Consider the following 121,896-nt stretch of genomic DNA (forward strand, 5'->3'; position numbering starts at 1 on the left):
AGGGAACCTGGGGAATGCCCCCGCCAGTGCCTGCCTTCTTCAAGACTGACACCTGCATGCTTGACCATCCATTGTCACAAGAATCTGTGTTCGGCCCTCTCTGCTCCACACCCTCTCTCTCCCCAGAGCCTTTTCCTCATCAGGAGCTGACAGAGAACTATAGAAACAGGTCATCACTCTCCAGTTCTTTGCTCCAGAAGCATTTACTGAACACCACAACACTGTCCTGTGTGTCCATGGAGTTCACAGTGTGACAGGCACACAGTGTCCACTCCCCACCAGAGAACCCCATGCCCGTCCTCCGATGGCAGTCTGCAGGAAGCTGACCACCTGGCCCAGACGCAGAGACCGGTGCGGTGACACAGATCTAAATGACAGATCAGTTCGTCTCACGCTGCTTCTTGACCCTCCCTGAATTTGCAGGAAGAGTGACCCCTGAGGGCCAGCACTCTCCACAGTGGCCACCCTCTGAGGGCCTCAGAATGGTTGGGTCCCTCTCTTCCCTGGCCAACTGTTCTTTGACCTTTTAAAACAGGGGTTTTTGCACTGCAAATCACAACTCATTTGTGAGTCACGAAATCATTTTAGGGGGCTGCCATCACTATTTTTAATAAAATAAATCAAACCAGAAGAGAAAATATCAATGTGCATTGCACAAAGTAAGAGCAAATATTGTTTTGTAAAACTTTTGGTTACATAGCGCGCGCGTGTGTGTGTTGAGTATTCCGCATTGAGTATTAAGTGCACTTTTTACTGTCTTATGAAAGCCTTCCCACAAAGACAGAGCAGTACCTACTACAGGCTGTGGTAGAGGGCCTTCCGGATCCAGGGCTGGTCCTATCCACTCACGAATTAGGGGCTGTGGACTCTATGGGGTGGGGGGCTGCCCATCACCTCAGCTCGGGGGTATGAGTGCATCTGCAGAGAAATCTGATCTGAGAGGGAGCCTGAGCAGGGGGTTCCACTGTCCCAGAAGAGGAAGATCCTTGCTGCTGAACATAAGGACAAGCCTGAGAGGCTAAAGGCAGCAGGAACAAGCAGAGGGTCTGGTGCACGGACCGCCCCAGAGACGACCATGTATGTCACACTGTCAGAATCCAGCGTTAATACAAAGCACCTGACGAGGTACTGTGGGGCATCCAAGGGACAAGAATAGCCTTCCTGAGCCTGCAGCGTGGCAGGTAATGAGTAGATTAAGAGCAGACCACGCAAACGAGATGTCCTTCAGTGGCTGAATGGACAAAGGAACTGTGCGTCATCCAGGTAATGGAATATTATTCAGCATTAAAAAGATATGAGCTACCAAGCCATGGAAAGACATGGAGGAAACTTAAATGCGTAATTACTAAGTGAAAGAAGCCAATGTGAAATGGCTATGACTGCATGGTCCCAACTGTATGACCTTCTCGAGAAGGCAACGCTATGGAGACAATAGAAAGATCAGTGGTTGGTAGGGGGAGACAAAGATGAATTGGTGGGGCATGGAGGGTTTTTAGGGCAGTGAAAATGCTCCATTTGATATTATCCTGATGGACACATGCCATCCATTTGTCCAAACCCAAAGCATGTACAACACCGAGAGTGAACTCTAAGGTAAACTACGGACTTTGGGTGACAATGATGTGTCACTAGAGGTTGATCGATTGTAACAAGGGTACCCCTCTGGAGGGACATATGATATTGGGGGAGGCTGTATATGTGGCGGGGGAACAGGGGTATATGGGAACTCTGTACCTTTCACTCAATTTAGCTGTGAACCCAAAACTGCTCTAAAAAATAAAGTTTATTAGAGAGAGAGAGAGAGAGAGAGAGAGAGAGAGAGAGAGAGAGAGAGAGATTTCATTCATGGGTATGAGAATTATAGCAACAAGCAGCCAGAAACAGAGAGTGTACAGGCTGGAGGGGGCCAGACCTTCACAGGGGGGCTTGACTAGTACGTCAGGAAGGGTATTGACTGAGGTTCAGGGGGAAATGTGGTCAAGACTGGGTGCCCCGAGTCAGCGTGATGTATTCTGGAGACTATACCAACATTACCCTTCTGGAGTAGCAGGATTCCGTGTAGAGGCTGGCTTCACAGGGTTAGGGAGGGCTATGGAGGGCCAAGGAAATGGATTTCATATAACACATAAATACAACAAAAATCTAACATGACCCAAATGGCAGCTGCAGGCACCCTGCCACTTGAGATCCAGATAAGATTGGCCTGACTCTCTCGTCCACATCCTGTGGAAAGTTCAATGCCCTTCCCAAGATGTCTGCACTTTCTCAGGGCAGTTACATTTTTGTGGTCTCCTCTGGTTCTGGAATCAGTTCCGTTTATCAACTCGCACCTTCCAGGGCATGTGGTCCCTCTTCTAACCCAAAAGGGAAACTCGGTCCCTTTTCTTGATTCACTTACACTCCCCACAAACCTGACAAGGCCTTTGCTGACATTTTGAGGAAAGCAGATTTGAGGAGTTACTGTACCACAATGCAAACAAATGAAAATTGAGCATTAAAAAGTCTGTGTACTTAAAAAGACCCTCTGCAATTCTCCAGTAATTTCCGTCAAAATTGCTGAGAGGACTCCTCTCTGGACCTTTCCTTCCATTCCCTCACCCCTCCCACCCGCCAGGTCGCTGTTCATTTCATGTGCAGAGCAGTCTAGGATCTTTATGGTTTTCTTATTTCCTGCCACACTCAGGATCTCTAGTCTTCTACCCCCAACTCTATCAAGGGATTTTCTTAAATAAAGACAATTTCCTTCCCCACAGGAATTCTGATGCCAGCTATTAAGATCATTATTTTCATTCTGCTTCGTAAGAAATGTTACCTAAGAACGATGACAGGCTCGGAGGCGGGAGAACTGAATGCACAGTGTGAGTGGGAGAAAGGAGACCCGAAAAAGAGCACGTGAGAATGGTTTTGAGCTTGAAAACATTGTCAAGGGAAGGAAAAGAAACAATGGTTAAGGAACTCCAACCAAGCCGCGTTGTAGTTACTGCTGTTTTCTGAGTTGGTTCTGCGAGATTTAGTGCTGAGACTGGCAGGAAGAAAGAGTTCGGAGACAGGAGCCATGCTGAAAGCCACATGGATGTGGGACCGCCAGCCAAACAATAACATGAGACACCTGAATTCTAACCTGAATTCTGCTCCTAACGTGCAGTATAACCCTGTTTAAATCACTTGCTGCTCGGGGCCTAGTTTCCTCATCTATACAGTAAGGAACTCAGGCTAGAGATCCTTTCCCACAAATTCCATAATCAGACCTCAAATTACATTTGCAGTTTGTTTGTTCTGATTGTTTTTAGAGACTTTCTGTTAAGAGCAGAAGGAGTCATAGGTGAGAACTCAATAATTGTGAAGGGAGGGCAATAGGGATATTAAAACGTCTGAAAACGTGTGTAGAACTGAAGAGGTTAGAGCAGTTGACTGGCACATTAGCTAAAATTTACAGTTATTCTAACAGAACTACATTTTAATAGAAGAAGACCAACCCTCGTAGAAACACACTCAATGTTCTGAGACTCAGCTCTTCACATCTGGAAAAAGCCTGGTAGATTGGCCCACACTGTCACAAACAGGTCTCTTTGTTATTCTGGTGTCACTTACCTTTAGCTGTAGTGTCTCGAAGGGCAAAACCCACCAACTGAATTGTTAGTCTTGATAATCTTAACTTCGAAAGGAGGAGTTTTTCTCAAAGTGTGTTCAGTCCCAAAGATGCTCAAAACACAAAGGGAAACCCTGAAATCAAACGTGCTCAGGAGACACGAGCTACCATTTAGCTCTTTCTCAGCTAAACACAATGTGGGCAAGTTCTCACCGTTAGTGTACATGAGCATTTCCCACAGTGCTTGTTAAAAACACAGACATCCAGGTCACGTATACACTGTTGGTTGCCCATCTGTCTTAGTTCGAGCAGCTATAACATAAACTGGGTGGCTTATCAACAACAGAAATTTACTTCTCACAGCTCTGGAGGCTGGAAGTCAGAGATCACGGTGCCAGCGGGGTTGGGTTCTGACAACCCTCTTCCACGTTGCAGAGCGCTGGCCTGTCCTTGTGTCCTCACGAGGCAGAAAGAGAGCTGGCTAACTCTCCGGCCTCTTCTTAGAATCCTATTCATGACTGCTCTAGCCTTGTGACCTAAACACCTCCCAAAGTCCTTACCTCCAAATACCATCATGTTGGGATTAGAGTTTCGACATATGAATCTGGGGGGGACGTATTCAGTCCATTGCACCACCCAACTATTATTCATTCCCTTCTCTCCTTCCTAACAGATCCTCATTTTGTTTTGATAATCCTCCCGGTCACAGCCAACGGCTTCATTCATTATGCCAATCATAGGAAACCCATTGCCAGTGCCAGTAACAATTACAGTCAAGGAGATGATGGCTGGGAGCAGGTTTGACGACGTAAGCTGTGAGGCCCAGTGCAAAATAAAAATGTACAGCCGCTTGTTCAAAAAGCAAGGAAAACCTGCCATTAAAGGTACTGAAATATATGAGTAAAGCTTTTTCCTTTCTTCTGTAGTCTCTCCCTAATCTTGTCTTTTTTTTTTTTTCCAGTTTGGTTTTACTGTTTACTGTCATTCTAAGTTAAAAAAAATTTAAGTTTTAAATTATTAGCATGAAATTTATTGTTTATTTTGTGTGATACCAGTGTTCGATGCAAATATAAGAGCATTTAACTTATATGCGCAATCACACAATTCATGTTGTGTAGCTCATACTTTGTTCTTACCAGAATAATGGAAAGGCTATACAAAACTCAACTGCTTTCTTTTACTTCTTGATGTGTATACATTCTACCAACGCTCACTTGAAGCCAGCGGCTTCCGTAACATGCTTACCTCGTACTAGCTTGGAGTCTTACTGAACTCCCCCCCTTTCTGTGCTCAGGGGACATTGAAAATACTATGCAAATAGAGCGTCAAGGAAGGGCAGAGACACATATCTCCTCTGCTCACCTGTATGCACTATTGTCCCATCAGACTTCACTTCCAAAACGCAAGTTCAAAGATAACATTACTAAGAATTTCAAGATGGGGACAGTCTTAAAGAAACAGGAAACCAAGTGTCGGGCCCTTCTGAGCACAGGGCCCTATGTGACGGCACAGGTGTCATGTCCATGAAGCCAGCCCTGGCAGGGAGGCTCCTGGAAAAGGGCGTTCATCGCTTTTTAAAGAGTTGTTTCTTCTGTTGGACATCCTTGAGGCTGCATTTGGAATAGATGGCAGCCATCTTCCAAGCAGGAGTGGAACTAACCTGAGGAAAAGGCTGACACAGGTGAAGAAGAAAGATTGAAAGGAGGTCTTTGAAGAAGTTATTGAGCCTCCGAATTAACCATTTTCTGTAGCCACTTTGAGTCGTTTTCTCTTATTTGCAGCTGAAAGCATCCTAACTTGCTTTGCTTCCAAGTCTTGTCTGTCAAAACCTTGCTTCTATCTGATGATGGTGGAGTGCTCCTAACCACTTCTGGTTTGCTGCTGTCCGATTCAAATCAATGTTTGCTCAAATAAACTCTTAAACAATGTGAATATGTCTCAGTTTATCTTTTAACAGACGCCTAGGGCAAGGTATGTGGGAAGAGGCTTGGGGCTTCCAGGCTCTCTTCAGGTGCCCACCGCCCCACACCTCCACATGTTCACCAACCTGGAAGCTGTCGGGACCCTGTCCTTTACGCACAATTGATTCCATCACTAGCCAGTGGCTGAAAGCTCCAATCCTCTAATCACCAGGTTGGTTTCCTAGGCCCCATCCTTAGGGTTTTTCAAAAGTCACTTTATTAACATAAATTCTGGGGTGGTTGAAAGGGGCTTGTAATGGATAATAAAAAGCACCTTTATAGCTCTTAGCACTCAGGAAATCCCAAGGGTTTTAAGGAGCTTTGTGTCAGAAACAGGAAGACCAAATGTACATTTCTTATTATAAACCACAATATTATACCATAAGAAAGGAAGAAGTCTGGCTGGCATTACACTGATTTGTTACAGAGACAGGGCACCATAAAACTTCTCAGTAAATGCGTTTGTCTCCCAGCAAATTGGTAACAACCAGCAGAGGCTCAAATTTTCTATATAAAATATTAGAGATGGCACACTTTCTAGAAAAAGGCAAAGGGGATAGATGGGAGATTGTTTTAAAGCTTAAGATGGCCTCAGTAATGCACTATATTGTTCCACTATGTCGTGGAGAAGAACCACCTCCATCTCCCAGAGGGATTGTCATCTCCCTGGAGGTAAGGGCTGTGTTTTACTCCTTTGTATCACCGCACTATTGTGCATTTACATTCCCACCAGCTGAATTGACTTGAGTTGAGCTAAGCCACCTCAAGTGAGTCATTTTGGTTTAGAAAGCAGTAAATAAAACCAGGGCCATCCCTATGTAGAGGCAAGGTGAACAGACACCTCTGTAAACATGGTATGGAAAATAGGAAAAAGAATGTCATCCTACTCAGAGTATGCCTTATTTTAGGCTATTATGCTTGTGCAATGAAAATAAGTAAGACGATTCTATTGTCCCTCCTTTATCATAACTGTTGGTATCCTCTTCTCCAAAAGTCTCTCTTGAAATTCTCCCTCCCACAAATCCTGCAATCCCACCACTGGAGGAGACTTGTTCCTTTGCATTCAGTATTGCCCTCTCTGGGCCAAAGTTTTAAAGTGTAAATACCTCTGGGACAAGTAACACATTACGTTCCTATTACTCTTGTATAAATACATTTAACCCAGGATTTCCTCTTGATAGAAAGGACTGGGCTCTTCTATTCTGGGAATTATGAAAGAAGAGGAATGAAAAGGTGCTCAGAGAAGAAGGGAATGTATGGGGCAGGGAAGAATGGTGTTCAGGTACAAGTTGACTTCTGTCCCCAATCTTACTGAGGCCTGGCCCTGAATAAAACCAATAGTAACAACTGCAATAGCTTTTATTGCACCTTTTGTGAGACTCATTTCTTCATGGTAAAACTCCTTTATTTCAGGCTATTATCCCTTTGTAATTAAAACAATATCTTGTATCCTCCACTTGGGATTCCTTTGGAACAGTGTGGATAATACACAATGCCACTCTGAAAGCTTTTATTTAGTTTCTGTTGAGTCAAAGCAGAAGCTTTCAGGAAAGATTTATCATGCTCAGTCCAGAGAGTTATCTCAAATAACTCACATGCAAGATATGGAAGCCCTGGGGGAGATTCCAAGCTCCCTCTCTGGTGTGAAGAAGGTGCAAATATAAGATCATCTCCAAAGCTGTCATCGAGCCAAATGATTTATCACCCGTAGATTTACTCGAGGAAGAGTGGGGACTCTGACACGAGCAGAGCTGAAAAGGAAATCTTCTCCCTTCTAAGCAAATCTTTCCTTACTTCTTTCCTTCTGCTAGGAAAATGTCCTTTCTTCATAGGTACAGCTTGTAAAAAGAAAATTTGAACTTAAGGAATCCATTGTTTGAAGGGCACTAAAGGCAGGCCTCGGTGTCCTTATCTACAAAATGGGTTAATTCTGCCACCTCAGAGGGTAGTTCTGAAGATTAGATGAGGTTGTGTAGGAAGCACTTGGCACAGGGAGATGCTCCATGGATATTAGTTTCCTTCCCAGCTTCTCTCAACCGACTGTAACCCCAAAACTTATCTTGGGGAGCTACCATGTCAAAACTCCAAGCTTACATTCCTGACCTCTCCTGGTCTGGCCTAAAGTCCATTTCTGACAAAAAATTGCCTCTTCTAAGTGAAAACAATTTTTCTTTGATTCCTAACTGTGCCATAACCATATTTTCCAAAGACAAAGATTGGAATGCCTGGCCTCCCGATATGGATGAGAGGGTTTTCTCTTCCTTCAGATATGGTAACTTACTTCGGTGAAAAGTCGTAAGGCAAAATAATTAATCAGGTGTATACTCAAAGAACTATCTTTTTGAAGAATTAAATTACATGAAAAGAAAGCAAATTCAGAAAGATGAAAGAAAGAGGGAGGAAAGGAAGGAAGGAAGGAAGGAAGGAAGGAAGGAAGGAAGGAAGGAAGGAAGGAAGGAAGGAAGGCGCTTGACTGACAGTGGGGCTATATGAGACAGCATAGTCCTCACAGACACACCTTCTGCATTTACCAAACACTAAGAATTGTTAGAGTTGGTTGCCAACAATGAATGCTATGTCCCCGTCACAGGCTGTGGATTGACCTCTCTTTGCCAAGCAGCCTGAGACATGTCGGTCCTTGGCTGTGTGTGCTGCCATTTCCTCAGACCCACAGATCTTGTGACATCCACTCTGAGTGTTACTGAGCTGAGATGCCTGGAAAGTGGTCAGTGTTCAAGCAATGGGAACGAGGGGAAAAATTCTCCAAAAATAGAAACATAAACAGATGTAGGGTTGAGAAATAAGCCAAATTGCTGTATTATTATTTTTCTTTGGGTGGTTTAATGCTATGGCTTATTTTTGTCTCACTTTTTACATTCCTTATCCAAGGCAAAAAGACTGGTTATTCCCATTCTCCTCTCCCCCACACTTCCTACCATCTCAAAGATAAACTGCTGGAGGGCAAAGACTGTGTCTTCAATAAACAATTCAACTAGAAGATAGTCAGTCAATGAAAGACATAATTACCTAACTAAGAAATTTGACATTGACGTCTAAGCTGGGTGACCCAGTAGTCGTTTCCCTTTGATTAACCATCCCTCATAGAGTTAACCCCCAAATCCACAGAGAAATCTCTACATCTGCTTTCTCTTCTCTTCCTCAGGTGGAATGGCACCAGTTTGACTAGACTAAGAAACATAGTGGTATCCATCTCAGCTGGTTCAATTTTCAAATTCTCCCCAGTTGCTGGACAAATCTTTTCTACAGCGAGGGTCAGCCCTTGAAAAAATTATGAGGTTAGAAAATATGTCTCAAACTCTTTTTTCCCCTATATCTTTTTCTCACTGTCACCGCCAGCCCTCCTCTCCCACTTTCACCACGGCCCAAAATCTTACCTCTCCTTATTAGAATAAACTCTTGGGGAGATAAAAATTACGTTGGATAAATATACATCAGTTAGTAGCGGTTGGTCTGAAGGGGTAGGTCAGCTCCTGCCTCTGCCTAATATAATTCTGCCCCTTAATTAATCGTTCTCCCTCCATTCTTAGCCCTGCCCCATTTCTCAGACCCATCCTAAGGCTGTTAGTGTGGTGGTTCCAAGCACAGGCTCTTGGAGTCTAGCTGTGTGACCTTGAACAAGTCACATAGCCTTTCAGTAAAGTGGTACCTACCTTTTGGGGTTGTTGTCAGGAGTAAGCGAGATAATATCTACAAAGAGTTTAGTACTGGGTCTGAACCATGGTAAGTGCCAATAAATGGTGACTTTTGCTATTACTCTTCATTTAAGCTATCTTACCTTCTTGCCCTCCCCCCTCCCCCACCCCACCCTGGTTCTTGGCTCCCATCTCATTTTGGTACTTAGTTTTGACCACTCTCTCCCTGAACTTGCAGCTATTTGTGATTAATATCCTGTCTGTCTCTAGCACCCGATAGAATTCCCCACGTCTAGCAAAGAGTATATGCTCAATAAATGCCGAATGAAGAAATGGGACTAATACTCAAGTAAGATATAGTGGGGCTGTCTCCTGGGCCCCTGAATTGTTCCCCAAGTTGCCGCTCCTCTTCAACCGGGCTTCTGGTTGAGCTCTTTTCTAGTTCTCCAGGAAGGACTAACCATTTTCTCCACCGGGGACACTGGACTCTCGCCCCTGAATCCCATGTCAGGCTGGAGCTAAGAGCCAGGAATAACCCCAGATGACAGTTCTCTGCCCCAGGTCCTACATTGTCTACCTGCTCAGGGATGGCTTAAAGTTCATCCTTTTTCATCTCCATCAGCACCTCTCCCATCAACATGGACAATGGTCGTCTTAGTCTTATAGGAAATGAGAACAAAAGCGTATTTTAAAAACCTTGCTTTGTTTATTGGTGTAAGTTGTACAATCTAAGTAAAATCCAGAGACCTTACTCTGCAAAAGCAGCTTCAAGACAAGAACCCTAACACCGCCTCCAACTCGATGTCCATTCCTAAGTGCCACCAATCTGGAAATTCTAGCGTCATCGTTAACCCTGCCCCTTTGTCACTGACAGGCCAGTTGAGGTAAACTTGGGCTAAGGCCAAGCGCCATCTTGCCCTAAGGCTGGTCTAGACATGGTGCAGTTGCTCCAAGAGGGCCTGGTTTGCTGGGAGCAAACAGACTGGGGTATATGCAGGAGGTATCTTTTTCCCTCCATTCATGGGAAAACCACCCTGGCCTTGGGTCTTGCTGCCGTGTGACCTGCCATTCCCCCTGGTCACTCGCATCTTCCTAGGCCTTGCCCAGCCGATAAAGGAATGCATGCAAAGCACAGTGAAAAGCTGCAGGTCTGAGTGTGGATGGATTCCCATTCACAGAGCAACTTCCAGGGCTGGACTTTATCCCACCAGAAATGGCCTTCTCCAAGCCTCCAAAGCCCCTCCCAGACAGGTGGAGACAGCCTGCATCAGCCAGAGATCAGAGACCGCCTCTCCTGCTATGCAGCTCTTTCTACCTGAAGCTCCCTTCCCAGCCATCCTGAGTCACCTGCCTCAGACCTTAGGACCCTGCACGTGTTGTAGGCATTGTACCCATTGTAATAATAAAACAAAAATGACCTCAGCATGGGGGTCAATGGTGAGAAGTCACTGAATGCAAAATCTTTCCTATCATTTCATATTAACATTCTACGGTGGCAAGGATGAAGATATCCCTCAGAAAAAGGGCAGAATCTGCTCTGGGAAGATGGCTCATTATCTCTGCTAATTACTTCTGTGCTTTTGTTTAAGCCATTTCCCAGCCTGGAAGGCCTTGCCCCCCACTGACTCCCATCAATTAAAGTCTTACTCATCCTTTAAGACTCAACTCCTATGCCACTTTCTCCAAGAAGCCCTCCCTAATCCTCCAGTTAGCATGAATTGCTTCCCTCTCAATGTTCCTGTGACATTTATTATATAGTACTCCCATGTCATCATATTAAAGTGTTATATAATATTTATTATACAGTGTTCCTATGTCCCTATGTTAAAATATTTTCAAGATCTTTAGAAGGTGATCAGTACACTTCCTAGCCTATAATCTGACTTCAATAAAGAGAAGCCATTATTAAGACTATGAATCATATTTTATATCTGGCTCATAGGTCAAGTTTTAAATGTACATAGTTTGAGGGGGGAAAAAATTTCTTTGGCGTTATTAATCACAAAACCCAGCTGTTCTGGGAATAAATCTGAAAGAAAATACAGATATGAGGCATATACATGTGTTCTATCATCCACCGGGACACACACTTCATTTTGTCCAAAAGACTTCAAATGTCAGAATTAAACAGGCCCCACTAATCAACCTCTCTCCCACCCCCACCACCACCACCACCAAGAGATCCATAAAAATCCCCTCTCTGTTATTCCAGCTATGCTTAACCTCACCTCCATCTGAGGCCATTGTTTCAACTTCTAAGAAACGCTAATAACCACCATCATACAAAGAGCTCTCATGTACTGAGTTCCTGTGTGTAGCAGACTATATGCTAGGTGCTGTATATCTCAGTTAATCCTCGTGAAAATAAAAAAGTAAAAGTAAATTTGCCCAAACACGCAGCCAATAGGTGGCATACTTGAGATTCAAACCAAGGCCCAACTCCAAAGCTTGTCCTCTTACCTTTGTGCATTCTTGCTTTCTTAGTTGTTGGGAAGATTTCCTAAGTGTGGGGACAGAGTCCCAGAGAGCAGTTTCCAGGCTCTCGGCTTCACACGGAAAGGTGCTGGCTCGGTTATTAGATGGCCATCAGCTGTAATCAGATGGCCATCCAGCTGTGGCTGGGTAACCATCCGCTGTAACCCGTTAGCCATTAACCACTAATATAACTGCCATGGCTACACTAGGGGGTTGGTTTGTTGGCAGAGAAATGGATGGCAGTTTGCGAGTCGTGTGGCTCCTGCCTCCTGTGTCTCCAGTCCAGCCGCCAGCGAGGATATAGTGGTATGACTCCCCTATCTATGTCTCCGTTGTTGGTCCTTTTTGGCCTCACCATATCCTGCGTTCTTGTAAGGGGAGCGGAAGCTGGGTCCCTCCATTACACTAAGTTTTATAATTTCGGTGGAAGCTGCAACTTCCACCCATGGTTGTGAGTGTCACCCTTTGAGGCCACCACAACATACCTAATTCATCTTCTACTTTACCAGTCTGCAAATAATTAAAAACAGGTGGCCTTGTCACCAGGCCCCCCCCGGCCCCCCACCCCTTGTCTCTGGGCTAGAAAACCTGCTCATGGCTAGGCCCCCACCTCTGGACATGTTTCACTTTGTCCCTGTTTCTCTTCAAGGACAGTCCAAAACGCGCCAGTCTCCAGGTGTGTGTGGCCCTTCATCAGCCAGCAGGCAGAGCCCTCCTCACTCAGGCACATGACGCCCCCGCTCCGGGGTAAGTCTCCCTCAATTGTGCTTCTGTTACGCCAACTCCCCTCCAGCCTCTACATGTACCTCATACAGTTGTCTTTTTAGGACTAAGCGTAAGACTTCCCGTGGATCCCTATTAAATCCCAACTTGTTATATCTGGGACATCAGCTTTCGTCTGCTGAGAGCTTTCTGAATCCTGATCTTGTCATCCTACATCCCCCTCAGCACATTGGATGAGTTTGTGCTGTAAACCCATCCAAGTCATTAATATAAAGGTTGACTGAGACCCTGCAGCAAATGACTAGAGACCTCCCTTAAAGTTGACACAGATTCCTTAATCATCAGTCTTTGTGTGTGATTATTCAACCAATTACAAATCCACTGAACTGTCCTGGGCTCACACGTCTACATCCCGCTGAAACCCACTAGGCTGGTAACCCCGTCAACAAAGGAAATGAGCTCCGTCTGGCATAACTGGTTCTGAGAGAGCGCCTGTTGTTTTACAAAGATTAGTCTGGCAGGGTGGGTCCTAAAAACACACTGCTTCTCCTGATGGTGTCTGCACATAAGCTGGGAGTTACAATAACATGATAAATCACCTGTAATCACTCCCAGAGCTCTCACAGGCCAGCGCTCCCAATTACCTAGCCTAACCCAAAACAAAAAATATTTAAATGCAAAAGACCAGCCTAAAGGTGAATTGCAGAATTGATCCTTGCTTCTCTGACAGTGGCTCTGATCCCTTCCCTATCTCCTGACAACCCTCTTTTCCCACCTCCATATGAATCCTGTGACCTTGTGAGACCCTCTGACCTCCCAAGCCTCCCCACCTTGGTACCCTATCTCCTTCCTGCCCTCCCTGAGATACCCTAAGCTCCAAACAACTCTTCCTGAACTCCGCCCTCCTCCATCCTATTTTGTTTCTGTACTGATCTCAGGTAGATAAGAAGGAAAAAGCAATTGTATTGAAAGAATTGGCATCAAAGTATGAATGATTCATTGCTCGCCAAGAATGTTGGTATTTTTCAAACAGGAGCAAAGTTAACCCCAACTAATCTCTAGTTAGTGGATTAGAAGTCATGGGATAAAATTTGGGTAAAGAATTGCAAAGCAGAATTGGAAATCTTTTGCTGGGGTCCGGGCGGGGTGCGGGGTGGGGAGGTTCTGGAATGCAAATCGCAGAAATGTACTCTGATTATCTTAATCAGAAACAGGATTTAGAAAGGGTATCAGGTATTGTCCTCAGAACCGTGAGGAGGCTGGAAAGTCAGACAGACCCAAAAAAGGCTGGACAGCTGAGAACTCATTTAGATCACGCAACAAAAACAGGCTGTCTGGGAAGCAGTGGCAGGCTCCACCATCGCGGGACTCCTGCTTCTTCTGCACCCTCAACACCGAATCATCCCTAGGCACCCAAATCTCTGCCTCTGCTGCCTTAAATATTGTCAACTGCCCCAAAGATTCAAATACCAGGGCCCAAGCATCCATTGGCCAAGACTGGGCCACATAGCCACCCCCAGTACCGGGAGTGGGAGGGCTATCTTCCCCCCTTTGGCTTTCTTCATGGGAGAGTTGTCCTTCTCACCCTCCTCCCTCATTTCAGGACTCAGAAGTAGAGCATCCAAGAGCATGAGGAACATCCAGCATGATTCCTAGAGCTCAAGTTTTACCATGTGTTTTTTTTTTTAATTTGTATTAAATTTATTGGTTAGTGAACTTGTACGGGTTTCAAGTGTACATTTGTATAATACATCATCTACATGTTGCATTGTGTGTTCACCACCCAGACTCAGTTCTCCTTCCATCACCATATATTTGATCCCCTTTTCCCTCTTCTACCATCTCCCCTCCCCCTACCTTCTGGTAACCACTAAACTGCTGTCTGTACTTTTTCTGCGAGTCTGCCCTGGCCTGCCGCCTTCTCTAGCCATGTGTGGGATTTGAAAGGAAATAATCATCTTCAAGAGTCAGAGGGGTAGTAGATGGGGGGAGGGAGGTGATCACTGTCTGAGGGATATAAATGATAAATGTCTAACTACTACATTGTTTTGTATACCTGAAACTAATACAAAATTTTAAAAATAACAGAGTCATTGAAACACATAATTTAGTCCTGTAGTCACGTCATGCTCTCACCTCACACTGATCCCAAACACAGCAGCCAGAACCTGGACAAACCATTTTTATTTTACTTTTTATTAGACTATAACACACATACAGAAAAGTGCAAAATCACGAGTCATAGCGCTATGAACTTTCCCAAAGTGAACATAGCTGTTCAGGAAATGTTACCAGCACCCTAGGCAGCCCCCTCTCCCCACCCATTTCGTGTCAGTCACAACTTCCCCAAGGTAACCACTATCCTAACATCTGGCCTAATAGATTTGTTGTCCCTGCTTTTGAACTTAGAAACATAGCATCACGTAGTAGTTTATCTTTTCTGGCTGGCTGGCTTTTTCTCAAAATTTGTTTGTGAAATTCATTCATACTGTTGGGGATGACTGTATTAATAGTTGGCCAATCACTTTTGAAAGATCGTATAGCACTCGCTGCCTGTCCCCAGGGTCCCTGGAAGTGACTGACATAACACACTGAGGTCAACTCAGAAAACAAAATCTCTAGACCTTTGTTACAGTCACAGGCAATTTGGACCCAACCATGATTAGTTCTAACGCACTCAAGAAATACTGCCTTTCTGTTATCATGTACTAAAATAAGGTTAATCTGAGTAGTACTAGTAGTGATAAGAATATAAAAAAATAACTTAGATTTACAGATGTGTTCATGTGTTTCATGATAACTTAAAACACTCTAAAACGTGTCCTCTTAGTTCCTGAAAATGCTTGCGCCAGAAACAGAATTCAAGTTCACGAGCAGTTAAAGGACTTGGTGTATTTGAGAGTATTTGGCGTGCACAGGGTGTTCAGCTTGTTTCCATGACAGGCAAGGGCTGACGGTGCACCTGGACGTGCACAGGGAAGCCGGCTTTATGCCCAGTGCAGGGGTCTCTAAACACGTAGGTGATGTAGGGAAACTGGGCTGGAGGAATCACGGTAGGAGAGAAGGGTTATTGGTACAGCTGGAGATAACAGAGCAGGCTTACAAAGAGACTGCTGATGGAGTCAAGCGGATGCATTAACAGGGGCTGACCACGGGCCGGACCAGGAATGCCCACGCTCAGACCTCAAACATGTATGCTCTCCCAAAAATGTGCTCCAGAAAAGCAATCTCCTTGAAGAAACAGGTTGGAGATTAAATTGCACCTCCCTGGGGGCGCCAGCAGTCATACGATAGTGCACTTGTGGGGTAGAGGGATCTAGAGGTGAGAAGCCAGGGGGAGGGGAGGGGTGGCTCACAGGGCTTGGTGGGGAGAAGAATTCCTGACTCTCAGCTGTTTGTTCTGTAAATGGAAGAAGAAAGTACTTTGCATTCCGTAGGGCTCTGTGAATAAAGCCATCACTTGGAAAGCCTCTCTGTTCTTGATAGGACAAAGAGAGTTTGCTGTGTGTAAAAGCTCTGGGTTAGTGAGGAAGGCAATAGGGGGACAAGTCTGAAGCCTGGCGCTGTTGGTGAAGGAAGAAGCCCGAGGAGGTTATAACTCGGCCCAGTGGGCTAGCCTTCCCCCAGCCAGATGTGTCTGATTCTCTCTGCTTCTCATCGCCACCCCAGCCCCAGACTCAGTGTCCTTTGTACCCCTCGATGGCGGTGGAGAGAGCGAAGCAAAGAGGAAAGAAGCAGAGAAAAGAAAGAAGGAAAAGTTGAAAGACTGCCGGAATTAGGAAGAGAAAGGAGTGTGGCAGAAAAGCAAGGAGGTGTGTCATCAAGTCTTAAAAGATAGGAAAGAACCTCAGAATAAAAGTACGTTTTTCCTATGACAGGATATTCAGAACCTACAGCGACAAAACACAGAAAAAGTACAAGATGGATTTTTATTTTATGATACTAAATTGCATGTAATTTTTGGCCCGTTTGGAGATTCATATTCAACAGAGCGATACAAAAATGGAGTTTGATAGTTCAACGTGTTTATTTAAGTAGCTCATTTCAAATCATGGTCTTTATAGAAAATTGTTTCTAATATACGTATGCAGGGAAAAGAAAGGAAATAATCTCTGATAGACCTATGTCTCCCAGTTTAGGGTGAAACAAGCACTTCTCACCTCACACTTGCCATTCTTCCTGAAGCTCCCAGAAGGACCCAGAGGAAAGCAGGCCAGAGGGCAGGGCCGATGTTCAGCTAGTGGGGCCTGTGGAGGTTCTGACCCTCCCCACACAGCAGTTAGGCATTTGTCTGAAAGGGACTAGCATGGTCGGAGACTATGGTGGGACCTCTGCTCCCAAATTTCAGTCCCCTAAAAGCCATTCCAACAAGTTAGTTTTTCCCTTGAGGCCCAAAGACCACCTCTCTCTCCAGAAGGCCCCCATGAAAATGCGATTATTTCTGGGCTGTGAAGCATCTCAGCTAACACTTTCCTTATCAGCCGCAGCACCTTTGTTATCAGCAAACACCTTGGCTTCAATTATTTGACAGCTTTCCAAGTGTGTGTGGGAAAGGAACCCTGCTTTGTCCCTGGTGGGGGAAGGTGAAGAAGGGAGATAGGTTTAGGGAATGCAAAGTGGGAGGGGAGAACCTGAGAGGAGACCAGAGATAAGTCTCCACAAACTTGGCCCCTTGCTCTACTAGCCCTGCATGTATGGGAGAGGGAACAGAGGAGGGACGGCCAGGAGGGGCCTCTGTGTGTGTGTGTGTGTGTTGTGTAATCTATGTAAGTGCTCCTGAGAAGCAGACAACAAGTTCTGACAAGAGAATTGCAGGGAAATTTGCGTGGCTTAAATGCAACTGGTAGGCTCTCAAAGGATGACTGATCTGTTGTTTTTAATGGACTCGTTTTAAAAAACAAACTAACAGCCAGCTGCTCTCCTAATACCCAACCTGTTCTTGCTTCCCTTCTAAAAGGCCATTTGAAAATGTACCCTTCTCCACCCAGATCACCTTAAGTACCCAGCAAGTAGTTACACTATGACAAACGTGTTGACTGGTATTAAATGCGATAGGTTATAACCAGCCCCTGGTAGCTGGGGACAGTGAGCTATGACAGGTGCCGGGGGTGGGCTGTGCTGTTGTCAGGGGCTGACCATTGAGACCAGGTCCTGCTCCCCAAACCACACCTCTTAGGGATAAGCTCCACAGAGATGGCACCTCTCCCACCTTCTCTCACAGCAAGAGAATCAGTGATACCTGCGGGATACAGCCTGCGTAGCTCTCAGCTTCATTCACTCCATTTTTCCCTCCTCAATTCTCCTAGTTATGTTCCATTAATATGTTTTACTGTGGCTCCAGGAACCACACAAGGGAAACAATAAATCACTTATTAAAAATATTTTAAAGTAATATTTAATGCTTCAGCTAATTGGTAAAATAAGGTAAAAATAACGGTCTATATACAAAATTATAAACACAATGTTATCCCAACACTATAAAAATATAACCCTGCAGTCATGCTTCAGTATAGGAGGAAGAGTTTCAGAATCCCTGCAGAGACCAAAATCTACCCATGCTCAAGTTCCTTATATAAAATGGCATATTATCTGCGTATAACCCATATACATCCTCCCATATACTTTAAATCATCTCTAGTTTACCTATAAGAACTACCACAGTGCAAATGCTATGTAAATAGTCATTATACTATATCGTTTAGGAAATAATGACAAGAAAATGTCTGCATGTTCAGTTCAGATGCAATTATAATAGGCCTAACTGCATAGCACATGAGCAGCAACATAACTTTAAAAAAAAAAAATATTTTCAAGCTACAGTTGGTTGAATCCACAGATATGGAACCTGCAGATACGGAGGCCCGACTGTACATATATATGTATATAGAAAAAGAGGACAGAAAGAAAACACACCAAAATATTAATGTGGTTAATATCAATATGAACACTGGTGAGCTCGGGCACTGAGGTTGACAGTGACTTCTATTGCCTTTCCTCAAATCCATGCCCTCCTTTCCAGATTCCTTGCTATCACCTAGTCAAGTCACCACCACCTCTCACCTGGATGTCTGCCACAGCCTCCTAACGGGTCTCCCTGCAGCTGGTCTTGCCATTTCACCCACCACACAGAATCAAGAGCAACCTTCTTCAAATGCAAATCTGGGGATCACAGAGACCAGATGCAAACTGGCACCAGATGCTGGCTCCTTCCATGAAATCCAACCCCGGAGAGTCCCAAGAAGCAACAGTGAGTTTAATGAATCCCAATACTTACTGAAAAAACCGTTCGTTTGTATGCTTGTTTGTTGGTTGGTAGGAAGCCCAAAATTGGTAAGATTTGGGGGTAGAGGGTAAGTAGCAAGTGAAGCCTAGAGCCAACAAGAGCTAGAAACTTTGAGTGATATGTTCGTTTTTTATTGGCGTGCAACAAATCACCACAAACTTCGCTTAAAACAACACAGCTATTAGCACTCACTTCCTGTGAGCCAGGAGTTCAAGCATGGCGTGGCTGGGTCCTCTACTCACGGTCTCACAAGGCTGGGCTGCATTTTGTTCTGGAGCTCGGGGTTCTCTTCTAAGCTCATACGGTTGTTGGCAGAGCTTAGTTCCTGTGGCTGAGGTCCCAGCTTTCTTTCTGGCTGTCAGTGGAGCTGCTCTCAGCTTCTAGAGGCCCTCCTCCCCCCACAGTTCCCTGCCATGTGGCCCTCTCACAAGCTGGCCACTTCTGTCTTCAAGGCCAGCAGGAGAATCTCACTCTCTCCAGTCTGCTGAGATGGAGTCTTATCAAATATAGGGTAATCACGGGAGTGACTACGTCATCATATTTACAGGGGATAGGAATCTGGGGAACTATCCTAGGATTCTGCCTACCACAGTAATCTCTCTGGCTCCCAATCATTCATAACCCTCCCACATGCAACATACACTCACCTTCATCTGATATGGGCTAACCTGTGTCCCACCCCCAACTCATATGTTGAAGTCCTAACCTTTCCGTACTTCAGAATGTGACTGGATTTGGACATAGGGTCTACAAAGAGGTAATTATGTTCAAATGAAGTCATTAGCATGGGGCCTAATCAAATATGACTGATGCCTGTATAAAAAGAGGAAATTTGAGCACAGACATGTACAGAGGGACAACCAGGTGAAGACACAGAGAGAAAACAGCCATCTACAAGCCAAGGACTGAGGCCCTCAGGAGAAACCCAGCCTGCTGAACCCGTGACCTTGGACTTCCAGCCTCCAGAATTGTGAGAAAATAAATTTCTGTTGTTTAAGCCACCCAGGCTGTTATACTTTGTTACGGCGGCCCTAGCTGACTAACACACCATCCTGTGATTCTCATCCTATTACATCATCAGCAAATCTCGTCATTGAAATCTCTCATCCTGTCAGCAAAGTCCAAAATGTAATCATCTACATCAGGTTCTGGTGAGGATGCTGGGTGGGCTCTATTAAGTCCAGCTCCTGGGGAACAATTCCTTCGCATGTAAAGGCCTGTGAAACTAAAGACACAAATTATCCACCCCCGACATACTCAACCTACAATGGTGGGACAGTCATAGGATGATAACATTAGACACTCTGGTTCAAACATGGGGGAAATGGGATGTAAAAAAGAGTCCCTGCTTCATCACCGTTCTGAAAAGTGTTAGACTTCCTTGATTAAGGTTCAAGGCATGGGAACCAATCTTCTATAGCTCCCCACCCTCTGGACTCTGCATTCTGCCTTCTGAGTCATTCTTCCTTTTTCACAAAAGGTAGCCCACGTTTGCAGCTGAGTCGTTTAATCAGTCTCCTGCCAGTAGCTTTGGGTCCTCTTCCTAGAGCTAGAGGAGAGTGAGGAGGGCATCTTTGCAGGTGAGGGGATAGCCATGGAGACGAGAGATTGATTTCCTACAGGGGTATTGATTAAGGAATTAAATATGTTCTAGATAGTGGCAGTCAGATTTCTCCCATTATCTAGAAAATGGAATCACAAATATGGAAAAGCAGAAAATTAGAATAAACTCTATGACATTGGGTTGGAATTGGAGGTATCAGTATGCAATACATAGATAGCTAGATATAGAAACAAATATATATAAAATTCCTTAGCTCTATCCCATGAGAGATTTGGGAGAAATAACACCCCAACTGCAATAAGCACACCAATTGCCCAGCTTCTGGTTTCTAAATACACTCACCACTTAAAGGAACTAGAGATCCTTGGAGAAATGTCCCAGTTCAAGGCTGGGCAGGGAAAGTATAAGATGATTCTATAACATCTTTTTTTTTCTTCTTTTTTTTTTTTGCCAGAGGCAAGGAAGTACTCAAAGAATAATAGGGATACATGAAAAGCACCCAAACACTAGCTTGAAGAGGTTTCCAATGGCTAAATTGGGGACAATTTGAGTAACAAAATAAGTAATGATAGTAAAAGATTATAATTCACTGAATAAAGTAGGGAATAAACCATGAATCCTTACAGATATAAAACAACAAATTAATAAATTGGAAATTTGTTGAGGAATAGGATAATTATAGTTTTCATTTTTTTCACACAAAATATTAATTACAAAGAGAAAATAAGTAACTTGAGGCTAGAGAAGACTGACAGAGTTCATCCCAATAAAGTAACCAAAATTAATGTCAGTAATAGGAAAAATTGAAACTTTTCACAACCTGGTATGAAGCACTGAGAAGAACACAATATCATCTCTGCATTATTTCTTCCAAAAATGCATAACCTGAGGAAACAGCAGACAAGCCCAAATGAAGAGACGCTACAAAATAACTGGCCTGTAGTCTTGAAAAGTGACAAGGACGTGAAGTCAAAGAAAGATGAAAGAACCATTCCAAATTGAAGTTAACCAAAGAGACGTGACACAGACAACACGTGACTTTGAACTGGATCTTTTTGCTACAAAGACTATTATTACAACACTTGACAAATTTTGAATGGGTCTGGTGGCAGTAATGTATTGAGGTTAATTTTCTGATTTTGTTGCTTGTATTGTTGGAATATAGAAGAATGTCTTTATTTGTAAGAAATACACACCCAAGTTTTAGGGTGATAGGGAATCAGGTTGGCAACCTATTCTCGAAAGGTTTAGGGGATGTAGTTAACCGCTACAGTGCTTGTAGATTTTTTTTTGTTTTGGAACTTTGTGATTCTTTCCAAAAATAAGTAATTCAAAAGCATACTATTAAAAACCATAGGCTATGGCCTGACACCCCCTGGGCAGGCTGTCCCCCATCTCTGCCTTGCAGTCTACCTCCCACATGTGGGAATGGAGCGCAATAGTTTGTCCCTGATCTCAGGCTAAGGAAAGGAGCTGCTGTCGTTAGAACAGCAGTGGGTGCCTGAGTGGATGGGGCTCAAGGTTTTCTGTCTGTCCACATTCGGCTTTAACTTCCCTGACAAATCATTCTCGCCATTCTCAAACATGTGTGCTCTCTCTGTGATAGAGTCACCAAATCAAAGACCCAGGTCTGGCTCTAACATTTCTCATATTCTTTAGACGACAGATCTCTGTCTGCCCCCTGAATCTTCCTAAAGCAACCAGGCCTGACCTGGGTCTCCTCAGAAAGATTTACAGGCTATTATATCGTGGGCAATGTTGCTGATTTGTGCACGAGATTTCCTGCCTTCTCCTCAGCAAGTGACTCAACTGGTTACAGCTAATTCTGCTGGGAGGGAACCAGCTGTTTTTCCACAGCCCTGAAGCCATTTCCATGAATTAACTTGGGAGCGTGGTAGACTCTTGCAAAGCAGACTGAGGCTCTGAGGCCTGATAGCTTTAGTAGGATTTAGCAGCCTAGGCAATGGACGGAATATAGAGAAACATAAAATCTATTGACAGCTGCTCCTGAGAACAACTGTGCAGTCTTGGGTGAGATAAAGAATCTCTCTGTTTTTGTGGGTGATATGATGATAACACCATTAACCCACACCGATTGTCAAGGTGCGTGTGAGGATAAATAGAGTGCACTTAGCAAGTGTCTTGAGTTCTTTGTTAAGAGAATAGTGGAAGGCCATATTGCTGTAGTTATTCAGTGCTTAGTGAAGGGAGCAATTTTAAACCCTAGTCCCGCTAAATAAATTAACGGTTATTATTATTATGGACAATTACTTACTAGATCATCGTTTGTGTCTGATCATTTGTTTAGCTTTTGGACACATTCACTGAGCACATACCCCATCCTGACCACCACATAGATGCAAAGGATACAGCTGTGAGTAGGCCAGCATGGCCCTGCTCTCAGGGAGCATAGAGTCTAGTGGGGAGACGCAACTAACCAGTCCTCAGAAGTGACAATAAGGGAAAAAAACGGTCTTACCTTTCCACGCAAATGGCTATTATTATTAGGCAAGTACAAAGATGGCAGGTCTGAGAGTCAGAAGGTTTGAGACCCACCTCTCCTGCTGCCTGCTACATGAGCCTCGGGAAGTTACTGCAGTTCTGACAGCCTTGATTTCATCAGCATTGTCTGAAAATCAGGACACGCTCCTTCATGAGGGTCTTGGGAAGCCCAAATGAGAGAATCAATGTGAAAGCAATCAAAAACTCAGAAATGGGTTTTATTACAGTTGCAGAGTCTTCGTACAACTTGAAAGCGATTGTTTTGGTTTGCCCTGGCCACTCTGGACAGAAGGAACCAAGTGTGTTCCAAATCTGTGTCACTGTGCTGACGGAGGTGTCCATCTGGGTGCCACCAGCGCTGCAGGAAGTGGCTGTACCCAGACATCACTAATTCACTACTGCCTGTCTCTGCTCGCTGGCTTCAGCTCTGGCTTATGTGACATTTTTAACAATAAACTGGATGAAAATACAAATGAAACTAAGAATGCGAAATCCAAAGATTGATAGTCAGGATCCAAAATGATTGCCCTGGGATAAGAAGGTAAAATATAACCAAGATAAGCGCAAAGTCCCGTGTTCAGGATCCCAGAATTAACTGCACAGCAGCACACACGAAAAGGCAGGAATATTGCTTGCCTCTTCTTTCGGTATTGCACATAGTAGGAAGTCTTTTGCTATTTGCAGGGCACTTACGTCTCATTTAGTGCCTTTGGAAGTTAGCGTCCGTGGATCCGTTATGTTCGATCACAGTTTACTCCTTTTGGTTGCAAATTCAGTATTTCCCGATTTCTGTTTAATTAAGTCTGAGTGCAGGTATATTACCAAGCAAAGCTGTAGTCTAATCCTTGTCACACCTAAGAATGTCAATAGTGTGTATTTAGCCCAGAATTAAACAATGAAGCATGAGTGGGGCCAGGGAGAGACATAAGATTTCCTTCTTAAAATCAGTATCCTACCTTTTCTTTAACATCTGTCTCCTCTAAGAAACTTTTTCCAGTCTTCCCAGTTGCAGTTAATCGTTTTTTCACTCTATTTTCATACACCGACAAATGTGTGTGCGCACACACACCCCCGTGTGTGTCTGTATAGGACGGTTCACAGTCTTAAATTAAATTCAGTTATCTTGCACCAACCAACTCACCCACCACAAACTAAACTCTAGATTACAGCCTCCTGAAAGATAAAACCTATGCCCTGTACCTTTTTTAAATCTTTAATGCTCTAACACAGAGATTAGTGTGTATTAGGTACTCAATAAGTAATGGCAGCGTTGAGTGGCTATCAAGGAGAGCAAGCTTTGCAGTCACACTTGAATTTGAATCACTGTTTACTAAGCTCACTCTAGTTACTTTCCCCTCTGGATTTTTTTTTTTTTAATCTTTAAAATGGGCATATGATAAATATTTTGTAGGGGACCTTCTTCATATTAAATGCTAGCAAAAATCATAAGTTCAATAAACATTAGTTTCCTTCCTCTTCAATTTCTAGCTCATTGGCTTTCCTGAGGTCATGAGGAGTTTCTTTAAATAGAAAAAAATCAGAATAAGTCTCCCTGACTCTCGTCTTCAAAGTTCCTTGCCAATGATCGGCTAGTGGTGCTTCTGGTTCCCAGCAGCCCACAGTCCTTCAGATTCTCTGAGTCTCTGACTAAATCCTGGAGTTGCAGCACTGCAGCTGTTTTTCTAAAAGCCAGCCAGGCAGGGTGATTTGAGAACCTTGGTGTTCCTCTGCCTGCCACTGCCCTTCACGGAGTTCCGTTTGCACAAAACCTGGGCTCTCAAGCCTCACAACTGCTTGCAATTCAGCAAATGTTTGACTGCTTACCGTGTTTCAGGAACGGTGCTAAAACCAAAAGAGATGAAGAAATTGACTAAGGTATAATTTTACCCTTAAGGTACTCAGTCTACTAGTTTCCACACAGCAGAATTGATGCCAGCCAAAAAAGAAGATGTGCCCCTGGGTGCTTTCCGGGACTCCAAAGTAGAAGATATACTCTAGATCTGGTCAGAAAAGGCTCTGCAGGGACAGAGGCACCTCGTCAACAGACTTCTGGTACTATCAGAGAAAAATGATTCAAATAACTACCATTTACTGACTGCCTCCTACGTGCCATGTGGTTGTAAGTTAATCCTCATGAAAATCCATTCAGATAGGCGATTGTCATCTTCAGAGAAGCTAAGAAATGTGCACAAGACAGGCACACAGCAGAACCAGCATTTGGGCTGAGACCTGTCTGGTTCAAACAACATGCTAGCTCCTACACGACACTGGATGAAACGGAGAGCAAAAACCAGCTTCAGATGTGGAAGACAGCTTTCGGTGGGGACAATGGGATTTAGGAGGATGTCAGTGCAGTTTTAGGCCAGGAACCATGTCACAACGTTTTTTTAAAACTCCCACAAAGCCTAGCGCAGGACAGTGCACATTGAGGCCCTCAAGAAATATTTTTGAATAAACAAATGAATGATGATCGCGATTAAAAAACAAAAGGACGCACTTGTTTGACCCCTAAAAGCTAAGATAACTGTATTTAGTGTGGACTAGCTCTGGAGTTAAAAACTGAATAAGGGACAGCTGTAGGGGCCCCCCCACACTTTCCTAAATTTTACCTCTAGATGCCCCAGGCTGACGATTCCAAAATACTACTTAGCACAGGAAAGGTCTGCGTTTAAGACTCCCCAGTCTAGAATTAAGGCCTGAAGGAGCTCTCCATGCTAGTCCATCCCCTCCGCTGCGTCTGGGCTCCCTCCTCTACTACCTCCTGGAAGGACGCCATGATTACGCCCGGAGCATCGCTGCGGCTTCTTCCCTCTGCCCTGCCTTGTCCCTCCCCCTACACACACACACTTATCTACACATGGGTGACCTTCCAGGCACAGGTCAGTCCCTCCCCATCTCTCTGCGAGCCTCAGCCCTCTACACCTTCCTCCATACTTGGGTAACTTTTTTTTTCTATTCATTGAAACTTTATTTTTCATTATTGATGACACCAAAAAACTATGTACATTTTTTGTGGTTCCCTATGTGCCAGGTACTTTCTATACTTACATATTGACACACTCATTGATCCTTAGCAAATTCCCATGCAATAGGTATTATTAGCCTCATTTTTCAGTTGAGGAAATTGAGACGCAGAGAGGTTATACAACCTATCCCAGGTCACACCTGGAAATCAAATTCAGGTCTTAGGAAGTCCAGAGATAGTGTTATTATATTATGTTATGTTATGTTATATTACTTCTCATTCACTCTGTCAATATTAATTCAACAATCATGATACACCTACTATGTGCCATGCATTGTAGGATGTGTTTTGTTATAAGAGGGTCAGAGATGAATAAGACACAAACCCAGCCTTCAAAGAGCTTTGAGTTATACTCCTTTACGTTGTCATTTCTCTTTTTCTGTATTTTTAATCTCTCCATGCCTGCTATAACTATACTTGCACACCATGCAGAATCTTTTCCATCAGATTATAAATGCATGAGGTCAGCGATGGGGGGGATTCTCAAGCAATGCTATGTTTTCAATATTTAGCACAGTATCTCACACATAATTGATACACAAGAAATATGTGTTGAGCACGTGAGTAAAATGAGTGAATGAATGAAAGAATGTTAAAAGGGGATGACGATGTGGAAAGAGAGGAGGGGGAGGAGGCAGAGGATAAAATCCTCTGCTTCCAGACCCAAGACCCCCAAGGGAACAGCATAAATATAGCAGTTTGAGAGCAAGAAGGAATTTAGTATTATTTCCACTGCTTAGCTGATGGATGGGAGTCAAATCGTTCCCATGTTGGCTCTCTGGCCCACGGGGCTGATTGATAGGCCCTGTACAATGTCCCTGCTCCCACACCAGGAAGAGAGGACTCCAGGTCCAGGGTTCCCAAGTTCAATAGCCTTTTCTTTTTTGCCTTAAAAAAAAATTGCTGAGGCATGAGATACTTCCGTTCTCCACTGGCATCTTTGCACTGTGCCCAGAGAAACAATCATATCACGTTCAGGAAGGCAAGGGCCTGCAAAGGCGGGGGAACAGGAACTGTCCCCACGGATGTCCCCCCCGGGGGAGACAGCCAGGGGCTGAGAACAAATGCTGTGTGAAAAGGAAAGCCAGCCTTCACCAGAGGTTCCAGGTTGAGGGGCTGGCCCTTCCCAGCATCCAGCAGAATCCTCCGCCACAATCCGGGAACAGTCTGTTATTCTCAAACACACACACTTTTCCTTCCCTACCCCCAGCCTCCTCCACGCATACATTAAGTCCCGTGTGAAAGCTGAACAGGGGATTTTGTACTGCAGAGCGCGCTCCAATTTCTTAGTGAGGCCTTCACTTGAAAAGAATCCACGCTCTCAAATATTAGGCTGGTGCAAAAGTAATTGCGGTTTAAAAGGTTAATAACTGCAAAAACTGCAATTACTTTTGCACCAACCTAATTCATGTCCATAAGCCCAGCTCCAGCCTGGTGGCTCTGCACACTGTCCCCAAACATGTCAATGCCAGTCTCCAATCTATCCTTCACTCCCCTTCCACATACTCCCTTCCCTTGCTCTCTTGTTAGTTCTTCCCCATGGGTTCTCCACCCAGAGCATCTCAGCCAGCGTTCCCTCTCTCATGTCTGAATGCCAGCAGCACTTCCTGTCTAAGTCAGTGCTTCCTAATCTTATTCACTCATGGAATAGAAAATAATGGTGTTTGAGGAAAAGATTGTCTTTTCCTCTACATTCATGACTTGATTGATATTTGTCAAAAATCAATCGACTAGGGGCCGCTGGATGGCTCAGCGGGTTAGAGCGCAAGCTCTGAACAACAGGGTTGCCTGATCGATTCCCACATGGGCCAGGGAGCTGCACCCTCCACAACCAGATGGAAGGACAACGACTTGGAGCTGATGGGCCCTGGAAAAACACACTGTTTCCCAATGTTCCCCAATTAAAAATAAAAATCAATTGACTATATATATCTCTATATCTCTACAGATATATAGAGATATAGAGATATATAGATACAGACGTATAGATATATATCTTTCTGGACTCTATATTCTGTTCCATTTATCTGTTTATCTATCCTTACATTAATACCACACTATCTTAATTACTATAGTTTCAAAGTATTCATTTTCAGAAATGTGAAGTCTCCAAATTTGTTCTTTTTCCAAATTATTTTGGCTGTTCAAGTCCTTTGCATTCTACACAAATTTTAGAATCAACATGTCAATTTACATTTTTTAAAATCCACTAGGATTTGGTTGGAATTGCACTAGATCAATAGATCCATTTGTAGAGAACGGGCACCTTAGCAATATTGATTCTTCCAACACACAAACGTGATATATCTCTCCATTTGTTTATGTCTTCTTTTTTTAAAAAAAATTTGTATTAGTTTCAGGTGTACAAAACAATGTACTAGTTAGACATTTATCATTTATATCCCTCACACAGTGATAACCCCCCTTCCCCCATTTACTACCCCTCTGACATCGCACATACAGCCATTACATTTCCACGATATCTATTCCTAATGCTGTACTCCGCTTCTTGTAAATATATATAGATACACACACACACACACACACACACACACATATATACATATATATACATATATCTATACATAAATCTATACATATATCTATATCTATATCTATATCTATAAAATTGTAGTTAACATTCATGATTGTTCAGTTTCAGCTTCAGGTATACAGTGCAATGATCAGGCATCTACATTATCCCTGAGGTGGTCTCCCTAATGAGACAAGTGTCCATCAGATACCCTACAAAATCTTTACAACATTATTAATTACATTTCCCAAATTGCCTTTCGTATCCCTGTGGCAATCTTGTGGTTACTGACTGTGCTTTCTAGTCCCCTCACCTTCTCCCTTATCCCCAACCCCCTCCTATCTAGTAACCCTCAGTTTTTCCTCTATGTCTCTGAGACTGTTTCTGATTAGTTCATTCATTTATTCTTTTCTTTAGATTCCACATATAAGTGAGATCATATGGTATTTGTCTCTCTCTGTCTGACTTATTTCACTTAACATAATGTTCTCTAGGTCCATCCATATTGTTTATGTCTTCTTGATTTCTCTCAATGTACGGTGCTACTCAGTGTAGAAATTTTGCACTTCCATTAAATTTATTGCTAAGTATTTGATGTTTTTGATACCATTGTAATATTTTTACATTTTTTATCTTCTAATTTTTTTCTGCTAGTATATACAAATACAATTGATCTTTGTATATTGACGTCATATCCCATAATTTTCTAAATGCACTTATTAGTTCCAGTAGGGTATTTTTTAGATTCCTTAGAATTTTCTAGATACACAATCATGCCATCTAAAAATAAAGACAATTTTACTTTTTCTTTTTCAAACTTTATGCCTGTTGTTTCTTTTGCTTGCCATATTTCACTAGCTAGGGCCTTCCATACAGTATTGAATAGAGGTAGCGAGAGCACTTTTTCTGATCTTAGGAGAAAAGTACTCAATATTTTACTATTAAGTACAACATTAGCTGTAAAATTTTTCATAGATGTCCATTATCAGATTGAGGGGATTCTATTCCTTCTCTGGTGAGCATTTTAATAATGAAGGAGTGTTGAATTTTTAATTTTTTTTCTGCATTTATTGAGTTGATCATATGGCTTTTGTTTTTCATTTTATAAATATAGTAAATCAAACTGATTGGTTTGTAAATGCTAAACTGTCCTTATAGTCTTTGGGTAAACTCCGCTTCATCTTAATCTGTTCTTCAAAGATAATTGTCTTCAGTTTTCTTATAAAGTCTTTTATCTGGTTTGTATAACTTCATAAAATGATTTGGGAGTATTCTCTCCTCCTTTGTTTTCAGAAAGAGTTTATGTAGAAACAGTATTTTTCCTCCTTAGATGATTAATAAAATTCACCAATAAAACCATCTGGACCTGCAGTGTTCTTTGTGAGAAGGCTTATGATTATGATTTTTTCTCATTTTTATTCAATTTTTAAATTTTTCTTGAATTAATTTTTAAGTTATGTTCTCCAGTGTATGTGTCTATTTTTATCTAAATTATAATATTTATTGACATAAAGTTGTCCCTAAATTTTTCTTCTGCTCCTGTAGCATCTATTAATATAATGACATTCTTTCTATCATTCTCGATTTTGAATTTTTTCCCTTAATCAGCCTTGCTAGGGACTTATGGATTTTATTAATCTTTTCAAATAATCAAATTTTTGCTTTATTAATTTCTCTATTATTTGTATTTTTTCTGTTTAATCAACTTCAGCTCTTTATTATTTCCTACCTACTATTTTCTTTGTGTTTAATTTGGTCTTCTTTTTTTAGCTTCCTAAATTAGAAATGTAGACCATTGATGTTAAACATTTCTTTTCAAAAAAAAAAAAAAATAGTATTTAAAGCTTTAAATTTCCCTTCAAGCATTTCTTTAGGTATGCACCAACATTCTCTTTATTATTATTTAGTTAAAAATATTTTCTAATTTCTCTTGTAATTTCTTCTTCGAGACATGGGTTATTTATAAATGTGTTGATCAATTTCCAAATATTAGGGGATTTTTCCAGGTACCTTATTGTCATTGTTTTTTAATTTAATTTTATTATAGTCAGAGAATATATTTTGTAAGATATCAAACTTTTGAGAGTTATTTTGTGGCCCAGCATATAATCCAAATAGGGAATGTTCCCTGGACACTTGAAAAGAATATTTATTCTGCTGTTATAGCATGGGGTGTTCTATAAATGTCAATTAAGTCAAGTTGTTGATTGTGTTGTTCAGCTTCTTAGCCTTACTGACTTTTTATTACTTGTTCTATAAATTACTTAGAGAAAGTTATTAAAATCTCCCACTATAATTGGATATTTGTCTTTATTCCTTTTAGTCCTGTCACATCTTTATTTTGTTATTAGATGCATTTATATTTAGGATTGTTATGTCTTCCTGATGAATTGACCCTTTTAGCATTGTGAAATGTCCCTCTTTGTGTCTGAAAATACTCCTTGGCCTAATGTCTACTGATATTAACATAGCCACACCAAGTTGCTTATATTTGCTGTTTAACTGTATATCTTTTTTCCATCCTTTGACTATAAACGTATATGTTTGTTCTTTGTATTTAAACTCTGTCTCCTATAGATATCATATACTTGAGTCTTGATTTTTCTTATTCCATCTGAAAAAAATCTATCTTTTAAGTAAAATGTTTAGTCCATATTCATGTAACATAATTATTGAGATCGTTGGGCTTAAGTCTACCATCTTGCTATTTCTTTTCTACTTGTCCCATCTGGATTTTCCTCCTCTATTTCTCCTTGCCTGCTTTTAGGTTTTGGTTAATTGAACTTTTTTGGTATTCCATTTTATTTCTTCTGTTGGCTTGTAAGCTATATTTCTTTGGATTTCTTTTCTTAGTAGTTGCTATAGACATTCTCAATGGCAGTCTTAACTTATCATAATCTATTTAGATTCAATATTATACCACTTCATATGAAATGTAAGAATCTTACAACAGTATACTTCCATTTACTCTTCTATTCTTTATGCTATTATTATCATATATTGTACTTGCTATGTATATTATATACCTCCCAATATATTCTTATTAATTTTATCTTTCGTGATCACTTATCTTTTAAAGAAATTAAGAGGGGAAAAAAAGATGGTGTTTTACATTTACTTACATTTTTACACTCTCCGTTCATTCCCGTAAATCTGAATTTTCATCTGATATCTTTTTTTTTCAGCCTAATAACTATCCTTTAGCGTTTTTGTAATGTAGGTCTGCTAGCAACAAATTCTCTTAGCTTTTTATTTATCTAAAAATGCTTTTATTCCACTTCATATTTTAGGAATATTGTCATAGAATATTGAATTCTGGGTTGACGGGGCTTGTTTTTCTTTCCACCTGTGAAATATGTCATTCCATTTTCTTCCAACCTTCATGATTTCTTATGAGAAGTCAGGCTCTAATTTGTTTCAGTGTTATCGTTATTGTGGTCACTATTTCAGTTGCTCTGAAATTAAAGTTAGAGCCACATTGAGTCCATTCTTAAACTAAGCTAATTAACTCCTAAGCAGATATAAACATGAACTCCATTTGACTATACTAGTGGAAAAAAAGACCAGTTTAAAGAGCTTATGAAAATCATGAAACTTAAAACTAACAAGAGGGAGGGAAAAGATCCCTTTGGGACCATAGGTTTTTTTTTATTTCCAAGAATAGAAGAAATGGCAACAGGCAAAAATTATACAATTGGAAGTTTAACGTTTTATAAGGCAGCTGGAGAGGACGCAGAGGAGAAGGCTGTCCAAGGTTGACTGCTTATGGACAGTACGAGATGAAGGAAGATTAGACACTAATCTTCTTGATGTTCTTACCTTGCTATCTCTGCACAGTTCTTCTACTGCCTCTTCTTCCAACCTACTTTAGCAGTCAGCCAAACAGCAGCCAACTGGTCTGGTTATAAAAAAATTTCCCACACCCAGGAATGGTTACAATAGGATTTCAAAAATGCAATTTACAAGCAAAAATTTACAGCAGGAAACATGAAAGGAACTGGGTTATGCATAAACCATGAGACATATCTGCCAGGGCCCTCTTCCTTAAAAGGTTGGATCTAATTATACAGGGAGCCATAAAGGGAAGGGAGTTAGCAAAAATGACCCCCAGAGCTTCACATTACCAAGACTAAGGGAGCAGAGCTAAGGGAGGACATTGGTGTCTCTCTAAACAGAAATAACTCAAGCTTGGCAATGAGCTATGTGTCCCTTTTCTCTGTGATCGTCTGGGTCTTTGTCCCTTTTATGCTCTTTTCTATTTGCCAGTTACATGTGTCAGTTTCTTTTATCCAAGTTCTCTCCTGACTCATTATCTCTCACTTGAATGGGTACATGAAAGTACAGGATCTTCTACTCCCACCTCAAAGCAGAAGTCTCATTTCCTAGCCTTTCATTCCAGGGCCCACCCAATAAAGCATGCTGAACTTAACATGATATAAGATCTGCTTCCCCAGTTTAAAGCTCAGTTGTAGATTCTTCCCTTCCCTCCCCTCCTTGTTTCTTTATCAAGAGAAAGCAACTAATGTTACCAGAGTCTTGAACTCCGGCTGCTATCTCTATCTCTACATTCTCCAAAGGACGGGTACCACGTAATGGAAAAAACACAGGCGCTCAAGTTCAGGAGGCCTGGATATAAATCCTGATTCTGTCACTTCTTAGCACTGTGACCCTGGACAAGTGACTTACTATATTTAACTTCTGTTCCCCCATCTGTAAAATGGGAGTAAAAGAGCTACTTTCTAGGGCTTACATGATGATTAAATGATACGATGTATGTAAAGGTGTAAGCCACATAATGTGTATTTAATAAGTGGTAACTGTTAGAAAAAAAGACTCTTCAATTTTAGGTATATAATGTTTTCATTTTTCATAGTAACGTTGACTTTCACATCCACGCATGTCTAACTCTTAGAATGTACTTGGTTCATGAGAACTACATTGTGTTATTCCCTAATTCGCATGAGAGATGGACAGTAGCAGACTTTCCTGCTTATAGTTTTCATCAAGAATTTGTTGTGAAAAACAAAAGAAGTTGTTGTGCTCCCTTTTTTTTTTTTATCGTCAGAGTTCCAACCAAAGTGGACGATGAATTAATAGAACTGAACCAATCTCTCTGCTCCAGTAACTGACAGAACCATTCCTCAACCTATTTCCACTCACCTCTGGGGCCTTTCCCACTCACTTATCAGTAGAGTTTGGAGAAGAAAGTTGGCCTCCTTCAAGAGAGAAAATTCCAGCAGAAACAGTGGCCCGGGCTTTAGGCAGGAGTACCCTGTGCCCACCCAGGGACTAACCACCCATCCAGATAAAGTACAGAGTAGGGAATTGCTCCATCTTTAATTAGCATGTCACAGCTTTCAAAGGACTTTCATATTTCTAACCCTCTGGGAAGGCCAACTCTTTATTACATACATATTTAGCATTCTGTATCTCCTTCATTGAGGCAATATTAATTTAATGATTACTTGTGTATATTATTTGTTTGAAGCCTATCTCCTGGAGGACGGGACCATGTCTAGCTAGTGTGCCATTGAACTTTCAGCTCCTAGACCAATGCCTGGCATGGAGTAGGTACTCAATAAATATCTGTTGAATGAAAAGAAGTCACAACACTCATACGCTCGTCACTCTCTAATAAAATATTTTTAATCAAGCCAACAGGCTTAGTTGGAAAATTAATCTACTGCCAACCCAAACACCATGACATTTTCCAAAGCCAAAAGTAAATATCTTTTTGGATAATCCAGCCTACTGCTCCACAGATAATCAGAAAAGGACTATAAACACCCCTACCTCTCATTGCTAATGAATCATCATCCCATTTAAGAAGTCAGCAGAGTATTTTCTCCCCAATTCCGTTTCATCAGTTTTACTTAAACAGTTGTCAACTCTAATAGGTTGTTTCTCCAGATTAATTCTCCTCACTTTTTTAGAAAGATGGATGGCTCATTGCTCTCATTCTGATCTTTCTATTGTTCAAGACTCTCCTCCTAGAAGATAAGGATGTGATTTAGAGATTGTCTTATCACAGTGGCCCAGGACCTAGAAAGCATCCTAAAATTCATAATATATATTTTGAAATGTTTAGGAAAATGTCAGATTTGTCTAGATTGCTCTTTCCTGATTTCTACCCACAGGTTCTTCATTTTTTTCCTCTCTCTCTTGAAATTTTCTTGTTGAAGACTCTAAAAATAAACAAATAACCAAGGAAGTGTGATAGAATCCCTGAGATGTGCTTTATTCCTGGCATTACCCCAGATTCACTGTAGCTGTGCCTAAGGCTGCCAACACAGTTGAATGACACGTCAAACACACCGTCCATGACCTTGCCTGTCAGGCAGTGCCAAAAGCTGCTTTGATTAATATTTATTTTTAAATACAATTGGTGTATGGGGTGGGGCATAGATCCCGCCTTTGCAAGCTTTGGGCAAGGACGCAATCTGTCTTTTTCACCTATTTCTCCACCTGCAAGATTGGTATGACAAGAAAATCTTCCTCTCCATACTGATATATAGTAAAAAGATAGACTATAAAGGACCCCTGCTGAAAAGGTGCCACGCAAGCACCTCCAAATTATCTGTTTTCCAGCCTCTGCGTCACATCTCGCATCTCTCTAACAAGCATCCTTCAGCCACGTTGTTGGCCCCTGACCCCAGCATCGACCAGTTGTACAAGCAACACACAAATATTCATCTTAGTGGAAACTAAGTCCAATGAGAAAGGAATTCCCTTAAAACACACATCATAGAATTCAGAGGCAGATGCAGATCCCTTATGGATAATCCAGGCCACAGGTCAGCAGGAAATGAGGGCTCCCCTACTCTGGGTACTTACTATGTAGCAGGAACTGTCTTCAGGGTTCTGCGTACATTGGCCATCCAACCCTGACAAGTACCCTACGATGTAGGTGCTGTGATTAAACTGCATTTTATATGTAAGGAAAGTGAGGCACGGAGAGATTAAGTGCTTTGCTTGATATCCCACCATTCGTAAGTGGCAGAGTCCAGATAGGAGCCAGCCGGCTTAGCCACTACCTCTGTTGTCTTTCAAGATAATAACAGCCACCATTTATGTGCCACCATTGGGCCAAGTACTTAACACAGATTATCTCATCAAATCCCCAGAGCAATCATCTCCATCTACAGATGCTAAAACCAAGACTGAAAAGAGTTAACTTCCCAAATATTAGTGAGCGATAGGTACAGAGCCAGGCTGTCTAAGAGCACAGAAAATACTAACCCATACTGAGAAAGCCAACAATGAACTCTAGTGACAGAGGCTTCCATGCAAGACCCCCTCATCCTCTAGGAGGGCATGAAAACGCGCTTGATCTAGTGCGTTTGCTGGATCTAGTGAGAAGAGAAGGTCCTCTGGAGTCTTCACTCCAATGGGATTGCAGACAGGCCACGGGCAGAATGAGCAGGGGCCTGGCTGGAGTCTCTGTTGATGCAGGCTGTAACTTTGGATGAGTCAGCAGGCTTTTGGAGGGCAAGCCCAGGGGTAGGCAGCTCACAGCAGTGGCCCCCTCTTAACCACTTCCATGGCCCCGGGAGCTGTACCAACCCTGCCCCCAGCAACAGAGGCTGCCTGTAGCAAGCAGGTAGAGGAGTTAAATTCACACAGCCTCAGCCATAATTCTTGGAATGGACTCTGTTACTCTAACCAGCGTGGCCCCAGAATGTTTCTGTCTCTCTGAGGTCAGGGTCTGTGATCTGCTGATGTTTGCCCTTTGTTTTGCCATCACGTGAACCAACACTCTACATAATTTACTTTTGCCCTCTCCTAAACAAATATTGCCCCTGGTACAATCAAGGGTGCAGTAGAGTTTGGGGGGACCAGAGGAGACAGAGGCAGATCCAGGGAAGGTAGCAGAGCATCTTGAGACTCTCAGGTTTGGTGGTGCTGGGTTTTAGCGGGGAAGGAGACAGGGTAATTATTTCAGTGATGAAAGGGGTTAGTAAATAGGAAGAAAAGAAGAGGAGAAAGGGGTCCCCTCCGGGGCAACAAGTTCTACCAGTGTAAAGGCCATTATTCAGTGAAAGGGAAGGCAACCAGAAGACCGGCCCAGGAAATGTGTTCATACAATAAACAATCCCCCCAGTTCAGGCCCAGATCTTGCCCCTTTCATTTCCTGTCCTCTCAGCCCCTCCCATTTAGACCAGGCCCATCTATTCTGGCGTGATACAAAGATAGAATTGGCCTCTATCTTGGCCCCCAGTCTCTGAAGATTTCCTAAAAATTCACTCATGGAGCAAAAAAGAGACTGCATCGCCCCCTAGTGACGCAAGGCCACTCCGTGGTGTTCTGGAAGCTTTCCTGGACTGCCCAGGCAGAAGGCACGCTGTTGGAATAGGAATGACTTCCTTAGAAACTCTGACTGTTAAGTGACTTATGTTTTGTCAGAATGGAGAGGTCTCCAGAGGCCATCACCCTGCCCCCATTACCCTCCCAGCCAATTTCCTGCACCGAGGAGCCAGACTTGTCAGCAATGTCTGTTTTGAGGACAGGTTGCCCCTGCAAGAAAACTCGCGCTTTGGTAGGTCAGCAGATCTGGGCTGGCGAGGAAAAGAGAATTCTGATGTCTTTGTTCCCATTTCTGTCCATTCTGCCAAGTTGAAGCAGACTGATTTTCATTTGTCTTACATCCAAATAAATAAATAAAAACCTCTCAAACCAAACACCATCACATATATGCCCCTAAGGAATAATGAATTGCCTGTTTAGGCAAAGGAAAGAAAGGCCCAGAGAATCGTAGCCAAGCCCAGGGTACATGGAGGAGGCAGAGAAGGACTTTTGTTGACTGGATAAACGTCTGGGCCTTGAGCTCCAAAGCCAGGATCACAGCACCGAGTTTGGGGTGCCCAGGTCAGCCCTGTCTCCCTGAGCTGCACTGCCTGCTTTCCCTGGACCCCTAGGCAGACAAACAATGTTTCTGTGCTCTCTCTGGGACTGTCTGAGGCTTGGCCACCACACGGGGGTCGCCTTCCTCCCAGCTTGCTCTGGTCAGAGGAGAGTGGACACGGAAGGGTGGTCAGGGCACCGCTGAAGCAGCCCCTACATAGGAGCCCAGAACCTGGAGTCCAGACCCATCCTGGCCAACCCAGAAGCAGGGAGTGACAGTGGCTAAAGGAGCCAGCCTGTTTCCATAGATACGGATTTCAGTTGCATTTTATGACAGCCGTGCCAGGCTGCCTGAAGAGGCATTGTTTGGATGCCTGGGGACCCGCTCAGAAGGAAAATGAAGAAGCTACTCAAAAAAATAAAAAAATAAAAATAAAAATCCAAGTGGTTTCTCTCTCAGTTGCAGGCCAAAAGGCCCCTCTGTCCTCTAGGGAGGTACACATTTCAGGGTGAGAGATGAGCCCTGGGTCGTGGTGAGCAAAGCTGCCATGAGCTGTACCTACCCCCTATTACTAATAGAACCCCTCTTTTTGGTGGATTTAGAATTCCCATCTCAGCTTTCTCAACACTCTTCTGTATCCTTTGCAAGCTCTGACTTAAGCTACAATGGGACTTGTTACCAGGATGTCCCCCTACACAGTTTGGGGGAGCAACTAACATGCCTCAGTGGGTCTCAGGGGCACATCTGGAGCCCTATGACTGTGGTGATGTCGGGAGGGTTAGAAGTCTGTCCCCTGGGGATCCCACAGCCTCCCTGCTCTGTATCCAGAGCCCCTTCATGCCTGCGAGAGTATAATCCGCTCTCACCTATTTGGTGGACCCTCTGGAGAAAAGGGACCTGGTGCCCACAGAGCCTGGCCTCAGCAAGTCATCAGAAGCACAGACATTGCAGGAAATCCCAGCTTCCTCAGTAGCCACAGGACCTGGGGAAGTACAGCGCCCTCGAGCAGAAAGTCTTCAGGAAATGGGCAGCCTCTTCCCCAGTGTTACCCGGGAGGGTGGGCTGGGGGCGTGAATTGGCCGAGGCCCTTCAAACTAAGCTTTTTCAGCTCTTTATAAATTCACAAGAGTGAGCAGGTAAAGACTCCAACTTCAGGGGCCAGACGACTGAACACTGCGGTGCCATTCTCATGAGAAAGCGACATTCTACCTCAACAGTTGGACCTGCAACATCTTGGCACAGTGAGTCTGCTTCTTAGGAAGTGCCAAGGTCAGGGGGTGCAGGATTCCATTGCCATGTTTAGGGAGAGAGCAAACTCCAAGTGTTTTGAAAGCCTCGTGCCCTACGGGGTCAGAGACTGAAGGATCCTAGCCTCTTGGTCAGCTCCCTTGGTTCTCACACACACGGTGCTGTCTCCCTCCCGTGTCTGAAATCACAGGAACCAGATCCACCTTCCCGCTTCCCCGCCCCTTTTTTTCTGCAACCTTTTCTTCCTAGAACTACGTGGGCTCTTCCCCCTGGATCTGCTCATCCACAAAAGGTCACCTTCATTTACCCCAAGGGGCCCTGTCCTGCCCTTCTCAGGGGACCCCCAGTGGACGTTCTCAGGTATCTTCCCATCCCAGAAGAGGAAGAAAACAAAGAAAGATAAGTATATTTATAGAATATAGAAATATATTTATATATACTGGTGACCCACCCCCTGGTGACTCCTTGTGAGGGCTGCCACTGGGGCTTTGAGAGGACAGGGCTCACCCTGATCTCCTGTGGAGGGCTCAGCCTGGAGCCGGAAGACTCCCCTTACTCCCAGATTCAAACCCTCAGCTCCCTGAAACCCTCGTTTCCCTTTCCCACTTCTCCATCTTCATCTCCTGCCATTTCATCTACCCGGAATGCCTTTCTCTCTACTTATCAGTCATTCATTTATTCACTTAACAAAACCCCACTGATTTCTTTCATTTCCCCAGCTTCCGTAAATAGATATGAGTAAGACACACTTCCTGCTCTCAGAAATCTCACAGACTAGTGGGGGAGACAGACACACAAAGGAATCATCCAAACAACAACGTAGATAGGGCCAGAGAAGAATTTCCTGGAAAAGGGATAACCCACAGTGATCCGTCATGGATGAGTCAGAGTTGGGGGAAGGGAGGCCCAAAGTAGAGGGCACTGCATGCGCATCAGGGTGATGGGTACTGGGAACGCAGTAGACTGTAGATGCAGCAGGTCAAGTGCAAAGCTATGAGTGGCAAGAGAAGGGCTAGAGTAACAGGCAGGCTTTAGATGGCAGAGGGTCTTGTACGCCATGTGAAAGGCCCCTGGCTTCATCCCACAGTGGTTCTTGAGCCTTGTTTCCTGGGGACTCCTTGTTTCTGAGGTGACTGAGAGGCAGGACTAGGGGCCTACCACCCTCCATCTGAGTGGCTAATTTGTATAGTACTGAATTCCAAAGTAAGGTTTACCTTGAAATTAAAAGGTTGACCAATCCCTCTGATGTAATAGCAAGCTACATACAGAAGGGTCTTAAGTCTGGGATGGATGGGGTCAAGTTTGTGTTTCAGAAAGACGCTCTGGCTTCTCGGCCTCACTTCCAACCAAGCCTCAGGGCAGTCTATTGCCTAAGGAAAGCACTGATGGTAATAAATGATTTACAGCAAAAATGAAGCCTTCTTCGTTACATTTGTGATCATCGTTGCTAAACTTATTTAATTCAGAGGGAAGAAAATGAAGTGGGGAATCCCCTCCCGGCTTGGCCTTCAGGCAGCGGATATTAACCAGCTGGCTGAGTTGGTGGCGCCATCTAGTGGTATGAGTGAAGCATGACTCCCACCGGGAACCAAGCTTGCTTGCAAGATTAACCTGTCACATTTATTTGTGAAATTCTGTGTTCTCTTATTTACCTCTCCAAACAACTCAGCAAGGTATGTCTCATCGTTTACCCGTGTTACAGGTCAGGAAACTGAGGGGTGTACAGGAAATAATGTTTGTTTTGAGTCTTCTTTGGACTAGCATCCATATTGGATGATATTTATATGAGATTGGCTTTATCCCTACGTCAACGGTGAAGAAACTGAAGTCCTTGGTGATTGAGAGACCAACTAGGTTAACCAATAGACAATGAAGTTTTCCATGTTCTGTCTGATGAATTTAGTCAGATTTAAGCCCCTTACTTAGGTTAAAAAAAATAAAAAGAAAGAAAGAAAAGGTGGTAAAGGATTAAGAAAGAGGTTCTTTTGGAGTTCAGGGTAACTGGCCCAGACTACAGCTATGTTTTTTGTCATAAAGAAAAGACAAAAGAGGGAGCTTACTCCCCATAGAAGAGCAGAAAAAAATGCCTGTAAAGAAAAAAATAACATTCTTGCTCTCTCTTTTTCCACCCATACATGATATCTGACTATAAGTGCAAAGCAGGCATCTGGAACCATGAAGAGACAAAACAAAAACAAGAAGCAGAAAGATACAGATGACCGCCAGGTTTTGTTTTCTGATTTGCAAAGCAGAATAGGCCCTTAAAAACTGTGATCATGATGAAATCTGTTCCCCAAGGCACCAAGTTGGTGAATAAAAATTATATAATGCCCTTATTATTAAAATTTAAAAGGCCAGTAGAAAAAAAAGGCTAAAAACTAGCAGGAGAATAGGCAGGCGTACGCATATTGCTCTGACAATTCAGGGTTTCAAGAATCCTGGTTTAAACGCTGAACTGAAACAGAATAATGTACTCTGGCAAAATTTTTTTCTACTGGTTTCCTGAATTTTAACAAAATGCAGAGGCCTTTCTTAACAGGTACAAAGTCAAGAAACCATACGTTTTTTTAACTGCAGATTTGAATAGGTAAGAATATAAATCTTCTGTACAGCAAAACGTACTCAAAGCAAAGTTATGGGTGATAGTTTGAAAAAATTTTATAACATATGTGACAGAGGAACAATAGCTATAGGCTAGTAAAAAAGAGCTTATAAATCAGCAAGGAATAGGTAAATAACCTACCAAAAATGAACACAGGATATGAGTAGGTAATTCAAAGAAAAAGAATTGCAAACAGCTAGTAAACATATGAGTCATTCCATCTTTCTAATAATCAGAGGAAAAATGCAAATTCAAATAACGAGATATTTTCTGCCCATCTTATTGTCAAAAATCATAAAGATGGAAAAATAGCCAGTGGTGGTAAGAATATATCATGAAGTGACCTCTCACAAGTTCTATTTAGAGTGCAGTCTGGTACACTCTATTTTGAGCGTACCTACCAACTTTTAAAATGTACCTATCTGTTGAACAATTGATTCTATCTGTAGGAATACATCCTACAAAAATATCCCTACATGTGCTCAAACAAATGTACATATGGATGTTTATTATTTTAAAAATCAGTAATAGGAAAAGAAATAGAAGCAACCTATATGTCCTTCAATAGAAAATAAACTGAACAAATTTACGAGATGTCCTTATTATGGAATACTGTTGTAGACATTAAAAGGATGAGGTTGATCTATGTGTACTAGAAAGATCACCAAGATATATTAAATAAAAAAAGCAGTCACACAATAATATACAACACATTGATGATATATGTGGTCTGGGAGAACACACACCAAACTGTTAAGCGTGATTACAGTGACGATGGGATACAAAGAAGGTCATAAGGAGAGATTGTTACTTTTTATCCTACATGTTCCTATATTATTCAATTTCTTTTCCAGTGTGTAAGTATTAAATTACATTTGTAATTTAAAAATTATATATGGATATATACAAAGTAAATTCATCTATTTAGAAAACATTTGCAGTGTTGATTTTTCAGACCAACAACAAAAAATTTTTAAATACCCAAGTGTTAACTGCTTAGCACAAAGACCGGAGACGCCAAAGGCTCTGAAAGGTCAACACTGTAGAATTCAATCTCATAATTAAAGGAGACAACGTGGACAGCCAGAGCAAACATGAGCTTTGGAGTCAAGCAGACCTGGTTCCAGTCTGGCCCTGCCCCCTCCTTTCACTGACCGAGGCAAATTATAATACTCAATAAATGGAGACAAAAGTACCTACCCCTCAATCCTCATGCACACATCATAGATGTACAAAACTTTTTTCTCCCCTTCTGATTTATAATATTACCTACACAGGACAGGCTCATATGGCAGCTGAGAGGCTGCAGGGAAGTCCACAGGTTGTTGGTTTGTTTGTTTGTTTCTGGATGGACCCAAAGAAATGTTTCTAGGGCCCTGTATTGGTGGCAGAGTGTCAGGAAGTGCCGTGGGGTGTGGGAGAGGGCTGTTATGTAACAGTCCTGGGCTGGGCACCGGGCAGGATGAACAATTTCAATATCTGAGGCTACCCTGAGTAGTGGTTCTGAATTTGTAGCAGGCATCAGAATCCCCTGGAGGGCTTGTTAACACAGGTTGCTGGTCTCCCACTCCAGAGTTGCTGATTCAGTAGTTATGGGGTAGAGTTTGAGAGTTGGCATCCCTAACCAGTTCCCGGATGGTGCTGACATAGCGGTCTGGGGAACCACAGTGTGAGACCCACCAACCTAGAGCATCAATCACTGCTTCCACCCCAGTGGATTTTAGGCTGCAGCAGCCTCTTTCCCTACCCCTCTTCTGGAATGTTCTCTCCACACCTCCCCGGGCACCTAGAATGCCAGGACACTCCCTAGTTGTGCCTGAGGCCAATGGCCAGTGTCTATAGTCTGTGCTTCTCTCTCCAAGGTGATGGGGCAGCTGAGGAGAACCCAAGACTTTTAGCAGTCAGAGGAGAGGAGTTGGGGGAATGGCTGAGAGCCAGACCCCGTCCTGGCCGACTCCTGCCTGCTCTGTGTGCTCAGCACAGGACGGGAAGTGTGTCCCCCTTCTGCCTCAGCAGATTGGGAAAGATAACTTTGTTAGCAGAAGCCTGGGCCGAGGGGTCGTGCTCTGTAGAATTGGCAGTCTGCTCTCACGCATGAGCTACTCCGTTCAATAGAGAGCCTGGCCTTGTCCTGCCAACTTGTCCATGCGGGCAATCCTCTCCCAAGTGAAAATGTCCCCCATACCCCCACCAGCCCACCCTTTGCCCCTCAGGGCACGGGAGTCCTTGAACCTCAGCCAAACTGCCGTGGTGAACAAGAATCTCCACAAGCCAGCCAGGGAGAAGGGACAGAGAGGGCCATGCCTCACCTCCTAGGCCGTTCCGGGGGCACAAACAAGAAAAAGCAGGTATTTATCCCTGTACTGGAACCAATGATCTCTTCTAATCATGCTCAGTTCTGGCATCTTCCCTGTGGAAAGCAGGGACCGTATGATGTTGGTCGAGGCACACTTAGAAACAAACCAACCCTTGATCCTGGGGCACAGGACACAGCCATGCTCAGGGAGGGAGGAGATTACAGCAAACATAACCAACAAATGAAAAGGATTCACAGCGTTGCATGGGTTAGATACGCAGCCACCATCGTTATCAAAAGTCCTTTACACAAAACAGGAAAGGCAATTATTATCATGTCTATTTCACAGATCGGAAAACCGAGACTGGGAGTGGCTGAGCAAGCTGCCTACCAGTAGGAAGCAAAAGAGCCCCACCGAGAGCCAGGTCTCCTGACTGCAAATCCCACAATCTTCGCACACGTGACTGTTTCGCTGTTTCTAAAACTCACCCTGGCAGAAGAATGCCACCATTAGATTATCTAAAACGTCAATAATCGAATAACCTATTCTATATGATTACAGAATACAAAATTGGAATTTGCATTTGAATGTGGTGAATCTCATGTTCTAGAGATTTCTTTACATCAAATGAAGCAACAGGGCCACCACGAGAAGACATGAGACACTGACTCTGATTTCTGCCGGGTAGAAGTAGACAACGCATCTCTCAGTGACAGCTGAGATGACAGCCTCTCTCCCATCCCTTTCAAAACGTTCCTCCAGAGGTGTGGGATGGAGTGCTTCTATTTTCAAGGAATTTGCAGCTGCAAACAGAAGAACTGACAACACAAATAATTCAATCAATTCGGTATTATTAGTAGAGCATCTACAATGTCAGCAGAGTAAATAAACCAAGTAAGTAGGTGCTAAATTAGAAAGCTAGATTCACTCAAATCTGACAGGCTTCTCCCAATGGCAGTCACCACATGGGTTCGGGGCTCTGTTGATAGTCCCTGTTTCTCCAGATTCTACTAGCATCTCTCACACAATGGTGTCAGGTGATGGGGCCGCTCCACCATATTAGCCAAGTTGGACTGGAAAGCCCTGGATGGGACAAGTTCATTCTCAAGAGAAGCTTTGTAAGTTCTGGAATGTCTCCGGGAAAGCTCAAGCTTTGGGAATTGGCATTTAGTGAATGTTCTCGAAAGAATGAGTGTGTTTCTTCCCTCCCTCCTCTGACTTCTTGCCTCATGGATACTGGGGAACAGCATCAACCAGCTGTTTTTAACTGAGGGATTCCATAGAGGGCATAGCCCTGGTCAGTGTGTGCCCTCAAACTTGGAAGTTCCAAAGAAATCAGATTTCAAAAGCAAATAAGGCTGTGGGCTACTGAACACTTTAATAAAAACGGAATTCTGAGACTCACACAATGTTGGTTCCGTCCTCCTTCAAATTATCAGCATCGAAATGCAATATGCCCATGACACCAAAAAGGACAGCAAACAGGAGTGGAGTGACGGGGGAGAGGCAAGTGCTTAGACTTTTTTATTTTTCTGGTTTACCCCCAAAATTGCCTTCTATTGAGTAATCATACGTTGCAGATTTCCTGAAACAATCCCACTTTCAACTATTTTTGTTCCATTGTATCCACAACTAGACTTATAGAAGAAAATGTCCCAATTTCTAATTTGGGAAATGTGGTCAAAACAATCATTTTTTTTCAAACCACTGCAGTAGTCAGCCCCAGACAGTGGGAAGGGAATGGGCCTCAGGAGGTGGAGGGCATCATTCCTCATTAAACCACACTGGTATTTCATCTGAGAGCCTCTTCATGAGCAAAAACATCATACACCCATTTCACAGATGGAGGTGCTAAAGTCTGAAACTGTTAGCTGGTGCTGCATAATCCCCTCGATTCTGCAGCTTTTCAGAAGTATTTGTAATTATCCGTGAAACAAGGGGGAAATGTTATTACCTTGACAAATGGCGCCAGATGCTTTGGAGTATTAAGGCTCCTTTTCAAAAAGGGACAGTGCCCTGATGAAAGTTATGAGGCACAAGAACAAACCACCAATGGAGGATGAAATATCTTCCTTTGAGAAAAAACCAACCACTCTCTTTCTGGGGTGGCTTTGGCACAGTCCGACTTAGGTCAGCAGGATGCACTCAGGTGACCTCTTACTGTCCCTACGATTCTCAAAGCTGATGATGAGACATTGGGAAGATGCCCCTGGACTCATGCCCCTGGAGAGAAGCCGGAGGTTTCCTGTTGTAGAGGACCGGTCTGCTGCTAAAAGAAACTTTTGGAGGCTGCAGAAGTGCCATCTAAGCTTTCTCACATCCACTTTCCCTCACCCTCCTCCCCTCAGCGCCCAATACAGCTCTCCCATTCGCTCTCTCCTATTGTTTTCCAAACATCCCTCCCTTCATAAAAGCTGTCTGGCTAGGAGCTTAAAATATTGCTGGACAGTAAAAACTACCCATCAGGGCCAATCCAGTCATTTCTGCTCAGTCGTGTAGCACGGTAGAGGCGGGGTAGAGAAGCGAGAGGTGGGCACCGAAGGAAAGAGGCCAAAGTTGCCATTTTGCTGTTGAGCGCCAACAGAGAAGGAGAGCACATATTTCTCCTGGGGAGCCGACTCCTACTGGCAAGTTTTCCTTGACTGTTATTAGTTTGTAGCCTTCCCACCCCCCTACCGTTCAGCCCCTATCCCTGCTTCCTTCCCAGCCTAATCTTTGAGCCATTTCTGGGCTTCTCCAGAAGGAAAAACGTTGCCGCTTAGGTTCGGTCTTGGGTTGGGATAGCTGGACTTAGAGTTCAATTCTGAAAACTCTCTTGGAATTGGCCGAAGAGTTGGCAGAGATGTAGAAGGGAACGGAATGTAGGAACGGGGGAGAGGGGGCACAGAGATGTCCAAACGCTAACTACAGCGTGACTTTGTAAGGTCTTTTCATTTTTCAGAATGAATTAACATGCCTCCAGGAATCCAGAGAGACCTAAACTAAGTGTTTGATGTTTCTGGAAGAGTTTTGCACTTTTTCGCTCAAACTCTGCAATGGGAGTAATAGTAATAACTATTGAGTGCTGTGGGTGAAGGGGAGGATTCATGCTCAGCATTTTCAATGTTGGAGTGTTTCACGGAGCATGGGACTGGGTCTGGCTAAGGACCATAAAACTCCTCCCGGGAGTAGGTTCTGTTGTTTCTCTATGGGAGCTGTTGGTTGAAGTGGGGGCTCTGGAAACATGAGTGGAGGCACGTTTACACTCCCTTACCCACCAGAGTGCTGAGTGGTCATCTAATCCTTTGGGGGTGCTTGTTAATGTGGATGTATACATGTTGTTCTGCCTCTTCAAAGCCGGGAGAAGGCTATGCCTCATTGGAAATCGCCCTGAGCTTGTCGCTGGACAACCAGGGCCCACATCCTGGCTCTGCCCTCACTAGCTGAGCCGTCCTGGGATACTGACTTAAGCTCTCAGTCTGTCTCCCTATCTGGTAATGGGGGCTGGTGACAAATGGTTCTCAAACATCCATCTGTGGACATGTCAGTTCTGGTCCAAATGAATTTTTCAGCAGGCTGTGACCAAAAAAAAAAAAAAAAAAAAAAAAAAAATGTGACAATAGTGTAGTAAACAATGTAATCAATTTTTCACCAAGTTAAATGTGTTTGATTTGAAGGCCGGTCTTTCATTCTGAAATTATGTCCTTTCTGGTTTTGTATTAAAATTCCCCGTTTACAAAATGATGTTGAAAATAGGTAGTGATCATAGCTAGTGATTTCATACTTTTCTTATTTTTATGTCCTTGCTTGGCAAAATAAGGACTTGATAGCCCTTTGGTGGTCACCCTATTTTGTTGTTGTACCACTCTGTGAAATCCAAGTCTGAGAACCACTGGCCTAGTTCACAGGATGTTATGAGAACTGAAATAAGGTATGTGAAAGTATACAATTTATAAATAGCTAAGGGCCACCCTAAAACCAGGACCCTCTGGTGGAATGTTCTGATGAATGCCCTGGGGGTGGACGTTTGAACTCCAGCAGTTTAGTTTCCATCTGTAATAGATCTGTTCACTAAATGTTCACAAGCAAAAGAAAACAGAGAATTGCCTCTTTGAAGACGGGAAGAGAACTCTTCTTCCTTCAGTTTAGATGTCTCCCCGCTGCAGTGGAACAGTTTGCTCAGCTATATACTGATCTGACTTCCTTTAAGTATAATTTTTATTGTTAGACACCAAGAACCAAGGGCCCTTCCACTCACACATATAAAGATTCTCTCCTTGACAGCATAGTCGGCCTGTTTCAATAGCAGGAAAATGAGAAGATTTTGTCCTAAGTTATGGTTTCTCTCCTTCCATTATTACAAGAAACTTTGTAACTATTAAAAAAAAAAAAAAAAAAAAAAAAAAAACGCACTCAAACAATCCCAGCATTGCAGGGTGGGGTGTGGAAGAGACAGCCCTGTTTGGTTTGAGTCAGGAGAGTACTTTGTATGTCATAAACATGTGTCCTAACACTCATGTGTCAACAGGCATTGGCCTTCCAGTTTATATACTTGATATTATATAAAACAGTGTCTCCAAACAGCAAGTTGAGAATCAATTTACTATCCCTTTTCGGTAGTTACCATTTCTTGGCAAGTTCTCCATCTCCCCACAGCTACCGGCAGCAAACACGACTGGAGCTCCCTAGACTCTAAGTAATAGTGGCATTACATGCTCTGGGGAATTGAGAATTTCAGGTTTCGGACAATTACTAGTGGTCCCATCTACTGATGTCTATGTGCTCCCACTCTGTGACGGCCTTTGTTCTGTGTCATGATGGTTTATGGAAGATGAAGACAAAATGGGCCCTGCCATCTGAGAGCTTTTGATCCAAAAGGGGAAAAACAAGGCTCACTGCACACCTTCATGTGGGTACATGAGTGAAATACACATAGAAATCCAAGAGGACTAACAGGGTATAATACAAGTAAGACTTCAAAACTGAGTTGCCGTATCAGTGGGAATAAGTCATTAGCAACACTAGATTTACGTTAAAGCCAGACTTGACTTTATAGGAGTAAATTACATAAATTGTTGTTTCAACATGAATGTTGGCTCTGCCACCAATAGGATTTATGCTTGGGCTGCTTACCTGATTGTGACATTTCCCACCTGTTTCCAGAAGGAGGTGGGAATGGCTGCCTCTCTTTAAAGAGCAAGCACTAGATTTAACTGTACTTGGAGGAGTGTTAGCAGCAGAAGTATAACTACTCGTAGATGCATGCAACCAGGATTCTGAACCGCTGGTTCTGAGTAGAGGGCCTTCTGTTACTCTCAGTTCCCCACTGCTACAAGGAGCTCTTCCCAGTGCTGGAGTCGTGGCTGGGGATGCCATAGCTGCTCTCACCTTCCCAGGAGGAAAGGAGCTGCTGTCAGATGCCCCCACCTAATTGGCAGTTTCTGGGGCTCCAAGAGGAGCAACGCCCTCTGCTCTCCAACAAGAAGGAAATAGCCATTGTGCGTACTCTGAGAGCACAGGTTGGGCACTGCTCATGCCTTCAATCAATGTCAACAACCAAGCACTTACTGTCTGGCCAGGCTCCAAACCACAGGCTGGAAGGAAGCTTTAAGATGCCATTTTGTTTATCCTCTCCTTAAGATGAAAATCACACCTAATTGAAGACACCCCTTTTCATCACCCATTCAAGTGTTTAACAACTATCACTGTCATTAAAAGCAGTGGGCATATTCCTTTGGTCCCATGGGCTTCTGATCTCATAGTGTGGGACATGGCTGGAGGAAACCCAGGGCAGCGTCTCTCAGAAGGACTCTTGCCCTGGTCTAAGTGCAGTGATGAATCAATGTCACAACTCTAAAGATGATTAAGCTGGAGGAACATCTGTCCTAGGCCGAGGGGGAAGTTTGATCATAATCCTTTATAGGTTACCAGCTTGCACAATGGGTTTGCCCAGGATAAATGACCTAGTTTGCACATATCACCCCCGTCAGTTCAACCCCATCTCCATCAGTTGTCGCTATTGCTAGGGCATTATATACTATCATGTTTAATGGTTGTTGTTTTCTACAGATCAATTTTTAGCTCTGTTAAAATAACCACATGTTATAGACCCTAAAACCTTTCCATTCTGAAAGTGTCCTAGTGAACCTTCCTCCCTCTATAACATGATTCCTTCCCAAAGCACTCTCTCTATTCCCTGGGTTTAAAAGAGTAATAACAATAATTTTAAAATACTGCTCTCAATTTGTAAAGCTATTAAGAAGGGTTTTCAGATTTCAGCCTACAAAAGGGAAAACATAAGTTAAGGATACGGGAGTCAGAGAACTGTGTAGCTCTGATCGCAGGCAGTGTATCTCAGTGGTGTAGTGGAACGGCCCCAGCCTTTGAGATCAGGCAGACAGACTGCTGCTATTTGGCTGTCTGATCATAGATGATTTATGTGACCTCTCAGTTGTCTCCTGTGTTGGGACCAAACTAATTAACAAACATTTATCGAGCTCTCCTGGGCCCTGTGACAGGCATTGACTATACAGCTGTAAATAAAAAAGGTATGGTCCATATCTTCATGAAGATGACAATCTAGCAGGGTCAGATGAAATGAAATAATGTCAAAGGTCTGTCACAAAGTAGTATCAATAGATAGTCTATAAGTATCAGTTTCCTTCCCCTTCCCTTCAAACCTATGATCATTATATATCTAAAATAGTCAAAAGTAAAGATAGCTACGGACAATTTCATATGTGCAAGAATTTCGGGGGGTGGGGGCCAAACCCTGGTGGTATAAGGTATTCTTCCAGCATTGTGCTTCATGAACCCTAGTTCTGCTTGTGGTCTTGATTTAACGCCATGGAACCACGGGTTTCTATTTATCGTCGATAGTCAACCCTTATTTGGGGTGGAGTTCAGGGAATCATACACATATTGCCCTATTTATCCTTTTAGATCACTTGTGGAGAACAGGGATTGCCATTAAACCCAATTTACAGATGAGGAAGCGAATGGAAGCAGATAATTGTGTGCCCCTTTTGTCCCCTAGTCCTAGTCTGCACAGAGGAGGCACTCAGTAGGTGCTGTTCACACGTGGACTGTTCGAGCCACTCAGAAAGGACAGGTACCCCAAGAGTTAGCAAAGAGATACTGACTCGGGGCTGCTCTGTGGCCCCTCAGCATCTGCCTTCTCCCTCCTCCAGGCAGGTGAGACATGGGCGACTGGAGTTTCCTGGGGAACATCTTGGAGGAGGTGAATGAGCACTCCACGGTCGTCGGCCGGGTGTGGCTCACCGTGCTTTTCATCTTCCGCATCCTGATCCTCGGCACGGCCGCAGAATTCGTGTGGGGGGACGAGCAGGCCGACTTCGTGTGCAACACGCAGCAGCCGGGCTGCGAGAACGTCTGCTACGACCAGGCCTTCCCCATCTCCCACGTCCGTCTGTGGGTGCTGCAGATCATCTTCGTGTCCACGCCGTCGCTCGTGTACGTGGGCCACGCCATGCACCGCGTGCGCGTGGAGGAGAAGCGGAAGGAGCGCGAGGCCGAGGAGCTGTGCCAGCTGGTGGCGGGTGACCGTGGCGACAGGCTGCCGCTCCCCGCCGACCAGGGCAGCATGAAGAAGAGCTGCAGCAGCAGCAGCAAAGGCACCAAGAAGTTCCGGCTGGAGGGGACCCTGCTGAGGACCTACATCTGCCACATCGTCTTCAAGACCCTCTTCGAGGTGGGCTTCATCGTGGGCCACTACTACCTGTATGGGTTCCGGATCCTGCCCCTCTATCGCTGCAGCCGGTGGCCCTGCCCCAACGTGGTGGACTGTTTCGTGTCCCGGCCCACCGAGAAAACCATCTTCATCCTGTTCATGTTGTCTGTGGCTTCTGTGTCCCTGTTCCTCAATCTTCTGGAGATGAGCCACCTGGGCCTGAAGACGATCCGGGCTGCCTTCAAGAGGCCCACGGAGCAGCCGCTGGGGGAGATCCCCGACAAGTCCCTCCACTCCATCGCTGTCTCCTCCATCCAGACAGCCAAGGGTTACCAGCTTCTCGAAGAAGAGAAAATCGTGTCCCACTATTTCCCTTTGACTGAGGTCGGCGTGGTGGAGACCAGCCCACTGTCTGCCAAGACTTTCAGTCACTTGGGGGAGAAGGTGGGCACAGGGCCCCTTGGGGACCTCTCCCCGGCTTATCAAGAGACACTGCCTTCCTACGCTCAGGTGGGAGCACAGGAAGTGGAGGGGGAGGAGCAGCCTAAGGAGGGGGGAGCAGGACCCAAGGTTGGGGAGAAAGGGCAGGAAGCAGAGAGAATGAGCAGGGAAGAAGGGCAGGAGACCTTGGCAGAGCTGGAGGGGGAGAAAGTGGAAACCCCTGGAGTGGGGAAGGTGAGTGAGACAGAGGTGACAAACCAAGGGTTGCCGGCTGAGAAGGCACCTTCCCTGTGTCCAGAGCCGACAGGGGATGACACCAGACCCCTGAGCAGGCTGAGCAAAGCCAGCAGCAGGGCCCGGTCAGATGACCTCACCGTGTGAAGTGGTACCAAAGAAAGAAAGAAAAAAGAACAGCAAAGAAAAAAAACGAGCAGAGCTAACATACAGGGCAAGATGAAAGAAAAAGATGCCAATGTGATTTGAGTCTTCTTCCCTCAAATCATGTTGGCCTCTTTTGATGTCCCTTCCCTCCCCCCCACCTCTGGTTGGACAGCCATATAATGGAACAGTGCATGTGGTACAGCTAGGACACTGTCTTTCTCGGACATAAGCGCTACCAAGAGAAACCCATTGTCCCATCAAAGTTCCCTGTCTCATACGACTGCCCTGCCCCTCTAGCGTAACGGCTCTGGGGGACTCTGCTTTCATCCCCTTTTTTCCAGAGAAATCCTTCTGATCAGAGTTGTGATTGCCTGATCGCTTTTTACTAGTCTTGTCTCAAGCTCACTAACTCAGCCAGACTTTGTCACCCCAGCCCTTCCCTAGCAGGTGCCATGTGACCATATATCAGGGGTCCCAAATGCAAATGCCTACAGGATACAGGCAGGTGATTTCAGGGGGTGAAGTGGCCTGTTCTAAAGCCATGGAGAGCTGGGCTGTGAAAGTCCCAGAGGGCAGAGGGCAGGTGCTGCCCAGGTCCACGCAGGTCTACCTGGCCATCTGATTACCACCTTCCTTTTAAGATATGCATTCTAGAAATGCTTTTCCAGAGCAAAGCTTCTTCTGAAACTATTCCTCTCCGTGACATGTTCCCGTTCTTTGGTGCCCCACTCTAAAGCAGAGTGGTCTAAAAATTAAATTCATACCAAGGTCTGATTGTTTGATAATTACTCCAAGGAAAATTTACATTCTAAAAGAGAAAGCCTAAGACATAGCTCACCTGGGTTCATCCAAAGTGACCAGCCTTCAATGAAGGAATGGACCAGACAATGGACAGTTGACTAGAAAGAGGCGTACGTATCTGTCTTGCAGACATGTGACTTCCTGGCTGCTGCTTGAATCTTGCCCTTGCATCCAACGCTGTTCCACACAGACCTTCCTCTGTATGGTGAGAGAGGTAACAAAATGCCAGGCCTGGGAACCAGCCAGTGCATCATTGACCCCAATGGCTGCACTATTGCTCCTACAGTTTTGCTCCTGAAGGGCAATTTTAAGAAGATATAAACTCAGGGCCTGAGACTAGCGTGATCCTTACCAGAGTAAAGCATCTGTCTCAACTAGGACCTAATCCGAACCAGAAAAGAAAAAGAAACCTACATTCTGTGTAAGTGGAAACTGCTGGTGCTGTTTGGAACCAGTTGTATAGGTGTAGGTGAAGGCTGCTGCTACCCTCATCTCTGCTGGGCCACAAGTGTGTGTGTGAGTGTATTTCCTTGGATGCAGCAGCATCTGCTCCAATGCCTCTACCTACCCAAGGATGTTGCCATCTTCCCTTAGTCTTCCCAACAATAGAGAAAGCCGATGTCAGCATCAAGGGACCAGGACTTTTTTTTTCTTTCTGCTACTTAGTAGCTGTGTTATTGTCATCCCTTAACCTCTCTGTACCTCAGTTTTCTGTCTACAAACTAGAGATGGCATTTGCCACCAACCTACCTCCAGGGATATCATAAGGATTAGTGAGTTGGCTTCCAAGCCTGGAGCCTGCTGAGTGGTACCCTTCCCTGAGCGGTTCCTCCAACAGCAGCGAGACTGGGAAGAAGGGCAGGTGGGTACTTTCCATCTGACCCTCCCAACCTGCTTTGCAGTTACATGGTGAGCGTTTTTCAGTGTGGAACAGACACTCTGGAGATCAGTTTTCGCAGACAAGACTCAAAACAGAATCTTGACCGCATATGTTTAGTAGGAACCTGAGGCTCTTTGACCTTGAGAAATGTCTGGAGACAGACTGGCAGTTACTTTCGTCCTCTGGAAAATGTCCCTTCATGTCCCATTTTAAGCTGCCACACAACTAGTGCCAGGTTCCAATCACAGGCAGCTGTGTGTCTGTGGAGGCCCTTAGTCTTTACAGCTGGATCCCTCAGTATCTGTTTTGAGGCAAAAAATTATGACTGACTCAGGATTAGAATCCCCCTGGGCTCCATCAGGTACAGCTTTAAATCCTACTCCTGATCCTTCCCTTGTTAAACTAACCTCACAGGGCATGTGGACTTAGCAATAAAAAGAAGCATTGGCAGCAGGACATCAGAAGTGCCTCTCCCTTCAGAGGAAAAGGGCTAATAGCTTAACAGCAGTTATAACACCTTCATCGGGAGATCTGTGACCAGAAGGGACAGAGTCAGTCAAAGTTCAGTTAGACAGTTTTGAGCCTGGCTCTGTAATCCCCATGCCTAGCATTTGGGGCATTATAAAAAGGCCTATCTGCTTTTCACCATGACTGTGTCACTTGCCACACAGGTGAAGCATCCAACACAGAATTAGACAAATATTTCTGAATGTCAGCATGACCTGGGGATCAGGTTTTCCCACAGGAACAATGAAGTTCAAGGCAGAAATGTTGGCTGCCCCTTGTTGACTCTGGGAACCCCAAGATGTCACGTACCTGTTCCATATGACACTGTTCTCTCAGTTAATTGGGGGTAACAAGTTCTGCCCCCCTTCACAAGGTAGATCAAGTGAATCAATACCCAGGAAACACTATGAGCATACTCAAAAAAATAAGTGGGGTTTCTTTTAACTCAACTAATTTGGAAATAAAAGGAAAAGGAGGAAGGCCTTATCCAAACTGGTCAGAAGTCCTTATTGTAAAATGTATACTAAAGCAATGACAGTCACCACCTTCAAACACTCAGATTGTTAACTACGCTACTGATACAAAGTGAGCCAATAAGTAAAATGAAGGAAGTAAATTAAGGGGGAAGGAGGAAGTCAACATTTCTGTAGTCCTGAATTCCTGAGAATTATATTACAAAAGAAGACTGCCTTTAATCGTGCAAGAATTCATTGCTGAAAGTGGCACTGCAGGTAGTCAGCTTACTAGGGCCCACGTGTAGAGACGACCAGCCCCTTAGACGGTCTCTGACTCCTGGCAGATGGGAGTCCATGGGTCCAGAAAGAGCCGCTTGAACTCTTGGGTCCAAGCCCTGCGGAAGGCCCTGAGTTCCTGAGGAGGGTCCTTTGGGCATGCTGGGGTAAGAAGGAGCGTCCCCCCACACACCATCCCACTCCCTCTACTTCCTCCTCTGTCTTTCCCCTGACCCTGAATTACCCCTCTATGCATATTGTATGCAAATGATCACACCACCCAAGTTAGAAAAGTTTAGATGAAAAAGGTTTGCCTGGTTGAATGGAAACTCTTCTAAGTGTAAATACAATCTGTAAAATGAAGTAAGTGTGTGACTAGAAGTGATAGTGAAATAGTCAGGGAAACTTCTCTTTTTGTTATGATTGTATTATAACTAAACATGCAATTGGGAAGGAAGAAAAAGGAAACAAAATTCTGGGTTCAGCAGTTAGATAAGAGGAAGGAAAGCTTTTATGAAAGACAAGATACTCTCCACTGTCCTAGACGTTGCAGCTCCCAAAGCTGGGAAAAGTGGTGCCCTGCCGTGGCAATGGCCACCAAGGTAGCAGTGGGATATACTGTAGGCTCCAGCCCCATTGCTGTCTGGAAGTTCTCCAGTGAAGACAAAGAGGATTCTGGAAGGATTCATAAAGTTTCCTGGAGGGAAAAACAGATGGCTCCATTGCCTTTCTCTGCAAGTTTTTCCATCTATGAAATAGGATCAGTAAAGACTCAGCTAAGAAGCACATTCATAACCTCCTTGAGAAATCCCTGGCAAAGGAGACAGCATTATTGGGACTGTGTCTTGAATTCTCCAACCTTCCACATCTTCATGTCAGAGCTAATAGTCAGGTGTAAGACTGTTACAAAACAAATAAAACTAACTTGACTTTTTGCCATCTTTGTGTTTTCTTTTGACCTGTCCGCTAAACTAGACTGTGATGAAACTGCCCCAGTTTCTGGCTATTCTTCCTTTGTAATTAAGGAGTTGGGGAACAAAAGGACTGGGGTATGGAGAGAGAGGCAGTAGTATGCTGGTAAATATTCAACACCAGCTCTCCCCAGATAAAAAGGCCCTGGCTTGTAGTGTTTGCCAATTTCCTTGGTGTAAATTCTCCTACCACCATGAATTTCAAGCAACACAATGTCACTGAACACAGAGATGTTTTTTATGACCTAACCTTGGAATTTGCATACCATCACTTCCATCATATCTTATTGGTCACTATCCCCCAGTCTACTCCAACTACTGTGGACAGAATAAATTAGAAAGGAGCAAGATTTGAGGTAATGACACCAATTTTGGCTCCTTTTTCTTTCTTTTTTTTAATGGTTTAATTGTACATATGATGCATGTTGTAATCTGCTCCAAATGCGTCTTGGAAGTAGGCAGGATTTGAACAACAAACGATAACGCAATTTCCAGATTGCTGTTCGATTGCCATTATAAGGAAAGCCCTTGGCCCAGGATAATATCTGGTCATGACTCCATTGACCAGAACAGAGTTTTGAGTCCCTTTGGGGGGGTGGGGAGGACAGGCAGGGGGAATTCCTCTAGCTTCTGTACTCAGCTTTCCTGAAAACTGTTCAGTCTTTCTAACTCATCCAAGTTTTCCAGTTGCATTTTTCTGTCTTTCTCATTTGCTACAGCTATCAACTCTACACTGGCTAGATCTGTAGATGGAAGAAAGAACGAGGCACCTCCAGAACTGAGTTAGACTAATAAAACCAACAGAAAATGGATGGTTTTATTGTAATTACTTACATAATTGTAAGTAAGCTGAACCAACAGAATATAATGTAACCAAAACCAAAAAAAAATCCTCAATCACATCTTTAAAGCAAATATAATGACAAGGGGTGTTCTTACGGCCTTACAACAAACATGGGTATCTCTAATGTCTCCCAGATCAGAACCTCAACTTTCTCCAATTTTTTTTCATGATTGTATTACAGCGAAGCAATAATTTCTAGGACAACTCTATATCCTTCTTAAATTATAGGCTAATTGCCTTCCCTTTAAATATTTTTTAGGTACTGACTTGTCTAGTAGTCAAAGACCCTTCTTGACTTTTTAAAAATCCTGTTGACCTCATTACTGTGTCTAGTGTGGTCCTACATATTCACTGGGATTGAGACCCTCCTCTTTACAGATAAGTAACAGACAAGGAAAATAACAACAAAGAGACAGCTGACAACCTGTCTTTTTGTTTCAGGGACCTTAGAAGAAAACAAACAGTGAGCACCAAAAGTAAAAGAATAGCATAATTTCCAAAGATATTTACCTAAGAAAGTAAAAGTAAACTTTGAATCTATTTTGTGCTCTCAAAAAATTTTTAAAGAAAACATGGACTCTATAAAACAAGAGACGAAATATAAGATAATAAGATAATAGACTGAGATGGGAAAGGAGCTGGCAGAGTTAGCAAACAGTGCCACAGCAGAATTAAGAGGAATGAAAGAGCAGACTTAGCAACACAGAAAGTCAAATCAGTTTTGTAAAGGATAAACATCAGAAATTCTCCCAGAATGCCAAGAGGACGAAAAGAGATGGAAATTATCAGAGAGGAGATCATAGATATGGAAAAAGGCAATAGAAACCCACTACATAGCTATTGGTACTCCTCAGGGAAAATCAGGGCAAGTGAACCATAAGCATCAAAGATACAACAGGAGGAGACTTCTGCGCTGATCAAAGACCTGAAACAGCAAATTGGAAGGAATTTACCATGTACGGGAGAGGAGGGGGAAGAGGGAACATCTAGATAAATTTTTAGCTGCAAGTATAAAGACTTGATTCTACAATTTTAGAAATATAAGAAAACCATGGTTTGTGTACTGCTAATGAACAGTTATGTTTTCACCTTCTTATCCAGGTGTGACCCTAGAGTAGGAGGTGCAGCTTCCTGGGAAGAGAATGGCTGTTTCAGTATTAAGTCCTGGAAAGTGAAAGATTCTAGGATGAGAAAAAGAGGAGTTGGAAAGTGAGTCTTAAATAGGAAACAGGGAATTTCTTTCTCTGTCTGAGCCCCATTCTCTTCAGCCTGGAATCCCAAGTGTCCCAATGTGCTCAATATGTTTCCAACAGATAAGGAAACGATGGCCTCTGCCATATGGAAGCAAGTCAGAGACTAAATTAGGGAGTACATGAGTTAGTACCTGCCAAGACTGTAGAACAGAAGTTGGTATGGGAAACACTTGGGAAGTATTAGCTCTCATCACCATCACAAATATTATTCTATGTGATATAATTACTATCATTTAGCATGGTGTTATTAGTAAATGGGACATATTAGACTCAGCTGGGATACGGACATTTAAGGGAAGGGTTTGTGCACATGGTCTGGAGGGGTCGGGGGAGAGACCACTATTGGTCGTGGGGATTAGTAACAGCTCTAATGGAAAAGAAAAGCTAGGGTGAGGACAAGAAACCCAAAAGTCACAGCTCTTAATTTCAGCCATCCCTCCCCATGTGGAGTTAGTCCCTCCGGTTCCAACTTGGATGAACAAGATGTTTATTAAGTTACCTACAAAGGATGAAAATATATTATAATGAAATAATACTGTGGTGAAGATTTTGGCTTGATACTGCTCCAAAACATATTAAATTTCAGAAAAGAATAGAACATCTGTAGAATGTTAAGTATGAAAAATTTCCGCCAAAAACTCCACAATAAGCCAAATTTCATTTATGAGTGAAGGTAAGTGAATGGCATTCTCAATTATGCAAAAACTCAAAATACCCACAAATTCTTTCTTTAAAGAGAAATGTGTGTCATGATCCACTCAAGCCAAAAGAGAATTTTTAAAGAGTTCAAGAAGGCAAAGTATGAAAAGGACTGGTGATGAATACTGAAGATATTAAGCAGAAAATGAATTAAACATACTATAGTTAAGCATAGTTACAAACAGAATACAAATATCATAAATAATTCTCCACACATAGTAAATTTTTTAAATTAAGGCTTAAAACTCCAGATTATATCAACATAAACTTGGGAACCGTGTGAGGAAGAGGGAGGAAGGGAGAAGAAGAAATATGAGGACATAGAAAGCCATGATATTCTTAACTTACAAAGATATTATTTAGTCTTCAGGTGAGTAGTTGGAAAAATATAGGATTGCATGTGTTATTTTAAAATAAAAATGTAGGTCTCCCAAAGTACTAGGGGGAAAAATTAAGAAACATGCAGTTGATATGACAAAACAAGGGGGGTGAGATTAAAACCACACACACAAAATAAGAAGGAAGAATCATCAAACCAAACTATAATATTTATTTTTCTTGATATAAAATATAGTATGCAACAAAGCCATAACATGAAAGATTTTGCACTGAAAAATAAAGCATTGGACTATATGAAGCCGCCAGAAATACAAGGAGATATGGACAGAAAAATAGTAGTGAGAGAACTTAATAAGCCTCCTTCAGATCTTGACAAATAAATAGAACACAAAAATATGGAGGATCTGAAGATAATATATAAGTCTGACTTAAGGGCCATGTAATGGAATGTTAAATAAGCCATTTCCTAAGTCACACCCATGGTGACTGCCCCTTGCCCAGGGAAACTTGAAGGCTTGGTAAGTGTTTCTTATGGGCCAAAATCTTCACCACAATATTATTTTATTATAAAAAACAAACAAACAAAAAAGCAGACTGGTGAAATAAATCATGGTATAATCCTATGATGGATATCACTGAGTCAATGAAAATGCTGTAAAATCCTCAGCCTGAGAAAATGCCCATGATACATTTCTAAGTGAAACAGTATATAGCAAAACATTCTGCTTGTTGTATCCATTTTGGGCAAAAATGAAAAAGTACATGTGCCTGGGTATGGGTGTGTAACTGAGTAGCCAAGAATAAGAATGAATATTCCCGACTTTAGAAATATGCCTGCATTGAGCTCCTTTAGGATCACCTGACCAAAGTCAGGTGGTAAATCACACCCAGTGATAAAGGTGAGGGCTTCTGGAAAATGAGGAAATGTTCCCACCATTAGTTATCCTAAGGGGTTAGTCCTGGGGTACTAAGGAGTGGGGAGGTACGGAAAGCCTTTAGCACTGTCCAGGCCCAAAGGGCAGGAGACCCAAATTTAAGTGTGGAGAAGTTCAGAACAGTTCTGATGGAAGAGCATGAACATCTATTACTTTTCATTATGAATTTTAATTTATATATTCAATTTTAAATTTCCTCTCTCTCTATCCTTCCCTTTCACACATTAAATGGATCAAATTAATTCTGCATGAGAATTATATTAGTAGGGAATCTGCAAATGAGTTCTAATAAATAAGAAAAAATTTTAAGTTATGTATTTTAAATAATGCCTCTGAGTCTTTCCAAATTTGGGAGATATACAGTTATCAGCCTTTTCGGTTCAATTTGAATAATTGGTAGCCAAAAGTTTTAAATATACATTTAAACTGATTAATAATGAAGGAAAACTGTGAATGTAAATTCGTAATAATAATGGGTAAGAATTATTGCAAACTTACTACAAAGCACTTATTTTTCTAAGGGTTTAAGTGTATTCCTTATTTAATCCTCAAAATTTTATGCGCTAAACTGCTATTATAATCCCTATTTTTTTAGATGAGGAAAATGAGGTACAGAGAGTTAAGTAACTTGCACAGGGGCACACAATTATTTAATGCTTCTTCATTCTTCAGGAATATGGCCTCAACAACAACCACGCACTTGATTCAGTGTTAATTCTAACTCATCTGAACCTCTCAAGAGCCTGGACAGGACATCCTGAGAGCATCCTAGGTCAGGGCCAAGGTCAACATAGCCAAAATAAGACTGTATAAGTGGAAAGAACTAATTAGATTCAAGGAAGTAAGAGGAATTTTTTGAACCAAAACACAGGTGGTTGTTTGGCTGTGCTCAGGCAGTGGAGTGAGCATGCCTAGAGAGAGAAAAAAAAAAAACAGCACAGCTAGCATCACTCTGGCCCTCAGCCCCTTTCTCCAGGCAAATCAGAGTTGACCTTTACCCACTGTGAAGGTCCTGATTTGTCCTAAGACACCTTTGATTCTCACAGCCAGTCCTCCAGCCTTGTTAGCGTCTGTAAGAACCTCCTGGAAAGCTGTTAACAATTCCAGAAGCCACCCTCAGAAATCCACTGGTCTGTCTGCCTTAAGGCCCATGAATCTACATTTTAAATGAGCTTCCCAGGCAGGGAGAGCACCATACATTGAGAAAACTGCCCCTAGACACTTTCTAGACGCCCCTGTAGAAGCTGTGCATGGGACCATTGGGAGGTGAGTGCTTTCTCTCTGAAAATTTGGGGCTTCCTGGCCAGCTTACCTTGGTGGCTTACTTGGGTAGACGGTGGGGTCCAAGGTCTCAGGGAACCTGCCAGAGCAAGGAAAGCTACACGACAGGATGGCTGTGTGTGGAGGGAAGCAGCTGGAGTAGGAGGCCATGGAATTGTCATATATCTCAATGTCATATATCAAAAAAGATTCCAAACTTACAACTGCATATGAATCTACTACTATACCACAATAAAAAGTTTAAAAACAAAATTTCTAGCAGAAGTTATTTAGCCACTGGCATGGGCAAGCGTTGTATGTGTGCATGGAGAAGGGGTGCTAGGGTGTTTCACAGGGTCCCCGTGTTAGGGTCAACTCCTGGACTCAGCCTTTTGTATAAATTTGGCGGAAGAGGGAAATATATTAGCCGTCAGGATGTGGATGGTGCCGGAAGATGAGAGAAGATAGGCGGTATTAACACTGTAGTTGCTATGGAAAAGGGTACAGTGAATTGGTGTGAATAAACACTGGTCCAAGGGACATAGATTGGTCATGTTGTCAGTAGACTCTTTAATGGCAGATCTGTCTGGCTGTCAATCTCTAGATCAATGGTAAACAATGGCCAGTAATCGTGAACATGAAATTTTTTGGCTAGCACCCTTGGAAAATGGGTCACAAACTGGGGGCTCAGTCAGAGCCCAGGTGTTTTTTTTTTTTTTTTTTTTTTTTTTTTGTTTTTTTTTTTCTAAGATTTTATTGGGGGAAGGGGAACAGGACTTTATTGGGGAACAATGGTCAAATTGTTGTCCTTTCAGTCTTAGTTGTGGGGGGTTCTGTTCAGCTTCAAGTTGTTGTTCTTTCAGTCTTAGTTGTGGAGGGCGCAGCTCAGCTCCAGGTCCAGTTGCCGTTGCTAGTTGCAGGGGGCGCAGCCCACCATCCCTTGCGGGAGTCGAACCGGCAACCTTGTGGTTGAGAGGACAGGCTCCAACCAACTGAGCCATCCGGGAGCTCAGCGGCAGCTCAGCTCAAGGTGCCGTGTTCAATTTTAGTTGCAGGGGGCGCTGCCCACCATCCCTTGCGGGACTCGAGGAATTGAACTGGCAACCTTGTGGTTGAGAGCCCGCGCTCCAACCAACAACTGAGCCATCCGGGAGGCAGCTCAGCTCAAGGTGCCGTGTTCAATCTTAGTTGCAGGGGGCAGAGCCCACCATCCCTTGCGGGACTCGAGGAATTGAACTGGCAACCTTGTGGTTGAGAGCCCACTGGCCCATGTGGGAATCGAACCGGCAGCCTTCGGAGTTAGGAGCACGGAGCTCTAACCGCCTGAGCCACCGGGCCGGCCCGAGCCCAGGTGTTTTGACAGTCGATGAGGTAGCAGCAGCAGATCTCACTGTTGAACAGGATAGCAGCTAGAGTGGACTAGGAGCATAGTACCAGGGTAGGGATGGGAGGGCAAGCTATTTTGGGAAAGAGACTTGCTCTGAGGAGGGTTGATTAGCTATTCATCTAGTGTGAAGGTTTCTAGAGATGTTCTGCAATCAAAAGCAGGGGGTAGTAGTTCACGGGTCACCCAGGCCTGTCCTTGGCCTGGACACAGGCGTTACAGTAGGGAGAATCCTGCATGGTATCATTCAAAGCTTTGCACAGGTCTGAGGCTAGCAGGATTGCATACCTTTCTCTGCTATGCCAGGTTCACTGAGACTCTGATCCCCACCACGCACCCCAGTAAGTCACCAAGGTAAGCTGTTTGCCTCCATAAGCTCTCCCAGCATTTTGCACTACTATCACATGGCCTCGAATCTGTTAGGGATTCTAACTTGTCATGTGTAGGTAAATGCCTACACAGTATCATCTGTGGAGGCATCTACCTGCTTCCCTGACAAATGTAGCCAGGGACACAAAGTTCTTTGGTTTAAGACTCTCCGAGAGTAGGGCTGCCTCCACTGCTCCCTGGCCTTCTGCATCAGGGAGGGAATGGACATCTGATAGGTAGTTTGGCTGCTTGGTATGGCAGAGTTCAATGCTAAGAAAGAGAGACACCTTCCCTTGTGTGTAATACATTTGTGAGTCTGTTACTCAGATTGCAGTAGTCTAAGCACTCGGGTCCTAGATGCCAGGTCCACTCAAGGCTGTACTTAGATATTGACAGCAGCTTTAACTGCAGCCACTCCCACACTGGGTGACTGCCCTCAGCTGTAGGCAGCTTCCAGGACTATGAGATTCCAGGGGCTACAAGTCTACCTAGAGCCCAAGTGGGAACCGATAAGTCCCAGAGCAGTGAATTAAGCCTTCACGAAATGAGTATTGAATGGATAAAGTAGTAATTAAGTACATATGAGCAACTGTAAGTGTGTGTGTGTGTGTGGGGGGGGTAGTTCCTAAAATAACTCATCTTCAGAGTCTGAATTATTCCTTGTTTTGAATTAAATCAAACTTCATTTAACTTTCAGTCTTTTGTCCTACAACTGTCTCTTGGGGCCATATCAATTCTACATATTCTTTCACATGAAGAGAGCTTTCATGTTCCTGGGTCTTCATTCTTCAGTTCCTTTCATGGACCCTCGTCTGGTGGCTCACCTCTGAGGGTGCTCCAATACACCTAGGTGCCACTTAACAGTGTGGTACAAAGAATGCAGTACTCCAGATGTGGGCTAATGGATACCAAGTATGAGATTATCACTCCCCTGTTCTAGATGGTGCGCGTTTTTTGTTCTTATCACATCGGAAATTTACTTGCTTAGCTGTATTTGTTAAAATCTCACCTGCTCTCCCACTCTTCCCTCACCTGTAGCTGTGCAGTTGTTTGTGGAACCCAGTATACATTTTAACATTTAAAACGCAATGCCCGACTTAGGGTCTAACTCATTATAATAATCATTATTAACTTCATCTTATTAGCCATGACCAATATGACCATTATAAAATGGAATTACTACTTAAAACAAGATGTTAGCTGAGGCCCCACCTCCTTCAGCCTCAGAAATGTAAATACTACCTTACGTTACATTTGCTTTTGGATTTTCAGACCAGCGTCTCATCCCGCCCCTTTCGGCCAGCACACCTCTAACTAAGCCCCGCCCCCAAAGTGACATCTCCCTGGCCCCGCCCCCGGAGACTCCGCTCCCGGGCGCCTCGCGTCCGCCCATTCCCAGCCGCCGGAGGCGGGAAGCACTGGATGTGGCCGCTGATTGGGTGGCTGGGACGCAGCTTGATGGCGTCGGGCTGGCGAACAGCGATCCTGGTGGTGGCCCCCGGGCGAAGGCCGCGGGTGTGATGGGGCCGGAGTCTGGAGGGTGCTGTGGCCTTGGGGAGTGGAACGTCGAGGCACGCGCTCTTTCTACGTTTCGCCATGAGTTTCCTGATAGATTCCAGCATCATGATTACCTCCCAGGTGAGCCACTGCCTCCGCCGCAGGACTCCTTAGGGTCACTTTCCCCAATCGTCTCGGGGCCTCCGCGATGCGGCTGGCCCGGGTCTCGCTCGCAGCCTGCGGCCTGCACCTGCCTCATCCGTGCCCGGGCCCCGGGAGGGTGTGACATTTGCAGAGTCCGATTCCCTCCGCCCTCGTCTGGAGGCGCCCCGACCCAGCCTCCATCTTCCCACTGCCCCTCACCCTCCGCTTTCCCGTCCATCCTTGGAAGGGATCAGGTGGCCTCAGTGCTCAGAGCTGGTGCCGCGAGAAGGGCGAGGTCCCCAAAGCGCCCCGAAGCTCTGGACTGAGCTGCTGACCCACGGATTGGGGAAGCGTGTGGTTCCGGGCGCGGAGTGCGCCTCGGGCCAATCGGGGCTGGCTCCTGGGGACACGTGGGCACTTTGCTGGTTGTCAAATGCTGCATCCGGGTGCGGAGGAATTTGCCACCAGCGCTTAGATCTTTAGGTTTCAATTGTGCACGGACACCTCATTCTTTATTCTCTGTTTGCTGCCCATGCGTTTCGGATCTTTTTCTGACCCTCCGTGCTTATTAGCTACGTTCATTCATTCGCAGTCAACGAACTTTTATCGATCATTTATATAAAGCTCTGAGGGTACAAACATAAATTAGACACTGACTCTCCCTGCTCTGTAGAAGCTTCTCTGGGGAGCTTCTTGCTTTTACCACGTCATTCCTTGAGTTACTCTATGTTTTTTTCTTCATAGCATTTATCACAACGCTGATACCATTTATGTATTTGTTTATGAGTTTATTTTTTGAGATGTTGAGACGTGCATAGTTGTATCCCCCCTCCAAGTGCAAACATTCGATAAATATATGTTGGCCAGCTGTTAATATTTGTAGAAGCTCAGACTGTCTAATTATTGATCTTTCCCCTCTCATTCTTTCAGTAATTTATTTTTTCCGAATTGTTCTTGTTTTCAAGTGGCAAACGACAGAAACAGTTCATTTTGGGGATTTAAAGTGAATTAAATCTTTGGTTTTTGATCCAGGTTTCATTTGCTTCATCCTAATGCTTCTGTCTTTGGAGGAGAACTTTGTCCTTGTCTCTTAAAAAACTTTTATTGCAACATTTTAGAAAGTATGAAACAAGGAACACCCTAACAAAATAAGTTTTTATTTTTAAATTTACCATCCTTTATATAGTTTTCATAATTATTGTTTTTATCAGCTGCATAATATTCAAATGTATTGATGTACAAAAATCTGGACATGTAATTTTCTTTTCAAACTTTTCTAAGGCTTCCTGTTGCCCTGGGTGACAACTCAGGGTTATTTTTAGCCCTAGTATCAACTCAAGGAAAATGACAGTATTTAAGTACCATTTTTTTCACTCAGAATCAAAATAAGAATGTCAGTGAGGAAATTGGCATTGAATTGTAGCCTCTAAGATTTTCAATACAGACATAATTGATAAGTTGAACCGTGAAAATGGCTTTCTGACCTTTTATGCCATATAATTAATAATACTTCAACTTTCACATGGAATATCAAATATAATTCTCAGACCTGCTCTGTACAAATGAGGAACTAAGACCTCCTTTGCATGGAGTATTCTTGGTAGATATTTATGTGGCTACTGCATCATCATTTAGGTGTCAGTAAAAATGTTACTTCAGGAAGCCTTTACCTGACTCCCAACCCCCAAAGTAGCCTCCATTCCAGCCACCTTCTGTCTCTTTTCTGTTTTAATTTCTTTTTAGCATCTATCACTATTGTTTATTTGGGTGTTTGTCAGCTGTAAACTCCCTGAGGTCCAGGATATTCTCTTTCTTGTTCTCTAGCATCTAGATGAATTGCTGGAACATATTAGAGGCCTACTAAATATTTGCTTATTAAAAAGCACCTGTCTAGAGAGGCGTGGTTACCTTAGAAACACCTGCCCCTCACTTTTCCTGTTTTGTATGAACTGAAAGATTTATTTAAAATGAAATCTGAAATTAGAGGTCATATACTGGAGCTGGTCAGCCTCAAGTAACATCTTGGTGTAGAGATCGTTCACCATGCCCCGGGATAAAGTTCAAATCCTTAATACAGTTTATAGGGTGTCTTATGAGACCCCAGCTCTGACTTTTCCAGCCTTGGCTCTCGCTATTTCTCACTTCCCTTTGTACTGTAGCCTTACAAAGGGTGCCTTACTTTTAGCGTTCTTCTGTTTCCTGAATCTGGCCAGGCTATCCTGCCTTCAGATTTCCACACAGTCTGTTGTCACTTTTTGGACATTTTTCCGGTACCCCTCCACTTCTGTCTCCTGGCTAACTCCTATTGAGCCTTCAGATTTCAGCACGAACACCCACGAAGCGTCTCCTAGCCTGGACTGGGTATCCCCGCACATGCTTCCATAGTTCACTTTGCCCGCTTCCCTTATACAACTCTATCACATTGTTTTGTAATTACTTATCTATCTCTCCCATAGATTATAAACTCCTTCAGAGTGGTATCCATGCCCTCGTTCAGCATTCTAGCTCTAGGACCTGGCACATAGTAGGCACTAAAAGATATTTGTTAAATGAATAAAGGGTAAATAAATGATCTGAGAAAGGGGCCTTTTTCAGTCAGTTCTTTAATAACTGCCCTGCCAATGGCTGTCTCTCTTTTTTTTTAATCTGTAGCTAATTTTTAATGTAGGAGTCATTTTTTGTAAAAGCAGCTGTTATCTAACTCATGTTTTGAACCGTCTATATAGTCATAAGACTTATCAGTTCCAAAGTACACTTTAAGTCCCAAGGTCAAGACTGTACAATTTTTTAAATATTAATTCTCTTTTTAAATAAGAAGCTATGCACCTTCTATTTCATTTGCAAAACTATTTGAGAGTGCTTATCCCTTCTACATGCTTTTTAGATCCTCTATAATCTTGCCAGAATTTATATTTATCTTGGAATTAAAGGATTCTCCAGTTAACTTTTTTCAAGTTGTATTAAAAAGTCTTTTGTTGTTTTTTTTAAAAGCTTTCTTATCGTTGTGAAAGGAGCCCACTATTAAGTATTAAAGGTATAGATCTCTCTTTTTCTTCCATTTCCCATCCCCTCATGTAGAATATCATTTTCGCTTGTTTTTCTTGTTTAAAGTTCCATTTCAGGATGGTCTTTAATATGTATGTTATTTTCTTTCTTATCTCCATCCTACACACCACTTCCAGTTCTAAATGCTTGACTTCTCCAGTTTCAGTCGTGACTTCATCAGTCATATAAAGGTGGCCTCTAAACTCCGAATTTAAATGTCTCCACTAGTGATGATGATTTATAACCAAAGGGTGTCCTAGGTAGTCGAGGGTACTTTCTCCCATCTGTTCGCCCCTTTCCTTTTCTGCTCGGTCTGGATTCATGCATATAAGCTACTTTTACCCTCTTGTTTCTTTACCCACATATAATATAAAACTCCACACTTGAATCACTGCTATAGTTTATCTACTACTGGTTCAGGGGCCTGAAGGCTGCCGTAGAAAATTCCACACCTGCAGATTGGGGACTCCCTGAGTTTAAGGGCAACTTGGGCTCACTGAATCATTCTTTTTTCTTGGCCTTAATTAGCTGCTTGTTCCAGTCCCCTCATAATTTCTCTTGAGTCTTTATCACTCTCTTCGGAGCCCTTTTTTCTATCCTTACCTCTTACTCTTAACAGATGACTGACTCCTACTGTATCAGCAAAAGTGAGACCAAAGGTGACCTACTTCCTGGCCTCACTCTGAGTTGTCACCTGTGTCCACAGCCATTCCTGACCCCTTCCCTCCCATGTCAGAAAATGAGGTGCCCCCTCCTCCTGAGTAAGGCCATCCTCTCCACCTTGCCTTTGATCTTGGAGCAGCTTATTGTGAAGTGGTTAAAAGCACCAGCTCTAGAGTCAGTCACACCATGACACTTACTATCAATGGATTCACTTCTGTAAGCCTCAGCTTTCTCTGAAATGAGGCCAGTCAAACCTTCTTGGCTTTTTCTGATTTAATGCGATTACAACGCTAAGCATTTGGAGTTCCTGGAGTATAGTAAATGGTCAATAAACGGTTGCTAGTCCTAATAATAAATTAATATCATCAACTCACCCTCTGTGTTCCATCAGTTCCTGCTCCCGTTGGTTTATCCCCTTCCTCTACTGCTTTCTTCCTCTTGGCCTATACACTTTTCCTCCATCTCATATTCTTCTCTACGCTACTATCTAAAGTTTTCTGCCTCTGTCTCCCCCTCGCATTCTTGGCTCTCCCTGCGGTAATTTGTGCGTATGGTCTCTACTGCCTTACACCCCCATTCGCTCCCAGCCGGCTAGTCTGGTTCCTGCCTCCATCTCACTATTCAGACTGTTTTCCTTAAGGTCAGCATTGAACCCCAAGTTACCAGATCCTCTGAACAGATTTCAGTGCTGGTTTTATTGTCCCTCTCTGCTTCATTTAAGACTCCTTTGAACTCTATTCCCTTGGTTGCAGGATACCACACTCTCCTTGTTCCATTATTTCTCTGACCAGTCCGTCTCTTTCTCCTTCCTGGTCTCTTCTTCCCATTTCTACCCTCTAGTGTTTTCTTCTTGGCATATTGTTCTCCTCACTCTACGTACTATTCCTGGGTGATTGTAGGTACTTGGGGGGCTTCAGCTCTTAGGTGTATCTCAGTCCTGCCTTCCTAATCTGTCTTCTGTGTTGACCTGGATGGCCCTCCGACACGTAGCATTTCTAAAAGTGAATGCGTCATCTTCCCAACCCCCACCGCCATTCCCAAACGTTTTCTTCCCCCAATATTCTTTGTATAAATTTGGTGGCTTCACTCTTCATCCTTTATTCCCCCTTGTGGATTTTACCTTTTAAATACTCAACTCTGTTGCCTTCTCCAACTACCAGAGTCTTAATTCAGGCCTTTGTCATTCCTCACCTGGACTACTGTGGCAACCTGCTATAATATTGCTCTTTCTGCAGTGTTGTTTCCTTCCCATGGAGCTTACGCATAGCCGCCATAGCGCTCCATATAAAACAAACCTCGCCTCGTTTTCTCTTCTCCCTCCTTAACCGACTCCTCATCACCCAACACTAACCCAAGCGCCTTAGGGCGGCCTTCAGGGCTCCCTGTCATTGGTCCTCTGATCCCCGCTTAGCCTCAGTCTTAACACCTTCCTTCTCTGAATTTTATCTTCCAGCAGCACCGAAGCATGTGTAGTTCCCAGTATATGCCATGCTATTTCTTTTTTTAAAATTATAAACATTTTTTATTAGTTTCAGGTGTACAAAATAACATAGTGATTAGACATTTATATGCCATGCTGTTTCATACCTCTGTGCCTTACCTGTGCGCTTTGCTATCTGGGAAGATAACCCTGTCCTCCAACCCCCCATCACCTATCTTTTACCTGCCTAATCCTTTTTCATCCTTCAACAGTGTTTTGGGTTTTTTTGTTTATTTGTTTGTTTGTTTGTTTGTTTGTTTGTTTGTTTGGAAGCCTTTGACTGTGGAGTGAATACCTTAGAACCTCTCTCTGGAAAATGCATATAATCCCAAAATGTGCACATGATACCAAGTTTTAAACCCAAATTAAAACCTCTCTCAGCAAAGGTATTCTCCAGAAAAATCTGTCCTAACCCACTATGCTATTGTGTCTAAAGAATGTGGCTGAAAATATGAGTTTGGTGGGTAGGAGGGAAACAGCAGGAACCTCTGCTAAACTGTGCTCTAGCTTCAACACTTGCTCCTGAAGTCAGTGGGAAGGCATAAAAGAATTTTATCTTCCATGAAGTTCCTAGCCAGTATAGGAGGAGTTGTGCTGTGCCAGAGAGAGAGAGCGAGAGCGAGAGCGAGAGAGAGAGAGAGAGAGAGAGAGAGAGAAGGTTCTGTTCACCAGTGAAAAACAAACCAGCTTTAGAACACTGAAAAAAGCTGTCATGTGGCTGCTATCCCTGATGTCTGCTTGAATCCAAACTGGCAAAGTGAGATCCTGCAACCCCTTGGCTTTACACAGAGATGGAAACCACTTTGTGTGGGTTAGGAGCACAACCCATATAAAGTGGAGAAGCTAAGAAAGCTCCATGAAGGAAAACATAAAAAATACCAGTCTTTCTACTGCTTTCCTTTTCTTTTTTTTTTCTTTTCTTTCCCATGAAGTTGTTTTTTTAAATATTTGCAAACAGGGATCATCTGTAAGAAAGCAAGTTTCACTAACTACTTTTTTATTTGCTAACTTCTCTGACTCATAAAATGAGTATCATAAGGTTACAGGAAAAACATATTTTAATATTTGTCTAACTTAAAACATTCTAAAACATGGATGATTCCAAAAATTAAAGAGCATTTCAATCTCTACTCCCAAAAGTTGAGGATTTTAATAAATAGTTCTTATATGAGTAGATCTCATCTTTAATCGCTGAAATAAACTGTCTAGTTAGCAGACTTTATCCTCAAATACTCTGTATATGACATGCCTTAAAAGATTATGTACACTGACCTTCTATCTTTCTCCTGCAGATACTATTCTTTGGATTTGGGTGGCTTTTCTTCATGCGCCAACTGTTTAAGGATTATGAGGTAAGAAGAAATCATTTTGATGATGCTAATACTGTATGAATTTAAATTGCTGTAAAATGGGGCAAGAAGAATATCTCCATTAAAGAAAGGTTATGTTCACTTCCAAGATAGGAAGTTTTTGCCAAATGAGTGCTATATAATTCTTAACTTGGAGAATATGATTAGGCTTAGTTGATTGTTTGTTTGTTTGTTTGTTTGTTTGTTTGTTTGTTTGTTTTAAGGCAAGTCATGTATAGCCCAGAAGGCAGAAGCAGGAATTGTCATGCCTTGGACACCTCAGTACACACATCAATAGCAGATAGTTACTCTTTGGGAGGGAATTTAACTTACAATGTCTCATAAATGTTCCTGTTCATTTGGGTATCTGACTTTCAATGTTAAATGACCGATCTTACATCCTAAGTTAATACCAAAATCCTGAGGCTGACCTGGTTTTTATCTTAAGCCTTGAATTCAGAAAAACGCCAGCCGGGACTGGACATTGCCCAGTTAATCCTCCTCATTTAGTAATCAGCTCAATGGCTATGGGCTACTTTGGGGTCATTTCTAGGATGTTCTCCCCCGGGGAGTTGGGGCTGTTGTCTGAAAAAGCACAGGATTCTAGAGCTTCTGTTCTGCTCGATACTTTAAGGCCTCGCAGGGAAGGTTCTAGAACTGGTCCAAGGTCTGCAGAGTGTTAAAGAAACCCTTTTAGCCCTAACCTATATATATTTACATCTGTCTTTTTTTTTTTTTTCTTTTGGTCATTGTGCATCAGGAATTCTAAGTGCTACTTCTGACCCTGTCACTTCATTTTCTTGTGCCTTAAATCCTCCACGAGAGGATGATGGTACTCGTGAGCCATGAATCAGAAGCGTTGCCATCTTCATCTCTTCCCTTAGCTCCAGGCGACTTACTGTTTTGGCCCCGTTTCCAATGACATGAGAATTTCTTCAAAATAAGTTTTCTGACTTGTAAGATTAGAAGATTATCAGTTCAATACTTCAAACAAGGAAATGACTCAATCTCTGTTTGGCTTTTTTCCCAGGTACGTCAGTATGTCGTACAGGTGATCTTCTCAGTGACTTTTGCATTTTCTTGCACCATGTTTGAACTCATCATCTTCGAAATCTTAGGCGTATTGAATAGCAGGTGAGTGAGGATACTGATTAGCTCTCCTCTTGAGGAAACCTATGTGACTTTCTTTTCATAGAAGACTTTCTTAGATCCCATAGCTGAAAAAATCCACCGTGTGGTTAGGTTAGTCTGAATACTGTAATAATAACACCCAATATGGGTTCCAACCACCCAGTAACTAGTTTGACAAAGATTGTGAAACAGTGGGGAAAGAAATCTGGCCATTAGCTCTGAAATACTAATTAAGAACAAGGCTGAAAGCCTCGTCCCAGGCTTCACTCCTAGCAGTTTTATTTTTCTCAGGGTTTTCTCTAACTAAATCCCGGTAATGGTCCTCCATATTGTTCTGCTGAGTTACAAGATCAGAATTCCTCAGAGCTAGTTAAGGGTTAGAACTGAAGACTAAACTCCAGTTCTTAACTAACTTAGTTAGCTTTGTTGATTTATGGTCAAGTCTGATTGAACTTAAGAGTGTTAAGGATTTTTTAAAACTCCTATCCCCCTCCAGATAACATACCTGTTAGTTTATTAAACAGTCTACCCAAAATATTTCTTGCTCGTTAAACTGCAAGCTTGATTTTTTTTTAGGCCAATGTTTATGTGTAGAGTACATCAGCTATTCAGAACAAAATGGCATTTACCTCTGTAGGCAGGAATCAGTGCTGAGATAAGCTGTATAACTCGCCAGAGGCCCCTGACACTTGAGACTTACAGAGAGACTGTCTTGTCAGATTCCTATTGTGAGAATCAGAGCTGATCATGGTGGTCTCTCGGTAGATAAATTACGAACTTAGAATACGGTAGAACAGGAATTTCCTGTTTTCAACTTGTTCTTTTCAACTTGTTCTTTAATAACCTAGACCTTTCTTAGATGAGCTGGAGGCAGATCCTATGACTATGGAGAATAGGCCAGTGTTATTTTACATGCTAGTTATTACATTTTATTATCACAACCTGGAAGTTGCACTATCTAACAGAGGTCGGCAAACTTTTTCGTATAGGCCAGATAATGAACATATTAGGTCTTATGGGCCATACATTTTCTATTGCCATTACTCAAGTCTGTGTTGTAGACCAAAGGCAACCAGAGGCAGGATATCAACAGATGGGCATGGCTAGGGGACCATGGTTTGCTGACCGCCAATCTAGGTATCAATAGGAAGGACTATGGCTCATATTTGCTAAAACCAAAATTCCTGTTTTGGTAGATGATGTCCCCCAACTTTTAGCTCATTTGTAATTAATAATCCCATATAGTAAGACACATCACTTAGTTACTTTGATGTATTTTTCTTAAAAGAGTATAGGGAAGTAGCATTGCTAGAATTACTCTTTCTTGGGTACTCCTTTGGGGATTAGGTGTGTGTGGCTGAGACATGTCTTCAGTTACACTTATTTTTTTCATACTAACATGTGTCCCTGCAGTGGAACGGAAATATGGACCTTAATCATGCATTATATCTGTGCAGTGACTGCACCAGAATAGTTTTCAAAGGAGACTCTTGGCCCTGATCAAAAGTAATCTTTGGATTCCTCTCTGAGCAGAAGTGGCATGGCCTCCCATTCAAATGCATAATCTTGTGAGGACCCTTCATTCTCTCAAGAGAATGGCACTTTACCCTCAGCTCAAAAGTTAGTTAAAATATTATACGTGGTTTGCTTTTAGTTGGCAATGTGGATTACGTGTGTCATTTCAAACCCACTGCCTCCCTCCTTTCAGAAGCTTGGCTGAAATACTAAGTGTGATTGCCTGGAGGACATGCAGATTGTTTGTTTCTCCGAATGCTCTAAAGTGGGTTAATCCAGTTGAGCAAGAAGCTGTCCATGTTTCTAGACTAAATGCAGAGTAGCCTCTCTGAATAGTTCTTTGTTTCATGATTCCTGCCATCTATGCTAAGGGGAAACAGTAGGAAACGGCCCTCTGAATCTCATTGATGTTTCCCTTGAAAGAATGTTGTTGAGGACATTGTTAGTTGCCCTCACATTTTCTTTATATGAAATCTTTGGAAAATTTTCATTATGATCTCAGTAATAATTCAGCAATAAGAAATCAGTAATAATTATGTTTCCTTTAAGCAATTCGTTTGTGTTTCTTACTGACACTGGGATTTATCGAACTGATCAAATTTTCTACTTCAAATCAGTCTTTAGAAAACTTAAAGCTAAATTTATGACCCACCCAATGCAAGTTTCTAGACCTCCATGGTGTGCATTTTCATAATAGCCACCAGGCCTGGCCTGATATTTTACCTATCTTTTACCATTGTTTTTCCTCTCTTATATTTCCTTACTGTTTATTTCATCATCCTGTGTTTTATATATAGCCTCATAAGCCACTTCACCGTTTTTTGAAAGCAGGCCTAAGTACAAGTAAGTTTAAAATAAAAAAATAAAAAGGACACCAGAAAGTGAACAGATATCCCAAGAATGGGAGAAAAATTTTGTAAACCACCTATCTGATAAGGGACTTTATGTAGGATACACAAATAACTCTTATGACTCCATTATAAAAAGGCAAATAACATAATTGACAAATGGACAGAGGAGCTGAATAGGCATTTCTCCAAAGAATATATACGAATGGCCAGTAAGCACTTGCAGAGATGCTCACCATCATTAGCCATTAGGGAAATGCAAATCAAAACCTCACTGTGATACCAAATGTTCATAGCATTGCTATTTCTAATAGCTGAAAAGTAAAACAACCCAAGTGTTCATAAACTAATGAATGGATATTATTCAGCTCTAAAAAGGAATGAAATATTGAGAGATGCTACAATATGGATGAACATTGAAAACATGATGCTAAGTGAAAGAAGCCGGTCACAAAAGGCCATGTATTGTATGATTCCATATGTATTAAATGTCCAGAATAGGCAAATCCATAGAGACAGAAAGTATTATATTTTGGTGGTTTCCTAGGGCTGGGGAGGTTGGAAGGAAAGGGGAGTTTCGTTGTGGTGTGACGAAAATGTTCTAAAATTGATTGCGGTGATGGTTGCACAACTCTGACTATACTAAAAACCATTGAATTATACACTTTAAATGGTAAATTAGATCTCAATAAAATTGTGAAAATCCTAAAAATATTTTAATCAATAAATAAAATCTATTTTATATTCAATAATAAAGCAGTTGTGCAACCCAGATGTTTAATTATATTGAGGGGATAAAAGAAGTATTTCTGAGTCATTATGGCTCATGTTACTGTTAACATTTATTTTCTGTTAATGCTTGTATTGGAATAAGACTCCCCGTGGTGATGGAAACAAGTCGCTCTACTAATCGTAGTATATGTTGATATATTATTATGCATCGCCTATGAATATAACTAGAGCACTGACATTCTCATTTTGATAAGTGAAAATTTTATGTTAAGACAATTATGTATGTCCTTTCAGAACTTTGTGTTTTTGAATCTCTATAAACGAGCAGATAGAAACAGCCGATCTGTCGACTAATTAGATGGGGGATATTCAGCATTGAGTTCAAAGAGCAACTGTCCTTTGGGAGACTAAGGAGAATGACAGGTGCTGCTCTTTCCCCTCCTAATGATAGATAGTCTTTGGCTTTTGTTTCAGCTCCCGTTACTTTCACTGGAAAATGAACCTGTGTGTAATTCTGCTGATCCTGGTCTTTATGGTGCCTTTTTACATTGGCTATTTTATTGTGAGCAACATCCGACTGCGTGAGTATTTTTCCCGCTCGTGTTGGCACACATAGTTGGAGATGAGTGTTCTTGGGGGTTGAGGCTGTGGAGTCCTTCATTTCTACATTACTTTCAGTACTGTGTTTCCCCGAAAATAAGACCTAACCTGACAATCAGCTCTAATGCATCTTTTGGAGCAAAAATTAATATAGTATAGTATAGTATAGTATAGTATAGTATAGTATAGTATAGTATAGTATAGTATAGTATAATATAATATAATATAATATAATATAATATAATATAATATAATACCGGGTCTTACTATAAGACCGGGTTTAATATAATGTAATATAATATAATATAGTATAATACCGGGTCTTAGATTAATTTTTGCTTCAAAAGACGCATTAGAGCTGATTGTCCAGCTAGGTCTTATTTTCGGGGAAACAGAGTAGTTATCATCGTTTGGGGGCACCTCACACACAGCATCTTAACAAGGTTGGCACACAAAAAAATATTGAATGAATAATTCGATTATTTGTCCTGCCACAGTTTTATTTCTGTTGCCATTAGATTGTCTCCCTTAACTCAACCCACATCTTAATTTCAGCCAAATTTCCCTTATGGTGGTATGGATGCTTTCTCTAAATTTTGTATTGTTCCATCGCTCGTTTGCTGAGTGAACACATCAAGCAAATGTTAATTAGCATGAGGCCGTACCTTCAGTATGACAAGCTCCTTCCCATGTAGCTATTTAATCTTACAGTCTTGTCTCCTCTCTTTTAGTGCATAAACAGCGACTGCTTTTCTCCTGTCTCTTATGGTTGACTTTTATGTATTTCTTCTGGAAACTAGGAGATCCATTTCCCATTCTCAGCCCAAAACACGGTGAGTGTATATGTGGTAGGAATGGGGGAAGGGATGTTTATAATTTTTCAATATTGAACCAAAATTTTTTTTAAAGTTCTGATGGTGAGAAATAGAGCAAATTATTCCTCTAAAAATTTTCTGGTTTTCAACCAAATTTTCCCATCATCCCAGGAGGTGTCAAATGCTGGTTTGGGAACAGACTTCTTTCATTTCAGAGCAGGAGTTTTTGACCTTAGCTTAGTGGATGAACTTCAAGGGAGTAGAAAGTGGAGAAAGGTGTCCTTAACTTAAATCTCCTGCTACTGTGTGCAGAATTATGGGGATATGTTTGTATGTGTGTTTGGAGGCGGGGTATCCACAAGCTTTTATCAGATTCCCAAGGGGGTCTGTGACCCAAAATGTAAACGGCCACTGCTCAGGTGATGATAAAGATTGTCTTTAGGGAGTGTATGTATTTTGGGAAAGAGTGGTGACATGAAACATAATTAGTAGAAATAGAAAAGCTTTCTAGGAGAGATCCTCACATAAAAAAGTTCATTTTTTGAGGGTGGCCAGTTAGCTCAGTTGGTTAGAGTGTGGTGCTGATAACACCAAGGTGGCTGGTTCGATCCCCACATGAGCCACTGTGAGCTGTGCCCTCCTTTAAAAAAAAAAAAAAGTTCATTTTAAATACTACAACAGGTTGTGGACAGAGTCCTAATTTCTGTGCTAAAAACAACGAACAAAAATCTCTCGGCTGACAAATTCTTCCTAACTGCTTCAGAAATACATATACAATTCTGTCCAAAATAAATTAGAGAGCTCACCTGTAATAAATATACTGGAGCTTGTTTTAAAAATAAACATCTATTCATTTCACTTTCCTGCTGTATCTGCCAGGATTCTTATAGCAGGAAACAGAATCTACTCTAATTAGCTTACAGTGGAAAGTGCCTTATTACTGGGCTTTAGGGAGTTTACAGAACTTCTAGGAAAGTGAAGACGTCAACCTTAGATGTTGTGTAATGAAGAGAAACACCACAGAAATAAGCACAGTACTGTAGAACTAGAAAAACCCACCGAAGTTGTCACCTGCCACTCGGCCTGTGACATCAGGGACCAGACTCTAGAAGCTCTGCCCCAGCTGCTGCAGCTCCCAAGTGCTGTCACCTCTCCCACATTTTTCCCCTCTGCATGTGAGGTCTCACAGGGACGTGCATTTGATGCAGCCTCGGAAACATTCAAACCTTCTCTTCAAGGAAATCGGGGGAAGAGCTTTTGGCTTTCCAGATTCTTAGTATAAGAAGACATGCTGGAAAGGCGTTGGAATCCTGCTGAGTGAACCAGTGTTTAGACTCTGTCCTATCTCCTGTGCATGCTTCCGTGTTTGCTCATCGCCTGTAGCAGGAGTTGAGCCTCCTGAAGGAGGGTCAAGTTCAAGAAATGTGCAATTTTTTAAAGCATATGTAACATCATAAACAACTATATATTTTTCAAACTAGCTATTTTGAAATTTCAAATAACATTAAAGAAGGCCAAAAAAGTTGAGAAATACCAGCCTACCAAAAACATTCAAGCTCAGCATGGTACACAAGACTTCCAGGGCCTAACTACTGCTCCCCTCGGTGTGTCTGTCCTCCAGTCCTACCAGGTTACTTGGAAGTTCCTAGTGCTGTCCTAGCAGCCTAGACAATCCATCACCCCTTGTCTACTTGGAAAATACCTATTTATTCATTCAATATTCAACTCTTGTCAGTTCCTCTAAAACAATTTTCCTGGCCGTTATTAGAAGATATTAGTTGCTCCCACCAATTACTTGTTTCCTTTTCTGACTTCCTCATTAACCTGTGACTTCCCTGAGGTCATAAACTACACCGTATTTATCTTTGTATCTCTAGCACCTAGCCTGGAACCTAGCACATAAGTATTTAAAACCTGTTTATTGAATCAGGGAATGAAAAAAAAAATGTGAGTCTCTCCAAGGTGGTAGATGAGGAGAAAGAATAAGAGAGACTAAGAAAGCGTATCATACGAAGCTAGAAGGAATCTGTGTGAGCAAATGGCTACGGTGACGCGGTCTTCTGCAAGTTGCTTTATCTATCTGAGCTTATGAACCAAGGGGGAAATGTATATAACGAAGGTAACTATAGTACACAGCGTTCTGTTTATGCTTTTCCAGCAGATTTCTTTATTTTATTTTTTATTTTTTGCCAAAGCTTTTACTAAAAGTACTTTGCTTTGTTAGATTCACACTACCTTGAGTAAACAGTCAATAAGTGTTATTTACAATTATGGTTATTATATTACCGTCACCCAGTAATGGAGATGATTCTGGAAGCATATGAGGTAGGAGGAACACCAATGGACTTTTGTATACTTATTACAGAATATCTATGTATTAGTAAACTTTGGCTTGTGTAAGTTAGTTGCATATAATGATGGATGTTTTCAGTGATGGTTCCTCTCGTAGTACGGGGAGAGCCCTCATACCTGTGTTACCTGGCTTTCGTGTGCTCTGCTTTCAGGGATCTTGTCCATAGAACAGCTCATCAGCCGGGTAGGTGTCATTGGGGTGACTCTCATGGCTCTTCTGTCTGGATTTGGTGCTGTCAACTGCCCGTACACGTACATGTCCTACTTCCTCAGGTAAGGAGAACTTTGTCTCTTCTTTTTCCCCCATTATTTCTTGAATACATATGTCATACCATGCCGCCATCATTAATACTTAAATATTAGATCTGTGACACTGCCTTTTTATCCTTTTCCTCTGTCCTTGTGGGCATTGGCCTAGGAATTTTTCAATGTAAGTCTTATCACTTACATTGCTTGCCCTTATTATGGTTCTACATTCATTTATTTTTATATTGGCAATTTCAATTTGACCCTGTCTACCCCTCCTCACCCCGCCTTTTCAAAGGCACATTTCTGTGGATGCCAATTTCAGCTTATCAGTTCCTTCCAAACGTGGAACAATAAAAGACAATTCCAAGTTAAAAGTGTGCTGACACATGCATCATAGATGTCACTGAATCCAAGCTAAGAAAGACTAGGAGAGAGCTAGTTACCTTCCATTGCCCTGAGACCCCAGAAGTACTAGCTATAAAAAACCATTTTTGACAGCAAAAGCATTTTTGCTTCTAGTCATTTTAATATTTTCTAGCAAAAAATCCTTGAATTGCTGGGTAACAATTGAGGTTTATTTGTTTTTCCAGTTGCCTTGTATCCTTTGGGATGGGATCCCAAAACACTGCTAACAGTTTGTACTCATTATAGGAATGTAACTGACACAGATATTCTAGCCCTGGAACGGCGATTGCTCCAAACCATGGATATGATCATAAGCAAAAAGAAAAGGTAAGATATCAGCACATTAAAAAACTTGTGCTGTTACAATAGAAATTCTCAAGAAGAAAATTTGACTCTGAATTCACCAATGCTAACAGGGAATTTCATCTTACTCATTTTCATTGTAAGTTAAGGTGCCATCAAAGACTTAGCGTCCAGTCCTGTGTGATACAAAATTTTCAAATAAAAAGGCCCAGGTTCACCAACTAATTATTTGTCTCCATCGCTATACATCTTTACTAGGATATTGGAAATAGATACATATGTGTATACATTTATTTATATATGTTTTGTTTACATTCATTCTATATGGTTTATTTTACCTGAATGAATCCGAATGCAGATTTTTAAACCATAACAATCAGAGCAACATTGTTCAATATTGGACGGTACTTATATAGGAACACTACTCTTCTGCTTCCCAAGAACACTCTCCCTTTTTCTATATTTCTTTTATTCATGCAGGGAGATGAATATAAAGCCATGACCCATGTCCAGTGTGGCTGTGCACTTTTAAGCCATTTCATCACTCGTCTTGGTTAGTAATTGGCTCCGATCCATACAATTGTCCTGTGGGCCACATCTAGTGAGGATGTGAGACGGCTTGTGGTCCTGCAGTAGGTCTTTTTAATTTGAGTGGCTCCCAGATGAATCAGCCGCCCAATTTGACCTAATTATCACAGTTCTTTACCCAGTGGAACTAATATGGCAAACAGACAGCTGGCATGACCACACTGGGGCCCCTGGAATTCATGCAGTGCCTTTGCTATTTACCAAAATGGAGAAAAACTGTTTTCACACTTCACAGTCAGGAAGGAAGTGACCAGAAAACCATCCTCCGATTTAACAGCAGAGGGCCATAGTGAGATGACATACGAGAAGAATAACATTTGTTACCAACAAAAAAAAAGGTAATGGTTGAAAACGGGGACAGGAAAGAGACACACTGTCTTCTCAGGTGAAACACTGAATAGAAGATGAGATTTATAGTGTTTGGGAAACAGTCATCAAAGACCTAGTTCCGATAGGACGAACAAGCTGGTTTAGTGATCCAAGCCTTTCGGCTTTTTTCAGGTTGAGAGAATTAAGTGACTTATTTTGTTTTGTTTTTCTGCTCCCTGAGGTGTTAGAGTTTGGTTTTGGGCATCTATGATACAGCTGTCATATAGTCTCTGTTCACAAACAACAGTACTACAATTTTGAAATTGTGGTTTTTGTGGAAGATAGAAAATACAGCTGTGCAACTACATCGTGGTATAATAAAAAGAACTTGCACTTGATAATCACTTTACAAATACTCTTAAGTGATCTTAAGCAAGTACTAGACTGTCTCAGTTTCTTTATTTGTAAAATGACAGGGTTGATTAAAGGGTTTCTAGGATCCCTTTCAACCCACAAATTCTGAATTTATGATTTTTTTACACAGCTTATGACATTAAAAAAAAAACTAGAGTAATATAACATCGTAAAAGTTAAATGCATGCTATTACTATGAAGAAAAAAATCTTAACCTCTACCCTTAGGAATTTTTAGGTTCTCTTTTGAAAATTTTTATGGCTAGGCACAAAAATATATCACTGGTAAAATTTCAGCACCAACCACGGCTGCTGTCAAATTATAGTAAAGGAAACTTCCAGGAATGGGTCTGTAAAGTGTTCAATCAATTCCTTCTATAGAAAATCATGAATACTAGAAAAATGATTATATTAACAACAAATATTCGAAGCCACTAGAAAATGATCAGACAGAAATAGAAAAATTGAGAAGAGTATTAGATAACTGCATGGTTGTGGTTTTCTTGCCTGGGAATGCTCTTCATTCACTGCCCACCCTCCCGACACCCACTCAAATATATAGATTGATAAGAATTCAAATCAGCAGAGTAACCGGAAATTTAAAGGGAAAGTTTTGGAGAGATGCTGAAGGACTGAGGTCTAGAATATAAGTTCTGCCCAAGTCCCTGCTTCCTCACAAACAATGCATGTGCAAAGTAAATACCAGAAAGCCTGAGAAAAATATTTGCAAACAACATATCTGAGAAAGAACTAGTACCTAAATATTTAAAACTTAAGGTAAAAAACAAACCAACAGTCCAGTTAGAAAATGGGCAAAAAACATGCACAGACATTTCATTGTAGGGGATATACCGATGGCAATTAAGCACGTGAAAAGATATTTAACATTGTTAGTATTAGAGTGTTAAAGAACAAAAATTTAACCAAGTAAATTTCAAGGTCTAATTGGCTTTATTGAGCAATTCATGAATCAGATAGCATCCCACCCAATAAGTAGAAACGTGCTCCAAATAGTTGTACAAAATGAAAGATTTTTATAGACAGATGGAGAGTGGGACAAGGGAGTTAAATTATTTCAGGCAAGTGGATTATTTCAGGCAAGGTTACCTACCTTCCTTAAGGAGAAAGCAGGGGATCTTATTAAACAGATTCCCTGACCAGGAAGTTCCAGACTGATTGGTGTAAAATTCCACTCCTGGGAGAGGCTAAAACTGCAGTTAGGTTAGATATTTCATCTTGGTGGAGCCTAGCAAAAGTAACTCCATTTTGGTTCTATTATTTCTTTTTAACAAGAGAAATGCAATTAAAACCACAAGATATGACTGCACACCTATTAAAATGGCTAAAATAAAAATTAGTAACAACACCAAAGGCTAGAAAGGATGCAGAGAAACTAAATCACTCATACATGGTTGATTAGTGTAGAATAGTATAGTATCTGGAACACAGTTTATAAAGCAGTTTCTTTAAAAACTAAACATGCAGCTGTCACACAACCCAGCAATTACATTCCTGGGCATTTATGCTAGAGAAATGAAGGCTTAATGTTCACACAAAAACTTGTACATTAATATTTAGAGCAGTTTTATTTATAGTAGCCAAAAATGGAAGTAACCTATATATCCTTATAGATAAATGGTTAAATGAAGTGTGGTACATCCATACCGCAGAATACTACTGAGTAATAAAAAGGAATGAACTATTGATAGATGTATACAGCCTGGATGAATCTCCAGAAAATTATACTGAGTGAAAAAGCCAATCCACAAAGGTTACACACTGTATGATTCTATTTATATAACACTTTTGAAATGACAAAATGGAAATGGAAAACAGATTCGTGGTTGCCAGTGTTTAAAGAGGGGTGTAGGTGGGAGGAGAGAAGTGGGCTCTATGCGGGCAACGTGAGGGATGCTTGTAGTGGTGGAAATGTTCTCCGTTCTGTGTCGTCAATACCCTGGCTGGGATATTGTACTAGAAATTCGCAAGATGTTTCCATTGGGGAAAGCCGAGGAAAGGGGACACGGGATCTGTCTAGACTATTTTACAACCACGTGTGGATCTACAGTTATCTCAAAATAAAATGTTTAATTAAAAAAGAAAAGTAATTGCTGACTTCCCACCAGAAGCAGTGGGGACCAGACAACAGCAGAACGGCACATTTAAACCAAATAGACATTTTCCAGCCTCTTCACTTGCAAACTGCCACCCCCAAACCTCAGCCAAGTGCGTGTATATTTCCAGACTGGGTTTCTTAATGGCATCCAGCTAATAATAGATATATCCTTGATCTGGACTGCCCTATTATAAAGAGGCAATAGTAATGATCATGGTGGTGCTGATGGTGGTGACCATGAAGATAAATTCAAGATAAAAGTCATCTGCTTCTATAGTGCCCCGTATTGTTTTTTTAATTCCTTTTCACCACATCTGGAAGTTTGTTATTGTTACTTTTTCTTTTTAAAATACATGAATATTTATTTTTCATCTGCAACTTATTTGATAAGAGCAAAATTGGTTTGGAGTTAAGTGATGAAAGTGAAAGTGAGTTCTTTAAAACAAGGTTATGCTGATCTGTCTGCCTGTTACGGGGCCACAGAACAGTGTCGGTCACGTTTACATAATCAACCAGTTCAACTCCACAGCCAGTCATGGTTGTATTGTAGACATTGAAACTAAGGCCAGTAGGAATGGGCCCTGCTCCCTCTCTCCCCACTGTCTCTCCTTTCACCCAGCCTGGTAAGCTTCAGTGAACTTATAAAGGAGTGAAACAGAATCTCTTCCTTCTTCATATATACTTGTTCCAACTTTCTCAGCTAGGAAAGTAGGAACACTAAGGGTTATGAGCCTTGCCAAGTCAGAATCTCCCTTGGTCTGAGCCTCTTCCACCAATGCTAGGTTATAGTGAATGGGTGTATAATTACAGCAAAAGTCAGAAAGAGCTCAAACTTGGACCTATATTCCATTCATTCAATATCCAAGCAAAGGTCCTTTTGAGAAGGAAACAGGTCAACATGGCCAACACACCTAATATTCTTTGTTGTTAATACCATTTTAGCCAGTGGCTTAAAAATTTAAGCCCACAGAAATACCACTGGGTAATTGGTACCATTGGTATCAATTGCATTGGTGCCAGCCATAGATATGAATGCAGCTGCTTCCTCCTCACACTTCTATCTACCGTGTTTCCCCAAAAATAAGACCGGGTCTTATATTAAGTTTTGCTCCAAAAGACGCATTAGGGCTTATGTTCAGGGGATGTCATCCTGAAAAATCATGCTAGGGCTTATTTTCTGGTTAGGTCTTATTTTGGGGGAAACACGGTATCTCCTCTCACCCAAAAATGTCTCCCTTGAGTTAAATTTTTCTTTAGTGCCACTCCTCTGTTTGTATTAGACTCATCCTGGTTTATTTTCAGCCTGTAGGCCTTGGCCCATTATACCCTTCAAGTAACCATTTAGGAACAAATGATCTTAGTTTTCCTCACCAGGACGCTGTTCTTTATACCCATGTGGTGAGAGGGGACATGCCAGCAGCTACCCCTGGGGTGGTGGGTTCTCCATAGACTGAGGACGAGAGGAAGGAGTAAGTTTCCTGTTGGTTTATTCAGTAGTAGGACGAGACTGGAGTTAGAGGGAGAAAGATATTTTAGAAGAGTCCCAGTTTATGTGATTTTGCGGGGCTTTTTTCCTCCTTTGTCTGCTTTTGGAAAGACACATTTATTGAGCTCCTGCCCTTCCCTGGTCCTTTAGCTGCGTGTGTTAGCTATTATTTTATTTAGTGCTTAATTGATAACAGTAATAATTATTCATGTATGTATAGCACTTTGCAGTCGACAACATGAGTTCTTATACGTTATTTCATTGATCTGTACAACAATCCAGAGAGGAGGAAATGAAAACTCGAAGGTCTCACAGCTTCTGAGTGGCCGAGCCAGTCCTCAGATTTATTGCCTTCGCCACATCCTGGTTTCCCCTTGGTTGTAAGTTGTGGAAAAGTGGGACTCCAGAATTTGCCTCCTGCCCTGAACACCTCAGCAAACGAAAGGGGTAGTTATGAGACTAGAAGGTGGATGAGAACGGACTATGAAGGTCCATGCTTCTTTGCTGAGGGTTTTTGTTCTTGTTTGTTTGTTTTGTTTTCTTTCAGGATGGCCATGACTCGCAGAACTATGTTCCAGAAGGGGGAGGTGCACAACAAACCGTCAGGATTCTGGGGGATGATAAAGAGTGTTACCACGTCCGCACCAGGAAGCGAAAGTATCCTTTACCCTTCTGCTTGATTTTTTTTCCTTTAATTTTTCAATTACAGTTGTTATTCAGTATTAGTTTCTGGTGTACATCATAGAAGGTAGACATTTATATAACTTACAAAGTGATCCCCTGCTGAGTCTAGTACCCACCGGGCACCATACATTCCTTTTCTCAACTCTGGACCAAGGGCAGAAGAAAAGGTAACTCTGGGATAGTCTTTTCTTAGATACCTCACGGCATCAGAGTCCAGCTGGCCAGGGCTAGGCTTAGGAAATACAGTGTGTACAGAGGCATCTTTCCAACACCCATCGACGATATAAAATCATAAAGCCATTGTCTTTGAGCTGAAGGGGTCCTAACAAGTCAGTCTTTCCATTTTACAGGTGAGAAAATAGACCCAGAGAAGTTAAGTCACACAGTGGTTTGTGGCAAAGCTAGAACCAGAAGTGTGGTCTCCCTTGCTTAGTTCTTTCCGCTACACTATTAACATTTCCCAACTCTGAAAACCACCACAAAATGCAATGGCTCTCTAAAATGCATGGTTTGTATACAAGATGGTAAGGGCCCATTTCTAAACAAATTGTATACGGCTCTGTATCTCCAGGGACTTTCTGGCTTAAAGAATCAAGGAAATTGGGTTAATGGATTGTTCTTGGCCTGGCTGATTGCAGTATTAAACTAATTCCCACATTGAGTAACCAAATCTCGTTGTGGCTATCAGGCTATTAAGTCAAAACTTTGGGGGCCCAGGGATGTGACAGCATATTCCTGCTTCCTTCTCTGGTGGCGTCAGGACGTATAAATTCCCTTTTGCTTCAATTGGAGGAAAGGGCTGTAACCTATTCTTGCTGTAAATTATGACATATCTTCTTGGTATCAAATTCAGGTAAGAATTAGATCAAAGAAAGGTAGGATGACCGTGAGAGAGGGGAAAAAAGGGTTATTTTAAATTCATTTGATCAAGAAACAGTAATTTCATGTCTATTTCCAGCCAGAGTGCTAAGGGATAAAATGAACAGAGTAAATATGCATATAGCCTATCTCCTCAAGGAGCTTACCGTCTAACTCACAAGAGAGGCAGACCTGTAACTAGTTAAACCTGTTGTTTGCTCACCTGGGCCACGCCAGTAGCAGCCCCACTGCTGAGGAAGGACCCAAAAGGCACTTACTGGTTTTGATTTGGGTCATAGTGGGAAAAAGCACAGAAGAGGGAGATTTAACCTAACGTCAATGCTTCTCTTTTAGAAGAAGGGGCTATCTTTACTGTTTATATTACTCAAAAAATCCATAAAAGCCGAAGTTTAGGTTTAAGCTGTCTTAGTGACAAGTCAAGTCAACCAAAATATCAGGATTCTTTAACCTCTGAGCCCGTTTCCTAAATGGAGAGAACAATAACATGACATCACTGAGTTCCCGAAAGGGACATAGTGGAATGGAAAGAGCAGGCCCTGGAGGAAGGCATCCAGGACTATTAGCTGTGTGACTTTCAGCAAGTTATTTGACTCTCTGAGCTCTACTTCCCTTATCTGCAAAATGGATAATAACACCTATCTCATGTCTGTAAAGAACTAAAGGTAATGTCTGCAAAACCTGGCCTGTCTCAGGACTTAGTAAATACTAGTTTCCTTTCCTAACAGTGTATTTATTCAGATAATGTAGGAGAAACCATGCTGTATTATAGGTGTGTTTACTATAACCATTTGAGATTTCAAAGATCACATTTGACTTAATCGAGCTAGATAACACCAAAAATAACCAAAACCATCTATCTGAGATACTCGAGCTGATGAGAAACTGAGTGGCTTGATGAGAAACTGAAGTGTTTGGTGGTGCTGCCCTTGACAGAGAAGCTAGAACACAGTGGTGCCGGAGGTTGGGAAATTGCTCCGAAGCAGTGCTGCTGGCTGTGAAATGGGAAACTGACAATCCAGGCAGTTCCTAGAATCCACGACAGGAGAAACCAAAACCATGTGCCTTCTTGTTCTCTGTTTCTTGAAACTTCTATGTGGTTTAAACCTTGATGCCCTTTTGTGCCAGATCTTACTGTTATTCAGCAGGAAGTGGATGCTTTGGAAGAATTAAGCAGGCAGCTCTTTCTGGAAACAGCTGATCTGTACGCCACCAAGGTACGGAGCAAGGAAACCCACCTGCGCTTTTTGCCAATATGATGGAAGGGAGAACAAGACTGAATAGCTTTTTAGTATCCTCTATGGCCAAGCGGTGCGAGAGACATCTCATAGCCTCAGTGCCAACCGTGAAGCATTACGAGTCACACTCTTCACGACATGGCTCCAACCACTAGCAAAATTCTTACTGGAACAGTTGATGATACCCATACGTGGGATAGTCAGAAGAGGCTTTTCACAGCAAGAAGGTGGCACACGCCCCCTCCTACAGGCCCCGGATGAAGATGTCAGCACCTCTGGTTGCTTTCTGTCCCCTTAAAAGTTAGTAATAGTGTAAAAGCAGTAAGACACCTACCTGCCATGATCTAGCCCCATTTTAGAGGGTCCAGATCAAGATGTGACCTAACTACAAGAAATAACTTCTCTATTTACACCGAAAATGCAATCGAATTTAAATATGCAAAGTCTACTCAGGTTGTTTCGAAGGAATTGAATCCCTCTTGCGCATCTCTTCACGGAGTAGCTTATAGGATACAGGTTAATGGAGGACAGAGACAGCTAGACCCAAGCCTCCCTTCCCCCACTCACTAACTGTGTGCCCGTTGGCAAGTTTTCTAATCTGTGAAATTAAGATAATAAAACATACCGTGTAAGAGTGGATGTGAAGATTAAAGTAGACAATGCACGTAAGGTGCTTACCCTACTTTCGGCTTAAAGTAAGCAGTTTATGGCCACATGTGGTCTTTTAACTCAGCCTGAACAGTGATTCATTTTTGTTAAATATAAATTTACATTTTGCTGAGACTGACCGTGTTTTGTGTTTGTTTTCCCTCAGGAGAGAATAGAATACTCCAAAACTTTCAAGGGGAAATACTTTAATTTTCTGGGTTACTTTTTCTCTATTTACTGTGTTTGGAAAATTTTCATGGTAAGTATACTATTTTTAACTGTCAGGGTTTAGGTGATTTTTCCCTGGTAATGGCAGAAAGAGAAAAGTGGGTTTGACTGAGGCATTGAACTGAATTCCAATCTAATTTTCAAATCCAGTTGCGTCAACAGAGAATGTAATGTTTCACGTCTTTGAGCTGCTCTCTTTTTCCCTTCTTGTTTTTAGGTCACCTAGAAAAGGAAGGTTGTGTTTTTCTTCTGTCATAAGTCTTTACTGAGGCCTTAGATTATGAAATATATGAAGTGAATATAAAAGTTTCTTACTTTACATCCTGTTTTCTGTGTTATCCACGAGTGTATGGCTCTAACTCAACTCCTACCTTCAGCTCGTAACAGAAAACACCTGTCCTTTTTGATAATGTGTACATACCTAAAACATTAAGTCCAAAGTAAATTCTAAAATGTATTTCTATAGATAAACTCATCCTGTGTATATAGCTCTTATGCTTCTGTGGCTCTCCTGTAATGTTCTATTCTCTGTGTGCATTTTTCCCCCCTTTTTCCGCCTACCCCCCACTCTGGTTCAAGCCGTTGTTTCTCAGTCTAGTTGTGTAGGACACAGCTCCCTGATCCGTGCTGGTGTTATGAGCTTGCGCTCCCCCCGGCTCAGGCAGTCGGTTTCCAGTTGTCACTCTGCCACTCACAGCAGCTCACGGCAGCTCTGGCCTATGCCGACCTCCGGCTGCTCACAGCAGCCCAGCTCCAGGTCGAGCTGTTGTTCACAATCTTAGCTGTAGAGGGCCCAGCTCACTGGCCCATGTGGGAACCAAACCTGTGACCTTGGCATTAGGAGCACGGTGCTCCAACCACCTGAGCCACCTGGCTGGCCCCTCTGTGTGCATTTTATATAAATTATTTGTCTTGTCACTCATCTGCAGGTAGTAATGGATTTCAGTGTGATTATAGAAAAGGCCGATTGGATTTTCTGGTTCAGTGACGTTCCTACTGGGGCTGTGTTTGCACAAAGAGGAGCTTTGTCAGCTTGTTAGTTAATTTTGATTTGTGTAGATGAATGGGGGATTCTGGATTTCATGGATCTAATGCTATAATAAATTGATGTCAGTACCTATTCAGATGACATTTTAACAGTTTTATTGAGGTGTAATTGACATTCATTAAACTGCACATATAAAAGTATACAATTTGGTAAGTTTTGAAATCTATATACCTGTGCAACAACCATCACCACAATCAAGGTAGAGAACATAACTAACTACCCGTCATTTCCTCGTGCCCTTTGTAAGACCTCTCTCCCGCACACCCAACCCCCAGACAACCACCCATCTGCTGTCATTATACATTAGTTTATATTTTCTAGAACTTTATATATATGGAATCTTACAGTATGTACCCTATTTCTTCTGGCTTCTTTAACTCTGCATAATTATCTTATTGTGTGTATCGATAGTTTATTCCTTTTTATTGATGAGTAGTATTTCATAGTATGGGTGTACCACAATTTAGTTCTCTCTTGCTGATAGATATTTATTTCCAGTTTGGGAATATTACAAATAAAGCTGCTGTGAACATATGTGGACTAGTCTGTATATGGACATATGCTCTCTTTTTCTCTTGGGAGAAAACACTTAGATATGGGATAGCTGGGTCACATTGCAGATGTATGCTTAACTTTTAAAGAAATGGCCAAACTTTTCCAAAGAGGTTGTGCCATTTTCCATTGCCACCTGCAGTGTATAAGAGTTCCAGTTACCCCACATCCTCATCAATACTTCATATGGTCAGTCTTTTTAACTTTAGGCATTCTAATAGTATGAAGTGGTGTTGAATTTAATTTACATTTCTCTAATGTCTAATGATGTTGAACAACCGTTCATGTGCTTATTTGCCACCTGTTCATTCTCTTTGGTGATATATCTATTCCAATCTTTTGCCAATTTTTAAATAATGTTGGTTTTGTTTTCTTTTTATTGGATTTTTCAGTGTTTTTTAATACATTCCAGAAATCCTGAATATATTCCAAATATGTGGTTTCCAAATATTTTCTCCCTGTCAGTGGCTTGGCTTTTCATTCTCTTAGCCGTATCTTTCAAAGAACAGAAGTTCTTGATTTGATGAAGTCTAATTTATCTTTTTTTTTTTCTATTATGGATTACGCTTTCGGTATCGAATCTAAGAAATCTTTGCCTAACCCAAGGTCACAAAGGTTTTTTTCACATTTTCTTCTAGAAATTTCAGTTTTAGGTTTTATATTTAGATCTATGATCCATCTTGAGTCAATTTTCTAATATGATGCTGGAGTATGGATCCAAGTTCTTTTTTTTTACGTATAGATAATCCAATTCTAGCACCATTTGTTGAAAAGATTGTCCTTTATTTATTGAATTGACTTCGCAATTTTGTCAATGGCTAATTGGCCATACATGTGTGGGTCTGTCTCTGTGCTTTCTATTCTTGTTAATTGCTATATATAGTTGCCTTTATTCTGCCAACACCAGACTGTCTTGATCACTGTCGCTTTTTAATAGATTGTAGACTCAGGTAGTGTAAGTTCTCCAACTTTGTCCTTTTTTCAAACATGTTTTAGCTATTCTGTGCCCTGTGCACTTCCATGATGAATTTTAGATTCATCTTATTAATGCCTACAAAAACACCTGCTAGAATTTGTATTAGAATGTCACTGAATCTTCAGATCAATTGGAAGAGAAATGACAGCTTAACAATATTGAGCCTTCCAGTCCGTAAACACGGCATAATTCTTCATTTATTTAGATCTGAGGATACACTTTGTAAGATTTGAATCTTTTTAAATTTATGGTTCTATCAGATTGAGAGTAGAATTGTATTTTTAGGAGCATCCACCTGTAAGATATGCAGTGGTGATGAATTCATTATTTTAAATCACTTTTTGAAATAGTCGTGGTTGAGATGCTCTAATACAGGGGTGTCCAAACTGCAGCCTGCAGGCCAACCGCGGCCTGCATCCATTGTTAATTGGCCCGCAGCAAATTCCAAAAATATATTGAGTTTACTTAAATAAACCTGGTGAGGCAATACGTACTTCACCTCGAGTGAGTGGCCCGGCTGTTTGTGTATTTTACTGCATATGGCCCTTGGTAAAAAACGTTGAAAAAAGTTTGGACATCCCTGCTCTAATATAAAGGTCTTTCTCTCTGCAGGCCACCATTAACATCGTGTTTGACCGAGTTGGGAAAACTGATCCTGTCACGAGAGGCATTGAGATCACCGTCAATTACCTGGGCATCCAATTTGATGTAAGAGTTATAACAAAATCCTGCTTTTTTATGTTTCTTTCTATTTTATCTGCTATAAAGTGTTACAATTCTAATTCCTAACTATAGGAGCTTGACTCTGCCTGTGTTCTTCCCACTCGCCTCTGCATATTTTGACATACGTGTGGCAAATGTGTAAAAGGCGTAAAACCATAAGTAATGACCAGTACTTGCTATTGTCACAGATACCGATTATTTCTGCAGCTCCTCCCCTGCTTCTCTGCAGCCAGCTACCACTCACCAGTTTCCCCCCACCAAATATTTGGAGACTTCCCTCTCTGGTACTTGATGAGATCTTCAGACACACAACTCACCTTTGATTCCTCTGGTAGAAAATTAACTACTAATTAGTGTGCGTGTTAGAACTGAAATGATTTCTGCTGTAAAAAAAATGATCAATTAATTAGTGTGGACTTTGAGCTAAAGGTGGCAACTACCCTCTGCACAAATTGTTTTAGTCTTCTTTCTACCTGTTTTATAATATCACTGTCATTAAACACACTCCCGTCCCAATTTAAGTTTAACATCTTTATTTGTAGAATAGTGTGTTTTCCAGGTATATAGATGGCCGATGTTTCTGGCTGATGAGCACTTTGATAATAAGACCAATGTCACGTTCCTAATCCCTGTAAGGGCCTTTTAGCTGTGCTGTGGTCCTAGCCCCAGACTGCATGCCACCCCCAGCCAGCCATCTCAGCTACACATGCCCCAGTAGCTGAATAAAATGAAAACAGACCAGAGCAAATTGAGCTCCAGCTCTTAAGAAACAGCTCAAAGCACACGTTTTTGGATGATAGTGCAGTTGTGTGTACTTTTCCAAGTAGCATGGTATCTTTCCTTCAGGTCGTATGCAAATGACACCGTAGAGTATACTTGACTAGTGTTTTCCTCTTACATGTTTTACTGGACTGAATTTTTGTAAATGCTCTTATCAGTGCTTTCTGAGGCCATTCAGTGGCTGCGTGCATATATATATATTCCATCTATATACTTCATATTTCATAATTCTGAATAAAATCTTTTAGATGTTATTAATAGCGGCTCTCCCTTAGGGACTTTTCAGACGTGAATCAAGCACAGGGTCCCAAACCCGCCTCTCACTATGACACGATCCAAGAGAAGAAAAAGGTTCATCATATGGAGTCAGTGACGGTCAGCTGTTTCCTAGACCGTAGCTGAGAATGTCTGCATGTTCTTTTATTATAAAAAGAGAAATTCCTTAAAGTCTTGGGTGATCAGAGGACTGGCCGTCATTCACAAATGTTTAAAATAAGCTGCTATTTAATTTCCTTTCAATTCGTGCTTTTCACTTATCACGTTGAAGCTGTATCATTAGCTCTCTTTTTCATCCGACTTACCCATGTTATTTTCATCACTTCCGTGCACTCGCCTTGTGCCGTCCTTAAGTCTCGATTGAGTCTGCTAATGAAGATACCCACCTCAGTCTTCCTACAGGGTGTTGTAGTTGTCATTGACTCGCTTTCCTCCCTCCCTAAAAACCATTTTTAAATCAGGTAGGGCCTAGGGAAAGTCCTCACAGCCACAAGTGATCAGAATACATCTTCTTTAGCTTTCACATTTCTTTGAACAGAGATTTAACAGAGATTTTTTTTTTCCTGTTATGGTGGCAGGTGAAGTTCTGGTCCCAACACATTTCCTTCATCCTGGTTGGAATCATCATTGTCACATCCATCAGAGGACTGCTAATCACTCTTACCAAGGTGCGTTGTGTCCCAGAGTTCAAAAGTCCTTCCTTAATTACATGGAGTGCTGTGAAATAATTTTATCTAATTAAGATTTCTGCCTTCTGACATCTTAAACGACAATCACAAATATTTGAAAGTCTTACAACAGAAGGAAAAGAAGTTAAATGAATATGTAAATTGATGATGATGTATTTACATCATATGCCAATCAGATAAGTACTTTTGCCAAAGGTCATAGAATGAGAGCACAATATGTCACCAGCATGTAGAACAGAACCTAGCACATGGTAGGTGCTCAGCAGATATCTGGAAAGAAAGGAAGAATGAATGAATGAATGAATGAATGAATGAATGAATGAATGCATGAGATAGGTGTTGGAGGTTAGAATAGCTGTGAGGGTCACTTGTAAGGAGGACATGGAAGCAGGAGAAGCACAATGGTCAGCTGTCTTCTGATCAACATAGCAAAGCCATAGAAGGTACATCCTCTCTGGCAGAAGAGGGAGGGGTGGATTTCAAGATCCAAGAGTTGTTTGAATGAAAGGAAAAAAGAGGTTGGGAGAGGAGGAAACAGGATCTCCAGGCACCTGGCACAATTTTGGAGCGAGCTCAGGAGCCTAGTAACAATTACAAGGCTTGAAGTGGCCTGGAGTAATTGTTTTATAGGGATGTTAAAGTCATACGTATCACGTAGTTTCTGAAAAGTTTGACAGCGATTGGAATGCTTTCATGTTATAACGTAATGCTTCAAACCGCCAACTACCCCATGGGAAAATTAAATGGATGCTTTCCTGGCGGTCTGAGTCTCTTCTGTTTCCATACCCTTGATCATGGGAATTGTTCTCTACAGGGCTATGGCATGGAAGAGACTTTTAATTAAATGTTAACAGCGCTGCTTAATGTACTTGACACAGGAATCCAGCGGTGCTGCATAAACTCATCTCTCCTCCCTTTCTTGACAGTTCTTTTATGCCATCTCCAGCAGCAAGTCTTCCAATGTCATTGTCCTGCTCTTAGCACAGATAATGGTAAGTGGCAAGAAGTGGCTTTATGTTTACAACTGGAAACTACCAGAAGTGGGGTTTATGCTTTGAAATGTTGAAGCACTTCCTTCACCCTGTCCCCACGCATCCCGCGCGACTCCTGGCTTGTTGTGTTGGGCCCACAGGGCATGTACTTCGTGTCCTCGGTGCTGCTGATCCGAATGAGCATGCCCCTGGAGTACCGCACCATCATCACCCAGGTCCTCGGGGAGCTGCAGTTCAGCTTCTATCACCGGTGGTTCGACGTGATCTTCCTGGTCAGTGCCCTCTCCAGCATCCTCTTCCTCTATTTGGCTCACAAACAGGCACCAGAGAAGCATATGACACCTTGAACACAGGCCTAGTGCAGACTGCTAACAGGCCAGTGGTGCCAGCATTTGGATAGAAGAGGGAAAACATGGAGGGGACCAGGGCCTGATATTTTTTAAACAAACAAAATGCTGTGGTAGCATCTTCTACCTCCAGGTCTGCCTTCCTCCTCCGTCACGCGTAGCATCGGCTAGAACATGAGAGCAAGGGAACTGAAGCCAGCGCTCAGCTGAAAGCATCCTGTAGGGTTTGAGGCTGGTGCAGCCTGGGGGCAGGTGAGGGGAAAGAGCCAAGAAACTAGGGGGGAAATACTGGAACTGGGGTGAGAGAAGTCTAGAGTAGCTGGGCTGCACATGTAGGATTCCTGTTTAAGTCAAGGTTCACATGAGAAGGTTATGGCTTCCCCTGGAGATTGCCACTAAAATCAGAGATTGAGACACTTGGCCTTAGCTTCATTTTATCAAGGATAACTTGTTACTACATTGCATGACCTAACGTGAGTTGGCACTCCCCAACCCCTGCCCCATTAAAATAACCAAGAGGTTATTGTTCTTTTCTGGGGGTGGGATAGGGTACAATCTAGATATAGATTCTACTAGGAGAGATTTCAAGTATGCCATGTTTCTTCACTTCCTTTTAACTTGGTATATTTAAGAGTGAATTTACTCCGCACTCAATTCAGGGATGTCTCATTTTTCCTTTTCACCTGCCCCTTGTGCTGTGGGTAAATCAATGAATAAATGTTAACTGGAGAAAGTCACTTTCCTATCCTAGGACGCCAGTTCTTCACCTAGAAAAGGAAGCTGTTGGAAAATGTGTAGAACACTCAGAAATGCAATTTTTAAAAATCCTGAATTTTATTCCCAGGAAGTCTCTGTTTATTCCTAAGATTTTATTCTGAAGGTGATTATGTGTTGGTTTTCTAGAGGCGAAATGAAGGTTAAAGCCTAAAAAGTTTACCCAAAACAAAAGCACTCTTAAGGTTAGATCAGCTAATGGGAGATTCAAAGCAGACCCAAAAGGCATTGTTAAGGGCATTTATTTTAGCAACCACAGCATTCTTTAACAAAGCGTCATTTTAATGGGCTTCTCTCGCAGATACTTTAGTTAGCTCTTACATATACAGATTTATGAATCAGCCTTGGTGCTCAGGGGGCCTATTGAAGTAAGAGATATCATCGTACAAGAAATGCAAGTAAGTGGAGGCCTGAAAGAGCTCCCACGAAAAGAATCTGGCTCTCGCCTTCACTTTTCCTCAGTTAACCATAAATATGCCTTCGGCAGTAGCTGCCCCTGAGACAAATGACAACAGGAAACAATCACACGTGATGAGCTGGGTTCCGGAGGAGTTCTTTTCTAACTGAGAGCAGCAAACAGGCGGCAGCTCATGCCTTGGGAATGGCTCCCTATTAAATACCCAGAAACAGCCACCAGCCAAAGCCACGATTTGTCCTCCTCACATCTCTGTATCTTCAGAATTGGAAGACGAATGAGAGGCTGTGCTGTGGGCCTGTGCAAAAGAATAGAAAGCGTCTGTAAATGCGGACAGCAGGAGAGGGTCGGTCTGTTCCATCAGGGAGCAGAGTCGCTCACTAGAAGCCAGGTGACCGGAATTCTACACTTGCCTTGGTTTCCAGCTTGCTGTTTGGCATGAACAAATGTCTGTATGTATTTCTTTTCTATAAGGCTAGCATAGTACTATAATTGACTCCTTGTAGAGATATTGTAGAATTCGTAAGACAACTAGAATACTTTCTTGGTTAAGCAGTCCAGAATGTGGTCAGTGGCTGTTGTGTTCTGGTCTGAATGTATCTCCCCCAAATTCCTATGTTGAAATCCTACTCCCCAAGGTGACGATGGTATTAGGAGACGGGGCATTTAGCAGGTGATTAGGTCCTAAGGACAGAGCTGGGATTTGTGCCCTTATAAAAGAGGGCCCCCAGAGCTCCCTAGCAGCCTTTCCACTAGCTGAGGACAGAGTGAGAAATTGGCAGTCTGAGCTTGGAAAACCCCTCACCAGACACCAAATCTGTTGTCACCAGGATCTTGGAATTCCAGCCTGCGGAACTGTGAGAAATAAATGTTTGTTGTTTATAAGCCACTCAGTCTATGGTATTTTGTTATAGGAGCCCAAACAGACTAAGTGTATATTAAAAATTAGAATTTGTTGTTTATATCACCAGTCAGTAGAATTAAATGAATGGAATGGAAAGAAAAATAACATAAAACTTTCAGAGTCTTGGCTTTGCCTTATGTTTCCTCTATGAACTTGGTAGGTGAGTTCATTTTGGGACCTCAAGTTCACATATGAAAAGAAACTGGACAAAAAAGTAAAACTGATACTTACCAAGGAATTTATCTAATCCAAATCCATACAGAAAAATATTTACTCTTCCCTAGTAATAAAGCTTGAATACCTACCAGTTATTTTAAAAACAATACTGACTGTAACCACCGCCATTCATTTTCATGCTTACTGTGAACAAGACACTGTTCGAAGGACTTTAATCGTTTTAGTAAATATGATCCTGATAACAGTCCTACTACAAATTATCCTTGTTTTATAGGTGAAGAAACTAAGGGACAGAGAATAAATCCATTTGCCCAAAGCAGAACCGGAATTTATACTTGAATGGTCTGATTCAAGTTCATCTGAGTCAAGTTCCACTCCCTTGGAACTTTATAATTTTGGAACTTGGAATTTTATGATTTTGATAAACTTCTTCCTTTTATTTCTTGGTTTATCAATTCTAGACAGTGCCTGTCAACTCCATGCTATGAAAAATAAGGAATTTGTTGTTCTTACAATAACTTGATTTGCTGGTTATCATTACATGGAACTTTGCAGTATTTCAGGCAATCTGGTAAACATCAACATGAGCTGCACCTGTAGTAGGGCTTTAGCACACTCTGCTAAGTTACGTTACTCACTCGTTCTTTTGCTGCATGCGAGCCATGCTCCGCCTCCGCCAAAGTTCCTTTTGGGGGCTCAGCGTGGGCATCCAGTGGCTCAGCCATGGAGGAAACAATAGGCATTTTCTTAGCCTGGAAATAATCGTAGGCCTTCTTTCCACAGACTAAGAGAGTGACACTGTTCCCACTGCTCTGGACTCTGTCCACCACCTTCTCATAGGGCTCGTCCAGCACATTGACCCCGTTCACTTCGATAATGACGTCCTCGTCCTCCAGCCTCGCCAGCTGGGCAGGGCTGCCCTTCTGTACCTGGGAACAGACGTTCCGAGTTATCACTTCCAGGCACAAGTAAGGGAACGTTAGACCACCTTCCCCTCGGAGGAGAGATGAGGAGTGGGAGAATTTATTCTTAACCATGTTATTGTTTTTCCTTGAGGTACAGAAGGTAAGCAGTTAAGCGCGGTGCTCTGATGCTTTTCTGCTTAGGAAAGCTACGACCTCCGTACTGAAACAAGCTGTGTTACAGGGGATGACCATCACATTGTATGTCTTCTGGTTGAAGGCATTACGTTTCCTAGGTCCCCTGCGTCATTCCCAACTTGAGAGCTCTAGGGATCGTCTTCTCACTGGCAACCCTACAGGGTAGGGGCATTATGCCAAATGCACAGAAGCAAACAAGCATCACCCCAGTCAGCTGATGGTGACTGTCAACTATATCATGTCAGCTCACTGTGTATTTGCTTTAAAAGTACAGTTGACCCTTGAACAACACAGGTTTGAACTGCGTGGGTCCACTTATACGTGGATTTTTTTCAATAAATACTGTAAATGCATTTTCTCTTATGATTTCTTTTTCCAAACCTGTAGAGAATTTTTATAAGAATTTATTTGGTCCAAAACTGGTGACATATGCCGTGGAGCAAGATCTCAGATGCTCCCCTCTTAACGATTTTTCTTAATAACATTTTCTTTTCTCTTACTTGATCGCAAGATTATAATACATAATACATATAACATACAACACGTGTTAATCAGCGTTTGTTATCGGTAAGGCTTCGGGTCAACAGCTATTAGTAATTAAGTGTTGGGGGAGTCGAAAGTTATACCGCACCACTAACCCCCACTCCATCTTGTTCAAGAGTCAACTGTCTCTAAAGAGATCATCAGGTGGAACAGATGTTCGAGAAACAAAAGATGCGATCTTAACAGTACAGGACCATGACAGCAGTTATGTGAACCCGAGTGAGATGCTCAGCGCAGGCCTTCGGGAGAACCATCAGTGAGTGGGAGAAACTGAGACCCCCCCTAACTGGGGCTGTGTCCATTGGGCTGCCGGAACCAGGTTACCATACCTCTTTGACGAATGTGCCTGGCTGGCCCAGAACCGCGTTTAAGTGAAAACCGTAGCCATTTTCACCTTTAATCAGCCTGCAGAGTTTAGGCTTATGATCTACTTCCTCTGTAGTGTCCGGACTTGAGGCCTCCAGACGAGGAGTGGGAGCTGGGGCCTCCTTGACAGAACCATTAGGCAGCTCTTGACTTTGATAGTAGAGAAATGGAGAAAAATGAGCCTTTTGGAAATAAAAGGGGAAATACGTGAATTGGAAGTGTGAGGAATTACCCTTGATGACATGTGCTGGTTTAATTTACAAGGCTTTGTACATGTTCCACTCCTCTTCCAGATACATCTGATTGTGGGCTGTAAAATTTCTCTAGCACCTCAACCAGAAAAGGTCTGAAGGAAGCCTGAGCTTCGTTATGGAGTAATGTGTATAAACATGTAAACATACGTAAAATAGAAGCAGCACAGGATGTTGTACAAGGACCCAAAAGTAAGTCTTAACAGAATTGCTAGTTTCTTCTGACTTGGAGATAGTGAGCAAGTCACTGAATAACACAGGTAACATAGGTAATTAACATAGGTAATCATGCCGTCTCCCTGTTGGGAGATTACACACAGTGGATGACTTGCTCAGTATCTCATGCAAAGTAGGTTCATCTGGCCTTTCCCCTTCAGTAAGAGGGTCTTCAGAGCTCCTTAAATGCTTTAGAGAAAGTGAAACACAAGATACCATTTGTATCACCATCTGGAGTACACACAGTAATTAATCGGGAGGGGGTGGATGGTGGCAGCAATCCTAGGGTCATATATGGTATCAGAAGTTAATTCCATCCTTTGCTACTTCTCCCGCTCCCCCTCTGAATCTGTCGTACTCTATTTTACTGTTTAGTCTTGCAACCATTAGCCGCCGCTTCTGTTATGCTAAACTCCTCACCATATTTAAATACTTAGAATCCATCTCAACTCCCAGACCATCCTTGAGAAGAAGGCAGTGATGGTCTTGAATATAGAAGAGGCATAGAACAGGAAACGTGGCTTTTTTTTTTTTTAATAGAACTGAGAGCTTTTAGCTGGCTGTGTGTTTTAATTGAGACAATTAAAAGGGTGGACTTGGGTATGGAGAGATCCTGGATCAGCAGTTAAACTGCTGCCCACAAGTGTCCCTTTGTTAGGCAATGAATACAAAATGAAGCAACCGAAGGGGAGTACAATGTGTGCTCTGCCCCAAAACCTACTGTTTAGCAGACGGGCTAAAATTAGATTTGGGGTCCTCCGGTTATCATCTGTCTTACTAACCACAAGACCATCTTCCTTTCTAATCGAGAGTAGTACCAGCACAGAACCTTCTATTTTCCCAGTTCAACTAACTTCAGACCTTTCGGTGATATACGTGCAAGAGTTCCACGTTTCTTTCTCTCTTTAAAATGGGGGAAATTATCAGTGATTCATTCCATGCAAAAATACCTCTGACATCACTACCCAAACAAGCAAATCAACTCTATGTGATAGTAGCAGCTACCCTTGAGGCAAAGTACAGTAACATACACTTAATGAGTTTTTATTCATTCTTCATTGAAATATTTGAGTGTCTGGTATGTTCCCAGAACCAGTTTAGGTGTTTGTTTTATTCACTGATTTCAAAGACCCAACCCACCTATGCAACTTACTTCGGGGGGAAGAGGGAGGAAGAAGATGGGGACAGATACCTTTTTAAATCAGGGTTCTCTCTCTTATTAACCTAAACATTAAAATTATAGTTAAATCATCTGTCATAAGGTTAGGAGAAGTTGTAAAGGACCTGGTACCAGGATCCTCTGTACAACAGCCAGAGCGGTGACCTTCCAACTTCTCGATCTTTCCACCAACTGGGAGCTCACTACTCTGCAGAAATGGCTGGTCATTTTCCTAGCAGCTTCAGTTGTTTTAAGCCAAAAGCCAGCTCCCCATAGAACACCTCAAAAGTAAATAAGTCTACTTCTCACATTTAATAGCCTTTCAAATCATTGATGGACTGTACTAGCCTGTAGTTTAAAATCCAGTTGTTCTGTACTGTTCATAGATCAGATCACCAAGAGTAACTCTGTAGTTATATTTGCAAATTCTTTCAAAATCTTGAATCTAAGGACTTAAAACTCATGTACCAATCACTTGGCATTCTCTTATCACGACCACCTTGAGCTTCAGTGCAGCCTTAAGGAGGACTGTTATACACCTTCTAGTTTGAAGATCAAAGTGGTAATTGAAACAACCAAGTAGACAGAATGACCCAGCCAGTCACAACCCACCAGACTCTCTCATCAGCTGACACAATGGGCTCATGAATGGAGTAGCCATGGTGATGGAAACAGGCTATCCATGGACCAAACCGCACTAGCTCAAAAAAAAAGTGGTAACTTAGCCAAAGGTGGAGAGCATGAGTGAACGGACCCAACCTTAATGCATGAGCACGTGGCCTTGTATTACCTACCAGTCTGTAGATGTTGTCCGTCTCCTTGTCCACCACCAGCAGTGAAGTCTGATCTCCACCCTTTCTGATCATTTCCACCACACTGTCGTGATCGAGGGCGTCCACACACTCACCGTTGACAGCAACTACCAGGTCATTGGTCTTTAGCCCAGCCTCCTCTGCTGGACTTCCGGAATCTATGTCTTTGATGATTTGACCTAACCGCACCCCCCCAATAATAAATAAAGATATCAGAAAGACCCCTAAAAAACTCGGATTTCTGCTGGAGCCCAAGGCCCTGATACAATAGATATAAAAGGCAGGCTGAATACAACCACTGACATCCTCAGAAGCCTCTGAGCACTTTATGCAGCCTCATTTCCTGCTCAGAGCTCACTCCAGGAACAAACCCAGCCATTAACAACGAAAGGGTCTTAATGAAAAGAATCATTGTTACTATAATAAAAGTGCCTGGGATTCAGTCTTGACAACACAGCATGCTGAGCACAAAGGGTCAGCAAGTTCCCAGGAAGCCAGTGGGCATGCTCAGAGCCATGCATCTTATGTAGCAGCCACACAAAGCGGGGAAGGGCAGAACAAAACGGAAGAATTCAGACCCTAGCAAACCCATGCTGGCCTGTCAGTAGCTACTGCGAATGCGCGTGCGTGCCTCAAGGATGTGTCTCAGCCTTCTGACTTAACCACCCTCTCCAGATGCCTCCACATCTCACAGTTTTGTCCCTCACACTGTTTTAACAAGCTTCAGTTTCACTCTTCCAGCCAGCTGCCGGGCATCTCCAAATGGATGCCTCCCAATGGAGTGTATTCCCAAAGCCCCTCCTGTAGGTCACCTTCCCTGGGAGGACCTGTGTACTTACCTTGCTGGCTTTCAAGGAATCAGAAAGACTCCTGGTTCTGTTTGAGTCCCGGATCCCGACCCACCCCAGTCTCAGATCTAGTGGAGTGTTGGAGCTGGCTCACACCAGCTCTGAGAACCAGATGTGCGCAATACTTCTCAACTTTGCGTTCTGTGACATGTTGGCAGCTTGAAGCCAGGTACAGTGGAAGGACTTATACCACAAAAATCAACAAATGCCACAAATTAGGGCTTTTTCCCCTCAGAGAGCCAATTTACCAGCATACTGCTGCCCAAATCCACAATTCTGCTTTATCATTCTGCTATGGAGACCCGGGGCTGCCCACCATCTGGCCCCCCCGGTGACATGAAAACTGACCCAACTATGCTTCCCAGCTCCTTGCTGTCCTTGTGCATCTGGTGGGGGGTTGGGGGCCTAATGGAACTCGAACCAGACCGGGATGAAGACTTGGGTGGTTACACTGCCAACCTTTCTGCTCTCCTCACACCTTACCTTTCTGTTCTGGGCCTTGCCTCAGATAGAAACCATAGCCGTTGCTTCCCTTCTTCATCTTCACCACCCGGGGCTGGTGGGGTAGTAATTTCAAACTGGCTGTTTCCCTCTTGAATTGTATGTTCTGCTCACTATGGTGCTTAGCAGTCTCCTTGTCCACCAGCAGGAACACGATACGGCTCCCCGACTTCCTCACCTGCAGAACACACACAGGTGAGGACCAGCATCGATCTCCAAGAACGATGCTGGGAAATAGAGAAGTTTCCCGATACAGGCACAGTTGCTAAAGGCAACAGAAAATACGGGCTGTCGGGCTGAGTGGCAGCTGTTCTCTTTCCTACCACCTCGCTGGTATTTACGGACCTCCACTTGCACAGCTGTAGTTTTTCCCTTGGTTAAGTATGACGTCACCCACACAGAGGCTAACTGAAACCAAGAGAGGGCTGGAATTCAGAAACCCCAAAGAGTACTTTGGTGAAGACTACAAAAGGAGTTTAGAAAAGAAAACAGAGATCTACTTTGAATGATCATTCTACCAAAAGAAGTAAGGTTGGTCAATTTTCAAGGTTCCATATGACCTCAGAGGAACACCTCACAATGTTTTCTTGCGTCACACCATGCTAAGATGTAAGATTTGGAGTAACAGGACTTCCTGTGCTCTCCATATGTCCAACTCTATATTCATAGCCACATTGATTATCGTCCAGCTTATATTAAAACATGTTAGTAACATGGGCTCAACATTGAATATATTATCAGTTCAGACGAGGCTCCCAAAGAGGTACAAATAAGACCCAAAAGATAATGGTTCTTCAGAACACTTTTCTTCAAGATAACACGGAACTAGCAAAGGCCTTATTCCAAAACCCTATATCAACACTGCTCACACCGCTAGTGAGTCTTTGCTTTTAATACAAAAGTGCAACTTCTCACCATTACATTTCTCCCGTCATACGCCACCACCCCTATCTTCCCATCACTTCCCGTGAGAGCAGAGGTAAGACAAGTACCCGTTTGGGACATACCTTTTCAACCACTTCCTCATGGGAGGCGTCTTCTACGTTCTCTCCATTCACTTCAATCAAATGATCGTCAGCCAGGACGCCAGCTTTCATAGCCACACCTTGGGGTGTAATATCCGTCATGTACACTCCCTTTTTACCTGAAAGAGAGGAGGGGATTGGACAAGTGTCACAACTCCATTACATAGAAGGTGTAATACAACAAACAGGAAAAGGTTTTCTCCCGATGTAAAATTAGGACTTCCGATTTTAGGGCGGACTCCAATCGTCGTTGGCGTCTGATCTAGAACTGCATGTGTAGCTCCCAGCTAAGCTTGGCACAGCCATCTCCCAGTTGGTCTTTGTTGATTCGAATAGAATTTCTGAGCCCAACTAAATGCAAGGAAGGAATCTCCGGTAGCACTGGCCTCTTGAAGCAGAAAGGACCAAGCCATGCTCATGGTGCATCACTGTGTCACACTCCCTTTCTTGGCATTTGTAGAATTAGAAGGCTGTCACCAACCATCACAGACCAATGGAGTCAGTAAACCTCACTGCTCAGGCTAAAGAGGACAGAGGCACCGGACACACACATGGAAGCTGGGCTGGTAGGTGATTTACGCGCTTCTTAAAGAAATGCTGTCCTTTCCAGATATTAATATTCAGTCTAGGCAAAGGTTGCTTTATAATGACTAGATAATTATTTGTAAGGAATAACAGTAACTTAAACTCTTCTTTCTTAAACACATTTCTGTTACCTTGTTATGTATTATGTATTTGTCATGGAGAAAACATTTTCCCCAGACAGCTAACCTAAACCACCATGTACAGTAGCCCAAGAGCCAAACGAATGGAATCTGAATTATGATTTTTTTTTTTTACCGCTTTACTGATAACAGACTTCTAAGAAATGTCAAGCTGCCCTGACCCATCTACACCACTGTGTTCAATAACACAGTTGAGAAATACCTCTTAGGGCTAGTTTATATCTCTTGCTACAGGTTAACCAAGCCTTGCAAAGTAGGTCATGTTCACCATTGGTCTGCTCTCTATCACGTAACAAATTGTGACCCACCACCAGTGCCGAAAGGACTTGGCTGAGGCAGCATTTGAGGCAGACCACAGGCTACTGCAGCTCTTAGGGTTTCAAGCTCAAGCCCAGAGAAACCATTACAGAACCATGGTTCCCTGAGCACAATTCTAGAAACAGAACTCCCAGTTTTTCCTGATGGTTGCAGTGTTTCAAATCACCATGTACCTCTCGACTAGAGGTCAGGGACACACCTCAGAGTGAGGCTGGGCCACGGCTGAGGGTGCTGTTTACATGTCACAGAGTGGGCATTTTTGTGGTGTCCTCCACAACTCAAACACTGTTTCACACATCAGTAGCTGCTCAAGAATTTGTTGAATAAATGAGTGACCACCTGGGCACTCTGAGAAATGAAGAGAGAGGATCATCTTGACCAAAGTAGCTGTTATGAAGAAGCTCCTTTTTCTTGCCTCTTATTCCCCATTCTGCCCTCCACCCTCACCCTAAGGGAGCTAGAAAAGAGTAACAAAGAAACATCAATCCTCTAACCCTCTGGCCTCAATGGCTCAGCCTAACAAACACGGGGGGGGGGGGGGGGGGGGGGGCGCCTGGAGTGCCCACAGCCACCCCCAACCTGCTGCTGTCTTCATCCCTCATTGCACAAGGGCTGGGGAGGGAGAAGGGCAGAGCACAGCTGCTGGTGGATGGATTTCCATAGCAACCGAGAAGTTTTTCAAAGACATCAGTAATTGATAATAATACCTTCTGGAAAGCTGGTGGTTCATGCCCACCCTCAGGCTCACCTTGGACAGTTTTCAGAGAAAAGCCAAAGCTGCTGCCCTCCTTCACCAGGTAGCAGAGCCGCGGCTGGGTCCAAGCCTGCGCTCCTCCATTCATCACAGGGCGTGGCTTCCCATCACTCAAACTCGGCTCCTTCTGACTTGGACCCAACTCATTCAAGTGCACCTGTTTTTTCACGGCTTCCTCATAGGAGTCCCCGTCCAGAACGAGCAAAGTCACTGAATTCCCACTCTTTCTGATTAGCTCTACGACCTAGGAGGAAGAAAGGAAAAAATAACTTTAACCAGGAGCCCTCCATCAGCCGCCAGAGGGGCTGCTGGCTCGTTATCTGGCCCTGGAGACTGATGGCTGATCCCTGACACCCAGATCATTAGCAGACAGCACCCCAGCCCGGGGGTATCAGTCTGGGCGTCTGGCACTGACAGAATCGGGGGCATGGCCCAAGCCCAGCCCAGGGGACTCTTACAAGGACTGGTCCTTTCTAGGGATGAATGCTACCCTAGAGCACGACAGGTCCTCCCAGGCCTATGGACACAGATGGTGTAGCGAAAAGAGCACCCCCTTGGAGGCGGGCCGAATTGGGGTACAGCCAGGCACTCCCATATGTTCTCTGCATGAACATATAACTTCGCTAAGTTATCTGAGCCTCTGCATCTCATCTGTGAAATGGCAATAGGTACCTCATGGGTTGGGATGAGGATTTAGCAAAATAATGAACATGAATTTGCCTAGCCTAGGTCCAAGTATACAGCAAACATGCGATGCATTTTAGACCTGACATTGTTCAAATCTAAGAAGGGTTTTCACAGTTCTGGTTAAGGGCAGGAGACTTGATCAGCTGGCAGAAAGTACAGCCCTAAAGGTATCCTGCCTTGACAGTGGCAGCCAGGAGAGCCCCCCTGACCCCCAAAATGATAATCAGCAGAGATGCGGGGGCTGAAGAGATTCTGGAAGAAGGGCCACAAATGTCCCGTTCACCTGCATATGCTCTTCCTTATCCACAAAGACGCCGTTGATCCTGAGAACTCGGTCTCCGTCCCGGAGGCCAGCCTTCTCTGCTGGGCTGCCCTTCTCCACCACCCGGACCAGGTGGCCATCGATGCCCTTCTCAATTCGCAGGAAGAAGCCATAGCTTTGCCCTTCTTGTTTAGACAGCTTACATTCTCGGGGCTTGAAGGCGGAGGCCATTTCTGTGCTGAAAAGCAAATGGATACATCCATGGGGAAGAAAATCACATTGGAGTGAGAGCCCTAGAATTCTATTCTTCTAATCACACTGAGTGGCAACCGTGGGCCTACAGGAGGCCCCTCCCAGGACTGGCTCATGATTTCCAAACCTACCTCCCCAAGGGTGACCCTTTCACGTGAGTTTCAGATGCATATATTTGGGTGGGCACTAGACACAGATGCCTTCGTTTCAGTAGCTTCAAAACCACATTCCTCTTTGTCCTCTGACCTAAAGAAATAAGGTTCAAATACGTGGCCTACAGTTTTTAAGAAAACGCAAGCCCACTTTCATTCAAATATTGGAAGAGCCTGTCAATTCTAAGTATTGAGGATAAATCTGTAGACAAGACAGACCTATACCTTCCCTCGCCTATTGGGGAGAATGTATTTTTACAATGGCATGTGGTAAACGACAGGCTAGGGAAGAATCAAGTGAAAAGGGAGCATAGAACAAAAGGTCTTGGGAGTAGGGGATGGGGTGGGAAGAATTCAGAATGGCATCCTGGAGGAATGACTTTTTCAAGACCTGGCGGATTAGGAGTTAGGTGAGGCAGGACAAGACAAGACCTCACTTTAAAAAACAGAGCAGCCAGGCCTCAGAGCTGGCCTGATACATTGCAGATGAGATAGAAAAGTGGTTTTCCAGGACCCTGGAGTCAGAGCAGAGTAGGGATGCCCGATAGAAAAGGATTCCTGTGGCCAGGTCCCATTTCTCCCCCTTGAAGCAGCTTCCATTTCCATCCGTTCTGCCCCTCGTGTGGCCCCACTGCAGGAGCAAGGTCCTGGGTCACAGGAGGAGGACAGGACAAGTGTGGAAACCAACAGCTGGGGCTTGGCCCCCAGTTATGACAGGGAAGACTCCTGCCGGTGTCCCAACGCCTCCTGGCTTAAGCTTTTTCTTTCCTAGGAGAATAAAATGGAGGCCAGAAGTGCTGATGAAGGCAGACGCCCAAGAGCAGAAGACTGCAATCTGCTGGGTAAACTGCCTGCAGGTCAAACCCTCGTGTTTCCTACCAGTATTTCAGACACTAAGCCGCCTGTCCCATCCCTCCTGGAGGGACAGGAACAGATGACCATAGAGGGTCTGGGGGTGAAGGATGAAGGGGAGACAAAGTGCTCCAGGCCCCCTGGACGCCACACCATGGTGATTCCAGATAGCCATCTCTGACTTTCGCGCACACAGAGACAGATGTACAGTACAAACCGAGCAGAACGTCTCCCACTGCCTGATGGCTGGGGCGTTTTGTGTGTTCTCAGCATAGTCTGGCAGCCGGGCCACACCACCAGTGGCATGAATGACTAAGCAGCCCAGATAACAAGAAACAACTAGCAGTGTTTCAAGCGATCCTGAGCCCTCCCGACTGAATATGCAGGTAAAGAAAAGTGAAGCCATGCCCACTGTGGTCATCGGCCACATCTGGGAAAGCTTAGCCGCTCTGCCATAGCGAGACCAACCGCCAGGAAGATAACGCTTTGGATGGAAATGGAGAAAGTGGGCTGTGAGGAGAAGAGGGCGTCACCAGAGAGTGGTTCCTCCCTGCAGGCACCTGTGTGTGGCCCTGTGACTCTCTGACCTTTTACTTCTCTTTCTGCTAATTGTCTAGCCTGCGAGCCTCAGGGACATTTTCCAGCTCAAATCCACATCTATGTCCAAACTTACCCCTTGATCCCTATGGGCTCTCACTTTCTTAGGGCTGAAAAGCCTTGAAGGGGGGGTGGGAAGGGGAGAGGAAGCCCTCAGAAATTTGGAGGTAATTACAGAGAAACCTACAAAATTCAAATCTTATGAAATTTGAGACACGTCCTTATAATGAAAATAAAGGCTACTGGAGGCTGTGTTTTCATCAAGAGATAAGGCTGTGTGTGTTCAGCGTATGAGTGCTCATTTCTAAGGAACCCACCCTAAAATTCAGCCATTCACACATACCCTTCAGTGTCAGCCAAGGATCTTAATCTCTTTCTGTAGGTCCAGGACGAAAATGAAATCTCCCTAGTCCAGTGTTTGGGGAGGAGGGGGAGAGGCTAAGTATTCTTGTGTCTCAATAAAGACTTGAAAGCCTGATAAACAAGGAAACACAGATCACTGTTTCCGGGCAAAAGTTCAAGTTGTCTTGTTTGTTTGAAGTTTTCAAACAGCCAGACAGTAGTCACTCAGATCTGCATTTACTTCTTTGATGCCTCGGGCTTTATGGTCAGAGTTTCTTTTTACATCTCATGTTGAAGCGCCCCAAAATGAGCCAGTTCACACCCCCAGAAACACTGCTCAAAGTGCTGATTGGAAAACAGCTATCACTTGAGCCCTGGATTGCCTCCTGCCACCATGTCTGCTGTCCCCACAATTCAGCCACCGAAGGCTTCATGCTGGTGCCCGTGCCAAACTGATGAAACAGTATTTAACACCTTCAAGTATACCAGGGGGGAAAGCTGATCAAAACCCCCAAAGCCTAGCCTTCCATTGAGCCTTTGGGATCCTGAAGCTACTCCTTTCCCATCTTGTAGAGAGATGATTCAACTAGGAGTTCAAGGGGCTGGGCTCTGGTCCGGCTCCAGTCCTGGGTCTGTCTAGTCCACGTGTCGGTGTTACACTGGCCCCTACATCAGGGCTGAGATCAGTCACTAGAGCAAGATTCACTGTGGCCTGATGGCGATGGCTGGGAATCGGAAGGACCTTTACACTTAAGGGTCGTGTTTCCTGTTTCTTCAGTCCCCACCCCCATCTTTTGCTTCCTAAGAAAATCTGGAGATCAGACCCCTACAGAGGATAGATATGTAACTAGGGAAGAGCTATGGGTTTCTATACTATCATATCAGCAACCATCCAAAGCCAGAGTCCATTAAATCTTCAGCAGCTTTTATTTCCCCAGTTCAAACAGCCTAAATGAAATACTGGAAATGAAAGAAAGTTATCACTATGACTGAGGGCTGGGGACAGTCCCAGACAACAAAGTCGTTTGTCTGGGGGAAAGAGAACAGAATTCTTTTTCATCAATTGTAATTACTAATCATACCTTAAGACCCCACCTCTCCCCAAAAGGATTAGATGATTGCTACCAGGATAGACTATAATATGCCCATGGTCAAGGAGAAAAATTAGCTACATTTGAGAAGGTAGGCAGGCTAGGTAGTGACAACAAAAGAGGGTAGGTGAGACATCTGGATGTGGCCAGAGAAGAAAGAACTAAAGACACTGGGCAGTTTCCCACAGGAAAGGACTGGCAGGTGGGTGGCACCCAAGAGACTGTTCCAAGTGCAAAGTCGGCCAAGGTTGCTCAGCCCCCAGGCAGCCATCTACACAGGTCCATACAGGATCCTGAGCCAACACCCACGCTCTGCAGAGGGAGCAGGAAGTCGGAGCCCAGAGCTGCTCCTGAGGGATCACGACTGTACAAGTAAGACCCAAACAGCCAGAAGGGGTCAGCTGGGATGGCGGAGGCTGAGAGGAAATCTCATTTCTCCCTCAGTTTGTGGAAGGACTTTCCACAGCAGGGTGAGCTGGGGCAAGTGTGAGACCCCATTTCACATGATCCCAGTATCAGTGGGGCTGCTAGTAAAGCGTGACTGCCCTGTCACCCTGTGTGTCCAGAAGGTCTCCATGCTAAGCTAATTGCCAAATGTGGAAATGTCCCATTAAAAAAAACCACTCAGGCGTGACTGCTCACAAGCCTACTCAGGGGACAAGGCTGGAAAGAAAGGATCTTAAAGCCACTTAGCTCATCAAAAATCCATGATCCCCTGTGAAACATTTGAGTCTCAAGGTCAATGGGAACCTGACAAGAACCCAAAGCATTTCCCAATATAAAAGTGAGCATGTGATGAAAGCAGAGTTATTTTTCTAACTCCGGCGAGCTCCCAGATGTTATTTTGAAAAGGAATCCTGAAGTTGCTATAGACCACCTAAAACACAGACCAGGGGGAAGCAAATTCTTCTGAAGAAGGAAAAGAAATGACAACAGCTGGAGAAGTGAAGTCAGTGAGAATTATAGGACCTTCATTCACCTTGTCAATCCTGGAAGTTGCCCACCCATGCCCGGAGGCCCCAGCTGGCTTCAAACAGATATGCTTCATGGAAGAAATGGTTTAAATCTATAGACAATCATCATAAATCACATTACCACTTGAGAACTCATTGTGGGTCAAGCTGGTACATTATCTCATTTAATCCACGCAATCACTTTCCAATTTTGATTCTAAATCCTCGCTGGCCCCTCCCCCAATCACCTAAAGAGATTTATAAAAATAGATGGCTCAGACCTCCCTCCCCCTCAGATCTACTGACTCAGAATCCCCAGGCTTGAAACCTGAACCTAAGCATTTCTAAAATGCCCTCTCATTTAAAAAACTAGTGCTTAAAACTACCCTTTGCTGCTCCTAACATCCCCCCGCCCCCGTCTTGGGAGAACCCCCTCATGGGTCAGAGAAGAAGGTCAAGGTTGGCTGAACTATTAACAGCCACCCTGAGCTCACCTTAACTTGAGACACCAAGGTGGCAGCCTGGTGAAGGAGAGGCGCTTGGGTCCTGCCGTCCTCAAGATCCAGCTCTGCCCACACGCAGTGCCCTAGCTAACAACACAGGAGCAGGAGCAACCTACAGTCTGGGCCTCCCTCCCCACACCCTAGCTCTGAGCCAGGCAAACTTAGAATCAAGCAGATGTAAACAGCCTGTAATAGCCTCCAGGGGCTCTTTATCCTGTGAATGAAGTCTGAGGCACCGCTCCCCAACCCCTAAACCTAACTGCCTTAAGAGCTGAGATGGTTCTCCTCGCCCACCCCCCAGTGGGTTGAATCCCAAGCTCCATTCAGGCCCAACCAGGCATCCTGCGATTCTACCAGCCATCCCGTGAGCCCCTGAGTAAGAGGGGTGCTTGCCAGCCCTACTGCATAGTTGCACGCTCCTTACCAACCTCTTCCCTCCCCAGTGAGCTTCTTCACTTAGCAGACCGCCGCTGTGAAGTCTGTTTAGGATCATGAACACAGGTCTACGGAACACCAAGAAGAGCTGTCACCCCAAACCTGATTTCCTCTGGTCATGATACAAATGTCCACCTCACACTTAGATGCAAAACACTGTTATTTGATTGATGGGATAAAGCAAAACACCACCTCTCTTCTCAAGGGACTTTAGAGTTGAATAGGGGTGAAAGAAAAGCTGCAGTACAAAAACGGCGACCCCTATGAGCAGAGTATAGATGCCACGAGCCCTACAACACGGGACAAGGGAAGCTTCACAAAGGAGGTAGGACTTGACTTAGACCTTGACGACAGATGGGTAGGGACAGAAATTTCAGCAGGTACAGAAGCAGGTATAGACGCAGAAGAGTGTGGACATCAGGCATAGTAGGGGAAAGTTTGGGGTGTGGTCAAAGGAGCTGAAAACCCAATGTGACAAGAACAGTCAACAGGAGGGAATCCGTCGGTGACAAATGAGATGGCAAAGGCCTTGAATACCAGCCCAAGGCATCTGGCCTGAGTTTGGTAGTCAGCAGGCACCACTCAAGGCTTATAAGCCAAGGGTGACAGGATCAGGGCTGGGCTCCACAAAGAGTCGGTGATATGGAGCAAAAGACACACTGGAGGGAGGCCAGGTAAGAGACGGTTGTGCAAATCCTACTCACATGCAATAAAGGGCCTGACGCAGCATGGGAGCCGTGAGAATAGTACAGAGGTGACAGACGGAAGAATTATAGTGAGGACCAAGTGACAGATTGCATTAACTCTTCAACCCTGTTCCCAGATGTCTCCCCACAGAGATGGCCTCAGACAGGACAGGTGCAACCACGTAGGTGTCCAAACTATTTATTTACACTGACCATGACTCGCGTCCAGGCGGTACAACAGGTCTACAGCTCCCAGGCACGTCGGAGCCCACAGGCCCGTTACTCTCCCTGACTACTGCTGCCTTCACTTTCACGTAGTTTTGTCGAGGGTTCACGGTCATGAGGAAGGGGCCTCTTTTGTACAGAGAGGTGCACATACAGTTAAGTCTTCTGAGGCCACAGCTCATTTGAAAACAGCTTGCTTTTGGCTCCTCTCAGTTTTGAGTTGCAAGAATACTCTAACTCTATACTCATCTTCTCGTTCTGTTTGCTTCACCAGAAGGGCCAGTCATATACTTTCCCTGAATTTATTACCTTAGCTCAGTTTTTTCTACTAACCAACCTTGATACCTTTCCTGCTTCAAGCCCTAGATGACCCTTCTGTTATCGACTGAATTGTGTCTCTCCCCAAATTCATATGTTGAAACCTTAACCCCCAAGGTGACTGTATTTGGTGATAGGACCTTATAAAGAGATAATTAAGGTTAAATGAGGTCGTCAGGGTGGGGCTCTCATCCAATCGGACTGGCATCCTTATAAGAAGAGGAAGAGACAGCTGGAGTGCATGGGGACAGAGAAAAGGCCATGTGAAGACACAGCAAGAAAGTGGCCGTCTGCGAGCCAAGGAGAGAGGCCTCAGGAGAAACTAAACCTGCTGACACCTAAATCTTGGACTTCCAGCCTCTAGAACTGTGAAGAAATACATTTCTGTTGTTTAAGGCCCCCCCCCCCCCCCCCGCATCTGTGGCATCCTGTTACAGCAGCTAGGAGACTAATACATCTGAGTAATGCTGCCCACTTGGCGGGGTGTTAGAAAGGGAACGGGTCAAAGAAAGCCAAGTCCATGCCTTGGTGACTGGCCACAAAGCGATTCCATTAAACGATGGTGCAGTCATGAGGCATGAGATGGCCAAGTCGGTCTGAGATGGGTTTTAAATCGGAGGACATGGCAGCACTTCCTGCAGGTGGATTGAAATGTGGGCCTGGAGCTCAGGAGAAGACGGACTAGCCTTCTGCACAGCAGTGCTCGGTGAAGCCCACGGGGAGAATATGAAAAAAAGAGGGCCAAGGATAAAGCTGTGGGTAATACCCATATCTCGGTGACAAGAAGACGAGGCAGAAAAGAATAATCAGAAGGCCTTACAGTATAGTCAGAACTCTTTTTAAAGAAGAATTTCAAGATAGGATAGTTAACAATGCCAAGTGACTCTAAGAGGTAAAGAAGATGAAAGCAGAAAATGCCACCAAGTTTAGAAAATGGAAGTTCAGGATGGATAAGGGATTAAGAAACAAGTGGATAATAAATAAGAGGTGATGGATATAGATACATCTTAAAATAGATAAATGAGAGAGTTGGGAGAGCAGCTTGAGGGGGAAGCAGACTTGATGGATGGTGTTATTTTGAATGTTAAGAAACCGTCAGCATGTTTGTCTATGAAGGGATGATATGGTGCACGGAGGAAATGGGTTTAGCCTTGGTGAGATGGACTACTTTTACTGGGACAGGAAAGAAGAGAAAAAAATGAGATAAAGAGGAAAATAAAGGTCACTTAACTTCAGCTTCCATCTTTCCTGCAAAATGGTTGAGACAAATCAGGAACTTTGAGAATATGGAAGTATCCACCGGGCAATATATCCACCGGGCAGAAACTGATAAAGCAGGGACTAAAGGAGCAGTTTCAAAAATGAAGGGGTTGACACAGCAAAAGGCATCTTAAGAGAGCCTTAGAGCAGAGTAGTTTCCAGTAACAAAAAGTTTCTAGTGGCCACGTAGGTACATGACTGATGTGAAGGGGATTTGCAGGTTTCCTTCCATCTTCCCCCAGCATTCTAGTCTGGGTAAAGGACGTTAGAAAGAACAAGTTATAAACTGAAACCCAGGTTTCAATTGTGCTGTCACCACGTGCTAGCTGTGAGAACATGAGCGACTGCCTTCATTTTGAGCTGAAGATAGAAGCACGCCCGGAATGGAAAATGCACGTGGACACGGTGAAGATCCCTGAAGACAGGACATCTAAGCACAGTCTCTGGTACCGAGGGGCCCAGTCTGTGCCCACCCCCTTACCTGGCCTCCGGGGGGGAGGCCTGATGCAATGGGAACCCCATTGTGTGGGAGAACATCTGAGAAGTGTTCCTGACCTTTTCGAAGCAGACAAGAAGAGATTGAATGACGGACTAGGGTGGGCGGGCATCTTGATTCTGTCTACTCACTCCAGACCCCTCTGCAAAGTTAGTTTCTGTGACTAAACAGTCAGGGCGGAAGACTTTGTTGTCCCTTCCCCTACTCCCCCATGCCCCTATCCCCGCCACTGAAATAAAACTCAAATAATGGACTCAGATTTCCCTGAGCCCAGAAGTTGCATGTAAGTCTGAAAGCTTAGGGAATTATAAAAACAGAACAAGTGCTGTGGATCAAAGAGGTGTGAGTGAGATTCCAGGGAGCATTTACAGAACTTCAAGGCTCAGTGGCCAGAGTCCTGGGGCAGATGAACTCTAACAGAAGTGAGCCCAAGAAGGTAAACCATGAAGAGACCCAAGGAACCGAGAAGGGTGGAGGAGATGGAGGGAGGGAAGAATTACCTTATAGAGAGAGATCGGGCCCAGGTATGAGCCATGATAACCAGGGACTAACCGGGGAACAGGCTCCCTCATCAGAGAGCATTCCTGAACTTCCAAAAGATGAGAGAAAGGATGTGAGATAAACAGCATTCTGCTGGGAGGTGGAAAAACAGAAGGGAGCTGTTATCAGTGACAGCCAAGCACAGTGACTACCAGTAGGAAGGACAGAGCCCAGGGAGTGTCTTCTCCGCCAATCTCCCAAAGTCCAGGATGTAGTAGGATTACTCCATTAATATCGTGATCTACTACCGTTAGTCATGCGTACTCTGGCCTCACCCCCATCCTATCTACTAATAATTAGGGGTCAATGATGCAGTCAGCATCCACCTGCAAAGAAAACATAGCCTCTCCTCACAAGGCACTTACGTAACCAACCCCTGAGCCATGAAAAAACTAAACGGCAAGACCTCAGCAAGAAAGCGGGTGAATAATACTTAACCCTAGTTACTGCAACTATGGAAGACTATTTGATTATATAACCTAGGATGTAACTATAGAGTAAATGATTTGTTTCATGCACAGGCGATCTCGGGTAACATTCAACCTGAATGCTATTCACTAGGCACCGAACTCCATGCTGGTCTCTGAAACACTTTGAACTTCAGCGAGGAGAAAGCACCATTCCTGGAAGCGTGTCCAGGCATCGCCACACCGCGGACCTCCCGAGGAATGCTGCTCCCCCATTTGCACGCACGGGGGAAGGGTGAGACAAATCACAGGACTTTTGTTGCAAGATACAGTTGGTGGGGACTGGTGATATTACATGAGCAACTCTAGACAGTTCTAGAATTCTCCACAGCCATCAGTCCTGACCAGGGCTGCCTGCCCATTGCCAGGCCTGTCTGCCTTCCTTCAGAGCTTGCCTCAGAGCCTCAGCACACACCATTTCTTCCACCAGCATGAAAGGAGTCTAGCTGTACCTCAGCTGTGCCTGGCAGATGTCTCAAGCAAAGAAGAGATAAAAGCAATTCGATTTCATCCTTCTTCGGAAATATTTGACCTAGAGCAGATCCTGTACCTTTGCTGCAGATAATATATTTAAGGCCACCTGGTGTCCTTTGAAAAGCAAGACCTGTGGAAATTCAGACTCAACACTATTAATTTTAAATAGTTAATATCAAAAAGAGAAGGACAAGAGGAGCCCTCAAATACGTGTTTGCTAACTGTACTTACCCACTGTGATAATTACTATTTGGTCTTAGTCAGCAGAGTTCAAATGTACGAAATTAGTGAAATGTATTCCATTGAGAGTTACCATGTTTCCCTGGAAATAAGACCTAACCGGGAAAGAAGCCCTAGTATGATTTTTCAGGATGACATCCCCTGAACATAAGCCTTAATGCATCTTTGGGAGCAAAAACTAATATAAGACCCGGTCTTATTTTCGGGAAAACACGGTACGTGGAGAAGAGGGATCAAGGAGCCCAGTGAGTGAGTCTTCTTTCTGATTTATGATAAGGAATGGAATCTGGTTATCTCAAAGTTCATTTGGCCCGTGGGGACTAAATACCGCCCCAGCCTCCATGAATAATACTTTGTCCTATATGGCAGGACTCTGGGCTGGAGTTCAAAGTCTTCCCCACTTTACTTGCTTATCTAAGAGTTCTGCAGGTTGGGAGAGAGATGGGGTTAATATTGTGTGGAAACAGAGATGCCCTCGCAGATAGGATACCCCTGTGTGGCTGGTAGAACTGGTACCTGAACATAGTCAAAGCATCCTGAGGGTTGGCTGGAACAAGGCTATCCCCCCAAATTGGCATCTTGTTTTATGAGATCCTTTGAACTTGCATTTCTACCCCCTCACTTTTGTTTGTATGTACCAAAGTCTCCTCTAGCCTCTAGTCTCTCCCAGTCACTGCTGTAGGACACACTTCCTTATCTTGCTCTCACCATGTTAGTCTCTAAAAACTCACTCAAGAAATAAGTGAGTTTTGGCTCAGGGGTTGAGGCTCAGCGTCATCCAGCCCTACCTCATTCCTCTCTGCTCCCAGCAGACCCCAACTGGTCCACGCATGCTCGGCCACAGCCAGCCTACACCTTGCTCAGGCCCCATGCTCTGCCTGAAATACTGTCCCCACTCTGGTTACTTACTCATAGTAGGTCCTCAGCAAACATTTTTTCCAAGTGAATGAATTCAAGACCTACCTATTTTCAAGGCTCAAATTTTAGATTATATACAAAACCTTTCTTGACCAACGGTCTGAAGGTATCACTCCAGCCTCTGAATTTCAAGTGTCATTTATATAATCAATAATTATATAACTATATAATTTATATAATCAATTTTTAGCACCTACTGTGGGACAGATACTGAAGCTCAACCCAGATCAGACCTGTCCCGCCCTCAGAGCCCAGAGTGAGGGGGGAGGGTTACTACGATGATTTTAAATGCTGAAGAAGAGCATGGGTGCTGGACTATTGAGAAGAAAACGTTTGGTTATTGTTACAATTTACTGAGTTCCTACTAGGCTCCAAGCACCAGCCGCAGTACCTTTTAGATGAGCTCTCATGTAACCCTAACGGTCCACTTTACAAGAAAAAAAAGGTTCCTGAAAATTTAAGTTGGTTTCCCATGGCTATTGGATAAGCAACAGAACCTGTATTCAAACCCAGTGGAGTCTGGGCTCCTTTCACGCTCTCCCCAGCCTTCCAACCCTGAGGGGTCTGCTGTGTTAGGGGACTAAGCAGTTAGGCTGGCAGGAGGAAGGCAGCCCAGGCACAAGAAATAGCACAGGTGAGTTCAGGAATGGTGAATGGCTGAGAAGGCCCTGAGCACAGGTATATGTTGAAAGGAAGGAGGAGGTCAGGTTAGACTGTAGAGTGCCGTAGGCTCAGTCCTACAGATTACAGAGGAGCTTTAGCGTTTATGTTGGGTGAGGATTGGAGTCTCAGAAGCTGGTAATTCTCTCAGAGCAAGAGCAAACCCTCCCTAGCTGCCATCAGGTAAGCTAGGGGCTATCTTTCCTTCTTATCAAAACTCCCGGCTTCCCTCCTTCCCTGGGGTCATGCCTCTCACAATGCTATCTGAAGATCATCAGATTCATAGGACTTCAGCGCTTCCCCCATCTAATCCTCATAACACTAGAACTGTGTTCAAAGGCCCATCTGACCAATGAGGAAAGAGGTTTAGAGAGGAAGAGTCTGTCTGCTCTGGAATGCAGGTTTCCATTTCCAGCACGCTGCTCTTAACCATTTAGCCATGACACCCACCAGGCAGAGAGATGAAAGGAATCTGGGCGGTCCCTCATGAAGGACAGAAGCTGCTGAGATCTGGAGAAAAATGTCTCCCTCTAACTTGCCAATCTCATCAAATTCCTATGCAACAAATGTGAAAATCATTTAACCAAGATGTGAACCAGAGATGCCCAGTTCCCCCCCCCCATCAGACTTGGGACCTCAGACTGTTGTTACCTTGATAAGGGTCCGGCTGCTCGCTGCACAAAAGCCAAAGCTTGAGAGACTAGGTTAGTGTATTCAAAATGTCGGCACTCTGGGAGGATGGCGGACTTCTGTCCAAAGGCCATCCCCCCAACTCCCAGAATGGCCAAAAGGTTTTATAGGCAAGTAAGGAGAGGCAGAACCAAGGAAAGTGGAAGTTGGTCAGGCACTTCCCAGAGGCTGGTTTGTTTCAGGGATAGGAGTGGATCTTATACAGACATGAAAACTTCTCTCAAATCATTGAGCCAGGTATGCATAGGGTCAGAAGTAAACAGAATCATAAAAACTGGTATGCATAGTAAATATATAGTAAACAGTCATTAAGGTTTGGCAGGAGAGGAGGGAAGCAAAGAAAACTTTCAAAAAGTCCCAAGCTAAACTACACTATTAAATCGAATTCCACTAGAAGTTTAAATCTCAAAATAGAAGATACAGTGTCACCATTACAAGATGACCTGAGAGTATCAGTTCTTGAACCTCTTCTCCTTCAGAGCAGCTTATCAAAACATCCCCATTCTGTGCTTGCAGCTTCTTTCCCGCCACACTAACTGCCATTGATCCAAATAGCTAAGCATCTACTCTCTGCCAGGTGTTCTGACAGCTGGGATCACAGCACATACCACGAAAGACAAGATCCCTGCACTCTTGAAGCTAAACATCTGGCAAAGGTGGTATATACACAGTAAACAAGATGACTTCTGAAGATAGAGGCTACACATGAGAAGATACAGCAGTGGAGTGAAGGGGGGAAGGCCCTTCCTGGGGAGGTAACCCTTTAATTCAAACCCAAGCGCCAACAAGGAGCCAGGCGTCTAAGCTCCAGGATCTATCATACTTGGTGGGCTGAACAGAACAACTACGATCGTCTAGTCACAACCCCTTTTTTTATAGATGAGTAAACTGAGGCCCGATGAGATTAAAAGACTGGACCAGGTCTCCTGATGGACCGCAAGGCTGTTTCTCCCACTATCCTCAGAGCCTTTGGATACACACATTTGAGACGTACGCACGGGTGTGTTTATACTCAAACACATAAGTATGATTTTATTTTCAGTACAGCCTTCAGCAAAAAAGGAGAGGCTTCGATAGATGATGAAATGGAGACTACACTGGCTAAGTGATTTGTCTAATGGCCTGTCGCTAAAAACTGAATCAAACCCCAGGCTATTTGCAATCCACCCCCATGTTATTTCTTCTGTCTAGCCAGTGGTCTATGAACGTAAGGCATCATTACTAGCAACTTCATAGTTGATGGTGCAAAAAGTCAAAGATAAGAACAATTTACTTAGTCATAACATACGAACTCAAAGTCCCTGAGTTATTTGCTGCAGGAAAGAACATGTGACCCCAGGTAACTAGACAACCATGACGTGACACAATCAGTGCGTCCGACTTTGGGGCACAGTAATGAGAGCATGTGGGTGCAACACTGCAGGGACTAAAACTAAGAAGGAATGTGTCCTCAAGAAGCCAGCCTAGACCAGGATTCTCCTTAGCGGGTGAGTCCTTAGAAGAAAGTCACAGGTAACTCCCTTGATCCCTCTGCTTAGGAAAGAAGCTACTAGTTGGTTACCAACCTGTGCACAGGAGAACCATCTCGGTGAGTGCTAAAAAAAAACAAAACCCAGATTTTTCCGACCTACGCGAGACCCAAAGAACTAGACAATCCAAAGAGTAAAGCCTGGAGGTCTACGTTTTAAAATTCAGCCAGCCTAGAAATCACTGTTTCTCCTCATTTCCCTGTGCTAATAACGTAATGAAAAGAGGAGCAATGCCTGTGTTCATTATCCGGCGGGAAAATTAAGCTACGTTGCATCCTTTAAGACAACCACTAACACCCAAAGCCCTTGCGTAGTGGGACGGCGCTGTATCTCGTGACCTGTGAGGTCTGTCGTCTCACTCCCTCTGGCTGCCATACAAAGCCCCATACAACCCTGGGAAGCTTTTTCTGAGGATCGTCACCAATTCCTTGGTGAAGCAGACCCTCACCTGCAAGGGTTGGGGCATCTCCCACAGAGAGAATCTTGGAGAGAGGTCAATCCCTCACCCCACCCCACCCCCACCACCACAGGGGCCTGGTTCCTCCCCGGTGGGCCTGGCTTATGCTCTGGACAGCCAGCTACTGCTTAGAACAGGAAAGGAGCAAGGAAGAAGGTGCTTCAGGCCCAGGTGGGACACAGTCCGCTCTTACCTGGGTCTAGAAGAGGAGCGGCTTGCTGTCCTGGGGAATTTACTGTCTGCTGGCGAGCTGTAGTCTTGGAACTCACTGGACTTTGAACGAGGATTGATTTAAAAGCTGATGTATTTAACAGAGACGCATGGTCTGAGTTGAAGTGACCTCTGTCCGGCTTCCTGCCAGCTAGCTCGGCCCTGAGCTGGACAAACCCCAAAAGCCCTCAGCAAACCCAACACACTGGCCCACCTGCCTAACTGTGCGGGATGCCGGCCCCTCCCAGAAAGGAGGAGGGTGCAGAACAGGGGAAGGACAGCCTCTGCTTTCCTTGGTTCCCTCCTCCCTTCAGCAGATGCCACGGTCACAGCCTTAGGAGCCTCCACCATCTTCCATCCCAAGGTCAGGGCTGAGGCTCACCTGAGCATCCTCACCCACTGAGGTCTTCCCGGGGAGCAGGAACCTGTGCGACGCCCACCAATCGAAGGCCAGGAGGCCAAGAAGCCCAGTGAATGGAGCAAAGCCCCTCCCGTGCCCACCCTTTCTCCTGTCTGCAGTGGGAGTTCTCGCTGGCTCCCTAGGAGTAAAGCCTGGGCTCTTCCCAGGTCCCTTCCTCTTGTTAGGCGCTCTCTCTCTCACCTGAGGGTGCTCTGCTTCTCTTCTCAGTTGTCTTCCCCTTCCACACTCACAGCCTCCCCAGCAAGGACACCCGCCGGACAGGTGGAAGGCACTTCCACGAGCTCCTCTGCGCGCGGCCACCTGGGCAGTGCGGGGGTGCCCCGCGTCGGCTCAGCACCCCAGCCAGGCCCAGCCGCTGATGCCTATCAGCGGCACCCACACAGGCAAACCCCGCACCCGGCTCCTCACTGACCTGGATCTCAGCCCACACTGG

General features: G+C 43.4%; 3 protein-coding genes across 7 annotated transcripts; 2 read left to right on the forward strand and 1 right to left on the reverse strand.

The window, feature by feature from the left end:
- Window positions 1-49,409: 49,409 nt before the first annotated feature.
- On the forward strand, window positions 49,410-55,854 carry GJA8 (gap junction protein alpha 8). The gene has a single exon (XM_088799745.1). It carries the CDS (start codon window positions 50,478-50,480, stop codon window positions 51,786-51,788), a length of 1,311 nt encoding a protein of 436 aa, XP_088655871.1. The 5' UTR covers window positions 49,410-50,477; the 3' UTR covers window positions 51,789-55,854.
- An 8,273-nt stretch (window positions 55,855-64,127) lies between these two features.
- On the forward strand, window positions 64,128-96,936 carry GPHRA (golgi pH regulator A). Of its 3 annotated transcripts, XM_088799559.1 has the most exons (15): window positions 64,128-64,399; window positions 67,394-67,436; window positions 70,883-70,942; window positions 71,970-72,073; window positions 75,640-75,746; window positions 76,497-76,598; window positions 79,085-79,205; window positions 79,833-79,913; window positions 85,349-85,458; window positions 87,490-87,578; window positions 88,414-88,506; window positions 91,664-91,759; window positions 93,409-93,498; window positions 94,446-94,511; window positions 94,652-96,936. In XM_088799559.1, the coding sequence occupies exons 3-15, from the start codon at window positions 70,916-70,918 to the stop codon at window positions 94,856-94,858; spliced, it is 1,293 nt and encodes a 430-aa protein (XP_088655685.1). In that variant the 5' UTR covers window positions 64,128-64,399; window positions 67,394-67,436; window positions 70,883-70,915; the 3' UTR covers window positions 94,859-96,936. The 3 variants fall into 3 exon arrangements, with proteins under 3 accessions (XP_088655685.1, XP_019595577.1, XP_088655686.1); XM_019740018.3 differs by lacking the exon at window positions 67,394-67,436 and having other exon boundaries at window positions 64,199-64,399; XM_088799560.1 differs by lacking the exon at window positions 67,394-67,436 and having other exon boundaries at window positions 64,212-64,399; window positions 75,621-75,727; window positions 94,652-95,595.
- On the reverse strand, window positions 95,859-121,163 carry PDZK1 (PDZ domain containing 1). 3 transcript variants are annotated; one of them, XM_074319269.2, is made up of 10 exons: window positions 121,026-121,041; window positions 107,079-107,193; window positions 106,717-106,933; window positions 105,741-105,990; window positions 103,932-104,068; window positions 102,907-103,102; window positions 101,558-101,754; window positions 99,101-99,319; window positions 97,767-98,057; window positions 95,859-96,345 (listed from the first exon to the last, which is right to left on the reverse strand). In XM_074319269.2, the coding sequence occupies exons 3-10, from the start codon at window positions 106,924-106,926 to the stop codon at window positions 96,292-96,294; spliced, it is 1,554 nt and encodes a 517-aa protein (XP_074175370.2). In that variant the 5' UTR covers window positions 106,927-106,933; window positions 107,079-107,193; window positions 121,026-121,041; the 3' UTR covers window positions 95,859-96,291. The 3 variants fall into 3 exon arrangements, with proteins under 3 accessions (XP_074175370.2, XP_019595574.3, XP_019595576.3); XM_019740015.3 differs by lacking the exon at window positions 107,079-107,193 and having other exon boundaries at window positions 121,026-121,163; XM_019740017.3 differs by lacking the exons at window positions 107,079-107,193; window positions 121,026-121,041 and adding an exon at window positions 111,429-111,449.
- Window positions 121,164-121,896: the final 733 nt, after the last annotated feature.

The sequence above is a fragment of the Rhinolophus sinicus genome, chromosome 7, assembly GCF_057876585.1.
Source record: "Rhinolophus sinicus isolate RSI-liver-muscle chromosome 7, RSI-T2T, whole genome shotgun sequence".
Lineage (NCBI taxonomy): Eukaryota > Metazoa > Chordata > Mammalia > Chiroptera > Rhinolophidae > Rhinolophus > Rhinolophus sinicus.

What these genes read in the sequence shown, in the direction of transcription:
- GJA8 (XM_088799745.1), top strand. Translation starts at nt 50,478, where the DNA reads ATGGGCGACTGGAGTTTCCTGGGGAACATCTTGGAGGAGGTGAATGAG.
- GPHRA (XM_019740018.3), top strand. Translation starts at nt 64,358, where the DNA reads ATGAGTTTCCTGATAGATTCCAGCATCATGATTACCTCCCAG. An exon ending in TACATGTCCTACTTCCTCAG is followed by an intron (nt 79,206 to 79,832) that starts GTAAGGAGAACT and finishes TACTCATTATAG; the next exon opens with GAATGTAACTGACACAGATA. An exon ending in CTGATCTGTACGCCACCAAG is followed by an intron (nt 87,579 to 88,413) that starts GTACGGAGCAAG and finishes GTTTTCCCTCAG; the next exon opens with GAGAGAATAGAATACTCCAA.
- PDZK1 (XM_019740015.3), bottom strand. Translation starts at nt 106,926, where the DNA reads ATGGCCTCCGCCTTCAAGCCCCGAGAATGTAAGCTGTCTAAACAAGAA. An exon ending in GCAAGGCCCAGAACAGAAAG is followed by an intron (nt 101,755 to 102,906) that starts GTAAGGTGTGAG and finishes GGGTGCGGTTAG; the next exon opens with GTCAAATCATCAAAGACATA. An exon ending in CGGACAACATCTACAGACTG is followed by an intron (nt 99,320 to 101,557) that starts GTAGGTAATACA and finishes TATTTCCAAAAG; the next exon opens with GCTCATTTTTCTCCATTTCT.